The sequence below is a fragment of the Carcharhinus amblyrhynchos genome, chromosome 2, assembly GCF_965287045.1.
Source record: "Carcharhinus amblyrhynchos chromosome 2, sCarAmb.v2.hapA, whole genome shotgun sequence".
Lineage (NCBI taxonomy): Eukaryota > Metazoa > Chordata > Chondrichthyes > Carcharhiniformes > Carcharhinidae > Carcharhinus > Carcharhinus amblyrhynchos.
In genome coordinates this window covers 12260874-12393895 of record NC_137325.1, presented here as the reverse complement: position 1 = coordinate 12393895, position 133022 = coordinate 12260874, and the positions used below count along the sequence as shown (strand labels likewise).

The following is a 133022-nucleotide window of genomic DNA, read 5'->3' as shown; positions in this document are numbered from 1 at the left end:
GGTGACTAGATTGAAACGTGTAAGGTCCTGAGAGGTTTTGATGGGTTGGATGTGGAGAGGATGTTCCCTCTTGTGGGAGAACCTCAAACTAGGGGTCACTGTTTAAAAATAAGGATTAGGCCATTTAGGATAAAAATGAGTTGTTTTTTCTGAGGGTCGTGAGTCTTTGGAACTCTCTTCCCCAAAGGGCAGAGCCTTTGAATATTTTTAAGACAGAACCAGATAGATTCTTGATTGACAAGGGGGTAGACAGGAATATGGAGTCAAATTTACAATCAGATCAGCCAAGATCTTACTAAATGTCAGAACAGGCTTGAGGGGCCAAATGGCCTCCTCCTGCACCTAATTTGCATCTAAGTTTATATAGATTTAAAACTCTGAACTTGTACATTAAGTGTTATTTTCATTCATTTAAAATCTTGTGTCACTTCATTAACATCTTGTATTTCAAACACTATCAGCTTTAAACAAAATGTTATTGGTCCCTGACTGGATCTTACCCTCCCCATGACTTGGGGTCTGACCAAGGATCATAACATCCATCAAATCATCCTGACTTGGAAGTAAATCACTGTTCCTTCATTGTCACTGGGTCAAAGTCCTGGAACTGCCTCCCCAATGGCTCAGTGGGTGTACCTACACTAGCGAGACTGCAGCGGTTCAAGAAGGCAGCTCACCACCACTTTCTCAAGAGCAATTGGGGATGGGATATAAATGCTGGCCCAGACAGTGACAACCACGTCCTATGAATGAATTTTAAAAATCCATACACGCACAGTTTTTACCCATTGTGACAAATTCTGTCATTTGTCCCTTGTTATACCTCTTCCCCCTTCTTTAAGATGCTCATTAAAATCTATCTCTTTGAGTTAGAATTTGGTCATCTGGCTAACATCACTTCTTGTGTCTCCGTGACATGTTTTGCTTTGCGAACCTGCTGTGTGGAGCTTTAGAATGAACCATTGAGTCGTAGGCACTATATAAATATAGGCTGTTGTTCGATGCAGACCAGAGAATCATGTTTCAGCTTTGCCCAACAATTGGATGTGTGGGCCGTGCTGAATTTCTCCAATAATTATCTAAAGATTCTCAGAAAGAGATATCTAGAAGATTTTATTTAACAGGACTGAAATGACTCCACCAGTTGGCTATATTATTCCATGTAGGTAAATGTTCCAGTCAGTATATTGCAGAGCAGGATTTGATTATATATACATTTCCAAATCCAATCATTTCATTTCATTTTATTTAGTTTTTAACTGTTCTCTACCTTTTACTTCTTTATTGTCTTTCTTTATTTTTCTTTCCCTTACTCTTTCCCCCTATTTTGTTCCCCCCTTTCCTTACTTTTTCTCCCCTTTTGCTTCCCCTTTTCCCCCTTTTCTCAATTTTACCTCTCTCCCACCCATCTCCCCTCTCACCTCACATCTTCATCTGTCACAGTTTACCCTCTGATTTCAGCTTCTCTGCCATTTAGCCATTCACACCTTCCATTCTGTCTGTGGGCTGCTGTTAGCAGCCTTTCCCCTCGTTTTTGTGACTGTGACTCATTCCCTCACCCTCCAGTATAAGTACCTCCCACTTTCTGTGCCTCATGGCTTTGACAAAGGGTCACCTGGACTCGAAACGTCAGCTCTTTTCTCTCCTTACAGATGCTGCCAGACCTGCTGAGATTTTCCAGCATTTTCTCTTTTGGTTTCAGATTCCAGCATCCGCAGTAATTTGCTTTTGTCCGATCATATGTATTTTGTGAAAATGGGCTATCCGTTTTGCTATACTATTGTTGATATCCAAATTGTAATTAGCGACAGTAAATTTTGGTGTCTGAATGATAGCACTGTTGTAAAGCTCTCACTCTGTCAGTGTTGTGGCTGAGTACAGCTGTATCATTGTACCACGGGTTCCTTTCCATAAATATGGAACAGCTTTTCCTCGTGGTGTATTTCGCTCAGATCAGCACCTTTTAAAATTTATTTATTAGTCACAAGTAGGCTAACGTTTTACATTAACACTGCAATGAAGTTACTGTGAAAATCCCATGGTCTGTTCAGGCACACTGAGGGAGAATTTTGCATGGCCAATGCACCTAACTAACATGTTCAAACTATGGGAGGAAACTGGAGCACCCGGAGGAGACCCGCGCAGACACAGAGAGATGGTACAGATTCCACACAGACAGTGACCCAAGCCAGGAATTGAGCCTGGGTCCCTGGCGATGTGAGGCAGCAGTGCCAACCATTGTGCCACCATGCCGCCCATGGTGTTTTGCACATTATAACTGTGCCAAATGCTATAAGCTGGAAGTAATATTAAATGTGTTGACGTGTACAATTGAGTACAGATTTAATGTATGCTGTTGAATGAAACAGTTGCGTGCCAGTGTATCCGCCAGAGAGATACAAGTGTGAAAGGGGGTGGAGAGAAAATGGCCCTCAAACCCCAGGGGCTACGTGTGTCCTTTGTCTGATATCGCCTTCGGTTTTGACCTGTTCTGCTCCATTGAACACTTCCTGCTTATTATCCCGGTCAAAAAACAAAGGTCGGTGTTTTAAAAACCCCTTTCTTTTTGAAATTTGGGTCATTATATCCCAATAGCTTGAAATATGCCAAGGAATTTACTCGACAGGATTGGAACCCAGTGGGTGGTCTGAGAATTATGGTCAGTGCTAGCCGTGGGGTTTTTACAATAGCCTAGGACACAGCTTCATTCTATATATGTATAGATAGATACCTCTGTGTGTCAATATACCTGTGTGTATTTGTGGTGATTCCTGGCTCGAGGGACCATTTGGGTCTGAAAGTGTGTAATAACCCCTGGGGGTTGGAGTCCTCGCTTCGGCAGAAGACATGTAGAATGCATGTAGCAGACATAAAGTTTATTTATTAGTCATAGTTAAGCTTACATTCACACTGCAATGAAGTTACTGAGAAAATCCCCTAGTCACCACACTCTGGCACTTGTTCGAGAACACAGGGAGAATTTAGCATGGCCAGTTCACATAATCTGCACACCTTTGGACTGTGGGAGGAAACCGGAGCACCCAGAGGAAACCCATGCAGACATGGGGAGAATGTGCAAACTCCACACAAACAATCATCCAAGACGGGAATCGAACCTGGGTCCCTGGCGCTGTGAGACAACAGTGCTAAACACTGTGTCACCGTGCCGCCACATGTAGGGACTGGGGTAGCTGGTGGGCTGCTCTGGGGGGGTGGTTGGGGTGGCGGGGGTGGTTACTGCTGGCTTCTGTACAGTTTTTTCCTTCTTAATAAATTCCCTTTGGCTGGAATCATCACTGTTTTCCCATCCTGCTGCAATGAATGGAGCATCAGCTGGATGCCAAATTCTCCGACCTCTCTGCAGCAAGAGTGTGGTGTGGCTCCCATCGTGTCTCTGGCTGTGTTTGTGAGTGTGCCTCATTGCACTATTAGCTATTAAATGAAACCTCAGTTTCATTGTTAGTCAAACGCAGACAAATGGTAAACGTGTGGGTTTCTTTCTATGACTGGTCAACGTCTCAAATGAGAAGTCAAAACCAAGTTCCCGGTTTCAGGTTTTCCACGAAATGTAAAGAAATGTAAAGAACTGTGCTCCAGGCCAATTCTTCCTTCGCCCAATAAACCCAACTCTCCCTTCACCCAGTAAAGGATGAAAGCTACAATCAAATGACTCAAGGACAGCTTCTTCCCTGCTACCATCAGACTTTTGAATGGACTCACCTCGCATTAAGTTAATCTTTCTCTACACTGTAGCAATGACTGTAACACTACATTCTGCATTCTCTCATTTCCTTCTCTATGAACGGTATGCTTTGTCTGTCTAGCACGCAAGAAACTTTTCACTGTTATGTTAATACATGTGACAATAATAAATCAAATCAAAATTGAATCCAATTAAATACAGCTAGATTATGTTGCTGAGTTGTGACTGAGGACTGAGTGCAGGAGGTGTACTCTGCAGGACAGCACAGAGGCACTGCTGCCTCACAGCGCTAGGGACCCGGGTTTGATTTCCAGCTTGGGTCACTGTCTGTATGGAGTTTGCACGTTCTCCCTGTGTCTACATGGGTTTCCTCTGGGTGCACCAGTTCCCTCCCACAGTCCAAAGATGTGTGGGTTAGGTGGATTGGCCAAGTTAAGTTGCCCCTTAGTGCCAGGAGGACTAACTAGGATAAATGCATGGGGTTATGGGAATAGGCCTGAGTGGGATTGTGGTCGGTGTGGACTCGATGGGCCGAATGGCCTCCTTCTGCACTGTAGGGATTCTATGATCTCTTCCCTTAGCTTATCCATCCCCATCCCCACTTCTCCTCCCTCCCCAGTCCCTTCCTCACCCCTCCCTCCACTTGGGTGCCCATTAACTCCGCTGCAGAAAGTCACAAAGAAAATTAGACAAGAATGAGGCTGTTTCTTCGAAAAGGGACACATTTGGGTGGATTTATTCCTATCAATAAACCCCCTCAACAACTTAGTGTAGAATGATACAACAACAAACTTACAGTCTTCCTCACAATGAAGTGACGGCCTGCCAATTAAATGGAAAACTCCCATCAAACGGGAATGGTTGTCACCAGGCAACAACACAATTACCATTGAAAAACCCAAAGAGAGTGTTGGCAGAGGACTTCTGAATGAAATAATGACAGAACATTATGAAGATGAATACTAATGTACTCAGGAGTATCGCAGTAATAGCTGCTCGCCTGGAGATAATGTTTTAAAGTTCTTTTGGTGTCGGAATATGTGAATTATCGTGTTTGCAAATTGAGAAAATAGAAATTGCATAAAGCAAGGTCAAAGAAACAATGCACTGAGTTCTGGACAAGTGTCAACAGCTATCTTCTCTTTTCAAATGGTAAAGGGCTGGCTATGTGCTGGTTTCAGATTTAGTGGCAGGCAGTGGTAACTTTTTTTTTATTCATTCATGAAACATGGATGTCACTGGCTGGCCAGTATTTATTGCCCATCTCCAGTTGCCCGAGGACAGTTAAGAGTCCACTGGGAGTCAAAGAGGGCAGTTAAGGGCCCATTGCTGTGGCTCTGGAGTCACATGTAGGCCAGACTGGGTAAGGACGGCAGATTTCCTTCCCTAAAGGACATTAGTGAACCAGATGGGTTTTTCCAACAATCAACAATGGTTTCATGGTCACCTAGTAGATTCTTAATTCCAGATATTTTTGTTCATTGAATTCAAATTCTGCCATCTGTCGTAGCGGGATTCGAACCCGAGAATTATGGTTCAGGTTACAAGATCCTGATCATGAGAAGTTACACATTTCCCAGCACTATCAAAGAAAGTTGGTTGTCATCTTAGAACACTAAGGGGCAATTTAGCATGGCCAACCCACCTAACTTACACATCTTTTGACTGTGGGAGGAAACTGGAGCACGCGGAGGAAACCCATGCAGACACGGGGTGAATGTACAGACTCCACAGGGACAGTCATGCAAGGCTGGAATTGAACCCGGGTCCTTGGCGCTGTGACGCAACAGTGCTAACCACAGCGCCACCCTATCTGTGACACTCTACTCTACACTCTAGCCAGTGGCAGATTAACCATTAGGCTGAGTAGGCATAAACCTAGGGGCCTGGAAGGGAACAGGGCTTGAGAGCAAAAACAAGAAATTGGTTTAACCGTTTTGCAGCAGTGAAAAGGATCAAGATCTATTTGCACTCAACAATGAGCGATGAGAAACTTAGTCACCGGCACTCATGCACATTGAATCAGGCGTGCTTCGATCTGTTGATTTACATGCTGTTATCGACACTTTTATAAATGAAATAACACGGCATCTTTTTAAAGTACAAATGTAAAGAAAATGAAAAATAAATGAATGAAAGGGCTGTAATTGATTCATATAAGTTTATGATATTATACATGTAGTACATTATACATAGTACAAGGATATACGTTATCTAATGTCACTTGATTCTATTCAACGAAGGGTGGGGCAGGGGATAGGGGGGCAAGGTCGGGTAGTCTTACTAAAGCTCAGCCTGGGGGTCAGGGTGGTATTTAATCCACCACTGATTCTAGTCAACTGAGCTAAACAACCCCTAAACTGCAGCAGGAAATCTTTAAAAAATGAAGGAAACTCAACCAATTAAATTAAGCACACTGACAGGTGCCCTGTACTCTCCCTGATACCTGAGTACAGATACAATGATGAAAGAAAGGCCACCCTGAACAACTCCCACTGTCTGTACCACTTGGTGGCCAAAGCCCTGGAGCAGTACTGGGAGGAGAAACAAGAGCTGCAACCTCACACATCTCATGTGAACATGAACCATGGACTCCTCCAGGCCACAGACTGTACAGGGGGCCCGGGAGTCTGGATATTGACTTTGGGATTTTGTTGCATGGGACTGCACTTTGCAACCAAATTATTTTGCAAATGCTCTAAAGCCAGCAGTTTGTGCAGGTATCACAATGAGGGAAACACACTCACAGGCTATGGGTTTCAGCAATGTGAAATTATACAGATAAGGAGCTGAGAAAAATACAGCACAAGAACAGGCCCTTCAGCTTGTGCCAATATGACACCCTAACTAAATTGTAAAAACTCTTCTGACCTTACTCGGTCCATATCCCTCTATTCCCTCTTTATTTATGTACCCATCCAGATGCCTCTTAAATGTTGCTGATATGCCTTCTTCCACCACCTCCTCTGGCAGTGCGTTCCTGGTACCCATCACTCTCTCCGTGAAAAACCCCCCCCCCCGTATATCTCCCTTAAACATTCTCCCTCTCACCTTGAACCAGAGCCTCCTTGTAAGTGACACTTGCACCCTGGGAAAAAGCCTCTGACTATCCACTCTGTCTACGCCTCTCATAGTTTTATAGACGTCCATCGGGTTGCCCCTCAGGCTCTGTTTTTCCAGTGAGAACAATCCTAGTTTATCCAACCTCTCTTCATAGTCAACACCCTTGAGAAAAAGCAACATCCTGGTGAACCTTCTTTGCATTCTCTCCAAAGCTTCCATACCTTTCTGGTAATGTGGCCATCAGAACTGCATGCAATATTCCAAATGTGGCCGAACCAAAGTTTTATATAACTGCAACATGATTTCCCAATTCTTTCCTCAATGCCCTGGCTGATGAAGGCAAGCGTGCCAATATGCCTTCTAAATCACCTTGGCCACTTACATTGCCACTTATAGGGACTTGAATGCCCAGATCCCTCTGTATTTTAATGTTCTGAATGGTTCTGCCATTTGCAGTATAATTCATGTCTAAATTTGATCATGCAAAATACATCATCTTGCATTTGGCCAGATTAAATTCCATCTGCCATTTCTGTACCCAAGACTCCAATCTATCTATATCCTGCCGTATCCTCTGACAACCCCCTGCACTAACATCAATCCCACCAATCTTAGTGTCACCTGCGAATTTACTAATCAGACCACCCACATTTTCCTCCAAATCATTTACATATACCACAAACAGCAGAAGTCTCAGCAGTAATCACTGCGGACTATCTACAGATCTCCATTCTGAAAAACACCCTTCCACCGCTACTTTCTGTCTTCTATAACCAAGCTAGTTTTGTATCCATCTAGCCTAGCCCACCCCGAATCCCATGTGATTTTAGTTTTTGTACCGGTCTGCCATGTGGGACCTTGTCAAATGTCTTCCTAAATCCATATAAACTACATCCACAGCCCTTCCCTCATCAATTATATTTGTCATCTCTTCAAAAAACTCAATCAAGTTGATGAGACATGACCTCCCCATACAAAACCATGCTGTCTGTCACTAACTCGTCCATTTTCTTCTAAATGTGCATATATCCTGTTCTTAGTAGCTTTTCCAAGTTTCCCAACCTCAGATATCAGGCTCACCAGTCTATAATTTCCTGGATTATCCCTGCTTCCTTTCTTAAATAAGGGAACAACATTGGCTATTCTCCAATCCTCTGGAACTTTGCCTATGATCACAGAGGAGGTGAAAATATCCTCGGGAAAATATCCCAGTTATTTCTTCCCTTGCCTCCTGCAGTAACCTGGGATAGATCCCATTTGGCCCCGGGGACTTGTCTACCTTAATGAACTATTGAATTCCTACAGTGCAGGATAAGTCCATTGAGCCCATCAAGTCTGCACTGACGACAATCCCATCCAGGCCCTATCCCCGTAACCCCACAATTTACATTGCTAATTCCTCTGACATTAAGGGGCAATTTAACATGGCCAATCAAACCTACCCGCACATCTTTGGATTGTGGGAGGAAACCAAAGCACCCAGAGGAAACCCACACAGATACGGGGAGAATGTACAAACTCCACACAGTCATCTGAGGCTGGAATTGAACCTGGGTCCCTGGCATGCGAAGTAGCAATGCCAACCACTATGCCACCCTGCAATTTAGGATACCGAACACTTCCTCCTTTGATATATTGACATCCTCTAGAGCATCCACAAACCCATCCCTGACCTCAATGTCCATTGTGTCCTTCTCCTTGGTGAATACCAATACAAGGTATTCATCTCACCCATTTCCTGTGGCTCCATGTATAAATTCCCTTCACTGTGCTTGAGTAGAGCTACTTTTTCTCTTGCTACTCTCTAGCTCCTAATATATGCATAAAAAACCTTGGGATTCCCCTTGACCCTGTTTGCTAACGACAATTCACGGCCCCTTTTAGCCCTCCTAATTCTATGTTTAAGTACTTTCCTACTTTTTCTACACTCCTCAAGGGCTTTGTCAGTTTTTAGTTGCCTAGACCACTTCCTTATGCCCAGATTTCTGGAAAAACTGATTTCAATAAATATCAATATAAAATCTCCTATGAATGAGGGAAATCTGAACAGTGTAAATTGATACTAGGCAATTATTGAAATACACATGGCCCACTGGGCCTTAAGATTATGGAATCTAACCAATGTAAACTAAAAATTTGTTCAAGTAATTGCTGTAATGGTTTCCACTGTCTGCTTCTGACAAATCTTAGGCACTAAGGGCAAACCTGAATTTAAAATGAATTTAATGTAATTTGAAGTAATTGTATCATTAGCACAAGAAACAGTTCTGGGCAAAGCTTTGAAAAGCAGAACACTAGCAACCTCCTATACCGCCACACTCTGCAGAACAAATCCATCAGTCCCGACCAAGACAAAAACAGAAAAGTGCTGGAAAATCTCAGCAGGTCTGACAGCATCCGTGGAGAGAGAATTGAGCCAACGTTTCAAGCCTGTGGAGCTCAACTCAAGATACTGCGGATGCTGGAATCTGAAATGAAAACAGAAAAATACAGGAAAATCGCAGCAGGTCTGACAGCGTCCTTGGGGAGAGGATGTCTCTGCTTCCCAGCTCTGACCAAGGGTCATCCAGACTCGAAACATTGATTCTATTCTCTCCCCACGGATGCTGTCAGACCTGCGGAGATTTTCCAGCATTTTCTGTCTTTGCTTCAGTAATTTCTAAACATATTTCCATCTGGAAGAACTACAGAAGCTGCGGAAGAGCCAGGGAGGACTGTCAACAGCTTTTAGATTGCGATGTTTAACATCACAGCTATTGGAAATTGCAGATAGTTTTTGCAGAATAATGACAGTAAGTGGTAACAGTTTCACTGTCATTACAACTCCAAAATCCGGGCCAACTGAATTGAAGTAGTTGATACAATATTGTATCATATTATAAACCAAGCAAATGATCCACATGATTTTTTTACCCAGTGACGTTGTACTTCCAACATGTGTGAAGCTGTGTATCACTCTCTCTCTACAATTCTTCCTGTCCCCCAGAACTCCTCAGCTGTAAACACTAAAGTAAAAAGTAAAGTTTATTTATTAGTTTCACAAGTAAGGCTTACGTTAACACTGCAATGAAGTCACTGCGAAATTCCCCTAGTCGCCACACTTTGGCACCTGTTCGGGTCAATGCACCTAACCAGCACGTCTTTCAGACTGTGGGAGGAAATTGGATCACCCAGAGGAAACCCATGCAGACACAGGGAGAATGTGCAAACTCCACACTGACAGTGTCCCAAGCCAGGAATGGAGCCCAGGTCCCTGGCACTGTGAAGCAGCAGTGCTAACCACATGTGTTACCATGCTGTGCCACTGTCGGACACTAAGACCTCAGGGAAGCCACGGATGGCAAAAATCTGCCGTAACCTGTCGAGAATGGTTATGGTCACTGTAGACTTCATTAGCTGGTCACCTCGCCATTTTGAATGTGGAACATGCATCCCATGAATGGTCCAGTCAAATCTATCTGCAAACATGACCATGGCCGGTCGGGTCGGTCCTATAGATGCTTTTTGCTGGTGGCGGCAATAACAGCTGATAACTCAGGCATTGACTGATCAATCAGTCTTTCAATCTCCTTGTCAAAGCCAGGCCAGTAGATATGTGTTGGAGCAGCGTCTCCAGCTGTTGTGCCCAGGAAGTACACCATGCAAATCCTGCAGTAAAAGTCATCACCTCTGGGGTGCACTATAACATGAACCCCCTCACAGTAACATGCTATCCTTACATGTTACATTTGTCCTATGCTGTAGATAAGGTCTGATCTGCTCTGATTTGTCATACTGCCAACCTCACAGCACCAGCTTCTTAACTTTGGAGAGCAATGGATTCTGCTCGGTGTAGGACTTTATATTGGTGGCTGAGACCTGCAATGTCACTGGAAGGTGTGTGGCCAACACTATTTCTTGTAGCATCAGTGGCGATGGTATAGTTTGCAGTAGAGGGAGATGGATGAGTCCATCCACTTTCAATATTAGCCTCCCTTGTCTTAGCTGGAAGGAATAGCTGTCTACAGCCAACATCCCTGTACTCTCGTAGAGGTAATGAGTGGCACAAGCTTATCCTCTCGGAATAATCCTAACAGAGGCCTGTGACCAATATAATGGTAAAGTGTCTCCTACACACATACATAACACAGGTGAAACATCTTCATTGCATAGATTACTGCAAGACTCATCTTGTCAATATGAGAATATTTCTTCTCAGTATTGGGTAAGGTTCTTGGTGCCAGTGCAGTTGGCCTCCCATGTGGGTGGCACAGTGGTATAATGGTTAGCACTGCTGCCTCACAGCGCCAGGGACCTGGGTTTAATTCCCAGTTTTGGGTCACTCTCTGTGTGGAGTCTGCACATTCTCCCTGTGTCTGCATGGGTTTCCTTCGGGCGCTCTGGTTTCTTCCCACAGTTTGAAAGATGTGCTGGTTAGGTGCATTGGCCATGCTAAATTCTCCCTCAGTGTACCCGAACAGACGCCGGAGTGTGGCAACTAGAGGATTTTCACAGTAACTTCATTACGATGCTGCGTAAGCTGATTTGTGACTAATGAATAAGCTTTAACTGCTCCATCAGATATCTTGTGGGCTAGGATTGCTCCCACTCCATGTGGCAATGCATCACAGGTGAATACCAATGGTTTGGTTGGATCAAAATGTGCGAATAATGTTGGAGACTGTAAGGCTTGCTTTACCTGAGCAAATCCCTCTTTCTGCACCTCTCCCTATCTCCATCACTGACGCTCCTTCTGTAGTTTGTCCAATGGGGCCAGAATCAGTTGGCCGGATGGCTGGTTCATGATACAGAGTGACACCAACAGTGCAGGTTCAATTTCTGTACTGGCTCAGTTTATTCATGGCAGCCCTGCCTTCTCAAACTTAACCCCGCGCCTGAGCTGTGGTGATTCTCAGCTTAAATCACCGCCAGTCACAGCCTATGGTTATCTGGGACTATGGCAACTTTACCTTATCACTAAAACATGACTTTCTGAAGTTATGTAGGAAAGTTAAAACACAAAATGAAAATCTGATAAGCGCATTTTTCTCAAGATGCAAAATTGAAATAAGGAAAAAAAATAAAGAAAAATGCAACCTTTCAATATATTGCCCACAGTTCTCAAATTCTGGACCAACCTTCTATCTTCCTGATTAAAAGCATCTTTATCTTTCTCTTCTTGGTTTCACAATCACTTTCCTCCCCCTCTAACTGCATGCTAGTACCTTCAGTGACTGATGTCATTTTTCCTCGTTGCCAATGTAAGAGATTGGAGGTGGCTTTATGTGGTTCCAACAATGAGAAAGGTTCATTAAACTATAATAAATGTTTACACATTATGGGTCTGACTGAACGTATGCACAGGTCTCCTGTCTTCTCCTTTCTGGCTCTCACTGAGGTCCTGCCAGTCCCAGGACTCCCGATTGGTCCAGCTTCCTGTGCCCTCTCCCCCCAGCTAGGAGTCTGGCCTGATCACATGGTCCACATAGGATCACCCCTTAAAGGGCCACATTGCCACAGCTGACACTCGAATGAACACTGAGGGAGTGCTGCACTGTCAGAGGTGCTGCCATTTAGGTGAAATTTTAAACTGGGCCCCCATCTGCTCAATCAGATGGTGGTAAGAGATTCTGTAGCACTGTTTGGAAGGGACCTTGGCCAATATTTATCCCTCAACCAGCACCACTCAATCAGATTAACCAGTCATTGCGTGTGAGTATGTATGTGGGAGCTTGATCTGTGCAAGTGTGCTGCCCCCTATCCTACATTACAACAGTGACAGCACTGAAGGAGAATCTCATTGGCTGTAAAACACTTTGAGATATCCAGAGGCAGTAAGAAGTACTACATCAATGCAGTTAAATCTTCACTTTTTACAATTCATTTGAACCAAACATTTATTACTGCAACAATGTGTGTTAAGGGATAGTGTAAGAATTAATAATTTTTCAACACAAACAGAAAATGCTGGAAAATCTCAGCAGGTCAGACAGCATCTATGGAGAGAGAATAGAGCAAACTCAAAATATTGGCTTTATTCTCTCTCCACAGATGCTGTCAGACCTACTGAGATTTTTCAGCATTTTCTGTTTTTCTTTCTCAGTCCCGCATCCATGGTAATTCGAATCATAGAATCACAGAATCCTTACAGTGCCGAAGGAGGCCATTTGATCACCAGGTCTGCACTAAATCTGTAACAGAGCATCTTACTCAGACCCCCTCCCTATAGCCCCACATATTTATCCCGCTAATCCCACTGACAATAAGGGGCAATTTAGCATGACCAGTCCACCCAACCTGCACATCTTTGGACTGTGGGAGGCTACCAGATCCTGGAGGAAACCCATGCAGACATGGGGAGAACGTGCAAACTCCACCCAGGCAGTCACCAAAAGCCGGAATTGAACCCAGGCCCCTGGCGTTGTGAGGCAGCAGTGCTAATGACTGTACCATAGTGCCACCTATTAAGTTAATTATTTTTAAAATTCATTCATGGGACATGGGCATCGCTGGTTGGCCAGCATTTATTGCCCAAACCTAGTTGCCCTAGGGCAGTTGAGTCACCCACATTGCTGTGGCTCTGGAGTCACATGTAGGCCAGACCAGGTAAGGATGGCAGATTTCCTACCCTAAAGGACATTAGTGACCCACATGGGGTTTTTCCAACAATTGACAATGATTTCATGGTCACCAGAAGATTCTCGTCCAAAAGACGTGCTGGTTAGGTGCATTGGCCATGCTAAATTCACCAGAACAGGGACCGTACTGTGGCGATTAGGGGATTTTCGTAGTAACTTTGTTGGAGTGTTAATGTACATGGCACAGTGGGTAGCACTGCTGCCTCACAGCTCTAGGGACCCAGATTCGATTTGGGGCTTGGGTGATTGTGTGGAGTTTGCACATTCTCCCTGTGTCTGGGCGCCCCGGTTTCCTCCCACAGTCCACAGATGTGTGGGTTGGGTTGATTGGCCATGCTAAATTGCCCCAAGACTCACTCGCCTGAGGAAGGAGCAGCACTCTGAAAGCTCGTGACATCAAATAAACCTGATGTTGTGAGACTTCTTACTGGGATGTGTAGGGTAGAGGGATTAGGGCCTGGGATGGGATTGTTGTCGGTGCAGACTCAATGAGCCGAATGGCCTCCTTTTGCACAGTAAGAAGTCTCACAACACCAGGTGTTTACCCCAGTTCAACGCAGGCATCCATAGAACCATAGACAGAAAGAGGCCCTTCGGCCCATCGAGTCTGCCCTGAACACAATCCCTCCCAGGCCATACCCCCGTATATTATACCCACTAATCCCTCTAACCTACACATCCCAGGACACTATGGGGCAATTTCTTAGCATGGCCAATCAAGCTAACCCGCACATCTTTGGACTGTGGGAGGAAACCCACGCTCACATGAGGAGAACGTACAAACTCCACATAGACAGTGACCTGAGCTGGGAATCGAACCCAGGAGCTGTGAAGCAGCAGTGCTAACCGCCGTGCTACCGTGCCACCCTACGTCATGACTCCTTCTGCACTGCAGGGTTTCTACACTTGTGACACTAATAAATAAACTTAATTCCAGATTTTTACTGAATTCAAACCCCACTATCTGCTGTGGTGGGATTCGAATCCGGATCCCCAGGACATTAAGCTGAGTTTAGTGATAATCCCACTGTTTGGTACATTTAAAAAAAAAATTCGAAAGCATTAAGAGTGGATTATTTTGTGCATTCTTCTCGATTGACTCCCAAACTCCATGGAAATGAATGGAGGCAGACACACCTCGGTGAATGACTGGGTGAGACAATGTTACATTTCATTGTGTATCTATTCCTGTCCGCTGCTCGGGAAGGTGCAATGACCTAATTTATCTGAGCGCTCGGGTTTGCAAGGCTGCACCGCCCTCTGGCTGCAACAGTGATTTGTTCTTTATTCTTTTTTTGTTAAAAAAAAAGCAGAGAATGAACGAGGAGGGTTTGTGAGTGAGTCAGCAAGCGGGAGAGGCGGATCAGGAAGCGGTGCCTCTGATATTACAAGCGGTGCGGCAGGGCTGAGGGAGAAGGATGTCTGCGGCAGAGGCGGGGGCTGCTGTCCCGACCCTGGCTGTCCACAACTTCAGCGAGAAGTTGGGGGAGCAGACGGTGCATTTTCACCTCTTGCGAATGCAGGGCAGTTTCTTCCTGTGGGTTGGTAGCACCCCGACTCTCTCTAACCTTGCTGTGGCCATGTGCAGCAAATTTGTGAGTAGCCCATCTCCTGATTCCTTGCCCTCCCTCTCCCCCCTCTTCCCCCAAACCCAAATAAAACCAAAGAGATTGATGCTTAAATTGGATTTATCTCCTAGGAGATTAATGTCAGCAGCCATGAGGATTTTTCACAGAGGTTGTTGTGGGTCTTGGAACTAACTCACTCCCCCAAGTGGCCAGAATTAAACTCTGAGTAACTGAGCCCTGCTGAATGGGAGGAAGGGGAAATCCAATTGAGGTATGCAAAATGATAAGAGGTATGGATAAAGTAGACGTGGAGTGGATGCTTCCTGTTTTTGGGGTATTCTAGGACGAGAGGTCATAGTCTTCGGATAAGGGGTTTAAGCAAACTTAAAACAGGGTTGAGGAAAGGGTTGTGAGGCTGTGGAATTTGCTATCCCAAAGTGTGGAGGATGCCAGGACAGTGAGTAAATTTAAAGAGGAGTTAGACAGATTTTTAATTGGTAATGGGTTGAAGGGTTATGGGGAGAAGGCAGGAAAATGGGGATGAGGAGCATATCAGCCACGATCGAATGGCGGAGTGGACTCGATGGACTGAACTGCCTAATTCTGCTCCTATATATCTAATGAAAGGGGTGGGGGGGGGGAGAGATTTTTTTATTATTTATTACTGTCACAAGTAGGCTTACAATGAAGTTACTGTAAAATCCCCTAGTCGCCACACTATGTTTGGTTACACAGAGGGAGAATTTAGCACGGCCAATGCACCTAGCCAGCATATCTTTTAGCATGTGAGGGGAAACTGGAGCACCCAGAGGAAACCCACGCAGACACGGGGAGAACGTGCAGACTCCACACAGTGACCTGAGGCCAGGAATAGAACCTGGGTCCCTGGCGCTGTGAGGCAGCAGTGCTAACAAGTTAACTTAAAGAAACATGTCCCCTGGGGAGGGGGGATCTGATTTGCACAAACACTACAAATGTTAAGAAGCAAAATACCAAACTTTCAGGCCCTTTCCCCGGCATCAACGAGTTGCATTCATATAGCGCCTTTGACCAGCAAAACAAACCAAGGTGCTTCCCTGGCAGCACCCCCAAAACACAATTGGGTACCTTGATCGCCAGGCAAGGGGGTCTTAGCGCTAGTGGATGAAGACATTTTAAGGAGCCTCTTGAGGGAAGTGGAGAGATGTAAGGAGAGGATTCCAGAACCACTTTTTGAATTCTTCCAGCATCGCAAGGCTGAATGGCCTCTTTCTGTCCAGTAATTACTTCCTAGCTTAGGAAGCCTGGCAGCTGTGAATGGATGTTTATCAGGAGTGAGGTGGGGGATGATATGAAATTCTGGGAATGTGGGAGAGGCAGGAATCGGAGGAGTATAAATCACTGAAGGGTTGCCAAGGTCGGAGGAAATTTAAGAGAGAAGGGTGGGGGAGGGGCAGACAGTGAATGCCGCAGGGGTCTGGAAACGTGGATAAAATATTTTAAAACTCATCAGAGGAAATTCTTAAAATAAAAACCAGGTTTTCCTCGGATGTTGCCTGGGCTGGAGGATACTTGCAATGAGGAGAGGTTGGATAAACTTGGTTTGTCCTCGTCGCAACCACGGAGGTTGAGGGGTGACCTGATAGAGGTTTACAAGATTGACTGGCATGGACAGAGTGGATAGTCAGATGCTCTTTCCTAGGGTAGAAAAGTCAAGTTCTAGGGGACATAGGTTTAAGGTGCGTGGGGAAAAGCTTAGAGGAGATGTGCGAGGCAAGTAATTTACACAGAGGGTGATGAATGTTTGGAACGCGCTGCCTAGGGAGGCGGTGGGAGCAGGTACAATTGCGGCATTTAGGGGACAATTTGATGAATACGTGAATAGGATGGGAATAGAAGAAAAAATACATAAGGTTTTAGTTTAGGCAGGCATCGTGATCAGGCTTGGGAGGCCGAAGGGCCTGTTCCTCTGCTGTACTTTTCTTTGTTCTTTGTAAACTCCCCCCCACCGAATACAATTGGAAAATGACTTATTCAAGGGTGGTTGCCTAGCAACCATTTCATCCAAGGATTCAGACGGCACAGCAATCTAAGGGAAGCTCGGGCGCTTTGCAACTGTCTGAATAGCTCAAGGATAAACTTGTAGCCATTATGCTTTATAATGCTTACGGTGCAGTGAATGGCTCCTGCTTTTTGTGGGGGTGGATGATGGTGTGTTGTGGAGCTATCGTTGCTGAGGGATGACCAATTGTGCTGTTATTTACTATTTTATTGAGTGTTGTTCACTAGGTTATTAGAAGGAATTGGATGGAGAGTGAGTTACAAATGAAAGAATCATTCAGTTGCAAAAATTGGGTGAACGCTGCAAATAATGTGAAATTTGACATTACATTGTCTAATCTGTGATGTTATCAGGGAGAGGATGGTGGCACAGTGGTAATGTAATTGATGCGGTAATCCAAAGGCCCAGGCTAATGCTCTGGGGACAAGGGTTCAAATCCCACCCATGGCAGCTGGTGGAATTTGAAACTGAAAGTTGGCCATTAGTAATGATTGATTTTTTTTTAAAATCGAATACAGGAATAAGGATGTCTCGCTGCAATTATAAAGGGCCTTGGTGAGACCACACCTAGAGTGTATTGTGCAGTTATGATCTCCTTATCTGAGGAAGGATGTTCTTGTTATACAGGGAGTGCAGTAAAGGTTTACCAGACTGATTCCTGGGATGGCGGGACTGACATACAAGGAGAGGTTGAGTCATTTAGGATTGTATTCACTGGAGTTCAGAGAGATTTGATTTGATTTGTTATTGTCACATGTATTAACATACAATGTTTTTGTATTGTTTCTTGTGTGCTATACAGACAAAGCATACCATTCATAGAGAAGGAAAGGAGAGAGTGTAGAATGTAGTGTTATAGTCATAGCAGTATAGAGAAAGGATGTACTGTAGAGAAAGGATGAAGGGAAATCTCATTGAGACCTATAAAAATTCTAACAGGATTAGACAGAGTAGATACAGGAAGGATGTTCCTGATGATGAAGGAGTCCAGAACCAGGGATCACTTGTCATAGTCTAAAGATACGAGAATGATCTCTGGAATGAAGAGCTTGTTATATGAGGAACGGTTGAAGACTCTGGATTTGTACTTGTTGGAAGCTTAGAAGGATGGGGGTGGGGATCTTATTGAAACTTACAGGATACTGTGAGGCTTGGATAGAGTAAACGGGAAGAGGATGTTTTCACTAGTAGGAAAAACTAGAACCAGAGGGCACAACCTCAGGCTAAAGGGATGAACCTTTAAAACAGAGATGAAGAGGAATTTCTTCAGCCAAGGAGAGGTGAATCTGTGGAACACTTTGCCGCGGAAGGCTGTGGAGGCCAGGTCACTGAGTGTTGCTATGACGGAGATAGATAGGTTCTTGATTAATAAGGGGATCAGGGGTTATGGGGAAAAGACAGGACAGCGGGGATGAGAAAAATATCAGCCATAATTGAATGGCGGAGCAGACTCGATGGGCCGACTGGCCTAATTCTGCTCCTATGTCTTATGATATGGGGTAAACTTTTTGGAACTGAGATGAGGAGACATTTCTTCACCCAGAGCGTGGTAGGCATGTGGAATTTACTACCACAGAAAGTAGTTGAGGCCAAAACATATGTTTTTGAGAAAGAGTTGATATAATTCTGGGGGCGATAGAATATGAGGGGGAAGTGGGATCAGGCTATTGAGTTGGATGATCAGCCATGATCATAATGAATGATGGGGCAGGCTCAACAGGTCAACTCATGTTATTTTAATTCATTTGCGGGACATAGGCGTCATTGGCTGGGCCAGCATTTATTGCCTAATTCCCTAGTTGCCCTTAAACTCAGTGGCTTGCTTTGCCATTTCAGAGTGAGAGTCAACCACATTTCTGTGGCTCTGAAGTCACGTTTAGTAAGTAGTCTCACAACACCAGGTTAAAGCCCGACAGGCTTATTTGGCAGCACAAGCTTTTGGAGCACTGCTCCTTCACCAAGTGAATGAGGACTTGTGTTCACAAACACAGCATTATAAAGACACAAACTCAATTTATAAGATAATGGTTGGAATGTGAGTCTACAGGTAATCAAGTCTTAAAGGTACAGACAATGTGAGTGGAGAGAGCATTAAGCACAGGTTAAAGAGGTGTGTATTGTCAACAGCCGGACAGTTAGTGAGATTTTGCAAGCCCAGGCAAGTCGTGGGGGTTACAGATAGTGTGACATGAACCCAAGATCTCAGTTGAGGCTGTCTTCATGTGTGCAGAACTTGGCTATCAGTTCCTGCTCAGCGATTCTGCCGTGTGTCATGAAGGCCGCCTTGGAGAATGCTTATCCGAAGATCAGAGGCTGAATGCCCATGACTGCTGAAGTGTTCCCTGACTGGAAGGGAGCACCCCTGCCTGATGATTTGCTGCCGACAATGGTCTGTTTGAGGTTGTGTGCTTGTTTGAAGGCAAGAAGTGGGGGTGTGGGGATGGCCTTGGTGAGATGTTCGTCTTCATCAATGACATGTCGAAGGCAGCAAACTACCCAGCCTTCAGGAGAACAGTGACCACGACACCACACAACCCTGCCACAGCAACCTCTGTAAGACGTGCCGGATCATCGACACGGATGCCATCATCTCACGTGAACACCATCCACTAGGTACATGGTACATACTCTTGTGAGTCAGCCAATGTTGCCTACTGATACGCTGCAGGAAAGGATTCCTGAGGCATGGTACATTGGGGAGACCATGCAGACGCTACAACAACAGATCAATGAACACCGCTCGACAATCACCAGGCAGGAGTGTTCTCTTCAACTCGGGGAACACTTCAGCAGTCATGGGCATTCGGCCTCTGGTCTTCAGGTAAGCATTCTCCAAGGCGGCCTTCACAACACACGACAATGCAGAGTCGCTGAGCAGAGACTGATAGCCAAGTTCCGCACACGTGAGGACGGCCTCAACCGGGATCTTGGATTCCGTGTCACACTATCTGTAACCCCCTACGCCTTGCCTGGGCTTGCAAAATCTCACTAACCGTTCTGTCTGGAGACAATACACATCTCTTTAACCTGTGCTTGGCCCTCTCTCCACTCACATTGTCTGTAACTTTAACTCTTGATTACCTGTAAAGACTCGCATTTCAACCATTATCTTGTAAATTGAGTTTATGTCTGTATATGCCCTGTTTGTGAACACAAGTCCTCACTCACCTGATGAAGGAGCAGTGCTCTGAAAGCTTGTGCTGCCAAATAAACCTGTTAGCCTTTAACCTGGTGTTGTGAGACTTCTTACAGTACTTACCCCATTCCAACACCGGCATCTCCACATCATGGTCACACGTAGGTCAGACCATGTAAGGATGGCAGATTTCCTTCCCTAAAGGGACATTAGTGAACCAGATGGGTTTTTCCGACAGTCGGCAATGGTTTCATGGTCACCGGTAGATTCTTCATTCCAGGTTTTTTATTGAATTCTTATTCCACCATCTGTCGTGGCGGGATTTGAACCCAGGTCCCTAGAATATTAGCTGAATTTCTGGATTAATAGTCTAACAATAATACCACTAGGCCACTGCCTCCCACTTCTACTTTCTATGTTTCTACGTAAAATATAACTCTGGGGTTTCGAAGTGAACCATTTACCGTGATGTGTTGAAAGGTGCAAAGTGAGAGGACAACACCTTTTGTGACGGAGAGAAAAGAGGGGAGAATTAGTCTGAGGAGTTTTGGTTTTTGTTGTTCAAATCATCCGTTTGTAAAAGCTGTTTCTTTTAAGAAAATGATTCTTTCCTTTCTGCTCACTGGTGTTTGAGGTTACAAATGGAAGGTTGGTTCACCACTAAGTTTCAGTTTTGTTATATATGGTCATAAGAACATAAGAAATAGGAGCAGGAGTAGGCCATCTAGCCCTTCGAGCCTGCCCCGCCATTCAATAAGATCATGGCTGATCTGTCGTGTCTCAGTTCCACTTTCCCGCCCTCTCCCCATAACCCTTAATCCCCTAGCGTATCAAAAACCCATCAACCCGCGTCTTAAAGATATTTAGTGAGGCAGCCTCCACCACTTCAACGGGCAGAGAATTCCAGAGATTCACCACCCTTTGAGTGAAGAAGTTCCTCCTCAACTTCGTTCTAAACCGCCCCCCCCTTTATCTTGAGGCTGTGCCCCCTAGTCCTACTGTCCTTTCTGAGCGGGAAGAGCCTCTCCACCTCTATCCTATCCATCCCATTCATCATCTTATATGTCTCAATGAGATCTCCCCTCATTCTTCTAAACTCTAACGAGTACAAGCCTAGTTTATTCAGCCTCTCCTCATAGCTCAACCCCCTCAACTCCGGGCTCAACCCCCTCAACTAATGATATCCTGCTGGGGGAGACATTGACCGAGTTTCCTTATTGTTGATTTGCCTTAGTGTGTTGCCAAACATCGATCTGTTCAAAATCCTGATGGTTTTATGGGGTTGACTCAGGATATTGTCATAATATAATTGGCATCCTTCCCTAATAGCTCAGTGGGTAAATCATTTTATGGCGTTGATTCTTAGAGCATGTAGGCCTCCAGTTTAATCCTTGGCCTGTGTTGTGTTAACTGACTCTAGCTGGGTAATGGTAAGAATGCTAGAATTGGTTCAGGGCTCATTTGATCTGCGTGGTTGGCTGGGAGGGGTGGGGGGGGGGGGTGTGGGGGTGGGGAGAGAGGGTGGGTAAAGTATATATTCACATATGTGTGTGATAGGTCTATGTGCTGGAATGATTGAGTCAGCACACTTCACTGTAGTGAGTGAGTGTGGAAATCTCCCTTGGGTTAGATTCACAGATCAAATGCAAAACAATTTGAAGAATCCACTCAGCCATTTCTTGGGAGTGCTGACTCCAAAGGTTTATTTTCCTGGAGGAACATTAGTCGGTTAATGATTTGTGAGTTTGAGCCAGGAGCTGTGTGTCTGCAGTCTGTCTGAATGATCAAACTCTTCTGTTGCCTAACACTCACCTCCAAAAGCCAAGGGATTCAGCCCAGCACCGTGCTGTGTTGCCCCAGGATTCTTCAGTACTGTCGTCGGCACAAATGTACGGAGAACAGAAAATGGACAGAGTTAGGAAGTGTCATTGAATCTGTTCAGGATAATTTCCTAGACCCACATGTTTTCGAGCCAACCAGGGAGCAGGCTGTATTGGTATTGTCTGACAAAATTAGTGACCTCCTGGTGATGGTGTCCCGAGGTAGCAGTGATTATCATTTAATTCAATTTAACAATCAGTTCAAGGGAGAGAAAATTGGGCTTAAGACTAGTATTTCAAACTTAAATAAGGGCAATTAAATAAGCGTGGCAATTAAATAAGCGAGGCACCGTGGTTAGCACTGCTGCCTCACAGTGCCAGGGACCCTGCTTCGATTCCACCCATAAAGCCATGAGATATAGGAGAAGAATAAGGCCATTCAGCCCATTGAGTCTATTCCACCATGCAATCATGGCTGATATGATTTTCATCCCCCTTCGGTGACTGTCTGTGTGGAGTTCGCATGTTCTCCCTGTGTCTGTGTGGGTTTCCTCTGTGCTCCGGTTTCCTCCCACAGTCTGAAGGTGTGCAGATTAGGTGAACTGGCCATGCAAAATTGCTCCTTAGTGTCCCAGGATGTGTAGATTAGGGGGAATTAATGGGGTAAGTGTGTAGGTTTTGGCGATTAAGGTGAGGGGCCTGGGTAAAATGCTGTGTTGGAGGGTCGGTGCAGACTGGATGGGCTGAATGGCCTCTTTCTGCACTGTAGGCATTCTATGAATTATGAGGGCATGAAGGCAGAGTGAACTGATAAATTAGGTGAAGGGATAGGTCATTAAGAAATGCAGTGCCAGACACTGATCTACTTTAGCATTTAAATAAATTTGACAAACCCCCCCCCCCCCCTTTACTAAATTCAGCTGTAATCAGTTTTCAGATTGCATATGCGTGTTGTTACTCAGCTAAATTCCTCATCCAGTTGCAGTGGCGCAGCACTGTGGTTAGCACTGCTGCCTCACAGCGCCAGGGATCCAGGTTTGATTCTCGGCAGGGGTTACTGTCTGTGCCTCTGACCCTTGGTCGGGTGAGTGGTGAGTTCTAAGTGGCGCACAGAACTGACACAGCAATATATACAGTAATGAGAGCAGACACCTGTAAATGTAACACATCAGAAATGTGTTTCTGCATGTTCTCCCCGTGTCTGCGTGGGCTTCCTCCGGGTGCTCTGGCTTCCACCTTCAGTATGAAAGACGTGCTGGTTATTCACATTGGCCGTGCTAAATTCTCCCTCAGCGTACCCGAGCAGGCGCTGGAGCTTGGCGACTGGGGGATTTTCACAGTAACTTCATTGCAGTGTTAACGTACACCTACTTGTGACACTAATAAATAAACCAAAACTTAATTTTCCATTGACTCATCGTCATTTTCCTTGGGGAAAACAGGAATTTAGAACATCCTGATCCAACAATATTCCGTATTTTTCCCAACAGTAAGTTTGTCATTCACCAGCAGTAAATGTGTATCTGTCGTCTGATCATTGGACATTTCTGATGTTACATTTACAGGTGTCTGGTCTCATTGCTGTATATATTGCTGTGTCAGTTCTGCGTACCACTTAGAACTCCCCACTCACCCGACGAAGAGTCAGAGGCCCAAAAGCTAGTGGCTTTTGCTACCAAATAAACCTGTTGGACTTTAACCTGGTGTAGTGAGACTTCTTACTGTGTTTACACCACTTAGAGCTGCAGCCACTTCCAGCTCACCCCGATGTGCTATATCTATAATTGGTGTGATCGGTTGTTGGGTTGCAGTGCAATGATTTTGATAGAAGCGGAATATCAAATATTAGTGAAAGCCAGAATGAAGCACAGGAGCGTAAGGGGGATTGAAGCGTGGCGGTAATGTTTCTGCACCAGGGGCCCAGACAAATGCTCTGGAGACATGGTGGCTGCAGGAGGAATTTAAATTCAATTAATTAATCTAGAATAAGATGCTAGGGGAGGCAATAGCGTAGTGGTATTGCTGCTGGACTAGTATTCCAGATACCCAGGGTAATGTTCTGCGGATCCGAGTTTGAATCCCACCTCGGCAGATCGTGAAATTTAAATTCAATAAAACAATCTGGAATTAAAGTGTACTGTTGACCATGAAACCATTGTCAATTGTTGTAAAAACCCATCTGGTTCACTAATGTCCTTTAGGGAAGGAAATCTGCCATCCTTACCTGGTCTGGCCCACATGATTTACAGCAACGTAGTTGACTCTTAATTACTCCTCAGGGATGGGCAATAAGTGCTGCTTCAGCCAGCGACGCACACATCCCATGAATACATTTTTAAAAAAAGTTGTGTTAATATTGATAATTAAACTACCGGATTGTCATAAAAATTCATTTGGTTCTGCGGTCTTCACTCAGTCTTTAACCTACAGCTGACTGCAGCCCAGAACAATTAATTGCCCTCTGAAATGGTCTAGCAAGCCACATGGTGCATTGTGGGTGAGAGCAAAGCAGTATGGGTGTACCTATGCCACATGGACTGCAGTGAATCAAGAGGGCACCTCACCAGCACCTTCTCAGGGGCAATTAGGGGCGAACACAAGATGTTGTCCTAGCCTGCGACACCCAATCCCATTTCATTTGATTTATTATTGTCAAGTGCACACAGTGAAAAGTATTGTTTCTTGCACACTATTCAGACAAAGCATACCATACAGAGAGAAGGAGAGAGAGTGCAGAATGTAGTGTTACAGTCATAGCCAGGGTGTAGGGAAAGATCAGATTAATGCAAGGTAGGCCCATTCAAAAGTCTGACAGCAGCAGGGAAGAAGCTGTTCTTGAGTCGGTTAGTATGCGACCTCAGAATTTTGTATCTTTTTCCTGATGGAAGAAGGTGGAAGAGAGAGTGTGTCCAGGGTGTGTGGGGCCATTAATTATGCTGGCTGCTTTTCCAAGGCTGCAGGAAGTGTAGACGGAGTCAATGGATGGGAGGCTGGTTTGAGTGATGGACTGGGCTTCGTTCATGACCCTTTGTAGTTTATTGCGATCTTGGATAGAGCAGAAGCCATACCAAGCTGTGATACAAGTGGAAAAAGTGCTTTCTATGATACATCTGTAGAAGTTGGTGAGTGTCGTAGTGAATGTGCCAAATATGCTTAGTCTCCTGAGAAAAGGTTTCCAAGAACAGTTGTGAAGAATGTGGCTGTTTTATGATGTGAAATTTTAAGATAATATTTAAATGTGTGATCAAATTTATTTTATGTAATAGGAAATTACGATGGAGCCCAGTAATATTTGAGTTGAATATAACCTGCTACTGATTTACAGGACTCCATGCCAGTGTCTACATTAATCCTTGGGGATGCCTCTGACACCACACCCAACTCTGTAGCACAAAGACTAGGTAAGATAGTTTCTTAATGCAAAGATGAATGTTTGCAGCTTGTTTTACATCTTAAACTTGGTTTCTGTCATGAGATCATCATTCCAGTTCTGCCACAACTACCCCAACACCCCCTCTACAAAAAATAAAACCTTTGGCAGAATGAATGGATGTCAGATTTACTGTTCAAAGCTTCAGGTTTTGTTGTCTAGTTAGAAAGAATCCTCCTGCCCATTGGGTTAAGGCAGGAAACACGTCACATTCTAGAGCTTTTCTTTGTAATATCTCTGGCCAGGATCGAATTAAGTTTGACATTTATAAGATAGTCACTTCATGCCTCAAGTTCCTAACCTCCGTCTCTCTTGGTGCTTTCTTATCCCTCTCTATTTTGGCAATATCATCAAAGAATGTTCTGTGTTTCCTTTAGTTACTGAGGAGATAGAATTCCTCTTTCATCTTGGTCTTCCCTATTATCTCCACAATGTTGCAGCTAAAGTTTACTGATTCTCTCCTATTCTTGCTCAACTGTGTAGTGACTCATAGAATCCCTAATGCAGAAGGAGGCCATTCGGCCCATCAAATCTGCACCAACTCCAGCAGAGCATCACAGCCAGGCCCTATCCCCATAATCCCATGCAATTACCCTGCTAATCCCCTTAACCTACACATCCTTGGACACTAAAGGGCAACTTAACATAGCAAATGCACCCAACCTGCACATCTTTGGACTGTGGGAGGAAACTGGAACACCCGAAGGAAACCCAGGCAGACACAGGGAGAACGTGCAGACTCCACACACAGTCAATCACGGGTTAATTGAACCCGGGTCCCTGGTGCTGTGAGGCAGCAGTGCTAACCACTGTGTCAACATACAGCCCTTTTCTGGTGTGAATGTGTCAAGGAACAAAAAAAAATACGGCACAGGGATAGGCTCTTTGGCCCTCCAAGCCCGTGTCGATCACGATGCCCTAATTAAACTAAAAAGAAGCATCTGCCCTTACTCAGACTGTATCCCTCTATTTCCTTCCTATTTATGTACCCATCCAGATGCCACTTAAATGTTGCTAAATGTCCTCTGGCAGCGCGTTGCAGGCACACACCACTTTGTGTGAAATCTTCCCTCACATTCTCCCTTAAACTTTCCCCCTCTCACCTTGAACCTGTGCCCTCTTGTAATTGACAGTTGCATGCCGGGAAAAAGCTTCTGCCTATCCATCCTGTCTGTGCCTGTCAGTTTTGTAGACCTCTATCAGGTCTCCTCACAGCCTCCGTCTTTCCAGTGAAAACAATCCTAGTTTATTCAACCTCTCCTCATAGCCAACACCCTCGAGAAAAGGCAACGTTCTGGTGAACCTTCTTTGCGCTCTCTCCAAAGCTTCCACGTCCTCCTGGCAGTGTGGTGACCAGAACTGCACACAGTACTCCAAATGTCGCCTAACCAAGATTTTATTTAGCTGTAACATGATTTCCCAACTCTTATCCTTAATGTCCTGGCCGATGAAGACAAGCGAGCCATATGCCTTCTCAATCACCTTGGCCATCTACGTTGCCACTTATAGGGGACTGTGGACCTGCATGCCCAGATCTGTGTGTGTTAATGTTCCAAAGGGTTCTGCCTTTTACAGGATAATTCACACCTAAATTTGATCCTCTAAAATGCATCACCTCGTATTTGGCTGGATTAAACTCCAATGGGGTGAATTCCAGATATGTGCTCATTCCAACCACTTAGCTGCTTCTCTGTAGTATATTCACAGACTGCACAAGACATACGAGATACTCTTCCCTCACGAACCACAGTATCTGTTGCATTGAGAAGAGTAGGCTTCAGTAAAGACATGTTGAAATTGGAGAGCGGTTATCACAGAATCTGTAGAAGGCAATGCAAATTAGGCAGTAAATCTGCATATTAAAGGATGGCTTTCATATACAATGTTGTGGAAAGAGCAGAAAATATCTGAGTATATTAATGGAAGCAAGTAGGGTCTTTGTGCCTCATTTTTAAACATATGCAGTGCAATGTATTACTCAGAATCCCTACAGTGCAGGAGGCCCTTCAGTCTATCAAGCTTACACCAACAATCCCACCCAGGCCCTATCCCCTAAGATGATTCACCAGGATGTTGCCCATAATCCCACATATTTACCCTGCTAGTTCCCCTTACACTAAGGGCAATTTACCATAGCCAATCAACCTAGCCTGCCCACCGTTGGAGTGTGGGAGGAAACCCAGAGGAAACCTACACAGACGTGGGGTAAACATGCAAACTCCACAGAGAGTCACCCAAGACCAGAATTGAACCTGAGTCCCTGATGCTGTGAGGCAGCAGTACTAACCATTGCTATCCACAATGCATTGTATGTCATTATCAAGGGGAGGCAGTGGTGTAGTGGTATTGTCACTGGGCCAGTAATCCAGAGACCCAGGCTCTGGGGACACGGATCCGAATCCCACCACGCCAGAAGGTGAAATTTGAATTCAATAAAAATCTGGAATTGAAAATCTAATAATGACCATGAAACTGCTGTTGATCTTTGTAAAAACCCTTCTGTTTGCTAATGTCTGCTATTCTGACCTACATGTGACCCCAGAGCCACAGCGATGCATACAGTGCCCTCTGAAGTACTCTCGGTTCAAGGGTAATTAGAGATGGGCAATGAAGGCTGGCCCAGCAAGCCCACATCCCCTGAGTGAATAAAATAAAAAGATTGTTTCAGGAAAAGGAGCAAATTATGTATAATTTAATTCATTTGTGGGACATGGGTGGGACTGGCTAGGCCAGCATTTATTGCCTATCTCTGGTTGCCTTTGAGAAGGTGGTGGTGAGCTGCCTTCTTGAATGACTGCAGTCCACGTGCTGTGGGTTGACCCACAATGCTGTAAGGGAGGGAATTCCAGGATTTTTGACCCAGTGACTGTGAAGGAACGGCCGATTATATTTTCAAATCAGGATGGTGAGTGGCTTGGAGGGGAAGAGCCAAACATCAAACAGTTGAAATGTACAGAAAACTCCTGTTCCAAAACATGTTTTGACTTCACTCTTATTTGTTCCTTTACGTCTCCCACCCAGCGAAGAAGACGGGGAAACAGGTTTTCATCAGTTACAACCTGCCGAGCAGTAACACCAGCTTATCACTGCAGGTGGAGAATCGAATCAAACAAGAAATGGTCACTCATCCAGACAAGTTCTAATTGTCATTATCTATTTTTAAACTTTTTTTTATAAAGACATTATGCTGATTTGTTTAATAAAATGTTATAAAAGTTGCTGCCTTTTCCTTGTTGTGCATTTTATAAATGGTGGGTGGGGGGCGTGGGGGTCAGAGGCTTGGTGATTTCAGTCTGCTCTGTGATCAGCTACTCACTTTATTTGTCCTCATGTTTGCACTTTCTATTTAGTGTGTGTGAGCTGGTTAGTTAACAGTGCAATGAAGTTACTGTGAAAATCCCCTAGTTGCCACACTCCAGCGCCTGTTCGGGTACATCGAGGGAGAATTTAGCTTGGCCAATTCACCTAACCTGCACATTTTAGGACTGTGGGAGGAAACCCATGCAGACACAGGGAGAACGTGCAGACTCCACACAGACAGTGACCCAAGCCGGGAGTCGAGCCTGGGTCCCTGGTGCTGTGAGGCAGCAGTGCTAACCACTGTGCTGCCTTAGCCGAGGTGCTTCCCCTTCTCACTGAGATCACGGGTAGATTGGTTTCTGATAGACAAGGGAATTAAGGGTTATGGCGAGAAAGCGGGAAAGTGGAACTGATCCACTTCAGATCAGCCATGATCTTATTGAATGGCGGGGCAGGCTCGAAAGGCTAGATGGCCGACTCCTGCTCCTATTTCTTTTGTTCTTATGAGATAGCATCCCACTGCAATGCTTGCCAAAATGGATTAATTCAGTATGGGCTGCAGCAGAGACTTTCCAATTCTGTGTGATTCCCCAGCACTAAGTGAGGTGTTAGAAGGCTGAAATATACATTAACTCTGTACTCCAAGCAAAGGTGTGTGCTCCAACCGTAAGAACTAGGAGCAGGAGTAGACAATTTAGCCTCTCGAGCCTGCTCCATGATTCAATACAATCATGGCTGCTCTCATCTTGGCCTCATCTCCACTCGTCTGCCTGCTCCCCCTATTTCATCCTGCTACTAATTAAACTCTTAACTCCTCCTCAGGTTTGTTTAGTGCCCTGGGGTCCTCTGCACTCTGAGAGAATGTCACAGATTCAGAACCCCTTTAGTGAATTCCTCCTTATTTCTGCTTTAGATTTGCCACCCCCTTACCCAAAACTATGACCTCTCATTCTTGAATGTCCAACCAGGGGAAATCTACCTGATTTACATCTACCCTGTCAATCCCCTTCAGCATCTTATACACCTCAACTAGATCTTTACTCATTCTTCTATCCAGGGCGTATAGGCCTAAACTGTTCCATCTTTTCATAAAACAAGTCCTTCATCCCTAGACTCAATTTAGTGAACCTTCTCCAAGCCGCCTCCAAAACATTTACATCTTCCTCAAGTAAGGGGATCAAAATTGTGCACAGTACTCCAGATGTGGTCTCACTAATGCTCTGTACGATTGCAACAACTCTTCCCCATTTTTATGTTCAATTCCATTAGCAATGAATGCCAAAATTCCATTTGTTTTCCTTATTATCTGCTGCACCTGCACACTAACTTCCTGTGATTCATGCAAGAGGACACCCAGATCCCTCTGCACCAAAGCATTTTGAAGTTTCTCTTCATTTAGATAATAAGTTGTCTTTTTATTCCTCTGACTAAAATGGATAACACTTAGGCACATTAAATCTCATTTGCCATATCTTGGCCCATTGATCTAACCTGTCTGTATCCATTTGTAAATGTTTTATTTCTCCAGTGCAACTTACTATCCCACTTATTTTAGTGTCATCTGCAAATTTGGCTATACTGCTTTTTATCCCTGCATAGAATCCCTACAGTGCAGAAGGAGGCCATTTGGTCCATGACATCTGCACTGACCACTAACCCACCTAGGCCCTAGCCCCATAATCTCTATTTACCCTAGCTAATCCCCCTGACACTAAGGGGCAATTTAGATTGGCCAATCTAACATCCAAGCTATTAATATAGATTGTAAATAGTTGGGGCCAGAGGACAGAACTAGTTACAGCTTGCTGACCAGAAAAAGACTCATTTGTACCAACTCTGCTTTGTTGGTTAGCCAATCCTCTATCCAAGCTAATATATTACCCCCAACCCAGAAGGATCTTACCTTGTGTATTAATCTCTTGTGCAGCACCTTATCAAATGCCTTCTGCAAACATTCTGCATTTCCTACATTTTTTGTTGTAACAAAAATCAAGACCCACAGACAGTATAAATGTGTGCGTGTGTTTGTAAGGGAAGACTACGTGACATGGAGCAGCTTCACATTCAGCCCTGAAGTCTGCACAAGGCTGACAGAAGCTGGCTTATAGCAAGTTCCCTTGGTTAGGCAGGAACCCAGAGGGTCATCTATTGGGTTATTTGTCCACACCTGCAACTGTAACTACCAAACGTCCACATTTCTGTCTGCATGCTGCTTAACTCTTGCTTGATTTATTATATTCACATGTATTAGGATAGAGTGAAAAGTATTGTTTATTGCATGCTGTTATGACAAAAGTGGCACAGTAGCACAGTGGTTAGCACTGCTGCTTCATAGCACCAGGGACCTGGATTCGATTCCTGGCTCGGGTCACTGTCTGTGTAGAGTTTGCACATTCTCCTCGTATTGACGTGGGTCCCCTCTGGGTGCTCTGGTTTCCTCCCACAATCCAAAGATGTGCGGGTTAGGTTGATTGGCCATGCTAAAATTGCCCTTGGTGTCCTGAGATGTGTAGGTTAGAGGGATTAGTGTGTAAATATGTAGAGATATAGGGGTAGTTCCTGGGTAAGATTGTGGTCGGCACAGATGTGATGGACTGAATGGCCTTTCTCCGTACTGTAGGGATTCTATGAAAGCATACCGTACAGAGGGGAGAAGGAACGGAGAGAGTGCAGAGTTGTAGTTACGGAGAGATAGCAGGTGGATAGAACGCAGAGTCAGGCATAATGGGTGAGACTATTGGCATCTCTTCAGTTTTCTACTTAAGAAATGATTTGGCCATATTTTGTGCTTGAGTTGGACATGCAAATGGCACTGAGATTGGAGAAATGTGCAGACTGGTCGCAGATGCTGACTGATGCAAAAGGCGAGGACATTGAAAATTTTAGGGGAAAAAAGAAAGAACATGAGGTGGAGATGGTGGCATTGGTCTGGGGTGGGTACCGTAAGAAGCATCACAACCTCAGGTTAAAATCCAACAGGTTTATTAGGCAGCACAAGGTTTCGGAGCGCTGCTCCAGATGAAGGAAGGAGCGCTCCGAAAGCTCATGATTCCAAGTAAACCTGTTGGCCTTTAACCAGGTGTTGTGAAGAGTTAAAGGAAGTTGAATAGGTTTGTAGAGAGCAAAGCCCAGCAAGGAAGGTGAACGTGTGGGTGTTTTATATTTGGTGGTATTGAGTATAAAAGCGAGGAACTGATATTGAATTAGGATCAGACATGAACGAGGATGTGGTTGAAGCAGAGTTCGGTTCAGGAAACTCCATTGGTGGAAAGATATTTGAGCTGTGGGTCTGGCGAAATCTTACCTAAACATCAGGAAGGAGAAGTTCCATGTTAAGATCATAGAATCCCTGCAGTGCAGAAGGAGACCATTCGGCCCATCAAGTCTGCACCGACCGTGATCCCACCCAGGCCCTATCCCCATAACCTCATGCACGTACCCTTGCTTGTCCCTCTGACACTAAGTGGAAATTTAGCATGGCAAGTGCACTTAACCAGGACGTCTTTGAGTGTGGGAGGGAACACACACACACACAGACACAAACGTGCAAACTCCTTACAGTGACCCCAAGCTGGGAATCGAACCCAGGTCCCTGGCACTGTGAAGCAGCTGTGCTAATTGCTGTGCCACTCTGCTGATTAGGTGGATTGGCCATGCTAAATTGCCCTTTCGTGCCCCAAGGTTTGTAGGTTTGAGGGGATTAGTGAGGCAAATACATGGGGTTACAGGAATAGGGCCTGAGTAGGACGCTTTGTCAGAGAGTTGATGGAGACTCGATGGGCTGAATGGCCTCCTTCTGCCCAGTAGGGATTCTATGATGATATACAGCTAGAAAACTATCAATATCAGATTATCCCTGCAAGCCTCCCACTGCAGGTGAGACCTCACTTGTAGCAAAGGGTTTAAAAGCTGTATCTCTGTGGTTGTCCAAGTAGAACCCTGCTTACCCAAGTCCTGAATTGTTTTAGAAATAGATATTTGTTATACTTAGAATCAGAATCCCAACCATGCAGAAGAAGACCATTCAGCCCATCGAATCTACACCGACTCTCAACATAGCATCTTACCCACGCCCATTGCCATACTTTAGCAAATGGACTGGATGGATAGAAGAGTATTCCTGTTCTTATTCCAAATGTATTTAAATATGATTCCTCAGAGACACCCTATTTTTACAATATTAGCAAACATGTTTCAGCTCTTAAAAGGAAGTGTTGACTTTTTAAAATAAAGAGGTTAAGGTTTGTGAAATAACAGAAAACTATTTGTGAATATATCCGCACACTGATTGTTAATGTTAATTATAGATCACTGTTAATTCCTGCTGTTCTAATTAGTTACCCTTGCTGGAACTTGTGATGTCACGAACCACATAAACCTGGCCTGGAGTCTGTGGTATAAAATTGGAGGGATTAGGCGATACCTGAATTCACGTACTGACCCCTGAAGGTTCCCTTTCCATTTAGCAGTTCCTGTTAAATGTGACAGTCAACGGGAAATGCTTCATAAACAATAGCAAGCAGAGAAATTCCCGCAACAGAGCTGTCTGTGATGTGTGCGGAAAGCATCTAGGTGCACATATTTTGGGCAGTCGCAGGTGGGGTGATACCCCCCAGTGGAAGGCCACCTGGGCAGCACAGTGGTTGGCACTGCTGCCTCACAGCACCAGGGACCTGGGTTCAGTTTCAGCCTCAGGTCACTATCTGTGTGGAATTTGTACGTTCTCCCTGTGTCTGCATGGGTTTCCTCTGGGTGCTCTAGTTTCCTCCCACACTCCAAAGATGTTGACCCTAATGTCAGGGGATTAGCAGGGTGAGTATGTGGGTTACTGGAATAGGGCCTGGATGAGATTATGGTTAGCGCAGACTCAATGGGGTGAATGGCTTCCTCCTGCACTGTAGGGATTCAATGACTCCAATCCTCTGCAAATAGGGAGCAGTGCACTTGCTGCCTGAATTTCCCCCTTATTCTCACCAGACACTTCCAGCAGAATTGGACAGGACGCCCGAGTTAAAATCTCTTGTTTCCCCACAAACCCTTCATCTCCAATACAGAGCCCTGGATGGTTTTGCTATCCCTCCTCGTATTATTCTCACTCCAGGCGGCGCAGTGGATTTTTTTAAGACTCTAGGAGTCCACTTGGACGCAAAGATTTGTCAGCTGCAGCTCCAACATTGTGCTCATTACCACTTCCCTAATTGTTGTAATCTTTCTCAAGTTCCTCCCTCCCTGTGTCATGATTGTACCAGCGGGTTAGAAACAATCGGCATTTCAGTAGGCATTCCACAGGATGGGAATCTCCCTAACACGATTAGCAATTATAGACAGACCAAACAGAAATACATCTTCCTGTTATTAGGAAATAGATTCCATCAGATGCTGGTACCGTTTAGGGAAGTCATATAAATGCTAATGTTAGAACTAAAAGCAGCCGGGGAACAGACAGCCAAATATACAGAAAGTATCTTCAAAGGGAAACTATGACATAATTGGCAACCTTTTTTGAGGAAGCAGATTCCATCAAGCAGCCTGTATGCTGGTGCTGGTTAGGAGACCAGAAGCAAGCATGTAGCATACCCTTTGTGGAGGTAGTTACCCCAGAATAACTATTCAATTGTATACCGTGTGATAACTATAAGCTGGTCTTCATAAATCTATTGAAGTGGATGTTGTTTAGTAAGAGTGGAGTCCTGAAAAAGAGTTCTTGTAAACGTATATTGGGTCAGAAGGGTAATTCCTATTTAAAAGGTCTTAAACTGCGTGGGTGTTTAGTAGTTTCTTGTGCATAACTGTCTTAGACCATCATAGTCTTGTTCATGAACGTGTATCTTTTCTTTACTGTAATAGTCTTTGATAAGTGTTATACTGTGACTAGGCTGGTCACAGTTCTCATTGGATATCTCACACATGGCCTCTTACACAGTTTTGTCTGCAGGGACAATACTCTACTATGAACTGGTGTTTCCAAGTTGAGACACCCCTCGCAGGGAACATCAGCCAGAGCTCGTAACACATTCCATTTCTGGAATGTTACCTGTATCGTTTACAGTGAAGATCTGTGCAAAATATTGGTTCATCTGTCATCTCCTTATTTTCTGTTGTTGATTCCCTAGACTCACTTTCAATGGGACCAAACACTCAGGTTGATAACAAGCTTCTATAGATATTTTAAAAATAAAAGGTTATTTCTCACTAATTTTCTCTCTTACTCTAATTTTTCTCTCATTAACCTTTTAGACATTTTTGCTGCTTTATATATTCTATCCAATTTCATGACCTGCCATCCATTCTTGCACAGTTACATGCTTTTTCTTTAAGTTTGATACTATCTTTAACTTTTCTAGTTAAGCGTGGATGTTGGATCCTCCCTCCTGTTTGGGATGTGTATTTTGAAGTATCCCTTTGAATGTCTGCCATGGCACCTCTGTTAGCCTATCCCATTAAATGAATTTACCTGTTCACTTTAGCCAGCTCTGCTTTTATACCCTCATTATTGCTCTTATTTACATTTAAAATACTAGTCTTGGACCCACTCTTCTCTCCCTCAAATTGAAATTTAATTATAATTGCTGCTACTTAGGAATACCTTCATCATTAATTAATCCTATTGTGTTGCACAATACCAAGTCTAGTATTGACCTTAAAATATAAAACATGAATTTGGACAACTATCAGTTAAGTGGTTGCAAGGCTGCACATTGGAATAAGTGGGACAATATATTTGCATTTGAATCAAGCAACTTGGTTTCTCCCATGCTCAATGGCTAAGTGAACTATTTGTCACAAATGTGGAATTGGGCATGGTGTCTGTGACTGAAATTGCTTGTGCCACTGTGTCAGAATAAAAGGCCAATATCAAGCTAACTCTTGCAACATTTTGTCACAAGCACATTTCATGGTCATGGATGCGAGATAAGATAGAAGACCACTGGAATATTTAAGCGTGTTGTCAGGGATGCAATTTTCCACATATTACACAGAAATTCAGGTCAGATAATAAAGGTTTTTCAGAAATGAGGCTGGGCAGCTTCCCATTTGTCTTGTATATTTGTCAACTGGTTATGCATTATATCACACGTCCTTGGTAGTTACTTACCTGTTTTTAAGTTGCTACCTTTTCAGTTACTATCTTCTGCTCCATGTCATTATAGATCAAGAAAATCAAAATTACAATGCCACCAAGATACCAGTGAAATCCAAAACAAGAAACTATTGCAAATATTTTTAAACATGTTACTAATAGACCTGTGGGTTTTTTTCATAGTTAGGAGCTGTTTAATGTGCTCAGACATTAAATTTACATAATGGTATATTTTGTAATACTAATGGTATTTATGGTACATGACATGGGCAGCACAGTGGCACGAACTGTTACCTCAGTGCCAGGGATCTGGATTCGATTCCCAGTTTGGGTGACTGTGCAGAGTCCGCACGTTCTTCTGTGTCTGTTTCCTCAGAGTTCTCTAGTTTCCTCCCACAGTCTGTAAAAACGTGCTGGTTAGGTGCATCGGCCATGCTAAATTCTCCCCGTGTTCCAGAACAGATGCTGGAGTGTGGCAACTAGGGGATTTTCACAGTAACTTGATTGCAGTATTAAGCTTACCGGTACCACTGATAAGTGAACTCTAAACTTTATAAAGTTGGGATATCAAATGAATTAACTCTGCCATTAAGTGTAGACATTGAACATTATTGTACAACATGGCATTACACGTGCTGGGTTTTGTTCTCTTCAGAAACCTGTTGCATTTTGTTTCAATTCTGCAACTGAGGAGAGATGCCAACTTACTGTGCACGAGGTGAGGTCAACGTTGACTGTATCTGTACAGAGCAATGACTCAGTTAGCAGATTGCATAACAATACAGGGAGATTGGGCCAGTTCTACACAGTGAGAACAAAACCTGAATCTCTACCTGATCAGAGCCAGAGAATTTACAGGCAAATGGAAAAAAAAAGTCTAAAAATGTTACTTCAGAGAGAAGAAACATTTGCAACTTGTACTTACAGCACTTTTAATATAATAAAACAGGCCAGGTTCACAGGATCATTGCGCACACAGTGATTAGCACTGCTGCCTCACAGCACCAGGGACCCAGGTTTGAGTTCCAGCTTGGGTCATTGTGCAGACTCCATGTAGACATTCTCCCTGTGTCTGCATGGGTTCCACTGGGTGCTCCGGTTTCCTCCCATAGTCTAAAGACTAGTTAGCTTGAGCGGCATGGTAAATTGCCCCTCAGTGTAACAGATGCCAGAGTCTGGCAACTAGGGAATTTTCGCAGCAACTTCATTGCAGTGTTAATGCAAGCCTACTTGTGACACTAATAAACTTAAAACTTAAATGCAAATAGACAACATTCCACACAGAAATGGGCACAACCCAGAGCTTCTTTGACCAACTGTGCTGTTGCATAGATTAGCGTGAAGAGAGTCATATCCCAGAATATACTAGTCACTGAAATAACAACCTGTGCCCTCTCCCCCCCCCCCACCCCGCATCCCCCCCCAAATTAAGCAGTTAGGCTATATAAATGCATATACAATTCTATATACACAAAGTGAATCAAATGCTGCAATACCATTTTCATACTTTAGAGGGCATCATTTCTCCACATGCAGCACAAACCACAGATCATAAACATGGGGAGAATCCATTCAGCAAAAAAACACTTCAAACATCAGTGAAAAAAAGAGAATCAGTAATACTGAGCTCCATTTTAAAGGCCGATATATGTATTTTACAGGTACCCTTCATTTCCAGTACTCGGTTTTTATTTCTTTCAACAGTTATCCATCCACCTGTAGTAATCCAAAACCCACAAATCTAAATTTGTTCCCATGCCTCTTTATTCATCTTACTGTCACCATTTATTTAACCTATTCTTAAATACGGATGTGACCAGCTCCAACAGTGCCTCTGTGTAATAAAGCATCTTCTCCCCCAAAGTTCCTCAGACCCCATCCAGTTGAGCCCTCCTTGTTCAATGAATCCCTACAGTGCAGGAGGAGGCCACTCTACCCATTGAGCCTGTACCGACGGCAATCCCACTCGGGCTCTATCCCGTTACCACATGCATTTACCCTGCTAATCCCTCTAATACTAAGGGTCAATTTAGCATGGTCAATTCACCTAACCTACATACCTTTGGAGCCTGGGAGGAAACCAGGGCACCCGGAGGAAACCCATGCAGACACGGACAGACAGTTATCCGAGGCTGGAATTGAACCCAGGTTCCTTTTCACACTGCAAACCGCCTGCTTCTAGCTACCCTGCCCCATCGCTCCTTTATTTCAATCACCCCACAATCTCCTTCCATCTTAATCTAAGTGGCTACAACTCTTCAATGCTTTATAGCTCTTCGTAAAGAGGAGCCAGAGAGTAGGAGCCTCACAAGAGTCAGAGTCATTGAGCTTCACAACATGGAAACAGGCCATTCAGCCCAACTTGTCCATGCTGCCCTTTTTTTTAAGCCCCTAAGCTAGTCATGATGCACACAGTGAAATGGTGTTGGACAAGAACCCTATGGAGCACCATTACAACCTTCAACCATCAGGAAACTGCTCTCAACACCAAAAATCAGGGAAGCTCCACACTGACTAAAGAACAATACAAGAACAGGCCCTTTGACCCTCCAAACCTGCACCATGACACCTTCCCAAACTAAAACAGTATGAGCTTAGAGTCTGTATCTTTCCATTCCCATCCTACTCATGTATTTGTCTAGTTGCCCCTTAAATGCCACTATCGCACCTGCTCCCACCACCTCCCCAGGCAGCGCGTTCCAGACATTCACCACCCTCTGTGTAAAACACTTGCCTCGCACATCTCCTCCAAACTTTTCCACACACACCTACGTCCCCTAATATTTTGCTTTTCTACCCTAGGAAGGAGCATCTGACTATCCACTCTGTCCATGCCACTCAATCTTGTAAACCTCTATCAGGTCACCCCTCAACCTCCGTCATTCCAGCGAGAATAAACCGAGTTTATCCAACTTCTCCTTATAGCTAATACCCTCAGGTCAGGCAACATCCTGGTAAACCTCTTCTATACCTCCTCCAAAGCATCCACATCCTTCTGGTGTGGTGACCAGAATTGTACACAAAGTTCCAAATGAAGCCTAACTAAGGTCCTGTACAGCTGCAGCATGACCTGCCAATTTTTATACTCAATGCCCCAACCAATTAAGGCAAGCATGCCGTATGCCTTCTTGACTATCTTACCCACCTGCATTGCCACTTTCAGTAATCAGTGGACATGTATGGCCTGATCTCTCTGCCTGTCAATACTCCTAAGGGTTCTACCAATTACTATATAATTCTTATATGCATTGGACCTTCCAAAATACATTACCTCACATTTGTCCTGGTTAAACTCCATCTGCCATTCATCTGCCCAAGTCTCCAACTGGTCTACATCCTCTGACAATCTTCTTCACTATCCACAAACCAGCTTTTAAAAGGCCTAATCCCATCTCTCCTGGAATAACCTCTGTGTGAGACTGACTATCAAAGGCTTTCAGAAAGTCTACATAAACCCCTCTGCTTCCTTGGTTAGCTCCTTAAAAGAACCCAACTAGGTTCGGCAAGCCCCAATTTCCCTACCGTTACCCAGTTTGGCCACTTTGAATAACGTCCTTGTCACGTATGTATCTCATCACTTCAGCTTCGATCAGAGATTCTAAAATTGTTCCCAACACAGAAGCTAACTGGCCTGTGATTACAGAAAGTAAAACACTACAAGTGCTGGCAATGTGGAAAAGACTGGAAATTCTCACTGGCGTCATTGGTGACGAGAGGGAGGGAGAGAGGGGAGAGAGTGTTAGCTCAGAGCGCACAGATGCAATAGTCTTTCAGGCAGGGAGAGAAAAAGAGACGAAAGCAGAAAATGCTGCATTAACTCAGCAAACTGGCAGCATCAGTAGAGAGAAACAATTTTGGGTTCATATGACCTGTCTGAAGTCAGGATGCAGCATTTTGCTTTTATTTCAGGATAGACGGAAGTGCTGGTGGGACAAAAAAAAAGAATGAAAGGCAAGAGTCAAAAGAGTGTAAATGAGAGTAAGGGACAATGGTGCAAGGCAAAAGGAGATGGTACTGAGATGAGTAAAGAACAAGGTGCATCGAGGAGGTACAAATAGTAAACGCAATCGGACGCAGAGGTTACAGTTGAAAATTACCTTGGTTTACTCGATGTAGAGATGCCGGTGTTGGTCTGGGGTGGGCACAGTAAGAAATCTCAACATCAAGTTAAAGTCCAACAGGTTTATTCGACAGCAGTCTTTTTTTGAAAGCCAGTATTCCACTGGCCACTCTCCGGTTGTGCAGAACTCATTCACTTGGAATAGAATCTTAGTCATTTCTAAGGCTCCCACCACCTATTCTCCCCACTTGGTTAGGGGGCCTTCTCCATCATCAGGTAAGCTAACTTCTCCTAATACTTCCTGAAACTTTCCTCATCCCACATGGGGCAGCACAGTGGTTAGTACTGCTGCTTCACAGCGTCACAGTCCCAGGTTCATTCTGACCTGCAGAATTTGCACATTCTCCCCATGTCTGCGCAAGTTTCCTCTGAGTGCTCCGATTTCCACCCACAGTCCAAAGATGTGTGGATTGGCCATGCTAAATTGCCATTTAGTGTCAGGGGGATTAGCCCAGTAATTGCGTGGGCTTACAGCAGTAGAGCTCGTGTGGGATTGTGGTCAGACTTAATGGGCCGAATGGCCCCCTCTACTGTAGGGATTCTAAGCAATGAAGGTTTTGCCTCTTCCTCGACATCTTTCTCACTTTCCCCAGCACAGGCGTGAAGAACTCAACATCAATTCCCACTTATCATCCACTGGCCCATTATCACCTCTTCCCAGGGGGTTTCTTCCCCATGTATAAAAAGGTACACAACACTGGCAAGTCTAAGATATTTAACGCTTACCTGCTCCTCCTCTGATTAAGCGAGCATACAAAGCAGAGAGAGGGTGGACAATGAAAAGGACTTTATTTCCATTTTAAAATAGTCACTGGGTAGATGGGATATGCAATACTCGGCACTTTTGAGGATGTGTGTGTATAGGGGTCAGACATGACGTTGTTTAGGCTCATGAAATGCAGGGTACTGGGTGCCTCAGTGTTTAACCTTGATCTGACGATAATGAGAGCCAAGTGGAAAATATGTGGGTGATTTATGGTAGCTGAAAAATTATTTAAAAAAAAAAAATTGGTAGTGAAGGTGTAACTAACGACATGTTAAGGAAACAAAATACAAATTGTGTGTGTGTGTGTGTGTGTGTGTGTGTGTGTGTGTGTGTGTGTGGAGGGGGGGAGGAAACCGTTTAAAAATTGAATTCATGCTTTGAATACTTGCATATAAATTACATCTGTACAATATCCTTTAAAAAAAATGACTAACAGCATACCACAGCCTAGAAGTTACAAAACAAAAACACCACTATACTTGACAATTGAAAGTGGGAGAGGAGGAGGGGAGGGGTGAGGGAAATACTGGCATTAAAAAAAAAAATCACAATTATTATTAGCACAGTTCCTTACGTTAGAACAACAGCTGGTAGAAGCTGTTAACATGGGGTGGGGGGGGAAGGTCGTACAACCCTTTGTTTGATTCTCCAGTAGCCTTGGATTAGTGTGTCAAATGAGTAGTCACTTTTGAACTCTACATTTAAAAATAAAAAAGTAGAATAGGATTATTTATTCTGCTCATAGCCAGGAGGGGGATTGGGGGTGGGGGGAGGGTATAAAAAAAAGGGGAAAATCCAAACGAGCTGTAGTTCATCTTGGTGTCCCACTCAGCGCTTTGAAACACAAACCTCCTTCACAACAGCCCGCTCAGCGCAGTCCTTTCCCACGTTTGACGCTCCCTCACGTGTAGTGCATCATCACAGATGATCCAGTGTGCTTCAGGCAACCAAAAAGTGCTCAGCAGGCTCCTAAGCTCCTCTTCCCACATTGTCTGACAAATTGTCAGGGAGAGCGAGCAAACTCTTATTCATCGAAGTCTTTTTTTTTAAAAAAAAGGTGCCCCCGTCTTAAAAAAAAATCTCTGCGAAAAGCAGCCACTCGATTCATTATCCTCTCACAAAAGAAAACCTGCTGGATGATACTTGTGCAAAGAAAAAGAAATTACACGCAACTGTAAACGTTATAAATAAAATCATTTCGACCTAGTGCCATTGGCTGTGATACTCTCCGCTATCGTTTCAGGGTTTGAGTTTTCATTCAGGCCCGAGTAATCCTTGAGTTCGGTGTTGTTCGAGAGCAGCGGCTGCTCCACCTTTTTGGGAGGGATGAACGGCTGCCTGGTGTAGTTGTCCCCATCGTCTATGCTCTCAGGCAGGTCTTGTCCTTTGCTCTCAGGCAGCAGCAGAATACAAATGATGCAGATCACCGTGCAGCAGGCAAAGATCACATGGTGCAGGAAGTAACCTTTCTGGTTGTGAAGCTCCATGATCGGTGCCGTCAACTGACCAAAGCCGGCGCTGGCCAAAACCAAGCCCAATCCTCCGCCCCTGAGGCGCACAAAAAGGAAAAAAAGTTTGATTAACAGACTGCTCTGTAAACTCTTACGTGCCTTTTTCCCCTCATTGATCCTGGTCAATAGGGTGGCATAGTGGTTAGCACTGCTGCCCCACAGCACCAGGGACCCAGCCTCAGGTTACTGTCTGTGTGGAATTTGCACATTCTCCCCATGTCTGTGTGGGTTTCCTCCGGTTTCCTCTCCCAGTCCAAAAGATGTGCAGGTTAGGTTGATTGGCCATGCTAAATTGACCCTCAGTGTCAGGGGACTAGCTAAGGGAAATGCATGGGGTTTTGGAGATAGGGCCTGGGTGGGATTGTGGTCAGTGCAGACTCGACGGGCTGAATGGCCTCTTTCTGCACTGTAGGGTTCTATGAATAGATCTCTTATCAAAAGAGTTCAAACAAAGCAAGCTGGTGAATTTCAGGACATCGTAAACCCTAAAACCAACTCTGCAGCCTACTAGTTACGTACTGAACAGGCTATTAGTTATGTACTCGCCTCTGTTACAATGCAGAGGTTAATTCTCTCTGCTCGGTATTGGACCCACTCAAAGTCACATACTTCACCTTGTAATCTTATACGAGTGTGCGAGGTATTAGGAAGTTATTGGTTTTGGTAAATTAAACAGGATCTGACACCATGAACAATTAACAGGTCTTTACTTTTAAACTGGTGACAACCTTATTAAAACAGTTGAACTGAATAAAATCCCAGTAGAATGCAGTTCAAGTATTACAAGACTCCTTCAGCAGATAATGAAATAAATCATTACAAAATTCAAATCACTCAACTATTATACAACCAGGTGCTCTTTGGAAGTATGAACTTTTTCCAATGATATTCCTGTCTGGAATACTTTGAGTTAGTCTCTCCCTCTCTATTTAGATGGTGATGTTATGAAGACATACATGAAACTGCAGGATTTACACAAGAGCCTACACACAAGCATACGCTGACAGTTACCCCCTCTTGTCCGGGTTTATATACCTGGAATTACCTCAGTATTCTTACAACCTGTGACTTGAGGCTGTCAACAACCCTCAGGTTTGAATTCCATTGGTTGCGTCTCTGCATGCTTGTTTTAAACTCATGGATCCAATTCAAAAGCTTGTTTTGGTAGGTTGGAACACTTAACTGCTAGGCTTTGATAGGAATGTTGCAAAAACCTGTTTCTGCAGCCTGCTCTCTGCAATTTAAAATCCACACAGAGACCTGCTTTTTAAAGGAGACAATGCTATATGATTTCTTGTTTTAGCATTTCTTTTCGATTTGTCAAACACCACATTTTTAACCTTACACATGCAACTTCACAACACCTCAAAACAGAGCAAATCACCCCAACAAATCACGAATGATACAATGAGTAGTTTTCATTTAGTCAGTGATGTTTAGCCCAACTAGAATACACTGGCTAGCTGACCTGCCCCAGTTTGGTAATGCTGCTATCTTAACTGTTCTCACTGCTGCAGTTGGTGTTATTTTTCCTTCATTTTAACAAGAGACCAGCCGTCAACAATTACCACAGCAACAAAACCTTTTATGCCTACTGAAAGGCTGGATACGTGGGGCACTTTTCTGGCTTCATCTTTTGAACTGATCGCCCAAAGTTTATGTAAAGAAGAAAACAATGGCATGAGAAAGAGCGACAAGTTCCCAGAACCAGATGGTTTCCACCCCAGGACTTTAGAAAACGCAAGTGAGAACATTGGAAGATGATGGCTAGGGCATTTTAATACAGGAACCATTCCTTGGATTGGAAAATTATGTACATCACTCCACTATTTAAGAATGGTGATCGAAGGAATTACGAGAACGATGGGTTGGTTTGCCTGTTGGTCATCAGGAAATTGCTGGAGCCTCTAATTAAGCACAGCATCACTGAATACCTTGAAAGTCTTTAGCTCAGAGCAAGTCCGTGTGGATTTGTAAAGGGTGGGTCACATTCTTTCTGAAGAAGTGACTAAAGTGACGGACAGGACGCTACTATATTCCAGAAAGTCAGGTGGTGAACTGGAGCTAACAATTCTGACCCACTTTTATAAGCATTTAGAGATTCATATTACATACACGCACCTCCTAACCCACAGTTTGTCTATTCCTTTCAGGGGGGCAAAAATGATTGCCCATTTAATACCTACTGCTTGCATACAACTGAACACAATATACAGTTAACATGACTGTGGATGCAGAATTTTTAGTTTATTAGTCACAAGTAGGCTTACACTAGCACTGCAATGAAGTTACTGTGAAATCCCCTAGTCGTCACACTCTGGCACCTGTTTGGGTACACAGGGGAGAGAATTTAGCACGGCCAATGCACCTAAACAGCACATCTTTCAGAGAAAACCTGGAGGTAAAGCGTTTGATAAAGTTTCTCATAAGAGACTTTAGTGAAACTGAGGTTTATGGAATCGAAGGCAAATTATTAACCTTGTTGGGCAATTGACTGAAGGAGACAGCAAGAATAACAAACAGGTAATCTAATTGGTACAATGCGACTAGCGATGCCCTGCACGAATCTGTGCTGGGACCTCAACTAAACCTGGTGTTGTCAGACTTCTTACCTCAACTATTAACAGTAATTATTAACTTGGCTGACAGGATAGAAAGCCACTTGTGTGAATTTGCTGAGGACACAAAGATAAGTGGCATTGTAAGCTTTGCAGATCGAAGCGCAATCCATCAATATCTTTGCAAGATTAAGTGAATGGGCAAGACTGTGTTAAGTGGATTTCAGTTAGGGAAATGCAAGTCATCCAATCTGGATATCCGACAGGACAGAACAGAGTAAATTCTCAATGGTAATCAGCTAGAAACAGTGGCAATCCAATGAGATTTCAGGGATCAGGTCCACAAATCATAAGTAGGTCATTCACAGGGTCTAGAAAATAAATCAAAAACACTATTTTTTGTGTTTACATTAACACTGCAATGAAGTTGCTGTGAAAATCCCCTGGTTGCCATGCTCCAGCACCTGTTCGGGCACACCGAGAGAGAATTTAGCATGGCCAATGCACCTAACCAGCATGTCATTCGAACTGTGGGAGGAAACTGGAGCACCTGGAGGAAACCCATGCAGACCCGGGGAGAATGTGCAAACTCCACACAGACGGTGCCCCAAGCTTGGGATCGAACCTGGGTCCCTAGCGCTGTGAGACAGCAGTGCCACCATGCCGCCCATTAAAGGGATTGCGCCCCCCCCTCACTATGTTCGTGCGCATCAACTGAAAACCAGGAGCAAATGGGATCAGACAGCCTCCTAAACAGCTCTGCACAAGCAAAGGTAACAGCCTTACCCAGGAAGCTGCTGCCCAGATTACCAAAGCTGGAACACCATTGGCATTGCTGAGCAGGCTCCCTTGTGAAGGGAATCACAGGACAGGGAGAGAGTGAATCATTGTGGCAAGCACTGTCACCACAGTTGTCGAGATGTCATAAATGAAGTGATTAGTTACAATGTGGGAGGCAGTGAAAACATACAGAGCAAGCTCTCTCTCACTAGTGCTGGCTGAAGACTAATCCATTCGAATTTACATAGCTCCATTGACAATGTGTTCTGTTGTAAGTACATGTTGATGATATGTACATATTGGGCTTGTTATTAATAAAAGCAACCTTACAAAACAGCAAATAAACTGGATAAGTCATAGCACAGATTAGGCTGAAGGAAGTAACTTGTGCTACATTATCAATTCAACCTTCAGGGGATTAAGACCAAATATTAAAAAGGGTAAATAAGAGTTTACTGGATTAATGCTAATGGGGATCCAGTCAGCTATCCAGTTACATCTAGACAGGATTATTTGCTATTGTACACCAGCGGCAACGCTGTACACAACAAACCAGAACATTCAGAGAGGCTGATAAAGAGCTTTCAAAAACGCTGACTGCTCACAGAACAACCCACAACTCGGTTAAAAAAAAAGTCTACACGCCAAAGCAGCCGTACCCAGGAATTCAAGGTTCTTCAAACCAGTGTTACAATCAGAAGTTATCAAGCAGAATGATTGGGGGAGATGGAGGGAGGAAGAAGGGGAAAGAGGAGGGGGGGCCGTATGGAGAAGGGGGGAGGGGAAGGGAGCGGCTGTATGGAGGGGTGTGGGGGGGGGGGGGAGGGGAGGGAGCAGCAAGTTGGAGGGGTGCCAGATTGAATGAGGGAGGGGAAGGAGGAGCCCAGATTGGGGGGGTGGGGGGGTGGGCAGGCAGTGGGGGTGGTTGGGTATGTTCTGGAAAAGCCAAATGTTGAGAGGTGTGATCGAAGTGCTATTCTTAAATGATTCTAAGATAATGGATAATGTTGACCGCAATAAGTTATTTCACCTTGTCCTAAAAAGGGCAGAAAGAGGGGACATGGACTGCACTGGAAAATGGGGCAAGTTAAAATTAATGTGTAAAGACAAACATTGTCCTCAATTTCAATCCCTGCCCCCATTCCTCCCACCCCAGGAGGGGGAAAGTGTATTCTCCTTATAGCTCCCAGTCAGGTATCCAGTCCATTCCAGTCTCTAAATCTCCTGCAAATCCACCTGATCTTGAGGGGAGGGGGGGATAATCCCAGCTCTCCTGATGCATAGGCCTGGTCAAAAGAATTCCTATGGGTCTCCGGCCAGGAAGTCCTGAGGTGACCTTCCCACTGCCACTCAGTCAGGTGGTGAATCTGGCCAACTGTTGGACGGTAGCTTTATTCAAATGAAGCATTGCCTTTACGATTGGTCCAGCAGCATCATTTACGGGGCCCATGTATCCAGCACTTGGGTATCTGCAGTACTGAAACTAACTTGAAAGCTGGAACGTAGGCATCTGGAGAGCACAGTGGTGGACAGAATCCGAGCGAGGGAGGATTGTAGTTCAGTACAAATGCACCAAAATAGACAATCCTTATAAATTTCATTTTCTACATTAATAATGAAAACACAAATCGACTGGACCACAATGCCATTCTCCTCTTCTGAGGTAATTAGATTCAAAGAAGTCCACTACCTAACTAATGAGGTGTGGAGATGCCAGTGTTAGATTGGGGTGGGCACAGTAAGTCTCATAAACCTGTTGGACTTTAACCTGGTGTTGTTTGGAATCATGAGCTTTCAGAGCACTGCTCCTTCCTCGGGTGAGTGGCGAGATGGGTTCACAAACGTGGCATGTAGAGACACTATCTTGTAATTGAATCTCTGTCCATATATGCCTTGTTTGTGAACCCACCTCTCCACTTACTTGGAATCATGAGCTCCTTCGAGTAAACTGTTGGGACTTTAACCCGGTGGTGAGACTTCTTACTGTAATTACGTGGATCTTGGGAACTCAAAACACACATCCTGAATAAAATCTCTGTGGCAGATATTCCCACAGCTTCCAACCTGTCCAGGAGGCAGGAAAACCTTGCCCAGTGAAATCAGTGCAAATAATTTCACCAAGTCCTACAATGTGAAGAGCTGCCCTTTCACAGTGATATCACAGATATCTTTCAAACCCAACCCTATTTGCCAGTTTCACAGTTGACAGTGTGTTCAACATCGCTCTGCAAGATCCATTCTCACTGTGGCATGTCTGAACTCTTCAGACCCTGGTGAAGCATCGCATCAAACCTGACGGCAAGTGAGGGATATCAGGACAATGGGCAGCACGTTGGCAGTGGTTGGTACTGCTGCCTCACAGCGCCAGGGACTGGGTTCGATTCCCAGCTTGGATCACTGTGTGGAGACTGCACATTCTCCCAGTGTCTGCGTAGGTTTTCCTCCGGATGTTCTGGTTTCTTCCCAGAGTCTGGTTAGATGCATTGACCCGAAGAGGCGCCAGAGTGCGGCGATTAGGGGAATTTCACAGCAACTCCATTGCAGTGTTAATGTAAGCCTTACTTGTGACTAATAAGTAAACTTTTCTGATGTGCATAGTAATCAACTGGAAGAAAATGTTACATCCCTCCTGGACCATATTTCCCTTGGTCAGCTCTGACTGAGGGACAGAAGTTGGTTATTGGAATCCTCTTCAAAAAGGGTCCACACAAGATCCCAGGTTATGTTTGTACCATACAGATTGGCGAATGATCCACCCAACTAAAGATAGTGAATCTTGCACAGACACTAAGCAGCGTAATCCAAAGCTCCAGTAGCAAACCCTTCATGTGCTAAGCTCCGGAATGCAACTTGTAAAAGAGGCCACGAGTGAATTGGTCGCTCAGTTCCAAAAGAGAAGCAGAGGCATAAACTGGAATTAAATTCTCACTGGTGCTGTCACCTCTCAGCCACACTGTGACCTCAGAGCAGGAGGGAAGCCCACCCTCATTCAGAAGTGAACAATAAAGGAAATAAGTTATATAAGCTTGAACATTCTGTCAAATTGCAACTGCACAACACATCAGAACCCTCAGCCGAGGGGTACTGCTAAACTTGTTCCAACTGTTAAAAGTTAACATGCGTCTTGGTGCAAGGTAAAATGATTATTAAATAAGACCATTGACCATATAAGGTATATAGACTCAAAATTAGGCCATTCGGCCTGTCGAGTCTGCTCTGCCATTCAATCATGGCTGATAAGTTTCTCAACACCATTCCCCTGCCTTTTCCCTGTAACCTTTGATCCCCTTATCATCTTTGTCTTAAATACACTCACTGACCTTCACAGTCTGTGTGGCAGTGAATTCCAAAGATTCTCTACCCTGTTGCTGAAGAAGTTCCTCCCCATCCTTGTTTTATTCTGAGACTGTGCCCTTGGATCCTAGTCTCGCCTACGAATGAAAACTACTTCCCCACATCCATTCTATCCGGGCCTTTCGGTATTCGAAGTTTCATTGAGACCCCTCTTCATCCTTCTGAGCTCCATCAAGTACAGACCCAGAGTCCTCAGATGCTCATATCAAGCTTTTCATTCCTGGAGTCATTCGTGTGGATTCTCACAGCACCTTGGGGTAACACGGTGGCACAGTGGTTAACACTGCTGCCTCACAGCACCAGGGACCCAGGTTCAGTTGCAGCCTCGAGTGACTGTGTGTGGAGTCTGCACATTCTCCGTGTCTGTTTGCCCAGGTGCTCCGGTTTCCTTCCACAATCCAAAGATGTGTGCGGGTTAGGTGAATTGGCCATGCTCAATTGCCCCTTAGTGCTGGTGGGGATTGGCAAGGTAAATAAGTGGAGTTACGGGGATAGGGCCTGGGTGGGATTGTTGCCAGTGCAGGTTCAATGGGCCAAATGGCCTCCTTCTGCACTGTGGGGATTCTATGATCTTCCTCTGGACCTTCTCCAGCACATTCTTCCTTAGATACAGGGCCCAAAACTGCTCACAATACAAATGGATCAGATTTGGTGATAGTTACGTAGCAGTCTCCATCACATCCTTAACACTGGCACAATCCACCACACATCATTGCATTTTATGGAGAACAGCAACTACACTGACATGTACTATCAACTGCAATAAAAAAAGGAATTTACTAGGAATTTAATACTCCCACATTTTATACATCCACAGGTCTGTGGGAATGGTACCTTAGACTTTCTCATCTTTACCAGCCTTTCCAGCCCCCTCTTTGGGCTTTACGTTTAGCTCCCACTTGCTCTGGGGGATATGGGTGGACTGCGGGCGAACAGATAAAGACAAGAGACTCCTCAAGATGCTGGAATATTTTGCTTTAGTTTCTACAATACAAGGGCAATTACATTATTGCATCAATGCACCCTGAAGCGAGATTCATTTCTTTAACAGGGAAGCTAATAAACTTACGTCCTACTTATAAAACAAAAATGTCAACTCAAGCACCAGAATGCCAATCTGAAACGTCACTAGGAGAATCTGTATGGTGCAGATTCAGTCAATCAAACCCACACCAAAACAATCCACCCAGACCCTATCCTTGTATTTACCCTGCTAATCTCCCTGACACAAGGGTCAGTTTACCATGGCCAATCAACCTAACCCGCACATCTTTGGAGTGTGGGAGGAAACCGGAGCATGCAGAAGACAGATATGGGGCGAACATGCAAGCTTCGTACAGACAGCGGCCCAAAGCCAGAATCAAACCCAGGTCCCTGGCGCTGTGAGGCAGCAGTGCTAACCACTGTGCCACCCCAACAGAAACACTTTGTTTAACAGCTGCATTCCATATTTGCCAGTTGTCAGTGCGAGCGACCTCCGTTGTAATTATGAAAATCTCCGCTCCATCAACTTGGAAAATGAGTTCCACCAGTCACGGGACATTAGGCCACTTCTCAGCTGTGAAACTGGCCACCTATCACTACCTCTGCCCTTCAACATCAGAAAATAACCAAAGCCGAGATACTTAAAACTGATGGAAAATTACTTGGAAGCGGCCATGAAATCCAGAAACAACAAAATCCAACTGAAAGATGACCGGTATGAGGCAAAACCGTGGCAGATACAGCTCAATGTGGTGAACTGTGCAATCAGCAGCTTTGGGCCAGAGTGCTCAAAAAAAATGCGGAAGAATGGGGAGATACTTTGTTGGTAGAACATGGGCTGCACTGGCTGGGACAACATTTATTGTCCATCCTGAATTGCCCTTGAAGGGGTAATTAAGAGTCAATCATCTTACTGTGGGTCTGGAGTCTCATGTAGGCCAGACCAGGTAAGGGTACCAGATTTCTTTCCCTAAAAAGCAGTGAAGCAGATGACTCTTTACGACAATCGGCAATGGTTTCATGGTCATTAAACTTTTTTTTTAAATCCAGTTTTTTTGTTTAAGAAAATAATTCAATTCCCCACCATCTGACATGGTGGGATTTGAACATGGGTCCCCGGATTACTAATCCGTGAACAATACTACTGCCTCCCTGTCCGAGGTCCAAGGAGAAAGGTCAAATAAATATAATAACCTCATACATTTAGATAACACCTTTAATATAGAAAAATATCCCGAGGCACTTCACAGGAGTGACTGTCAAACACTATTTGACACGGAACAGATGACAAACCATTAGAATGGATGTAGAGGTAAGCTTTAAAGGAGTGTCTAAAAGGGGTTGCCAGAGCTATAGAGGTGGAAGGGTGTGGGAAGGCATTTCACAGCTTGGGTGAGGCGACCGAAGGCACAAACACAATGAGCGCAGCGATTAAAAATTGGAGATGCCCAAGGAGGTCAGGTTTGGAGGAATGCAGAGTTCCCCGGGGATCAGAGAGCTGGAGGAATTCAGTGATACAGAGGGGGTGAGGTGACAGTGGTTAAAAAGCAAGGCACAAAAGAGTTTTAACATTAAGGCCTTGACAGACAAGCAGCCAATGCAGGTGTTCAAATAGGGCTGGAATGCAGAGAGCAGGAAGTTATGTTCCACTCTGGTTAGACACACCTCAAAAAGATATATTGGATTTGGAATGGGTGCATTCAGCAGAATGATACATGCAAATATTTTCTCAAATGCAGAACGCTTGTGATCACCATTACAAACGGGTTTAAAAACCAAACTCATTTTCTGTGGGACCGTCAGTCTGGGCTGCATTCAATCCAAACGAGAAGGATAGTGCGCCTAAACACTCAAGCAGGCTCTCAGATCAGCATTTAAAGGATTACAGATGTAGGGTATTGAAAGAGCGACATAACACACTCTCTGAAGCTTATCCTCAGAAGACTGAAAGAATTGCTGCCGTCTCATTAAGCATCCTGCAGCCTGTCATTTTTACAGCCCATATTTCTTTGGCAAACGTTAAAGAATATTTTGATTGTATATTTTGAACAGAGTTTGAAAGAGGAAATGATGATCGGCTTCCCCTAACCTTTGAAAATAGCACGCAGAACTTTAAATATGTTACCCCACACACAAAAAGGTGGGTGTGGGAAAGAACACATTACTACGGATGCTGGAATCTGAAACTAAAGAGAAAAATGCTGGAAAATCTCTGCGGGTCTGGCAGCATCTGTACAGAGAGAAAACAGCTGATGTTTCAAGTCTAAGTGACCCTTTGTCCAAGGTGGGTGTGGGGTTAAGTTAACAACTAGGACTGGTAAACAGGACCAAGCTACACTGTACACAGAAGGTTATTTGGACTGACAATTTCATGACCTTTGCAGAGTGATTTGAGAGCCTTCATTTTAGCTATCCAGTTACATTTACAGTTTCATCTTTGACAATAAAGTCAGATTCACGATTCTGGCAAAAACCAATCCAAAAGAACCAAAAAAAAGGGAGCGAGAACCATCCTCAAGCAAATGTCAAGAGAATAAATAAATAAATGTAACTTGTGTTTCTTCAGCAACTTTTAAGATGACGAATTCTTTTCACAAAAGAACGGGTGATATTTTTCTCTGAATCTGTCCTTTCATTGCATGGAACCCATTCAGATAGTTCCAGTTCCAGGCATGTGACAGTTGAAACTAAGTATTTTTGAGTGAGGTTTTAAGTTAAATATTCAAATTTTGTATCATTTTTCTTCAGACTTTAAAAGAAAAGGCAAGTACAAACTCAGCACTTTTAACTGACTTGATGGGCCCAATGTGCTGTACTTATTCTAGTTAATCTGTCTTACAAAAGGAGGCCATTCAGCCCATTGAGTCTGCACCGATTCCCTAAAACAGCATCTTAACCATGCCTATCCTCCACCCTATCCCCGTAACCCAGCACATTTCCCATGGCTAGTCCACCTAGCCATCCATCTTTGGACACTCAATTTATCATGGCCAAGCCGCCTAACCTGCACACATTTATTGTGGGAGGAAACTGGAGCACCCGGAGGAAAACCACGCTTCACCGTGGACCCATTTGTTGAAGATCTGTCCTTCATTCTGTTTTTTTTTATTAATGTGTGTGTGTGTGTGTGTGTGGGGGGGGGCGGGGGGAGACATGGGCATCGCTGACAGGCCTGCATTTATTACCCATCCCTAGTTGCCCTTGGAGGGCAGTTCAGAGTCAACTACATTGCTGTGGCTCAGGAGTCACATGTAGGCCAGAGCAGGTAAGGGCAGCAAATTTCCTTCCCTAAAAGGACACGAACGAACGAACCAGGTGGGCTTTTCTGACACTTGACGATTTCATAGTCATCAGTAGATTCTTAATTCCAGATTTTAAAAAAATTAAATTCAAGTTCCACCATCTGCTATGGCGGGATTTGAACCCAGGTCCCCAGAACCTTAGCTGAGTTTCTGGATTAAATCACCACCCTCCTGACATCCTGGTAATTCTGATCCCGCTAGTTTCTGTACGTCTTTTCCTCCCACTCTTCCTGCGAGGCTGCCACACTGCTGCTCTCAAGAGGCTAAAGTCTCTCATTCTACGCCTCTCAGTCTATGTCCCTTTCTTACTCTTTCCCTCACTTTGTGCACCACTTTTTTTTGTTTGAGAGCTTCATTTTTGATTTTTTCCTCCCAGGGTTCTCATTCTGTACCTTGCTGCAAAATTCACATTTCCTACTTTTAAAAATCCTGCTTTGTTGTTTCGGCGCGAGGGCAGAGGGCTTTAGTGTGACGTTATGTTGCGTGAGGAGCATAAACGCAGCTCAAGAGACCACGCACTGGAATGGACAAGACACGTATGTGGTTAGAAATAATTAAAACTCAAGAACGCAGGAGTGTGAAGGACACTTGGTTAAAAAGGCTCCAGAAAACAGTAAACGGGGAACACGCTACAGGGCCTTTTATATCTGTCTGAACAAGTAGACTAGTGATCTAATGCCACAACCAAAGGATGCCAATGAATCATAGAATCCCTACAGTGCAGAAGGAGGCCATTCAGCCCATCAATTCTGCACTGACAATAATCCCACCCAAGGCCCCATCTCTTCAACCCCACGTAATTACCCCTCTATTCTATGCATCCTGGGACACACAGACAATTTAGCATAGGCAATCAACCTAACCCGCGTATCTTTGGAGTGAGGCGAAACTGGAGCACCCGGAGGAAACCCATGCAGACACAGGGGGGAATGTGCAAACTCCACACGGTGACCCAAGCTGGGAAGCAAACCCAGGTCCCTAGCACTGGTGAGGCAGCAGTGCTAACCATTGTGCTGTGCCACCCAATGCAGAACGCACTTCAGGGCCAGCCTGGATTATATGTGCGATTCCTGGAATAAGTGGGTACGTTCACACTAGCAATGAGCCGGAATGCAAAAAGTTGTACACACCATTATGGGAGGCCTTGTGGTGCAGTGGGTTAGCGTCCCTGTCCCTGAGCTCTGGTTCAAGTCCCAACCAGAACTTGATGGCTAAGGAAGGTGGGCTCATAACGCAGCCAAAAAGGTTGTGTGTCAACCTGCAAAATCCTTCCAAACACAATGGCCGGCAGCAAGAGTGAGACAGCCATATGTGATGCGAGTGACATCCCTCAAGCTATACAGTGACCCGTTCTGGGAATTACTGGCTATGGAAACAGACCGAGGCCTGTCTTAGCGCACCGCTAGAAAACAGAATTGGAAACATTATTGAGATGCAAAAATTTAACAGCAGTGGGGTAGATCATACCTGATGCACTTTTATACTGATCAGGGTGAAGAGATGAAAACCTTCTCTGCTTTTTACAATGGAAAGTCAGATAAAGCTGGACTCAGTACAAAGTAGCCAGAGATACACAATAAAAGTCTCTCTACAATGCTTGAACCTCAACATTAGGGCAGTTCGCTCCAAGTGTATCAGCGCCTCTTCCTCACAATGATCACAGTTTCGCTAACTGCACAATTTGTCAAATTGGGGAAGTTTTGGGCTGTAGATTAGCGAAAAAGTTTATTTATTACTGTCACCAGGAAGCAATGAAGTTGGTGTGAAAATCCCCCAGTCGCCACACTCCCGCACCTGTTCACTTACACCGAGGCAAAATTTAGCATGGCCAACGCGTCTAACCAATACATCTTTCGGGGACCGTGGGAGGAAACCCACGCAGGCACGGGGAGAATGTGCAAACTCCACACAGACAGTGACTTAAGTGGGAATCGAACCCTGGTCCCTGGAGCTGTGAAGCAGCACTGTGCTAACCACTGTGCCAGTGTGCCACCCCTTGTGTTCCTTCAGTGCAAAAATGAGAATTCTTCTCACAAAAGAACAGTGATATTTTTCTCTGAACCTATCCTTCCACTGCATGGAATACATTCAGGTAGTTTCAACTGTCACGCGCATGCAACTGGAACTGAGTATTTGAGCGAGGTTAAGTTAAATACTCAAATTTTGCACCATTCTTCTTCAGAGTTTAAAAAGAAAGGCAAGTACAAACTCAGCACTTGAGACTCAGTGGGCCCCAATGTGCTGCACTATTCTAGTTAGTTAATCTTTCTGGCCATTCAGCCCATTGAGTCCGTACCAGATCTCCAAAAGAGCATCATCGAATCCCTACTGTACAGGAGGCAGCCGTTCGGCCCATTGAGTCTACACTGAACACAATCCCACCTAGGTCCTATCCCCACAACACCCTTTTTGTTCGCTGTCCACCTGCCTCCCGATATAATGAACATTGCAAACACCCCGTGCAAACACAATATTCACATTGAGAATCAAACACTCAGATTGTGCCAACGGGCTTACCTGATAACAGTGGGTATGAGTTCAGCACAGAAGAAGATGCTGAGATTTCCCATCGAATGAGATGCAAACATACCCACAATGGAGAACACGATAGAAAATCGGAGCTGCAAATGTTCGGCCATATCTACAATAGAAAAAAGTGGCTTCATTAAACAAGATTGACTTGACATTACAAATGCCAAATAATTTAACAATTCCAATTATTAAAACATTGGATTTCCAGGATTCTTGCATAATACAGCAATAAAAATCACAAAGAAAATCAGACACTTAAAAGAATCACACACAATTCTCCAATTTCCTGGGAGATATGAAAATGGGTGGCGTGGTGGTTGGCACTGCTGCTCACAGCACCAGGGACCCGGGTTCAATTCCAGCCTCAGGTCACTGTGTGGAGTTTGCATGTTCTCCCCATGAGTTTCCGCCCACACTGCAACGATGTGCCAGTTAGGTTGATTGGCTAGGCTATATTGACCCTTGTGCCAGGGGGATTAGCAGGGTAAATATATGGAGTTACGGGGATAAGGCCTAGGTGGGATGGTGGTCAGTGCAGATGCAATGGGCTGAATGGCCTCCTTCTGCACTGTAGGGATTCTATGAGAATGGCTTTAACAAAAATGATTCAAGGCAAATCAGCTAAGGTGACCAGAGGCTGCCCAATCCTACATTGCAGAGCATTCAAGTTAAGCACTGACATTTATACCAAGCTTCTGCATTTGACCATTTTGGGGACTCTGATCAAGCAGGATCTCAGCAAGGACTTGGCCCTCCCCCACCTCAGCGCCATCCCTGTCCAAGTCTGGCTCTGCGTACCTGGACTGGCACGCTCACAAAATTCCCAACCACAGCAGGTGGTGTCCGGATTCCTTTAAAGAGGAGGTGTGGGATAGAGGGAGGAGTGCCACTTAGAATCACTACAGTACAGGAGATGGCCATTTGGCCCATTGACTCTGCACCAACTCTTACCCAGGCCTACCCCATAACACCACATATTTACCCCATTAATCCCCCTAACTGTGAGACACCAAAGGCAAATTTAGCATCGCCAATCAATCCAACCTGCACATCTTCAGAGGAAACAGGAGAACCTGGAGGAAACCCATGCAGACATGGGTCAAACATACAAACTCCATGCAAACCTCACAGAGTCACCCTAGGCCAGAATTGAACCTGGGTCCCTGGTGCTGTGAGGCAGCAGTGCTAACCACTGTGCTGTGAGGCGAATCACAAGACAAAAAAAATGTACAAGTGCAACAAAACAAGGGTCAAAATTCAAAATATTGAGGTAGACTTGCCTACGAAAGGCAACAAAAATTCCATTTTGCGCCTTCAACGTTTTCACACACATCCTCCAAAACAAGTGAAGGAATGACGATGACTACTTGAGTGCTCTTAACTGGTGCATGGTTAATTGTTGTTGGTTTTCTGGATCTGTTGCTGTGGCCATTTTGGAGAATGCACCTCTTTACATTTAAACGTAGCTTGTAGCAGAGCACTGCCACCCCACTCATGATCAGTGCAGACCAGGGAGCAAAGCTGGTATCAATGCTTCAGCACAACACTGGGTAACTGACTGTAACCTGATGGGGTATCATAAAGGCACCAGCAAAGCCTGATGGTTAAAAGGGCTAGCTCTTTATCAGGCTAAGGACTGTGGGAGCAGCAAAGGACAGGATGTGCAGCCATGGAACACATAAGGGAGTTGATTGGACAGAAGTTGCCTTGAACAGACACAGACCCCTGTGTGTCATGTTCCGGAGAGAATTATGACCCCTGACAGAGGCACGACTCTTCAGCATTCTTGACCAAAAAGTCAGCGATTGATTAATGCTTCTCCTCAGTACATGACTGGATGCAGAGATGCCGGCATTGGACTGGGGTGGGCACAGTAAGAAGTCTCAACACCAGGTTAAAGTCCAACAGGTTTATCTGATATCACAAGCTGTCAGAGCGCTGCTCCACTCACCTGATGAAGGAGCAGTGTTCTGAAAGCTCATGCTACCAAATAAACCTGCTGGACTTGAACCTGGTGTTGAGAGACTTCTTAATGTACATGACTGGAAGCAAGATCAGGCCAGCAGTACCTGTACAAGGAGGAGAGACTCAGACATTGGCTTTTGGATTATTGGAGATTATCCCCGGAAGAACATTACTAAGCATTTCAATACTGTCTTTGTGAGATAAGATTCAAGAAATCTACACAGGCAGTGGGTGCATTTTGGGACTAGCGAGATGATCTCTTTATATCAAATCCTCCTCCAGTACTGAGCGAATGGACATGCTCGAAAAGGGGTTGGCAGAACTTCACTGTAACCAGTAGTATAATTTATAAACACAAGACAATTATTGATGCTGGAAATAGTAATAGGAAATAGACAGAACACTCAGCAGGTCAGTCAGCTTCTGTAGAGACAGAACAGGCGAGTTAATCAAACTCCGATTCTTCTCATCAAGCACAGTTGGGATTATTGGATTGTTGCTAAGGTTCGAAATTTTGTACAAGGAAGAATTTTGTTCTGCCAAATTCCTTATTAGGAGCAGGAGTAGACCATCTGACCCCTCCGCCATTCAATAAGATCATGGCGTATCTTTTTGGGGACTCGGCTCCACTTACCACCTACTCACTATAACCCTTAATTTCTTTACTGTTCAAAAATTTACCTATTCTTGCCTTAAACTCATTCAACGAGTAGCCTCAACTGCTTCACTGGGTAGGGAATTCCACAGATTCACAATCTTTTGGATGAAGTTCCTCCTCAACCTAGTCCGAAACCTGCTCCCCCTTATTTTGAGGCCATACCCCCTAGTTCTAGTTTCACCTACCAGTGGAAACAACTTCCATCTTACCTATTCCCTTCTTAATCTTATGTTTTTATAAGATCGCTGTCTCATTCTTCTGAATTCCAATGAATATATCCCCAGTCTACTCAATCCATCCTCATAAACCAATTCCATTTGCTTGGTTCTGATACTCAATACCTGCAATTCCAACCCCCTTGGGGAGAATGTGTTTGGCCAATAAGTGAAGGTTTAGTCCCCACACAGGTGACACTGCTGTAAGTCATGAACTCCACCTCAATGGTTAAGTCATTTGGCTATGGAGAGAGTCTCACTTCTGTAAATACAAATCGTACCTGCCTGAAAGTTTCAGGGCAAAGTCACAGGAAAAACCGGTTTCAATAATTGTGTCATAGCTTTTGATGGATGATGTTATGCGTCGGTCATTGCCAAAAGGTTTTCCCTCCCTTCCACAAACTAGCGTTGCATCATACATGATATAACAACTGTGCCAATGTATTTTAAGAAGCTCACAAGTCAAAAAGGAGAACAATACATAAACACAAAACTGAACAATGGATGTTGGCAATCTGCCCATTCGCTGTTTTAAATAATCACTCCCTCCACCACCAACTGAGAGAGGCAGCAATGTGCACTGTCTACTAGCTGCACCCAAGCAATTTGCCAAAGTTCTGCTGACAGCACCTTCCAAACCCGGGTTTCACTCACCGGCAGTGACTAGGTCAGAGATTCAAGTCAAGACCTCGGGCTGATTGAAGCCCTAACCCTGCTTTAAAGGGGTGGGGTGGGCTGGGCTCTCTGCATTCTCTGCCAGTTGATTCTAGCTTATTGCTAAACTGGTTTGGAAGCTTACAGGAATGATAAGTATGGATTTAAAATGTTTATTTATTCATGTAAGCCTACTTATGACACTAACACCGCAGGCGAAGCTACTGTGAAAATCCCACACTGGCACCTGTTTGGGTGCACCGGGGGAGAATTTTGCATGGCCAGTGCACCTAACCCAGCACATCTTTCAGACTGGGGAAGAAACTGGAGCACCCGGAGGAAACCCACGCAGATATGGGGAGAATGTGCATGTGGAGTCTGCACAGTGATTAAGCTGGGAATAGAACCTTGGGCCCTGGTGCTGTGAGGCAGCAATGCTAACCACTGTGCCACCCCTTCAGTCCATCAGTCCTGAACCAGTTTGATTGTCCTACGCACTGCACAATGCTGGAGCAGGGCTGGCAAAAATCAGTGACTCAAACCTGAGGACAAAATTCAGACAGTTCCCTGTAAATGTTTACAAATCAGTTTCTAAGCTCACACCCTGCCCTCCGCTGGAGCATATCATAGCTATTTTTAAATAGCAAGCCTATCAGTTTGGATTTCACTTCCTCAAGTTTTACCAATCTGGCTCCCTTACAGAAGCACAGACCCTGTCTCTTTAATTTATTATTGTCACAGGTATTAGCATAGTGAAAAGTATTGTTTCTTGCACTATACAGACAAGGTATATCGTTCATAGAGAAGGAAAGGAGTGTGCAGAATGTAGTGTTACAGTCATAGTTAGCGTTAGAGAAAGATCAACTTAATGTGAGGTAGGTCCATTCAAAAGTCTGGCGGCAGCGGGGAAGAAGCTGTCCTTATGTGGAGATGCTGGCATTGGACTGGGGTAGGCCCCTTAAAGGGGCAGCACTCCAAAAAGATGCCCAAAGATGAGGTCAGGTTGATTGGCTATGCTAAATTGTCCTTAGTATCCCAAGATGCAGAGGTTAGAGGGATTAGTGGGTAAATATGTAGGGATATAGGGGTAGGGTCTGGGTGGGATTGGGGTCAGTGCAGTCTCAACGGGCTGAATGGCCTCTTTCTGTACTGTAGGGATTCTATGATTCTATTCTATGAAAGCTTGCGCTACCAAATAAATCTTTAACCTGATGTTGTGAGACTGAAGCTGTCCTTGTATGAGTTGGTACGTGACCTCAGACTTTTATATCTTTTTCCCGATAGGTGAAGGTGGGAGAGAGAACGTCCAGGGTGCACAATTATGGTGGCTGCTTCTCCAAGGCGACGGGAAGTGTAGACAGAGTCAGTGGATGAGGGGTTGGTTTCTGGTGGATCAGACAGATTGGCACTGCAGTGAAGCAGCTGGAGGAGTTAATGGTGTGAGGAATCAAGGAGCCAGCTCATTGCGGATGTGGTATTAAAGAATTACTGATCCCTCAGGAGCTGGGGCACTTACTCAGTTCAATTTGATCAGCGGATGCACAAGAAATATTAGCAAATCTAGACCCCTGTTCTGACTGTGACCCTGGTTGAGGTGTTAGCTTGCAGGCTAACTCTCCAATAAAATGTTTTTATCTGGCGCCCAAACTGAGTCGGCAGCAAACTGGGCAACGAGGAAACGTATGGAAATTCTGGAATATCCTTTTGTGGATTTGAGCCAAAGAGAAATGGTTTTAGCCACAGTAATTGTTGCATATTAGACAGACATTGGGGTTCTACAAGATTCTCACTATCACTCGAGACTTGCATCCCATCTCTCTCTCTCTCTCTCTCTGATGTACATTTTCCTGATTTTCTCCCTTGTTGAAGTAGGCCACATAAACAAAGACAACTAGATTGCGATGAAGTAGCTCATTTCTTTTGGTGGTGTGAAGGGCAATGACCTCCACTTTGGGCAGATGGTCAGTGTAGGCTTGGGGGGCCAAAGAACCTGTTCTTCTGCTGTAATTTTCTTTATTCTTCAGCTGAGGTAGGGGTGGACAAAAGGCCAGTATCTGTCAAGTGAGGCTTCAATCTGACGTCTGTGGGCATATTTGGGACAGATAGGATTGGGCTCATTTTTGGTGCCCAGTCAAATTCTCGATCGACACTTCCTATTGAGGTCCACACACAAGATCCATTGACAAGATGCTGAAGAGTGATGGTTTCACATGGAACTACACGAGGGCAACAGCTTCAGCAGAATGAGGGAAATCATAGAATCCCTACAGTACAGAAGGAGGCCATTCAGCCTATTGAATCTACACTGACTAAGTGTATTTCACCCAGGCCCACCACCCCAAACTATCCCATAGCTAATCCATTTAGCCTACACATCTTGGGAAATTATTGACCAATTTAACATGGCCAATCCATCTAACCCACACATCTTTTGGAATGTGGGAGGAAACCGGAGCACCCAGAGGAAACCCATACAGGCACAGGTAGAATGTGCAAATTCCACACACTCGCCCAAGGCCTGAATTGAACCTGGCTCCCTGGCACTGTGAAGTAGCAGTGCTAACCACCGTGCCACCCTGAAATAGTGGAAAGGTATGAGGATATCTTAAGAATACAAATACAACTTACTAGCATCAATACTTATACAACACAATCTACTCCAAATAGTTCAAGTCACTTCTGGTACTCTTAAGCAACACAAATAACAGAGAAACAGGAATTTAATGACAAAGGTGACTCTGATTTAAAAACAGGTTGTATTATTGCATCAAAAGCAACCTATTAACCTTACATAGGTATGATGGTGGCTCTTTAAGCTGCTGATATACAAAACTATTAACTGTTGAAAGGTTCAGAGTCTTAAATGCTGGAAAAAATATTCTGATTAAGAGGGAGATGAGCTTTATGTCACTTTTCATAATCATTTAGCCTAATTGTTATTCATTTGTGGGACATGGGCGTTGCTGGCTAGGCCAGCATTTATTGCCCATCCCTAGTTGCCCTTGAGAAGCTGGTGGTGAGCTGCCCTTTTGAATCACTGCAGTCCACGTGCTGTGGCTTGACCCACAATGTTGTTGGGGAGGGAATTCCGGGATTTTTGATTCAGTGACTCCGAAGGAACGGTGACATGTTTCCAAGTCAGGTTGGTGAGCGGGTTGGAGGGGAACTTGCAGGAGGTGGAGTTCCCATGTATCTGCTGCCCTTGCCCATTGAGATGGATGGGGTCTTGTGTTTGGAAGGTGCTGTCTAAGGATCTTTGGTGAATTGCACTCTTCACGATCCATAACAAAGTTTGCTAACTTACTTAAAATGGAAATGCTGTTCCTTATAGTGTGTCTGCAAACACAAGATTATTCATGTATGTGTGGATACGTGTGCACAAGAATGTGGATTCAAGTGTGTGTTTACACAGTATTAATTGTGCTAGTGTGCATGTGAACGTGTACATAAAATTATTCATGTATTAGCACTTGAATATAAAACAATTAACTTGTGTTACAACACTTCCTGCAAATTCTTGCAGTGTTGCCACGTCAACCAAAGCTCGATAAACAAACAAAAATTATATCTCCCTTCTGGCCACAAGTCAAAAGCAATTTCCAAGCAATCTCAATGAAACTCACCACATAACAACCTATTCAATAGACCTGTCTAATTGCAAGTTATGGCATAGGATGACTTTCAGACATCTTTCACATCAACGCTTCACTATTCCAGCAAATTAATATCTGTGACTCAGTATTCCTTAAGTTGTCACTCCCCAATATTTCTCAGAATCCGATTGTTTATGACACATTCCTTTGCTTTATTTGTCCTCCCTAAGTACAATAGCTCACTTGATGGTTAACACTGCTGTCTTACAGCGCCAGTGACCTGGGTTCAATTCCAACCTTGGGCAACTGTGGGTAGAGTCTGCACATTCTCCGTATCCGTGTGGGTTTCCTCCGGGTTTCTCCCACACTCCAAAGATGTGCAAATTAGGTAGACTGGCTATCTAAATTACTCTAGTGTCAGGGGTACTTGCTAGGGTAAATACGTGGGGTTTAAGGGGATAAGGGATTCTGGTTGGTGCAGGCTTGATGGGCCAAATGACTGCACTATAGGGATTCTACAATTCTAAGACACTTCTCTAGAATGAACTCCATGTGCTATTTTTCTGCCCACTTGCCCAGTCTACTGATAGCTTCCTGCAGTCTGCAGCTTCTTTAGCAGAACCTCCAATTTTTGGACCATCTGTAAAGTTCTCAATCACGCTCCCTTCATTGAAGTCTGTCTCACTTAACGTACCATAAAAAGCAAGGCTCCCAACACTGGGCAACACAGTGGTTAGCACTGCTGCTTCACAGCACCAGGGACCCGGGTTCCATTCTTGGCTTGGGTCACTGTCTGGAGTTTGCACATTCTCCCCGTGTCTGCTCGAGTTTCCTCCTGTTTTTGCCCCCCCCACACAGTCCAAAGATATACGGGTTAGGTGGACTGACCATGCTAAATTGCCCCTTAGTGTCAGGGGGACTAGCTAGGGTAAATACGCGAGGTTATGGGGATAGGGCCCCATGGGATTGTGGTTGGTGTAGACTCGATAGGCTGAATGGCCTCCTTCTGCACTGTGGGAATCTATGATTCACTGAGCCTAGAAAGCCCTATTGGGACCAGCACAAAACACCCATCCACCATGACACTTAAATCCCTGCTTCTGAGCTGATTTTGGATTAATCCTGGTGATCGTCTTGGATCCCATGGGCTAACCTGCTGACCAATCTGCCATGTGCGACCTGGCTAAAAGCCTTGTTAAAAATCACTGTAGACTCCAACAACTGAGCCTCACTTATTGAACTTCCTTAAAAGATTCAATCAAGTTGGCCAGACATAACCTTGACTTAAACTCATGCTGACTGTTCAATTAATCCATCTCTTTCGAAGTGGCGATTTGTAGCATCCCGCAAAAGTTCTTCCTAATCATTTGCCTACTGTCCCGGTTGTGATTACTCAGTTTACCCCCTCCTCCCTTTCTAAACAACGGCCCAACAGTGACAGTCCTCCAACCGGAGAGGATTGGAAAACGACAGTCGCTTCTTCTGCTATTTCCTCCCTCGCTTCTCTCAGCGGACTCTGTTTCAAATCATCTGGGTCTGGCAATTTATTCATTTTCAACAAAGTGGAACCAAGGCTGCTAAGAAATACTTAAAATCGGTATAGTGTAAAGGCTGCACGATCTTTATAGAGTTGTGTGTAATGCTATTACCCAGCCAAAAGTAAAACATTTTAATCCGTGGGACAAAGGAAACACACGGACATAATTTGCAAATGAAGCAAGGGCCCTGTGCAATGTGAATCCTGCTCATTACTGTTAATACTTGGGAACAACCATTTGTGAAAAGGGCAGCGAGGCTGTTGGAGTTCACAGGGGTCAGACAGGACACGAAATCAAATATCCAAAAATTGCTGACAGAGGTGCATCACTGTTGTTAACTTTGCTAAAAAGGTTCTCACTGTCTGACTCACCACTCGTATGTAGTGAATGACACGCATTTCCTGCATTTGTGGTATACGCAAAGAAAACGTACACCACGGAAAGTTAAAATCAAGTCTAATTGTTCCTTTAATAATGTAAAAAGTGTTAATTATTACAAGTGTGGAGTCTCATTCCTTCAGGTTTGAATTGTTGATGGAGAAGTTAAAATGTTTAACTTCTTTTAAAAGTTCTTTTTTCCTCTTAATGCAACCTTTATTTCCCTCCGTTTACCTTTATGTATGCAATTTGACATATAATTCACCCACTCTAATGTACACTTCCTTCTCAATCCTTCTGTGGTTAATTTCACACTGTCAATCTGATTGGGTATAGCGGATAGTTGGTTGCCCTGTTCACTCAGGTCCCAGATAGCCTGTTACCCTCGCTATTCCCCCATCAACTCTCACCTTCAGCAATCTGCCCCACACACAAAGTAGTACAATTTCTTACCTTAACGCAGATGGCATTGTACAATCTGTTAGAGCAAATTGTGGTCTTTTGAGTTTATTTTCTGAGATATAGTTCAGAAAGATTGCTCATCTGGGGGGTTGCACTTAGTAAAATGTTATACATCACCCTATCCTTCCCACACATTGAAGATTCTCCAGTGAATCTGTCCACTGTTATAAAGCGTTTGAAGGCATGTTGCTTCTGGGTAGAATACAACTTTGAATATCATCCCCTCCACCTCACCAACACAAACGAGAGAAAGTCAGGGCTTGTGGGAGAACAAGCAAAGCCAGAACTTACAGCTTATGAGGCCCAACTGAAGGAGAGAAGCCAATGCAGTAAGGATGGTGAAGAGCAGCAGTGTGCCTCTTCGCCCCATCAGTTTGACAAGAACACACATGACTGCACAGGAGAGAATGCCGATCGCTTCCATGAGATAGTAGCGGATGTAAAAATTGCTCAGAGTGTTCACATTGCCATCCATCAGGCTCTTTGCAAAACAGTTGTGGATCCCAAATCCTGTAAGGCTGCAAAAACAGATGTAGAGAGGCGAGTCAGACATGTACAAATTGCCAATGTTTGAGATCAGTCTGGGTGGCAATTAGAACTCAATGCTCTTTCAAATGGATATCGGAAGCCCACATTGACAAGAATAATGCAAGTGGCTTCCATTTCCCTCCATGTGTAGACATAACAATGGCCACTTGTCAGGGGGTGGGGGGGGATGGATTGTGTGTGTGTGTGTGTGTGTGTGTGTGTGTGTGTGTGTGTGTGTGTGTGTGTGTGTGTGTGAGAGAGAGAGAGAGAGAGTTATCCCAGGCTGTACAATCCAACCCAGAACCTCAGAAGTACATAGGCATGTTGATGGAGTAGGCAGATACATGGCAGATTGTAATGTCCTAACTATGTTAGTTAGGGGTTGTGGGTTTTACACAGAAGGAAAAGACTTGGTGGGGGAATGCAATCTTATCAAAAAATTCTCAGAGACAAGCGAGCGTGAAAACGGAAGAGAAATCGCTCCATTCTTTGGGTAAGCTTCTAGGCTCAAAAAAGGCAAAATGTGATTTTTGCCAGTAGGGGGGGGGTGGGTGGAGCCTATTCATGCCAGAAAGCTGGCTGCTGAGTTCTAGGTGCGCCATTGCACAGGTGCACAAATCTCCCAGTGCACTGTGTACAACTGAGCTGGTTTGCTTACCCAACGAATGATACTTTTGCCTTAGAGAAATAAGGATTCACTACAAGAATTCCTGGGATGAGGGGATTGTCCTAGGAGGAGAGATTGAGTAGGCTGGGTATATAATGTCTAGATTTAAAAAGAATGAAAGTTGATCTTATGAAATTGAGTAAGATTTTTCATATGGCGGAATCCTACACTTCAAAAGAATTGGCAAACATATCCTTTTGATACAGACTGCCCGGTGGCCATTTTATGGCCTGTGGGGCATTAATTGGCCAAGGGCAAGACTACTGCCCCACAGAATTGACAGATGAGGAGAAAGTTCTTTTCTCACGAGTTGTGAATTTTCAGAGTTCTTTTTAACTACAAGGAGCTTTGGATGCTCACTGAGTTGGTCCCACACAGGAGGTGAATTTTGAGATATTATGGAGTATTGGAATAGGGTGGGGAAGGTGCTTTGAAGTAGAGATCAGCCACAATCTTATTGAATGGCAATGCAGACTAAATGGGCTGAATGGTTTATTTCTGCTTCTATTACATTCCTCATGACAGCACTCCCAGTCTTTAGCCTTCCATTTTGAGATTGTATTGCTTTTACTTTTAAGACTAGGCTAAATTTTGGGGGGGGGGCAGTGGGGCAGTCTTTTAATCCTACCAGGTTTGGATTGATGAATATTTAAAACCCTGCCTAATTTCACTCTCTATTGACCCAGAGGTGGGGTGAGGTTAAAATTGGACCCATATAGTTTTACGCATTTATTACTGAGGTGAACACTTTGACCTCGTTGGCACCTTACTTGGGCCCATTCTTTGCCGATTTCCTCTATTACGCCAATGATTTATTTTGCTTCCAGTTTCCAAACGGACCTTTTGCTTTCCATTTCCATCTGGCTCATCACATTCACGTGGCCAATTTCCACTTCCCCCTATCCCCAGCCCCATAGTGCACACACCCTATTGCCATCTCCCCAGTGGTTGCCTCAAAATACCCAGCACAAGCCCACACTCAATGACTCGAGTCCGCTATCTTCCTACCATTTATTGTGCCTCTTCCTCCACTCTTGCCTCCCCCAGTTGCAACACGTGCATCTATTTCTGTCCCAGTCTTAAACCACAAGTGTAAGGCTCATGTGATATCTCAATGACCTCAGATCTCCCCAAATTAAATCACAGCCTTTTACCCGCTCTTTATAATCTATTATTCTTTAAACTAACCAATAGAGGAAAATTAATTCTAAAACCAGTCCAACAATTAATCAAGGGAAGCTATTGCGGCAACTGCAAGTATTATCACGGCATTACTCACAGCGAGGTAAAATTAGAAAATTATATTGCAGCTGGAACGAGAAGTTAAAAGGCCATTTGATCCCATTGTATGCATCAAGAAAATTGCTCAATACTGGTGAGTGAATTATCAGCCTGCTATCTAATTAATGACTTCAAAAGGACATCCAATATTAAAGAGCGAATCTCAGCGCAGTTATAATCACCACCTGAATCCCCAAGCCTTTTCAGCGCGGCTGGGATTAGTTCTGATACCATCAGTGAATTGAACTCATCCGCAGTAGCTGCAATTCTTAGTCAAAGGCTGCTTTAAGTATCGCTCTGCTGGGTGATTCAGCTCTGCTCGTGTGTCAGGCTTTTATAGCTTAGTCAAGCTGATTCATCAAAAGCCTCTAGTATGTGAAAGATGATTTGTAATTATTCCTTTCAAGGGTATGGGGCCTGATGTCACATTACAAGCTTTAAGCAGCAATTACTGTCAAACACTATCCAGATGAGAGGGCTAGCGATGACATAGAACCCTACAGTGCAGAAAGAGGCCCTTCAGCCCATTGAGTCTGCACCGAACACAATCCCATCCAGGCCCTACCCTCATATCCCTACATATTTTACCCACTAATCCCTCTAACCTCTGCTACCCTGGACACTAAGGGGCAATTTCTTAGCATGGCCAATCAATCAATCTAACCCACACATCTTTGGACTGTGGGAGAAACCAGAGTACCCGGAGGAAACCCACGCAGACACGAGGAGAATGTGCAGACTCCACACAGACAGTGACTTGAGCCAGGAATCGAACCCAGGTCCCTGGAGCTGTGAAGCATCAGTGCTAAACACTGTGCTGCCCCAAATTCTGCTGGCTTTCTTTCTTAAATGTACAAGATGCTTTCAGAATGTGAAAGTCCATATAGATGGCTGATTCCATAGAATCCCTACAGTGCAGAAGGCAGCCACTTGGCCCATCAAACCTGCACTGGCCACAATTCCATCCAGCCCCCATCTCTGCCACCCCGTGTATTTAGCCTGCTTGTCCCCCTAACACCAAGTGGCAATTTCCCATGGCCAATTAACCTAACCTGCACATCTTTGGGCTGTGGATGGAAACTGGAGCATCCAGAGGAAACCCACGCAGACATAGGGAGAACATGCAAACTCCACACAGACAATGACCCAAGCTGGGAATCGAACCCAGGTCCCTGGCACTGTGAGGCAGCAGTGCTAACCACTGTGCCGACCCAGATGACATCCATTGACTTTTCTCTTTGAGCTTCTGGGTGCAGACAATGAGGTCATGCAAAAGGGATCTGTGGTAACTTGTCCACAAAAAAAGGTAACGGGATGTGTTGTGATATTCAATCTTTACAAAGATATCTAAATACAGTACAGCATGGACTCAGAACTGTTGGCAGTGAGTTACGCGGGTCTCTCGTGGTAAGACCAGACCCACAAGCGCCCACATTACTCATGCATGCTCATAGATGCTCAAGACATCAGTGCATACATTTAAATAGGAAGATGCTTATAATAGAATCAAACTCAAAAGAAGTGTTAACAAAGGTAATCGGGGTTGACCTGGTGTCATAATTTTTATAAGAGGCATAGAGCATCAACTTAGAGAACCTTTCTTTTGTTATCTGTTGATAAATTTTAAATGCATTCTTTACACGTTCACACTTTTTACAGATAATAATCAGGCAAACGTCTCAACCAAATGTCTGAATCCTACTTGGACCCAGTCGTTACAGATTGCCTCTGTTATATTGGTGATTTACGTGGCCTCCTGTTTTCAAACAGGCCTTCAAGATTCTTGTGTTTTGGCACTCAATTTTCATCCGTTCATCACTTTTATCTGGCCAATTTCTTTCTCCCTGCCCCTCCATCTCCATCTCTATCCATTGGTGTTTTCTAGAATATCTGGGACAAACCACACACTCACAATTACTTGCATTAGATACCTTCCCACCATCAACCATAACATTTCCTCCACTTTCACTTTTCCCAATAGCAAAATAGCCCCATCTCGGCCTTTGACGGTCGGATCAGCAAGTAAGCCCTGACTCATTAGGCTCACCCCTAACGTTCCCTCCCATTCTCACCCTCATCTTCAGCCTCATTCATACTCCTACATCCAAGCACATAAATCTCAAGAACAGCATGGATCCTACAATGGCTTAAATGGACCATATGAATGAGGAGATGGGCCATAAAGACCATGAAAATCCTAGGTTTAGAACCAAAAGAGGATAGAAGCAGGAGGCAGCCATTTGGCCCTTCAAGTCTGCTCCAAAATTCATTGCAATCATGGCTGACCATCCAAATCAATAGCCTAATCCAGCTTTTCCCCCCATAACCTTTGAACCCATTCGCCCCAAGTGCTATATTCAGCTGCCTCTTGAATACGTTCAATGTTTTGGCATCAACTACTTCCTGTAGTAATGAATTTCACAGGCTCATCGCTCTTTGGGTGAAGAAATGTCTCCTCATTTGTCCTAAATGGTCTACCTTGAATCTTCAGATTGTGAACCCTGGTTCTGGACTCTCCCATCATTGGAAATATCCTCCCTGTATCTACCCTGTTTAGTCCTCTTAGAATTTTATAAATCTTTTTGAGATTCCCCCTTGGGGACCATGAGAAGCATGGTCTTTGACCCTTGGGTCTGTGTGCATGCGTGCGAGAGAGAAAGTCAGGATTTCTGCTCCTCACCATTCCCCAGTTATCCCTGCGGAAAATCAGTGCAAGGTGAGGGCACCAGAGAGTCACCAGTTTGCCAACAGGAGTCAAACATCAACATTGGCCTACTGCCCAAGTTGGCAAACTGCACCTAGTGTTTATGTGGCTTATATTCCAGCATTGGGGGGGGTCAAGTGGCTGGGAGAGATATCCAGGCTGGAAAGTTAGTGCGGAAAGAACACTGATTGGTTTTCAAAGCATCTTCTCACTGAGTTTGCAAAATACAGAACGCAAAAGATCTTCCTGTTTATCAACATTTCTAAAGATGATGCATACTTACGAATTCACACAAAGTACTAAGATGTGTTTCCATAGGATCCTCGTATAAAGCAGTTTCAGGATGAATGTTTTTTTGGGCCTTATTGGCTCTTTATCAAATTCTAAAAAAAAGAGTGAAAAATATATAAATGACAAGTTCAATCATCTTGCTTTCCTGAAGAGGTCACGTCTACAACCAATTTGGAGTTTTTCTCATTTGGGGCAAGACGGAGGCACAGTGGTCAGCACTGCTGCCTCACAGCACCAGGGGCCCAGGTTCGATTCCCGGCTTGGGTTGTCGTCTGTGCGGAATCTGTATGTTAGCCCGTATCTGCGTGGCTTTCGTCCGGGTGCTCCAGTTTCCTCCCACAGTCTGAAAGACATGCTGGTTAGGTCCATTGGTCAGGCTAAATGCTCCCTCAGTGTACCCAAGCAGGCACCAGAGTGTGGCGACAAAGGGATTTTCACAGTAACTTCATTGCCATGTTAATGTAAGCCTACTTGTGACACTAATAAACAAACTTAAACTTCACTTTTGTGATGCCCAAAGATCTTCAGGGGAAACTGCTTCACTTTTACGATTCTTCCTTTAAATATTGACTGGCAAAATGGTCTGAACCAGATCTGTTTGTAAACTTGGTGTCCTATTTGACATTGAGACGACCCTCCTGCTTGGCCATCTCATTGATCCATGGCAGCATCTTTTGTTTCCCAACAATACGTCACACCAGCTCACCTGAGAGAAATTCTCTGATGTTGTCTCCCACTTCTATTTTATTATTGTGTAGAAAATCCAGGAATAACTCTTTGGCAGCTTGGAGCTGGTGTGTGGCTATCAGCCACCTGAGTGATTCTGGGAAAATACTAGAGGGGGAAAAAAAAGAAATGTTCATTTAATTAAAAAAAAATGAATCCACACTGAAAATTCCCCAGACACAAGGTTCAAATGTTTCTCTACATTGGGTCATTAAGTAATAACAAATCACCAGCTGCTTCAGGGACTGAATTTTAAGATAATTATGGCTTTTTTTTAATATATATTTAAAAATACTTAGACATCCTGTGAAGGATTCATAATTTTGCAAAGATCACAGCGACAAGATCTCAACACGATTTCAGTTTGAACTTGCACCAATGTCAAACGGGGCGGCGGCACAGTGATTAGCACTGCTGCCTCACAGTGCCAGGGTTCAATTCCTGGCTTGGGTCACTGTGTGGAATTTGCACATTCTCCCCATGTCTGCGTGGGTTTCCTCTGAATGCTCTGGTTTCCTCCCACAGTTCAAAAATGTGTGTGGTTTAGGTTGATTGGCCATGCTAAATTACCCCTCAGTGTTAGGGGAATGAGTGGGTAAATATGTGGGGTTACGGGGATAGGGCCTGGGTGGGATTGTTGAAGGCTAGATAGGGCGAGAGGCCTCCTTCAGCACTGTAGGGATTCTACGGCAGAGTATTCTGCTGGCAAATCTAAATCATAAGCAACACAGGTCCTGCAATGCCAGTTCTCTTCATTGGTTTGTGGGCCAGGTGAAACAATAATGCCCTTCCAATCCACAGAGTGAAATCTTGGGGCATCTCTCCTACCCTTCCAACCCTGGGCATCAACCCACCTTCCCAAACCAGACTGCATACCAAATCCCACCTGCCACTGGTTCATAAAAGAGTCGAAAGCACTACAGCAGAGTTCATGGCAGCTTTCTGGTAGAGAAATCCAGTCAGTCAGTCTTATTACCTCACTCTATCCCTCTCAGTGCCGACAAGTTTCATTTCCATCAAATACCCATTCAATGTCCTTTTGGAATCATTCTCTCTGCTTCCACACTCATAGGCATGAGGTTATTACCACTCACTACGTAATGTCCCTCTTACATTTCTTGTCCACAACCTTAAATCCATGCCCTCTCCTACTTCTCCAATTATGCATCACCCCACCTCTCCAGCCCCGGCCCTGCAGATGATGGCTGGAATTCTCTGGCCGTTCACGCGGTTAAGATTCGCCGGCTCCCCACTCCCAGCGGTGCACCCCCTGCTGGTGGTTTCCTGGTGCTGTGTGGTGGCTTCAATGGGAATTCCCACCAATGGCAGTGGGACCAGGAGACTTTCCGTCAAGAAAAACATTGAGGAAGGCCTGAGAAACTTGCCATACCCTTGCTGCGATTATAAAGATTCCTTATCCTGCCCCAACTTCATGCTGACCTTTCCTGAACTGCAGTATCTTTTAACAATTCTGCCAGGGCAAAACAAAACCCCAAAACATAACCGTCACCCAAATTGGATTAATTTTTTTTTTAATTGCGTATACAAGATCCTCAACTCAATACAGTAAAGAGACACCAATGTAGAATTCTTTTGACGTTGAGCGTGATGAAGACTCACCTCCAACGTTCAAACAATACCCTGGAGTTAAACCCCTTCTGGGTGCTAAGGGCTCCCAGGGTTTGAACTGGTCATAAACCCAGCATGGAGTTAAAATCTGGGCCACAGATCTTTCACTTCATCCATGGAAAGTGGCAGATGCTCTCATCCCACTGTGTGCCCGTTACTGGGGAGCTAATAGCTTCACTAGCCTTTCTTTTTGCACTCAATAGCTGCATTTGTATTCACCAGACTAAAGAATCCTGCGACTTGGCACTACCTAAAGAACAATCATGCTGTCATACCACAGCAGACTCAGCTCTCAGGCAACAACAGCATAAACTGGAACAGAGCTTGCACTGTTGATTGGTGATCAACACTGTTACTCTTGTTGTTTGTTGTGGTCGCAGAGATTGCGATTGGGATAATCGGCCTACGAATGTTGTAGCCTCACCTCCGAAAAGCACTGTGAGCGTCACTTCCCAGAAATTCTGCTCACTGAAACTCAGGTGTAATCAGCTGCCAACATTAAACACCTAGACTCTGATATGGAGATGCACTGGACTGGGGTGGGCACAGTAAGAAGTCTCACAACACCAGGCGAGGCCCCTCACCTGAGGAAGAAGCAGTGCTCCAAAAGACAGGATTCCAAATAAACCTGTTGGACTTAAACCTGATGTTGAGAGACTTTTTACTGCACCTAGACTCTGACAGATACTTAGACATAGCAGTTGCCAGCCAGGATAACACTCAAGGTCTGCCTTCAAGAGAAGGAGGCAAGAAAACGAAGACAAAATCTCCAACAGAGTCTCAAACAGCGAGGCACAAATGTCAGATTAACATGGCATGGTCACTTTGCACTAACATCCTCATGGCAACTTAACGGCTACGGGTGGGATTCTCTGGCCATGCTCACTCCAAAACTGGAGAATCCCGTCCGAGATCAGTGGACCTCTGCACGATTGGCCACCATCCATCCACCCTTCTCCCCAGGCCCTGCAATGATTCCCATGGCTGGTGGGACAGGAGAATGTTCTCCATGTTTCAGGGGCTTTTGTTTTGTCCTGAAGAAAAGGACTCTGCAGTTCAGGAAATACTAGCACTGAGAATCGCCACACGGAATTGACGCGAGACATTTTAAATGTCAAGCATGTCAAAACACAAAATTTTTCAATTTTAAATTTATCAATTAAGTTTTTTTTATTCATTCGTGGGACTTGGACGTCGCTGGCTGGGCCAGAGTTTATTGCCCATTACTATTTGCCCTTGAAACTGAGTGGTTTGCTAGGCCATTTCAGAGGGCAGTTGAGAGTCAACCACATTGTCCGATATGTGACGCTAGAGCCACAGCAGACTGGATAAAGGTGGCAGATTTCCATCCCTGAAGGACATTAGTGAACCAGATGGGTTTTTCCGACAATGGTTTCATGGTCATCAGTAGATTCTTAACCCCAGATATTTTTTCTTGAATTCAAATTCTACCATCTGCCGTGACGGGATTTGAACCTGAGTCCCCAGAACACGAGCCGAGTTGCTGGATTAATAGTCTAGTGATAAAACAACTAAGCCAGTGCCTCCCCTGTGGAGGATTAGTTCAGCTGGTCAAGTCCATCAGATTGGCAAATATCTAGTGTAATATCCTGACGCCACTGCAACACTCCCAGGCCTTTGTTAGCCTCACCCCAAATAAGGCCCCGGGTACAGCCTTCAAGGTAAAGGATATTCACCCTTCAGCAAGGCCCGACTGCAATTAGTTGAGATCTGTTCAAACTGCAAACACCAAGTCCAGCGTCGAACGAATTCTACATTGGTGTCTCTTTACTGTATTGAGTTCAGGATCTTATACATGCAATAAAAAAATTAATCCAATTTGGGCAGTGCAGTTATGTTTCGGGGTTTTGTTTTGCCCTAGCAGAATTGTTAAAAGAAAAAAGATACTGCAGTTCAGGAAATGTCAGCACGAGGTTGGGGCAGGATAAGCAATTTTTATAATCGCAGCAAGGGCGTGGTGCTCAGGGGAACTGTACGCTTGAAATGGAGCTGCAATAATCGTGGCCTGATTATCCCAATCCCATCCATGACCGCAACAAGACAACAAAAATAGCTTGCATTTACATGGCACCTTTAGTGCCGTAAGGTGCCCCAAGGTGCTTTACAAGAACACTATTAGATGTCGCTTGGAGTCCAGTTTTGTGTAAGTGCAGATTGCTAAAGATGAAGGTTTTAAAGGAATATTTTAAAGAATGAAGGATAGAATTGCAGTTTGTTCAAATACCAATTGGTGCAGCAATTAAAACCAGTGATGCTCACAAAGCAAAAATTGGAGGAGCACAAAGATTGTAGGGAAGCTTAGAGTCAGAGCAATACAGCACAGAAACTGGCCCTTCTGCCCAACTGGTCCATGGTGCCCTCCCAGTTAGTCTCCTTTTGCCTGCATTTGGCCCATGTCCCTCTAATCCTTCCCCATCCATGTATTTATCCAGCATTGACAAAGGGTCACCTGGACTCGAAACGTCAGCTCTTTTCTCTCCTTACAGATGCTGCCAGACCTGCTGAGATTTTCTAGCGTTTTCTCTCTTTGGGTATTTGTCCACTTGCAAGGTTGAAGGAGATTAGAGAGTGATGCAGTCGGGTTGCGGTCTTGGTGAGCTTTGAAAACAAGGGGGAGAATTACAAAGCTGAGGCATTGCTCGATGGGGAGCTAATGCAAGTCAGCAAGAACAGAAGAGATGGATGAATGGGATGGTGCAGGTTAGGCTTCCAACAGCAGACCTTTGGATGAATTTAAGTTTACAAAAGGGTGATAGATGATGCTTTATCCCAGAAAGGTAGTTGGTGAAGGATAGAACTGGGGCCAATCTTTTGAAAAAAATTTTGAGTTACAGATTATAAACATGTGCCTCGTAAACCAAACCACTTGTCTACAAATAGAGGAACAAATGAGTCCCCACTGAATGCCTGTCGCTGGCATACAATGTATGGAATGGCCAGATGACACTGGAACATGGATGAGAATTTCAATTGAAGATAAGCAGAGGCAGAGTAGAGATGGGCAATGTTACACAATAGGTGGATTTGCTGATGGAACATACATGGAGCAGGAAGATCGTCTCAATGTCAAATAGGACACCAAGTTTACAAACAAACCTGGTCCAGACCCAGTTGCCAGCGAGGTCCTCAGAGATACATTAATATTTAAAAGGAGAAATCGTAATAGCAGTTTCCCCCAAAGATCATTGGGCATCACAAAAAAGTGAAAACTGGTCAGTGAATATTAATGAAGTTTATTTATTACTGTCACAAGTCAGCTCGCATCAACACTGCAAAGAAAATCCCCGAGTTGCCACAGTCCGGGTACATTGAGGGAGAATTTAGCATGGTCAATCCAGCTAACCAATACATCTTTTGGACTGTTGGGAGAAAACCAGGGCACCTGGAGGAAACCCACGCAGACACGAGGAGAATGTGCACAGTGACCCGAGGCTGGAATTGAACCCAGATCCCTGGTGCTGAGAGGCAGCAGTGCTAACCGTTGTGCCCACCCTTGAAGTGGTAATCTTTACAAATGGTCGGCGCTCCAAACCAGGTCATTTAACTGCAAATTAGGTCGATCAGATATTAAAGTTTGCACATTTTTTGTAAAACGCGGCATACTTACCACCAGTATGGGATCATGAAAATAAATGGGCAAATGATGATGGCTTGCAAAATCTGCCAATCCCGACAAAGGGCAGCAAGACCTGGCATAAGCAGCTGACCTCCCATTGCAATGAAATTTGCAACCATGGTTACCATGAGTCTGTGGCAAGGCGGAGAAATCTCAATACCTGTCAGAGAAAGGAAACTGGGATTAACTGGGAGAATTCACCTTTACGTTGGGCACAGCCCATTAAGTGATCGCTTACCGAAAATCAACACTATGCAAGTCATGATCATCAATGATTTACGATGCTCAAATAAAACTGAATTCCAGTTTTGGCACGTGGGATTCCAGCATTTTTATTGGTATTTTAGGACTGGAATGCAGCAATTCCAGCCATTTACAAGTAGGGTCACTGGTTGGCAGCGACTCAAATCAGCAATTGTAAATTCCTATGTTCAGATTCTGGAAGCCCATCTACTTTGCCAGTGAAAAATCACAAGTCAGTAGCCACATCAAAACCATTTGTCCTCCCAAGAGAAATGGGAATTTTGTCTTAGAAAATAGGCAGCCATAAGCGCGTTCCCAGAACGTACACGGGGATTACTTCCAGCCATGGAAAGGCAGTGTTTTAAAAGTAAAGTTTAGCAGTAATGGCAGCTTAATGCTTCTTAAATAAATACAGGACAAAAATAAAACAGTTTGTCCCAATCTTGGTCCAACCTTCAGGTTAACAGCTGGATCAGGTTTAACATGCTGGAAACCGAAAACAAACAAGGAGGGGAAATAATTTTAAACATTCCCTTGGAAGTTTCATAGCTGGACGAAGAAGTCTCAGATCAGATTTAGTGATAGTGGAGTTAAGATTCAAAGTCTATTTAGATTCCACTATACTGGGTGCAATGAAATGCTGATTAAACATTAAACCATGATTGCTGCATTTGGCTTTAGAAAGCTCATCACCACTTAACGTACTTTAACCCCTTACTGCTTTTAAAGGTCTCAGTCTCTACATGCACTGTTGACGCAGATTGGTTTTGGAGGAGGTTGAGGAAGCTGGCAGGTTTGAAACAAAGCCTAAATGAGTGAAGGGGGCACACAAGGCTGGTTGGCACCCATTTGGAGTTGGGGATGGGGGGGGGGGGGTAGAATGAGATGGGCAGGGGGCAGGAGAAGAAATCATATACAACTGCTCTTTTTTTGAAAAAGACAAAAAGTAGTACAGTTTTGGTATTCCCTGCTGAAGTTTCTACAACTGACCCAAAACAATAAAAGGCATTTATTATTTGAACACTGGACTCTGCTATGCATCGGGTCATTTTCCATCACAATTCTCCAACACCCGATCATAGCACTGAAATTGAATCATTGCCACTAACCAATCACAATTGCCTATAGTCCTGCGAGGGTTGTGGCCACCTCAGTTCACTAATTCCATGAGCTGCAGCCATTCCTTCCTCATCTAAAAGGTGCATAGTCAGAGCCTTCTCCCCAGGGTCGAAGAGCCAATTACTTGGGAACATGGGTTGAAAGTGAAGGGAATGGAGGGGCGGCAGCGGGGGTGGGTGTGAGGCGTTTAAAGGAGATGCAAAGAGCACGTATTTCCACACAGAGGGTGGTGAATTCACAGCTGGAGAAGATAGTGGAAGCAGATTCTATAACATTCAAGAGGCATCTGGATAGATACATGGATAGGCAGGGAAGAGACATAATGGACCACATAGGAGGCGAGAGAATATTAGATTAGAGAGGCATCTGTGTCAGCACAGACTTGGTGGGCCGAAGGGCCTGTTTCTGTGCTATACTGCTCTTTGTTCTAAAATAGGCAGCTACAAGTGTGTTCTAGGAATCTACATGAATATCCACTGTAAGGGGAGGTGATGGCCTAGTGGCGTTATCACTCGACTATTAATCCAGAAGCTCAGATAATGTTCTGCAGACCCAAGTTCGAATCCCTCCACGGCAGAAGGTGGAATTTAAATTCAATAAAAAAGCATATCTGGAATTAAGAATCTGCTGATGACCATGAAACCATTGTCGATTATTGAACATCCTTTGGGGAAGGAAATCTGCCATCCTTACCCGGTCTGGCCTACATGTGACTCCAGAGCCACAGCAATGTCAACTACCCTCTGAAATGGCCGAGCGAGACACTCAGTCTGAGGGTACCTAGGGATGGGCAATAAATGCTGGGCCAGCCAGCAGCAACCATATCCCACAAATAAATAAATAAAAGCAAGCCTAATCTGATGTTGTTTGCCTATCCAGTCCTCCTCCAACCTGACCTATTCTTTCCTGACCCTTCACCTTTTGTTGCCAACACCAGACTCTCTCACCATCTGATTTGCGGTTCTTTCCCTCAGCTAAGACTCCAATCTTGCTGCAGACAAATTTATTGGCTCTTTGCCCTGTCGAGCTGACTGCAAGGTCAGCCCTGCTTGATGCAGAGTGTTTCCACATCAGGCTATAACTATTTGTCTCTCTCTCTCCCTCTCTCTCTCTACACTAACTCACAGTCGCTCCCTTTCATTATTTTACTTCCTAAAATTGCAAAACATTGTTGATCTACTCAAGTTTCACAACAAACTGAAGCAGAAAGAATCTTGCCCCGTGTGTTGGAGGATTAGCAGGGCTTATGAGGGCAGGGCCCGGGTGGGGATGTTGTCAGCGCAAGCTTGATGGGCCAAATGGCCTCCTTCAGCACTATAGAGAATCTATGATTCTACAAATATAGACAGTTTTAAAAGTTTATTACAAGTTAGGCTTACATTAACACTGCAATGAAGTTACTGTGAAAATCCCCTAGTCCAGCAACTGTTCGGGTACACTCGAGGGAGAATTTAGCATGGCCAATGCATCTAACCAGCACATGTTTGACTATGGGAGGAAACCCGCGCAGACACAGGGAGAACATGCAAACTCTACACAGACAGTGACCCAAGCTGGGAATCGAACCTGGGTCCCTGGCGCTGAGAGACAGCAGTGCTAACCACTGTGCAACACATGGGAATTAAATTGGGTAGTCCCTGAAAAATAGGTGGGGGAAATCACAGTGCATGATTAACCCTTGTCTGTTCAATGTCCTGCAGTCAGCACACTGTGTGCTACTACCTGATCATTTGAATAACCACCAGTAATCAGCAAGAGGCCATAAATAAGATGCCCAGTTAAAGCTGTCCTCAGGTGAACCTGTGGCTGGAATAGCTCTGGAAGGAAGTGAATCTGACCTAAGGAACAGTAAATAGCCCAACACAGGAGACAGAGGGCTCCAAGCTTCTCAGATGCTGCACAACAGGCCTTGGTGGGTGGAGGACAAACATCTTAGAGACATAATGGGCAAAAGGTCCCAGAAATATGTACTCTGAAGGCAGTGGGAACAAATATTCAGACAGCATAATGCCAGAATTAAAGCCCCAAAGAGTCCAGATTCAGCCAGGGTAGCACAGTGGTTAGCACTGCTGCCTCACAGTGCCAGGGACCCGGGTTGGGTCACTGTCTGTGTGGAGTCTGCATGTTCTCCCCATGTTTGCGTGGGTTTCCTCCTGGTGCTCCCATATCTTCCCACAGTCCAAAAGGCATGCTGGTTAGGTGCAATGGCCATGCTAAATTCTCCCTCAGTGTACCCGAAAAAGTGCCAGAGTGTGGCAACAAGGGGATTTGCACAGTAACTTCATTGCAGTGTGAATGCAAGCCTACTTGTGACACAAAGAAACTGAGTAACAAATCCACAGAGTGTTGAATACCAGTAAACACGTCTTCAAATGCTATATCTGAAGAACTCCGGCACGGACCTCAGACATGGCCTGGTTCACCACATCACCATTTCCTTCTCATCAGACTCGATAGCTCACGTTCACTGCTTTCCCCCTTACAAACCTCACATTCACGTGCTAAAGCTCACACACCATCAGCTATTCATCCCCGACAACCAGATCAGCCCCTCAGACTGCACAACACTCACTGACACACACTTCTCCATTGCAATGTACAAAACATGCAGAACTGGAGGCAGCAGTAGCTGACCAGAAGACTCAGCAACCTGCAGGATAAAGGCACTGTGACTGCTGCCAGTGTGCCAGACACTGACCTACCTGCCCTTCTGCCAATGATTACACAGCAGCAGCAGCAGCGGGTATCAGTTCCAGTACTGAGCAGAGCTGACTTGCCAATGACTACACCATGGGAAGTCCGCAACTCAACTGAATTGGAGTGCTCCCTCCTCATACAAGAGGGAATGAAACGTAGCTGTACAGTTAGCTCTCAGACTTAGATCATAGAATCCCGACAGTGCAGAAGGAGGCCACTCGGCCCATTGAGTCTGCACCTACCACAACCCCATCCAGGCCCCATCCCCATAATCCCATGCATTTACCCTGCTAATTCGCCTGACACTAAGGGGCAAATTTAGCACGGCTAAGCAACCTAACCTTGGGATCGTGGAGGGAAACCCACGCAGACACAGGGAGAACATACAAACTCCACACAGGCAGTGAGCCGAGGCTGGATTTGAACCCGGGTCCTTGGTGCTGTGAAGCAGCTGTCCGAACCACTGTGCCATCCTTTTGCAGGTCCAACTGTAAACTGTTGTAAATGTCACGGGCACCACAGTGGTTAGCACTGCTGCCTCAGCGCCAGAGATCAGGGTTCGATTCCTAGCATTAGGTGACTGTATGTGGAGTTTGCACATTTTTCTTGTGTCGGTGTGGGTTTCCCCCCACACTCCAAAGATGAGTGGGTTAGGTGGATTGGCTATGCTACATTGCCCCTCAGCGTCAGGAAGATTAACAGGGTCAATATGTGGGTTTACAGGAATAGGGCCTGGGGTGGGATTGTGGTCGGTGCAGACTCGATGGTCTCCTCCTGCACTGTAGGGATTCTATGATTCTATCTGTAGCAGCAATAGAGAAGGAGCCAGATGCGTAAGGGTTCATAGTCACAGTTATCCTCACAGCCACTGGTTACACAACCCTGCTCAGAGAATCACCTCCAGCAGTTCAATGAGGCTCTCCCTCATCAGGCAGAGTTTAATCTAGATGATGGAGTTCTCTGGTCAGAGTTCCAGGAATAGCCCCACATTGCTATCAGGCAATTAACTGGCCAGCAGCATGTCTTACCTGGAGATTTAGGACCCCAGGGACAGAAACCCCGCCTCCTGAGAGCTGTCATCCAATTGGAGGCAAGCAGCGACAGCTGCCAGTGATGCCCCGGCTAAGGGTCTAGGATTGCTGAGGGACCCAAGGTCATGGGTGAGGGAGGGGGATTCCTCGCAGGGGACTTGAGGGGGGAGGAGAGAGAGAGAGAGAGAACTGGAAAAGGGGGCAGGAAGGGGTGACACTCAACACGCTGCCAGCTTCTTGATGCCAGGCCCCTCAAACTGGGCATTGACGAAGGGATCCCAGCTGGGAGCTGTAAGTAAACCCCAGCGGGTTTGCTCCTTAGGTTTCCCGGGTAGTGACTTTTCCACCATACCAGTAATGGCAGAATAACACACTGATGTAGTTATTAATTGCCCACTTAGTATTTGGGCGAGAGGGCCAATGATGGATCTTCCCACCCCAGACTTATTTGGGTAGAGGTAAGAAGTTGGAGTCTCCATCCCATTCCCACTTCCAGGGGATCTGTGGGGGGAGACCTGGGGTGGTTGCATTAAATTCCACCCACTGTTCCTCGAAGACTCCAGCTGGAGAATTGATCTCTGAACATCCGCTAGCCAGCTGCTGAGAGCCCTTCTCTCCCACCTCCTCCCTCTTCCAGCAGCTCATCTTGCTCTTTGCGTTCTCAATTTGGACACCTACTAACGCACCCACGTCTGGGAGCAACTGGTTTGTGCAAAAGCCTTAAAGTCAGCACCACCACTCCCTGTAGTCTTTTGCAACTTGAAGCGAGTAAAGAAAGCCCAAGAATCTTGCAGAATTATAGCAACAGGCGTAAGACAGTAAGTAGCGACCAAGTTACAAATAGTTGGCAGTCCCTTTAATACCACTCGTGGCAGGACACGTGTTCAGCTGTACAGGGCTAACATGGCAATAGTTGGGAGTGTTAGGTACCCAAAATGGCACAGTTGGCATCAAATAAACATTGCATGCTGACAGACAACCAAAATCTGCTTTGCATTGCTTCTGGCAACGGTTCAATGCAAAACAGCTCCCTCACACATGGCATCTAGTAAAACACACCCAGTGTGTGTATGTACTGTGGATGCCATGTTGGAGAAGGGCACTGTCCTCACCATAATGGCTGCTTAATGAGTCCAATTTCTCGTTTCTTTTTCCGTCGGGGACAACATGTCCGTTTGGCGGAAAAAGTGGGTCTTTCCCATTTTTGTTCCAAAACGGCAACAAGTTCACAGAAACCCCACTCCCCATTCTCTCCGTGTGGAGCAGGCCCCGCCTCTGTCCAATAGTCAAGGTCAGTTACGAGGGGACACAAGTTAAAAGTAAGGGGTGGGAAGTTTAGGGGGGAATTTGAGGAAAAACTTTTTTTTAAAGCCCAAAGGGTGACGATGGTCTGAAACGTGCTGCCTGGGAGGGAGGGAGGGAGGGAGGATACCTCACAGTCTTTAAAAAAAGTACCTGGATGAGCACTTGGCACGTCTTAATATTCAAATCTGTGGGCCAAGTGCTGGCAAGTGGGGTTAGGTGGGTAAGTCAGGGCCTTTTGTGTGCCATGGAATCTTTATAAGTGCAGGAGGTGGCCATTCAGCCCATCCTCATCCAGGCCCTATCTCCCTAACCCCACATATTTACCTTTGCTAATCCCCTGACACTACAGGGCAATTTGTCAACATCAATCCACCTAACTGCACATCTTTGGACTGTGGGAGGAAGCCAGAGCACCTGGAGAAAACCCACGCAGACACAGGGAGAATGTGCAAACTCCATACAATGACCCAAGGCTGGAATTGAACCCAGGCTTCTGACACTGTGAGGCAGCAGTGCTAGCCACCATGCTGCTGCAGATTCAATGGGCTGAAGGGCCTCTTCTGTGCTGCAGTATTCTGTGATCAGGAAATCAGTAGAGTGAGTGAGTGTACAGCCACATCAACTTTTGGTGCAACAGCACAAGGCTCCATATCACAGCAGCACCTATTATTTAACTTCAGTATAGTGGCTTAAAGACCAGAATCAAAGCTGAGAGAGAGAGATAAGAGGTGGGAATGATCGTTATCTCAGTTCCTCAGTGGGGCGCATTTCAGAGGTTGTGTCCCTCGACTTTGCTCTAAAAAAATAGCATTTCCCAATTCATCTTTTTTTCACCCCTCACTCTCGACACAAAACTGTTTTCCTATGGTCCGAAACGCAAAATCTGTCCTTAGCCCCAACCTAAACAAAATCTGGAAATGCAGATTCCCTGCCTTACATAAACATTTATCAATAAAGTTATCCTAACGTGAAAGCCAGCCTCTTGTCTGTTGACTCTGACCATACTTCCTGCTGCCTTGGCAGCATAATTAAGGACCCCACACACTCTTTCACCTTCTTCCTTTGGGAAAAAGATACAAGTCTGAGGTCACGTAACAACCGACTCAAAAACAACTTCCTCCCTGCTGCTGTCAGGCTTTTGAGTGGATCTACCTCACATCAAGTTGGTCTTTCTCTACACCTTAGCTATGACTGCAACACTACATTCTGCACTCACTCCTTTCCTTCTCTATGAACGGCATGCTTTGTCCATATAGCACGCAAGAAACACTTTTCACTGTACACTAATACATGTGCCAATAATAACTCAAAATCAAAATGCTATTTTCAATCTTCACCTCTGCCTCGTCAGTGTTTCAGATATTCCACTGGCACGCTGAGAGAGATTTGGTAATTGCTTGAATTTTACTCTCCACAGTCAAGTATCCTTTAGGGAGAGAATTGGAAAATCTCCTTTCAAATAGAATCTGGGAGGATTCCTAGTAGACAGGATGCAGGGAAAGTGAATGCTCAAAAACAGGAAATAAAAATCCAACTTTTTTTAAAAAACCAGCTCAATGCTCTGGCTCCAGTTTTCCATAACAAAGCCCCTCGACCCAAACCCAGCCCCCTCGCTCCAAACCACCTGAGCTTTCCTCTACTGCAACCCAGTCAGGGGCTCCCCACCTACTGAATGTTAATTGGTGCCCCGTGGAATATAAATTCAATCCGAGGGGTTCGGCACTCCGAAGAACGAAGCCAGGAGGGAATTTTAGACACTCGGGATAACGTTCCCATCGCTGGGTACAGGAAACAAGAGGCAGGGTGGTGTCTGGGACCCGGACCTGCCCGTGAGGTTGGAGGAAGGGCAGGGGGTGGGTGGGTGGGTGGGTGAGGGATGATTCTTTGGGTTTTTCCTGGAGTTGTCCCCTTCATTGGGACGGCGAGGAATATTGGCCTCTCAAAAGCTGGAGGGCCAATCATGAGCCTTCAAGGGAGCAGCAGCAGCAACAACAACAACAGGCCTTGATAGAAATTATGGCATCCCATTCGGCATATCCAATCTGCACCGATTACAATCCCACCCAGGCCCTATCCCCGTAGTCCAACATACCTACCCCACTAATCCTGAGACACTGAGGGACAATTTAGCACGGCCAATGCACCTAACCAGCACATCTTTCAGATGGTGGGAGGAAACCGGGGCACCCAGAGAAAACCCATGCAGACATGGGGAGAATGTGCAAACTCCACATAGCCAGTGACCCAAGTTGGGACTCAAACCCGGTGTCCCTGGCGCTGTGAGGCAGCAGTGCTAACCACTGTGCCATCCTCAGTTGGTATTCTTCTGCCAGAATATTGCATGTCGCTGATCAAACCTGCAGCCTGCAATACACCCAATTTCAACAACATTACTTAAAGGCTTACTTAATTACTTAAATTAGTTCAGGTGATGGCAGTGCCTTTCCAGGCAGATTCCTTTGTATCCTCAAACTAATTGAGGAATTTTTAGTCACTTGACAAGTACATTCTATACAATGACAGCACAGCAGTTAGCACTGCTGCCTCCCAGCTCCAGGGACCTGGATGCAATTCTGACCTTGGGTTACTGTCTAAGCAGAGTCTGCACATACTCCCTGCGTCTGAGTGAGTTTCCTCCCACACTCCAAAGATGTTAGGTGGATCGGCCTTGCTAAATTGCCCCTCAGTTTCGAGGGGTTAGCAGGGTAAATGAGGGTTATGGGAATAGGGCCTGGGTGGGATAGTGGTCGGTACAGACCCAACGGCTTCCCCCTGTACTGTAGGGATTCTATAATTGTAATTCAAAAGCAAATACCATCCTGGGCTGATTCATGTGGACCTCTCGCAGTTAATGCGTTGGTGGTATTGCAGCAGAGGCCAAGCTGTGCAAATCACGACCGTTGCGTGGGAAGCAGGGGGGGGCCCCAAGCCTCCAGGATTAGTCTGGAGTCTCCCAGGAATTGAAGCTCAATCTCCAGGATGCTGCTGTGTGGGACCCTGAAGAAATTTGTCATTTTCTTCATACTTGGAGAAATGTTCAAAAATATTGAAAATGGCAAAAGAAAAGTGGATAGTCAAGCATTATTCAATTAGGTGACGAGCCTTTTCACCTTCCAATTGGCACAGGAAAGCAATGCGTCACAAGGACAGATGCATAGGCTGACGAATAGCAATAGATTGAGGCCAAGTCTTGTAATGAAACCTCCAGGAATACACTTAGTCAGTCACAGTTGGCAACTCTGGTGAGAAGAGAACAGAAAGCAGAAAATCTGGCTGGATTTTCCTTTCCCTAGCCGAGGGACAAAGATTCACTTGTATCCTCCCTACATCCAAGATTTGCTAACTGTGTGAACGACAGGGTCAAACCCAGCAACATCTTGGCTGGAATTTTATTTATATATTTGTTCACACGATGAGTGCACCACCAGCAAGGTCATCACTTATTGCCTATTCCTTGTTGCCTTCAACTAAGTGGTGGTGGGCCCCCTTCTCAAACCAAGCCAGTGGCTCGTTAGACCATTTCAGGGAGTATGTAGAATCCCTACACTGTAGGAGGCCATTCGGCCCATCAATTCTGCATCGACCACAATCCCACCCACATCCCTATTCCCATAACCCCACACATTCATCCCACTAATCCTACTGGCATTAGGGTCAACTTAACACAGCCAGTCAACCTAGTTGAGACACAATGACGTGGCTGCGGGATCTGGAATCACATGCGCCAACCTGGCGTAAGGACAGCAAAAACATCCTTCTCTGAAGCACATCAATGAACCAGGTAGATTTTTTACAACAGTCAGGAATACCTTTCTATTTATTTAATTTTAAAAAAATCCCCAGCTTGCAATGATGAGATTTAAACTCGCGGGTGAAATCTTACCAAAAAGAATGGCAGTGTGTCAGGGTCTGACTGAAAACCGGAATGTTTCTCTCCAGATTCTATGGCAAAAACAAACCAGGGGGCATGTTTCATGGTCATTGAGGGACTGGGCCTAAACATGCCAGTTAAGCCAGCTCTGAGGACATCTTTCCCCCCCCCCCCCCACCAAGGATGCCCCAATTGCAGGAGAAATAACCCCCCCCTCCCCCAATGCTGGCATCTCTCCCACCCTCCGACCCCAACCCTACAGTAGTCATTAGCATCTCCCCCACCCCTTCACTGAACGGCTCTCTCCCTCCCCCCTACACATTTAAGGCACACTCTCCCTTCATGAGGCTTCCACTAGGCTCTGCCTCAGCATTGGTTGGCACTGTGCCAGTGTCAGGGGGTAGTGCCAGGCCATGTCCCTCTCTGCCCAGGAGGATACACTCAGTTTTGTGATCCTGGGGAAATCCCCAGTGACAGGTTCACATCTGGTGAAACCTGTTGTAAGCCGTGCCAATGTGTACAGAAATCTATAGTGAAGGGGGAAGATCTGGAGAGGAGAGGGGAGGTTTAATAATTTAACAAGGATGCAAATCAGGTTCTCACTGGTTACGAGCTGGAACCGGATTAGCCCAACAACGTAAGCTAGTGTAACCCACTGGTTATTAATGGTTCAACATTGGGCAGCATGGTGGCACAGTGGTTAGCACCGCTGCCTCAGTGCCAGGGACCCAGGGTCGATACCAGCGTTGGGTGACCCTGCAAATTCCCCACATGTTCTCCCCGTGGGTTTCCTCCCATGGTCTGAAAGGTCTGCTGGTTAGGTTGATTGGTCATGGTAAATTCTATGATTACATCACCCAAGATGGTGCATTTGCTAGTTTAACCATCAGTGGAGGCTTTGTGGGTTTGCATTGCATTCTGTAAACAGTTGTCTCCACAGCTGTTAACACACTCCATTTCGATTTATCCTGGCTCAGTCAAAAACGAAAGATCAGATTCTGCAGAGCGAGCTCCTGATCCTGTTGTTGACTCATTGTGTGCACATGATAATGTCACAGGAATTACCAACGTTACTCAAAATGAACAAGTGGAGACTGTATACAGTGGGTGTGTAGGCCTGTGCTAACCTGGGATGAGTAGGCACATCAAGCTTTTTACAAACTGATCTTTAACGCAATTCATCCAAGTTCTCCACTTCTCTTGCACAGACCCATCATTAAAACGTATAAACATTGCTTTCTAAATGTGTGCACTTTGGAGTTGTTTACTTTTGTCACAACTGCAATGACGTTACCGTGAAAATCCCCCAGTTGCCACACTCTGCCGCCTGTTTGGGTACGTGGAGGGGGAATTTCGCATAGCCAATGCACCTAAACCTGCACATCGTTCAGACTGTGGGAGGAAACCGGAGCACCCAGAGGAAACCCATGGAGACACGGGGAGAAGGTGCAGACTTCACACAGTGACCCAAGCTGGGAATTGAACCCAGGTCGCTGGCGCTGAGAGGCAGCAGCAGCACTAACCACTGTGCCACCCCAGTGATAGCCAGTATTCCTGAGAAGTATGGTATAATAATAAAAAAGATAAACAAATAGTTTGCACATGGGAGATTAAGTTTTGAGAAGTGGGTTTAACAGGGTATAGTGGAGACTGCAGAGCATAGGTGCAATGGGATCTTAATAGGGTGGGCGGTCAGGGTCATTTATTCAAAAATAAGTAGTCAGATAAAGAAACAATCCATCGTCCACTCAGGGTAGAACATACACAGTTCCCATTGCTGCTTTAATAGAGCAAGCTAAGTGAATCATCACTTTGTCAGTGCTGCCAGCCACCTCATGTTGTCTTAGGATAAAGATGAATTAGTCTGTTGGCCCCTGGAGGAAACCACCCCCAGACCAACAACACAATTGCCTCTGACAGAGACACAAAACACACTGAGAATTCACAAGTAATTCACTGGATTAGTATTGCCAAGGCACCGATTTCACAGCCAAAACAAGCCACACAAGAATCTTTTGCATGTTAACCACATGCAATGCAAGGCTGAGCTGGGAGTATTCCTTATTGCTGCAACGCTCAAGTCCCCTCCTCGCCGATGTTTCAGTTAAGTGTAATCAGATGGAGTTTGATAATTCCCTGGCTGCTAAATACAGAATCCTTAAGTGTCTACTGGCAATGCTTCACTAATTAAAATACGGTGCCTTGAGGGAAATTAGAAAACACCCATATTTACAAGCAAAAATAGACAAATGTAATTTATATACTGGCAATTAGGAGCCAAATTTAAAACACACAATATAATTAATCTGATATTTCAGTAATTATTCTGTAACTACAAATGCTGTCAATTTCAATAAGATACAGGCACTGATGATCTGAATTGATCCTTAACTCCAGTAGGTTTATTCCCCGATTCACAAGCACCACTTTATAACGTGAATAAAATTATTTTTTTAAAAAAAAGCTAATTTAAACTGCAGCAATTCAGTGATTAAGCTCATGATCAGAAAAAATATTACGTGGATAAGTCCATACATTATTCTGACCTTCCTCAGCTGTTAACAAATTAATAGTTTTCATGGCATTGGCAGCACATCACTTGGGGCAGTTGAGCGGGGGAAGAGCGGAAAGGATATATAAACACTTGCAGAATCAAGTGTCTGTTCCCTTTAATGACTGTTCAAGTCATTCAGGCAGACTGTTCAGGGATAACAGACTCGTAATTATCTTTATGCAGCTGTGTGCGATCCACCCATTTGGAGATAGACTTGGAATTGATCCAAGTTAGAAATCCTTCACAAAACCGCCTGTTACATTCTCAAGTGACCAGCAATCAAGGCCGCAAATGTGCTTTTGGTTTTTTTTTTAAAACTGTTCTGTCATCCTGTGTTGGAGGGACCTTACCTTCTCATCACACAGAATCATGCACTGACCATAATCCCACACAGACCCTATCCCCGTAACCCCGCTTATTTATCCTGCTAATCCCTGTAAAGGGGCAACTTAGCATGGCCTAACACGCACATCTTTGGACAAAGAGGAAACTGGAGCACCCAGAGGAAGTCCATGCAGACACAGGGAGAACATGCAAACTCCACATAGACACCCAAGGCCAGAACTGAACTGGGCCCCTGGCATTCAGAAGCAGCAGTGCTAACCACCTGGGGAGGCGGATGGCCTAGTGGTATTATTGTTAGACTATTAATGCAAAAACTCAGTTCACGTTCTAAGGATCTGGGTTCAAATCCCACCATGGCAGATGGTGGAATCTGAATTCAGTAAAAAGATATCTGGAATTAAGAATCTACTGATGACCATGAAACCATAGTCAATTGCCAGAAAAACCCATCTGGTTCACTAATGTCCTTAAGGGAAGGAAATCTGCCATCCTTACCTGGTCTGGCCTACATGTGACTCCAGAGCCACAGCAATGTGGGCAACTAGGGATGGGCAATAAATGCTAACTAGCCAGCAACCCTCTTGTTCCATGAATGGATAAATAGCCATCTACACAGCCTGCCAGTAAATTACCACTCAACACTTTGGGTTTTGTGAAGCTTGGCTAATGTTTTGTAAGCGTTCCCGCTCGCCCTCAGTGGCAGGTCCGACGGGGGAGGATTCAAGCTGGCAAACCTTGCACGCGCCAGGAAGATGGGAACCAGATGGGGATTGGCTGCTGCTCGGGGAAGGGGTTGTAATGCTCATCCATTCAAGCAACGCCACGTTCCAGTTCCAACAAATACCAAGTTAAATACGAGCAAACAAGGGCACACAGCCGAGTTTCGTTCTTCTCACTAGAGAATCTTCATGGTTGTCCCACCCTTCCAGACAATCCCTACAGTTCCGATTTCAATACAGGATTTGTTTCTGAATGAGCTGAGGATTATGTATTGCATCACTCTGAATTGAGGTCCGTTCCGATATTCATTTCTTGTTTAATTCCTTGGGTTTTACACCTACAAGTTTTGTCTGACTGTCACACAGTTTTGTTGGTGGTAGTTAGAATCAGAATCCCTCCAGTGCAGAAGGCCATTCAGCCCATCTAGCCTGCACCAACAACAAACCCACCCAAACCCTATTTCCATAACCCCCGTGTATTTACTCTGCTAATCCCCATGGCACTAAGGGGCAGTTTAGCATGGCCTGTTAATTTAACCAGCACGTCTTTGGACTGTGGGAGGAAACCGGAGCACCCGGAGGAAATCCACGCAGACACGGGGAGAACGTGCAAACTCCACAAAGTCACCCGAGGTCAGAACTGAACTGGGCTCTAACTCTCCAACTCCATAAGCAGTTGGAGATTCTGTTTGAATACTGCCGACTTATGAAACTATGTCAGAAATACTTAAAATTGGGGAAGTACGTAAGTGAGATCCCCAAACAGGACAAAATTAAAACGCAAGACATTTAGAATAGGACAGCAGGAAAACCTCAGTGGAGGTGCTGTGGAATTCACTTCTGGGATATGTAGCAATATTCAGAATTAGACTGGGATAGGCAGCTGAAGGAAAAGGGAGTGGGGAGATATGCAATCATGGTGAGTAAATGCGGTTAGAACTATTTGTTTTTCTTTGAGGTGGATAAATAAGAATGCACAGCAAGTGGCCCCCTCCTTACATCGCAACTTCAGCGAATCTCTACATCAAGCACTTCTGGAATATTTGGGAGACACGATACAATTGCTAGTCTTTTCTTTTTAACATCAATTGTCTGTGAAAATGATCAGACGCAGTCTGACAATTTCACCTCGACTAGCACCAAGATGTAGGAGGCTTTTAACTATCATGTCATCATTTTTGACAAGATAGAAAGCATGTTTACCTTAAAATCCACATAGTCAAAAGCATTTACATCACCAAGACAGGACACTGGACCCAATAAATCCATGCAAGTGTTTCTAAGTCTCACATTAGCCTTTCCTCACCCTCCTCCTTGTAACCTCATCACCATACCTTTCTATTCCCTTCTCTCTTTCATGTACTTATCTAGCTACCACGTGCATTTATAATACCCCATCATTCCTTGTGTGGAAAGTCCCATATTATAAGCACTGAATCCCTACAGTACAGGAGGTCTCTTGGCCCATCAAGTCTGCATCGATTACAATCCCACCCAGGCCCTACTCCCGTAACACTTACCCTAATTCCCCCTGACACTAGCATCAATTTAGTATGGCCCATCAACCTAACCCGCACATCTTCCTGGGTGGAGAGGTTTCTCCCAAATTCCCCATCGGAATTCTTAGCGACCGCCTTCACTATTTTTGGCCTTGCCCATAAGCAGCTTTTTAAGAGATCTGAAACTGCATCCTCCAATTGCTGAATTCGGGCAAAGCTTCTCCTCAAGAAATTGCTTTGGAGAACATTTTATTAAGGGTCGATTGGGAAATATTTGAGTTACATCCCAGGACAGGGGAAGTCTGCTCCAGAAACCCTCGCCACTTGCATTATCAAATCGAGCAAGATACTGCCTCACCAATGAGGCATAAACGTATACGATTAATAAATTGCTGCACTAATTCAGTAAGATCTATCCCACTTAAAATCAGAAAAGTTGGACAAGAATATTTTGCTAAATCAATATTAGTCTCCATATTAAGTGGGGGTGCGATGGCCTAGTGGTTTGATCGTAGAATATTAATTCAGAAACTCAGCTAATGTTCTGGGGACCCAAGTTTGAATCCCACCACAGCAGATGGGGGGAATTTGAATTCAACATCTGGAATTAATAATCATGAAACCATTGCCAATTGTTGGAAAAACCCATCTGGTTCACTAATGTCCTTCAGGGAAGGAAATCTGCCGTCTTTATTCAGTCTGGCCTACATGTAACTCCAGAGCCACAGCAATGTAGTTGATGCTCAACTACCCTTGGGCAACTAGGGATGGGCAATAATTGCTGGCCCAGCCAGCGATGTCCATGTCCCATGAATGAATAAACATATAAAAAAAAAACAAATACAGCAAACTAGCATGCGAGCATGTTGTAATTCATGGTAAAAAAATATATTATTGTTTTTTTTTCCCCCCTATGTTGTGTACAACAGGCAGATTGTGAATAGCACAACCATGTGCTGACATGATCTTAATGGGCCAAATGGCCTCCTTCTCTGTGACAAGCAGCACTTGATGTTGGAGGAATACCTATTCAATAGATTTTCTCAAATAGGCAGTAATTTAATGTTAAAACACACGGCTGAGAAGCTTGTCCTTTAGAGAGGCCCAGATGTCAAGTGAGATGTGAGGTGAATACAGATTTGCCACAGGGAAGGGTGGAAACTGGGGTGGGGTGGGTGCAGGTATTTTGCCAGCTTAGTTCAATTCCAAAACAAATGTGTTCACTTGTTCAACAGGTGGGTATCCACTTAGCAAAGTAGGAAGCGGGGTATTTTGATGGTTCACCTCTGTTTTAATTGTGATACCATGGTTGCAATTCTCCAACCTTGCCCATGGCTGGGATTATCCAGTCTCGCTGCGGTGAAGGGAGGTTTGGCTCAGCGCCAAGTTCTCCATTCTAAATAGCAGTGGCGACAGGCCAAGAGAGAGACAGGTAAATTCTGGCCCATCGTTCAGTACAAGCATTTTCCATACTCGTCTCGATTCTCTCCATGTCCTGAAGCAACTCCCCAATCAGGGGGAAAAACCCAGCTCTTAACTCCAAGCTCTCAATTCACTCTGAAGAAAGGCCTGATCTACTCTTGAAGGGACCAGTTTTTCTAACATTGTCAGAACTGAGGGAAGCATCGTGATTAAACATTCCTACACTGCAATCAAAGAGATGTCAGTCTAACTTCCAGCTTTCCTCTACAGCAGCTATAACTTCTCTCGAAGAGCTGGAAATGGCTGCCTCCACAATTCAGTCTGATTTGTAGAAGGGCTGAGGCAGCATTGACTTCTGTCAGTCAGTCAACGTGTAGTCGTGACTGTATCTTTAATTCCTATTTATGTTACTTTTTTGGGCCCCCAAGTCATTTCAGGCAGATTCAACGGCCAAAATGGAGAGGGGGGTGGACCCCCATCAACAGGGTGTCCACGCTGTCTCCTTTCGTTGCAATTACCACCCAGTTTAAATGGGGAGGTGGAGACATGGCCCCATAATGTGATCATGTCCCACATCACATTTACTCAGATTCTCTGGTGGCTCAACTAACCAGATTGTTAACATCTTTGTGGTTGCTCAGTTGGATAAACATCAGGAATCAGACCTATCCACTCAGGACAATAGCAAGGAGACATTTACAACGTAACTGTGGTTGTGCATTACATTGATAATGCGTGTGGACACCAGTTATTGCAATGGTGTCCTCACTTGAAATGTGTTCATTTCAGACTGCAGCTGTTCAGGGTGGCACGGTAGCACAGTGGTTAGCACTGCTGCCTCGCAGTGCCAGGGACCCAGGCTCAATTCCGACCTCAGGTCACTGTGTGGAGTCTGCATATAGAACACTACAGCACAAACAGGCCCTTCGGCCCACAAGTTGCACCGATCACATCCAAACCTACCAAGCCATAGAACTATCTGTGACTCCCAATCCCATATACTCATCCAGAAGTCTTTTAAAGACCCCAGCGAGTTCGCCTCTACCACCACTGACAGCAGCCGATTCCACCCACTCACCACTCTGAGTGAAAAAACTTACGCCTGACATCTCCTCTGTACTCGCTTCCCAACTTACTATTCTCTCCGTGTCTGTGCGGGTTTCCTCCCACAGTCCAAAGATATGTGGATTAGGTTGACTGGCCATGATAAATTGTCCCTCAGTATCAGGGGACCAGGAGGGTAAATATGTGGGGTTACAGGGATAGGCATGACGTGGAGTTGCTGGTGTTGGACTGGGGTAAGCACAGTAACCTGGTGTTGTGAGAGACTACTTAAAGTCCAACATGTTTATTTGGTAGCATGAGCTTTTGGAGCGCTGTTCCTTCCTTCCCCAGCTCCACCCACAGGGATAGGGCCTGGGTGGGATTGTCAGGGAAGGCCTGATGAGCCAAATGGCCTTCTTCTGCACTGCAGATCCTATGATTTGCAAACGTTACATTTGACATTTTACACTCCAATTTCCAGTCACTCAGGTGACTCCACGAGGGGATGGAACACTCTGGGAAGCAAATCCTTTCAGATGGTCTAGAGATACAAATAAATGAGCCTTGCTCAGGTCACACAACACGACTGAGGATTCTACTGCAATTAATGATGGCTTAAAGCTCGTTAACACAAGATGATTTGAAAATTATACTTGCCTAAGAATGAGGACTATGTTGTTTAGTTCATTAAGATTGAATCAAAATAAAAGCTGGAAGTGTATTGGAAAGAGAAAGGACATTCAGTGGGTGAAGGCATTGCCTGGAAATGTGTAATTTTATATTATATAGACCAGGAAAATTCCACTTTGACTCTAGATCTGCTTAGTCAATAATTAGGAGATGCTGCAGAGAATCATAGCATCCCTACAGTGCAGAAGGCCATTTGGCCCATCGAGCCTGCACCAATCACAATCCCATCCAGACCTATTCCTGTAACCTCACATTTACCCTGCTAGTTCCCCAACACCAAGGGGCAATTTAGCATGGCCAACCCACCTAACCCACACATCTTCGGACTGCGGGAGGAAACTGGAGTACCTGGGAGGAAACCCACACAGACATGGGGAGAACATGCTGGTTTCAGTCACCCAAGGCTGGAATTGAACTTGGGTCCCTGGCTTGGTGAGGTAGCAGTGGTAACCACTGTGCCACCATGCATCCTTAGGTCACACAGTTTCAACTTGAGGGGGCTTTATTCCAAAAGCGATTCTGTTCTGTGTGCAGGCTAACATTGCTCAGGGATCTACACAAATAATTAGCTTTTGCTTAATTATTGCAGCATATTCTATGCTCAGCATCTTTCTGGGATACAAGTTCCTTAAAAGAGGCATAGTATTGTGTCCAGTCTCAATAAAGACCATACTTAGCCAGTGCTCCTCTGTAAAGACAAATTGTTGCAAACACCTAAAAAAAAATCTAATTTATATTGCACTTCTTACAACTTCCAGTCATTCCAAAAAAAATGTTGAACAGCCAATGGAATACTTTTTATTGGTAATCACTGTTGTAATATACGAAACATGGCAGCCAGTGCACAGCAAGCTCCCACAAAGCAGCGGCAAGGGATATTTGCTTCAGTGATGGCAGACAGTGCAAGTCGACCTCATCCAAAAGATAGCACCTCCAGAAGTGCAGCACTCCTCAGTTCGATTCCTGGTTGGGTCACTGCTTATGTGGAGTCCACATGTTCTTCCCGTGTCTGCGTGGGCTGCTCTGGTTTCCTCCCACAGTTCAACACGTTGGTTAGGTACGCTGGCCACGCTAAATTCTCCGTGGGCCTGAACAGGCATTGGAGTGTGGCAACTAGGGGATTTTCCACAGTAACTTCATTGCAGTGTTAATGCAAGCCTTACTTGTGACACAAATAAATAATTGTACAGAGATGAGTGTCAGCCTCGAAATCTCTGCTGTGGACTAAACTCAATTTTCCAATCTTATTGCTACCCTGGCTTAAAACCCTCAAACAGATTATAACCCTGCGCAAAATTCACCTTGGGATTGATTCCAAAAATGTTGAAATTATAACATGAATTATTGGCCTGTTAGACAAGCCCATTTGTTCTACAAACAGTGCACAATTTGCTGCAGCACTCTATACAACTTACTCTGTCCTCCAAATATCCAATATAGACAAATAAAAAAATGACCTGAAATTTCTTACCAACTGCTCCTCCGCCCCAAGGTTAAACAAAACTGGATAAAAATTAGTGTAGCCGTGCACTCTGCCTGAATCTGATCAGCAGCATTTTGCTAGTGACTCATTGATAGTCAGAGCTATACACGAACCCTTAGGTCTTATAAATTGTCATTAATCCAAAAGTGACTGCATGCTCTGGAGTCTGCACGCTCAGTTAAATGCAGAAATCATAAAATCAAGTTTAAATTTTATTTATTTAGTAGCACAAGTAGGCTTACTTTAACACTGCAATGAAGTTACTATGAAATTCCACACTCCAGCACCTGTTTTCAGGTACACTGAGGGAGAACTTAACATGGCCAGTGCACCTAACCAGCACGTCTTTTGGACTGTAGAATGAAACCAGAGCACCTGGAGGAAACCCATGCCACACACAGGGTGCAGTGACCCAAGCTGGGAATCGAAGCCAGGTCCCTGGCACTGTGAGGTAGTGCTAACCACTGTGTGCAGGAGGCCATTTGGCCCATTGAACCTACACTGACCACAATCCCACCCAGACCCATCCCCATAACCCCATGCGTTTACCCTAGCTAGACCCCTGACACTAAAGAGCAATTTAGTATGGCCAATCAATCCAATCTGCACATCTTTGGACTGTGGGAGGAAACCCATGCAGACATGGGGATAACATGCAAACTCCATAAAGACAGTGACCCAAGATGGGAACTGAACCTACGTCCCTGGCGCTGAGAGGCAGCAATGCTAACCACTGTGCCACCCAGATCCATAAACATGTCAATGTTTCCATGCTTTTCCAGAGGATGTTCTGCTGAGATCACCTCAGACTGCAACTGAGTAGAAATAGAACACGAGAAACAGGAGGTGTAGGCCATTCAGCCCTGCTCCACCATTCAATTAGATCCAGCCTGATCTTGTACCTCAAAGGCCATCTCTGAACCACAAGAATTCACAGACTTGCTGTAAAATTACTTAAGATTGTTGCATCTGGTTGGATGATGTGTAACTGGGTTTTTAACTAAGTTCATAATTACAGTCTCAGTAAATATCCACTTAAGGTCAGTGAATGTCAAATTTCATCATTGTGACGAAAAGAATTACATATTAGCCCAAAGTTATGCCAGTTAGGTAGATTGGCCATGCTAAATTGTCCCTCGAGTGCCCCAAGATTTGTAGGTTAGGGGGATTAGCAGGGCAAGTATGTGGGCTTATGGGATAAGCCTAGGTTTGAGTCACTGAAGACTCAATGGCCTCCTTCTGCACTTTGATATTCTTAAAATATATTTTAATGTTATGATATTTTAGCTTCTAACTTAATCCCATGCTTGGGTCCCAACCATTTTTACAGGAGGTGTAAGAACTTAAAAAGTAATGGCATTCAGTGGCTTTAAACTTCCTGGCTTGCTGTCTGTGAGGATACTTCAATGTGATTAGTGGTTTACCCTGCTTCATGACATCACTGTTGTTGGGACACTTGGGAGATTCTGGGACTTGAAGAAGTCAGGGGTTAAAAAAAGTACAAGTGCCCATGAAAGATCCCTCGAACATTCTGGACAGCTTTCCCTGCTGTCAGTTGCAAACGCCCCAGCTAAAAACTTATTGGTGCAGTCAAAAGGAGACATCATTTTCATGAATAATAGCTGAGAATTGAGAATTCCCACAGTTGTGCATGCCCAAAACACCAGTAAAAATCCCAGCTCACTCATGTATTAAAAATGGAATTGGATTTATTCACCCTGCACAAATTTAAAGTTTATTAGTCACAAGGCTTACATTAACATGACAAAGAAGTTACTGTGACATTCCCCTAGTTGCCACATTGATGCCTGTTTGGCTCGATGCATCTAACCCACATTTCTTTCAGACAGTGGGAGGAAACTGGAGCAAACCCACACAAACGTAGTCAGAATGTGCAAATTCTACACAGACAGCGTCCCAAGCTGGGAATCGAACCCGGGTCTCTGGTGCTGTGAGGCAGCAGTGCTATCCATTCATGCCACCTCACGGTGAAAGCAATTGATGATATTATAATTGATGGTACAATTAAGTAAAATCACAGGAAGCAGCCTCCCCCACACACACACACAAAAAAGGTTTGACTTCCTCAGTAACTGCAAACAAGGAGCCTTTTAGCTTGGACTTTTACAAGTCATTGTTTTATTGTGCTGGTGTGCTCATTGAGTTAGTGCAATAAAGAGGGGTCATGTCAAATTATTCAATTATCAGAAGACAGTAACAAAAGCTGTATCCAAGCCCCCTCTCCCCCCAGCACAAGAGAGAGATCAGCCACATTTAAACAACCAGTGAGTTCCAAAACTCATTCTGTTTATCGATTCCACAGATTCGAAGTGACTGCTCTCATGTACCTGGATAGCTTTGGAAAGATGGTCCGGGGATAACAAACACTGTTCACCAATTCAGATCACCAGGCAGACTTCTCAGCTGCCACCATCCACTCGGCCTTTACAATATCTCAAGCAAGCAAACCCCAACCATCCCCTTTCTTTTCTGTCATTTCTAGCATCTCAACACAAGGAATAAACCACACTTCACATTTCAAACATCCTTATTAACACATTACCTTCATGCTACTATCAGCACCTGCTCTAGTCTTTAACACCTGCCATTAACACTCCCTCGGCAAATTCAGCAACAATATCTTCATCCAAGTCACTTATATAAACTGTGACAAGTACAGACCACAGCACTGATGTCTGTGGCCCACAACTGACATCCTGCAAACCAGAATGTGACTAAGATGATCAGAAAAGACTCAAACACAAGTGCGGTCATTTTAACTTTAGTCAATATTCAATCAGCTATCTGCTTTACATCTCTCACAATTATCTTACTAATGGGCGGTTGAAGTATAATCGCATGTTTTACACCAGTGTCAAATCAGCCTCAATAGGCTCCACTGCAGTGGGTCAAAAGGCCAGCCCAACAACAGACTGGACTCACATTGACCTTAAATCTTGCTGACTCAGAATCCTGCAGTGCAGGAGACAAATCAGCCCTTCGAGTCTGCACTGACCACAATCTCACCCAGGCCCCATCCCCATAACCCACATATTTACCCCACTAGCCCTCCTGAGGCTAAGGGGAAATTTCGAATAGCACAGGGACAGGCCCTTCGGCCCTCCAAGCCTGCACCGATCATGATGCCTGCCTAAACTAAAACCATACGCACTTAACAGTCCATATCCTTCCATTCCCATCCATGTATTTGTCTAGTTGCCCCGTAAATGACGCTATCGTACCTACTCCCATCACCTCCCTAGGCAGTGCGTTCCAGACATTCACCACCCTCAGGGAAATAACCTGCCTCACACATCTCCTCTAAACTTTTCTCCATGCACCTTAAACCTATGTCCCTTAGTACTTGACTCTTCCACCCTAGGAAAGACCACCCGACTTAATGGCCTAACCCGCACACTTGGGCCAGGTTGGAATACAACAGATGCCAACGTTTCCCCGAGCTCTTCCCCACAATCACTATTACTCACGGTGCGATATTGAGTGATGGCAGGCTGTTTAACCACAGGCACGATGACTCACAGGTTCATGTCCGTGCATACACACGCTCTGACAGGGATCAGGAAACACCCCCAAAACACCAGGCTGATCTTAACTCCTTTAATAGCTAGGAGATTTCTCAAAAACACCGAACTGCAATTTCAAAGCCACGGCTTTGTGTGATCTTAATCTCCATGCACCCACTTGAAATATTCGGAGTGTCCAGGTTGCTGCCAGAAAGAGATACAAGCCTGACCAAACTGTCTTGGTAAAACACACCTTTGTTTAACTTTCTCCTATTTGGAGACTAAGTCCTGTGGTTTCTTTGGGGGGGGGGGGGGGTGTGTGTGTGTGTGTGTGTGGAGGCAGCAGTGTTTCCCATTGCAGATGCTAGCAGGGGAACACAGCAAACTTTCCGCTCCCAACCTTAAGAATGTACCTGGTGTGTAACCTTGTCATCTTATCTGGGTGTCCAACATCACTTGACCCACGATTGAAGGAGAACTTCCCAAGATGATGGATCTCCAAGAATATTGAGGCTGGAAGATGGACATGGAAAATCCACCTCTGCGGATGCTCCCCTCCCTGACCCGTTGCCGCGGTGTTCCAGAATCACGGACGGCCTCCATCCTGAACTCTGGAGGCAGCCCCACACATTCGTTGTGGTGAATCCTGACGTCCCTCTGTCACATTGTCTCAAACAACTGGCATGTTTTCTCCAGAGAATCTGAGGGTGAGGGAGGGGTAGAGGAAGGTGGGCTGGGATCTTCACCTGCAACCCTTTAACAGGATGCAAGTGAGGTTCACACTGGCCTGTTAGGTTTTCTGACATGCCACAGGGGACCCTGCGCAAGATCCCGTTGTAAATTCACACCAGTGCCAAACCAATTTCTGGGCTTTCAGCCACAGTGTTTGCCATTGAACCTGGCAGCAGGTCCTTGGGAGAATTCCACCCCAAGAGATTTCCACAGCATTTATTTGGTTTTTCACTGAAAGAACACAACCAGGAGTAATAAAAACTGTACACACAGGAGATGGAATATAAAGGAATCAGTAGCCAATGTATTGTAGGTAAGTAACAGTTCTTATCCAGGCAGATCTAATCAGCTGCTCCACTCGAGCAAATAGATACATAATTATGCAAATCTCTCCAATCCCTCAAAACATGTGGCAACCCATAAACAATTTATATAAAACCTTGCATGAACTCGCGAAGCCTCAGTGTTGTGATGTAGAAAGCTCGGCAGCTAATTTACGCACACCAAGCTCCCACAGTTAGCAACACAATGATGGCCAGGTAAACTGTTCTGGTAATGCTAATAACGAGTGAACACTGGTGACATCTTCCCTGCTCCTCTCCCAAATCGCATAACAGGGACTTAAATCCATCCCAGGGTGTAGACAGGACCTCATTTTTGATATCTCACCCAAAAGACAGCACCTGTGACAGTGCTGCCTTCTCTCAGTACTGCCCTGGAGCATTAACCTAGGTTATTGTACACTGGCGCAATGTTCCCTGTAAACTCTATGGTAAACACAGTAAAAAGTCTCACAACACCAGGTTTTAAGTCAAACCAGTTTATTTGACGTCTGCGTGTCTTAATCTGCCTTTCTCTGACCGGAACCTTCCACATACCTGACAAAGGAGCGCCGTTTCTGAAAGCTTGTGGGATTACTATCAAATAAACCTGTTGGACTTTAACCTGGTGTCGTCAGACTTTTTACTGTGTTTACCCCAGTCCAACACCGGCATCCCTACATCATAACTCTGCGGTAATCCAGAACATTAGTAAAAAAAAGGTAAAGTTGCCAATAGTCTCAGATGACCATAGGCTGCTTTCCCCTTTGAAGGGAGTGAGGGGACTGACTGAAGGTGATTTAACTTGAAGATCACCACATCTCAGGCTAGGGGCAATGTTCGGAAGGCCATCAGCCAGTACAGGAATTTAACCCACGCTGTTGGTGTTGTTCTGCATCACTAACCAGCAGTCCAGCCAACTGAGCTAACCAACTCCACGTACTGTACTGGGACACAACAGGCAATGTACAACCAACTGTCCCTTTAAAAAAAAAGGGGGTCCACTTGCAGCAATTCTAAACTGTGCAACAAAACTGGCTGTACATGGAGAAGTTAGCAGGAACTAGGGACTTAAAATCATAACCTTCTGACTCCGAGACTCGGGTACCACCCAGTGAGACATAGCTGGCATGTCAAAAGTTTCCTGCAATAACAACCTGCTCAAGCAGGTACTGCCACATACCAACTGGATTAAAACTTCCCAAGCTGCTACTGACTCCTGTGACAAGTAGGCAAATCTCTTTTTCAAGTCGCAACATTTCAAACTTTCTACAGATCAAAACATTGAAATGGATTTGTGTGAAAACTGGTCTACACATGAAGCAGAGCCTGGTGGAAGTGTCTGAGAAGCGGCAGTGGCTATGTTAGTTTGAAAGCAGAGACAAACAATGTTAGTCTGAACAGTACAACTAGTTGGTGTAATATTAGTTACGTTAAAAGCACCAGACTGGCCTTGGGAGTAAAGAGTTTTTTTCGCCATGTCAAAAGAAACATGTAATGGAATGGATCTAGTGAAAAACAACAACAAGAAATGAATATGGATGACTCAAGAAGAAAGAGGATGACTAGACAAGCATCAAGAGTCCAAAAAGGTTACAGGGTACTGAATTTATCATCACAAATAGGCTTACATAACGCTGCAATTAAGTTATTGTGAAAATCTGCTAGTTGCCACACTCCGGCGCCTGTTTGGGTACATCAAGGGGGAATTTAGCGTGGCCAATGTACCTAATCAGCACGTCTTTCAGACTGTGGGGGGAAACTCACGCAGACACAGGAGAATGTGCAGACAGTGACCAAAGCCAGGAATTGAACCCAGGTCCCTGGCACTGCAAGGCAGCAAAGTTAACCACTGTGCCGCTGCAAGTTAGATAAAGGTGGACCAAAGGCATTTGTCAGAAGTTGGATTGATAGAACCATGTAAAATTGATGTGTCAATTTCAACATGGATAAAAACATTTGTTAAAATACATATACTGAGCAGTGCAATTGAGTCAAAGATAAGAGATCAAACACGGTGCCAACCTAGGCTAGTTCTTCTGGCTCTCAAAAATGAAGCACTGCATTACTTTTGAACTACAGAGCTTTTTTGTGTGTGGGGGTGGGTGGTGGCTGGATGCCCAGGCTAATGCTTCAGAGACACAGGATCAAATCCCACGACTGCTGGAATTTAAACTCCATTTAAAACTAGGCCTCAGTAATGATCGATTGTTGTAAAACTCCATCTGGCTTACTGGTGTCCTTTAGGGAAGGAAATCTGCCGTCCTTACCTAGTCTGGCCAATATGTGACTCTAGACCCACAACAATGTGGTTGATTCTTAATTGCAGTCTGAAATGGCTGAACGAGCCACTCGAGGGCAATTAGGGATGGGCAACAAGAGATGGCCTGGCCAGTGACACCCACATCACATGAAATAATTTTTAAAAACCCCCATCAGATTGTTGTGTAAAATCAGAGAATCCTACATCGGAAAGGAGGCCATTCAGCCCATCGAGTCTGCACTGACCACAATCTCACCCAGGGCCGATCCCTGTAACCCCACACATTTACCCTGCTAATCTCCTGACACTAGGGTCAATTTAGCATGGCCAACCTCACCTGCACATCTTTGAGCTTCAAAAAAAAAGTAAGAAAAATCAACTTTGTTTTTGCAGTGGTCATTGTAGCTAATGGGTTGAAGGGAAAGGTCAGAAGTGCAGAGGCTTAAACATTGTGATCCATTCAAATTTCCCAGCATGCACGTATTAACAAACTGCACCTTCTTGGAAGAGGAGTTTCAGGAGTGAAGCGTCAATTTCAACATTTATTTAAGCTGCAAAAACAAATAATCATCCTCGGTCAATCCAGCAAATCTCTCTTCCTTCTCTAATGGAGTGGGGTGGGGAGGAGTCATTGTTGAGGTACATTTCATTAAGCACACGTCATTCTGGATTAATTGTCAAACAAATCAGACTGTCCTGATCAGCAAAGGACCCGAGCGATTCTGGTATGCAGTTTTTGATCTTCGAACAAACAGAACGTGCTGTATTTTAGGATGCCGGGCACGTTACAGATTGGAAATGGTGTGAGCCGATCCCTTCCAGATTGCAGGTTGACGGCGCAACGGAAGCAAACACAAACAACCCGAACGTCAGTCACCGCCTTCCCAGCATGTAATTCTCGCTGCGCCTGGAAAATTTTATTTCTACTTTTTTCCACCTTGTGGCAGAACCACCGTTAATCAGAATGAACAAGCTGCGTAAAGGGTTTTCACATGGTGGCACAATGGTTGGCACTGCTGCTGCCTCACAGCACCAGGAGCCCAGGTTCAATTCCAGCCTCGGGTCACTGTGTGGAGTCTGCACATTCTCCATGAGAGAGTTTCCTTCGTGTGCTCCTCCCACGGTCCAAAAGGTGAGTGGGTCAGGTGGATTGGCCATGCTAAATTGGCCCTAGTGTCAAGGGTGTTAACAGAGTAAATAGATGGAGCTACGAGAATAAGGCCTGGGTGGGATTGTGGTCTGCAGACTTGATGGGCTGAATGGCCTCCTTCTGTACTGTAGGGATTCTAAACAATGGCCAGTATTTTACAACCCTCGCTCAGGCGAGGCTCAAAATCCCACCTGAGGCTAATGGAGAATTCCGTTCTGCCAGCCTTGCCTGCCCCAATTCCAGGTTGGGCGCGCGGCTAAAATTCCAGCCAACGTGCGCCATTTTGCAATCAGCTGTTACCTTTAGGAGCTGCTGCACGTGGGCAGAAACCAAACAGGAATGCCAACAATGAGATGGCAGCACTAATCACAGGCATACACCTGCAGCAATCTGCCCACTCTACAGGTACACACACTCAAGCCCTCGGGGCAGCAGGTAGCAAGCAGTTCGGTGACTTATGAGGAGACCAAGGCTTATCAAACCCTCAGAGGTAGGCGTGTCAGCTGTTGTGGTCCTGGATCACACCCATCCCACGTTCAATGGCATCACGTTGAGTGTAAGGGTTCTGCAAGTTTCCTCAGAACCCAGTAAGGTAGCGTGAAGAAATAAATCACCCAGAATTTCCAGTTCTGACTATTGTCCAATTTACTAGCACTGGAAACACCACATGCAGACACCAAGATATGGCTCAATGATTCACCACACAGCCGAATAGTCCTCGGCACTCACCCCGACATGAAAAATGGCCATTTGATTAAGGTAGCAGAGATTCTCCAAAGGTCACCATATTTAGCTCAGAGATAGAGAAATGCAAAACAGAATGGTAGAGTCGTCAAGCTGCCTCCATACTGAAGACTTGTGTTCGAGTGTCTCCACTGTGTTGTTTACCTTCAAGGGAAGCTCTCAAAGACTGAGGACTACAGTCAGTTCTATGCTGTTTAAAGTTCATTTATTAGTGTCACAAGTAGGCCGACATTGACACTGCAATGATGTTACTGTGAACATCCCCAAGATGGATGTGAATTCTGACAAAGATGAGGAATTAAGTCAGCCACAGATTTGTTATAGCACAGGAGGCCATTCAGTCCGTCATGTCTGCACCAGCTCTCCAAACAAGCATTATCACTTGGCGCTATTTTCTTATCCCAGCCTGCATATTATTTCTATTATCAACTGTCCCCTTTGTGCAGGGGTGGCACCAGGGCAGCATGGTGGCAGGGTGATTAGCCCAGGAGCCTGGGTTCTATTCCCAGCTTGGGTCACTGTGTGAAGTTTGCATGTTCTCCCCGTGTCTGTGTGGGTTTCCTCCGGGTGCTCCGGTTTCGTGCCATGGCCTTGAAAGACGTGGTTAGGTGCACTGACCATGCTAAATTCTCCCTCGGTGTACCCGCACAGGCAGAAGAGTGTGGCGACTAGGGGATTTTCACAGTAACATCATCGCAGCGTTAATGTAAGCTGACTTGTGACAAAAATAAATAACTTAAATTCTTGAATGTCTGACTGAAACTGCCTCTATCACACTGTTTCTCTCATTTCAAATTTGCTTCTTTTGCAAATCATTTTAAATCCACATCCTCTTATTTTTGATTCTTTTACAAGCGGGAACAGTTTCTCCCCATCTAGTCTGTCCAGTCCCAAAAAGACAGGAAAGTTCAATCAGGCTCCTTAAGAGACGAGTACAGAGGAAATATACTCATCAAAAACAGCACAAAAATTCATTCTCATTCTAAATAGCAGCAAAGTAACCAACAACAGCACCTTTTAGTCTCTCAGGAGACTCTGGTTCAAATTGGCAGATATCAAGCATTAGAAACCAAATTGACAAAAAAAAACTTAAAAAAGGTGAGTCTTAAGGAGAGGTGGTTAAGGAGGGAATTCCAGAGAGTTGGATGTAACCAACTCAAGGCATAGATTGAGATATGATTAAAAATTGGGGTTGTTCAAGAGACCAGAATTGGAGGGGTGCAAATATCCAAGATTTACAGGACTGGAGGAGATTGCAGATTTGGGTGGTGGGTACAGAGTTTTGAATACCAAGATGGAAATTTCAACACCAACTTAACTGGGAACTACTGGAGGTCAGCAAGGGGGACAATAGGGGAACAGGATCTGCAAATGGATTACCTCAAGGCTGTGGGAGGCAGAGGAGGAAGGGCAGTCAGCCATTGGCAAAGTCAAGTAACACGCAAATGAATGAGGTTCCAGCGAGGTGGTCTTCTGGAAGTGGTCTTTGTGATGATCAAGAATATTAAAATCACCAATAGAGCTTCATCCAGGAGCCCACCAGCCTCAGGTACAAGAGTGGAGAGAGATGACCCCAAGACGGTGGTGCTTTGCGAGTGCAGAGTTTGCCCACCCAAAGGATGAGAAATACAACTGGGAGACTGACCTGCCAACACACATCTCCCTCCCATCGCCAGCTGCACAACGAGGTTCCAGCAACTAACAGCATTCCGCACCCACAAAACCGTAACCTCAACCTGAGCAGAATCAGAGAGCATTGGCAGGAGGAAAACCAAATTGTGAGCACGAGTCTGAATAGTTGGATTAATAACAGAATCAGCAACACCACAAATACAAGAGCTCCCAACAGAATACAATGCTGGAGCACAAAATAAAACTATTTAAAAATCTCCAGCCACAATGGGGGCTGAACCATTTGTTTTGGAAATATATATTTTTAAAAGATTATCTGTTGAGACACCAGGAACTGAAGGGCCCTGATCTTAACAGCTGTTTGAAATGTGGAGATGATACACCCAACTGTCCTCATCTATCATCTAGGAAGCTCCACACAGTTGTACAGTTTAAAAATACTGTGTTCCTGTTCATGTTAGAGGCAACCTTCTGATATCTGAAAACCTTGCACATCCACTAACATTACAGCTGTAAAGTAGCAGTCAAGTGTCACAAGAGGGTATGGTGACATGCTTTGCTGCTAAAATATATGAGACTTCACGATCCAATAAACATGAACAATCATATCTTATTCTCTCATCTAACCACATTTAGCTTATTTTAGGGCACGCTTGACAGATTTATATGGCTGCATAACTTTCCATTCTAACAGAGTGGTGGCCCATTAAAAACAGCCCTCTGTGGATCCACCACTAATCTTTTACCAAAGCTGTGGTGTGGAAACCCCCCCTCCATCCCGAGATTCCCGATCGCTCCGAGGTTTCCACTGGTTAAGGCCGCAGACCGGCGGTCATATTCTGGAATGTCAGACTCAAAGCGATTTCCACTGGGAAGGTAGGAACTATTTTACTTTGGAACACAATGATAGCTTTCTAAAAAAAAAATCTATAAAAAATGCCATTCTAAAATCTTAGAGGCTGTAAGGTCCATTACACAGGAAGGAAGAATATAGACATCATAAAATTAATCATTCTAATTCAGCTTTTCAAATCATCACATCTACATTTCCACAGACAGGAGCTGAGACAGTTGGCTGATGTTAACCTGCTGGAAATGGGTGGACTTTCATATTTTTAAACCGTGGAACTCCTCACTTACTTCAATATTTCCATCTCCCTACAATTGGCAGAGGTTTGAAAAGTGAGGCTAGTATCAATCACCACCCGAGTGATTTTGTCTCCTATTCAATCAAAATCCCAGTGCAGGTAGAGGCCATTCAGTCCATTGAGTCTGTACCGACACAATCCCACCCAGGGGCCATCTCATAACACCATGCATTTACCCTAACTAGTCCACCTGACACTAAGGATCAATTTAGCATGGCCAATATGTGCCAGGACATTCTGTACCCGAATTGGCCTAGTCAGTCATCTTCGGGCACACTGCAACCAGCCTCAAAATGACTAATGGTGTTGAGGTCCTCATCGATGATGATGGACGTACAACAGCACGGCCAATCCACCTAACCCGCACATCTTTGGAGTCTCTTTGCCTCAGCTCTACACCACGAGCCCCAGTTCTACAAAGTTGCTCAATCTAGATCTTCCCCCTTATCCAAACTGGCGGAATGCCAGATAATATAAAATGAAATAGCATGAAATAAGGGAGGTGTAGTGGTCTTGTCTGTGGCTTGGTAACTCAGAAGACTCTGGTTCAAACAGCATAAATTAAACCCTTCCCTGTCCATTATGATGTTGGATTCATGGCACAGCTGCTCTACACAAACAGGGATTGCAGATAAACAAAGTACACACATTCCATTCAACTGAGTCTGAGCTGTATCAATGCAGAGTTGGATTTATACACATTATACTTCACGTTTAACTTTTTCTATTTCCCTCCACCCCCCCGTCGATAAATTTGCTTGCCTTTTTAGAAAGATGAGTACCGTTAACAATAACAGGTTTAGGTTACATGATAGATATAGGGCTGGATTTTACTCAACATTGTGATCCCTAGCTTCCCCACCCCAGCTTCAAACATTTGCGGGGGAGCCCACCTACAATTCCACCAGCCGCCCCACAGCTATTTAAATGCTGAGAGCTGTAAACCTGTAGGCAAGGCTGCCATTCCTATCTTGGGAAGAACGCCCACCCCAAGAGACATGCCAATTAAATGTCCAGTGGCTTTGCATTCCCAGCAGCACTGGATTCGAGCAGCAGGCACAGTTGGGATTAAGATGATCTTGGGGGAAATGAGCTGGACAGCGGGGCCAAGCTAGTAGGCCTCGGCAAGAGGGGTATGGAAGCACACCATGTTTGAGGGAATGTGGGAAGGTTTTGGGGTGGGCGGGAGAGGTAATATGACTGGGGGGGTGGGGGGGCCTGATGCTTTTGAAGGGCACGTAGCCCCCAGATGAGGTCCTCCCCACCACCCCCCTCACCTTGGCCAACTGTTGTACCCTCTTGAATTGGGTCTCCCCGAACCTTAGATAAAATAGCAGTGGGGACAGAAGGAGGCCCTTAAATGGGCATTAAATGCCCGTTGAAGTGGTGGAGGCTGCCTCGCTAAATATTTTTAAGAAGCGGGTTGATGGGTTTTTGATAAGAGAGGGGATTAAGGGTTATGGGGAGAGGGCGGGAAAGTGGAACTGAGCCACGACAGATCAGCCATGATCTTATTGAATGGCGGGGCAGGCTCGAAGGGCCAGATGGCCTACTCCTGCTCCTATTTCTTATGTTCTTAAATGGCCTCCAAGAACTGGATGAGCCATCTGTCGCGGTGAAATTTGAGACGGGTTGGGAGGAGACGGGTAGGCGATGGGCAGACCGCAGGTTGAGTGTAAAATCCTGCTCATTGGATGCAAATTCTATACATTCAACCTGAAATTTATTCCACAAACAAAATTATCTCTCAGCACATCCCTAGGCGCTTCACCTTTTGATGTGCACTCATTGTTGCGCTGGCAAGCAGGCAGTCAATTTGCATATGGTCAATCCAACAAAACAGGCTCAAGTTGAAAAACAAGCATTTTTGGTTATGTTGGCCAAGAGTGGGAGAGGAATGTTGGCGATGGCACCAGAACTCCTGACTAGTCTTCAAACAACGCCAGCTCCATCTACTCATAACCCATTGAACCTGTCATGGTTCAAACTCAACTGAAACTCCAAAGAGGCACATAAGAATCTCAGCGATAAAAATAAACTCATAATACCAAAGGCAATCATGAGGAACATAAAGTATAGTCAGGAGGTGAAAAGGGAAATTAGAAGGGGTTTTGAAATAATAGATTATATAAAAAATTATTTAATAAGTAATTAAATAGTAAAATAATGGTTATGGAGGCAGTGGTTAGCACTGCCTCACAGTGCCAGGGGCCTGGGTGGGGGGGACCCCCACGTTTGAGGGAGCAGAGTGTCTGCCTGTATAGAGTTTGCATGTTCTTTGTGTCAGTGTGGGTTTTTTGCTGGGTGCTCTGGTTTCCTCCCACAGTCTATATATCCATCCCCATGTGTGTGCGTGCCCCACCAACCATCGGGAAAGGCTCGGGTTCCCCGTAACCACTTACTCCAATTCATGGTTAAGTGGAAGTGAAGTTAAGGAAAGTTTAGAATATCGCGGGAATAAAAGAGGGAATCGAACTGTGGAGCATGAAGAAATGGTGGAGATCTTAAATAAATATTTTGCATACATGTTTCAAAATATTAGTGGACTCAAGAACCCAAGATCAACATTGACCAATACAATAATCACACGGACTTAATTGGGAATCTGGATATGGTACATTGCAATTATGATTGGTAAATAAGGAGTAATAGATATTGTCTTTGGGCATGTTCTCCCAATATTCAATCACAAGGCAGTCCTCCTCTAGATAAATTGGTCAAATGTAAAGCAGGGTGTGCAACTGGTCTTTTGTTCAATGATTAGAGCGGGGGAGAAAAATATTTGTTAAGCAAATATGCACGCACAGTATGTTTACTCGCATTGTGCGAGTGCATGCAAGGCATGCCCCAAAGAAATGAGTACATGTGGCTGAAAATGGTGCTCCTAGAGTGAGCAATTTCTCAATGTTGATATGGAAAATTGTTCAGGAGTAATTGCAAATTCATCACTGGGAATCTAATGGGGTGCACCCAGAATGCACCCCTAGCTCTTGAGGAAAGTCAAAGATATGGTGACAATGTTCCAATGTTCCTTCACCGTCCTGTGGAACTACCTGAACACACGTGCCACACTTGCTGCTCAAGGGACAGAATGATAATTTGGTATCTTTAGACCAGTTGGCCTAACAATGTGGGAAAACTCTATTTGTTGCTCGAGATCAAACTTGTAAACATCTAGAAATATGTGGGTTAAATTAAGGACAGCCAGAGTGCATTTGTTAACAAATTTAATGGATATCTTCCTGGGGTGAAGTTTATTTATTAATCACAAGTAGGCTTACATTAACACTGCAGTGGAGTTATTGTGGAAATTCCCCTAGTTGCCATACTCCACACCTCTTTGGATACACTGAGGGAGAATTTAGCATGGCCAATGCATCCAGTCAGCATGTCTTTGGACTATGGGAGGAAAATGGAGCACCCGGAGGATACTCATGAAGACTCTGCACGGACAGTGATCCAAGCCAGAATCGAACCTGGGTCCCTGGTGCTGAGAGGCAACAATGCTAACCACCGGAAACAGACAAGAAAGATAAGAGAATTGAAGCGTGAACGCAGATGTTATCTACATGGATTTTCAGAAGATGCAAGAAAAATCCAGGCATGTCAATAAAAGGGAACACAATGACAGAACGTTAAGTTGACCTCAGGATACAAGAGGCTCATTAACTCGTGAGCCGGACTGTCTCAAAAGTGAGCCACTGGTGTGGAGGCTCCACTGATCTTAACAGCTAGGTCTCATTAACCCGCTATGTGCCAACATCAAACTAAATCCCTGTGGTTAAAATTAGGTGGCATGAGGCTGCCACCGAAAACTGGTGTAAGGGAGTCTGAGAAGCCAGGGGTGGCCAGAGGAACCACCAAGAAACTAAATAACAAAACAACCTGGACTTAGCTTTCTCTTCCTGATTTATTATTGTCAGGTGTATTAACATTGTGAAAAGTATTGTTTCTTGAGTGCTATACAGACAAAACATACTGTTCATAAAGGAAAGGCAGTGTTACAGTCATAGCTAGGGTGTAGAGAAAGATCAAATTTACTACAAGGTAGGTCCATTCAAAAATCTGACAGCAGTAGGGAAGCTGTTCTTGAGTCGATCGGGACGTGACCTCAGGCTTTTGTATCTTTTTCCCAACGGAGGAAGGTGGAAGAGAGAACGTCCGGGGTGCGTGGGGTCTTTAATTATGCTGGCTGCTTTTCTGAGGCAGCAGGAAGTGTGGACAGAATCAATGGACGGGAGGCTGGTTTGCATGACGTATTGGTCGAAAGTCATGACCTTTTGGAGTTCCTTACAGTCTTGGGCAGAGCAGGAGCCATACCAAGCTGTGATACAACCAGCAAGAATGCTTTCTGTGGTATCTGTAAAAGTTAGTGAGAGTCATAGCTGACATGCCAAACTTCCTTAGTCTTCTGAGAAAGTGGAGGCATTGCTGGGCTTGCTTAACTATAGGGTTGGCACGGGGGGGACCAGGACAGGTGCAAGCAGAGGACAGAGATCACCACTGCTTCGTCACTCGGATTTCAGGTTAAGACAGCACATCGTATCAGTCACCTTGCTCAGGGATAAGTATTTATTAAGTTAAGAGGTTACTAGGAATTCTACCCATGTAACGTTGCCGCTTTATCAAGTGTTCTACTCACGTGTAACATAGAGAGTGAGGAATATTCCTGCCAGGCAAAATCCCTCAAAAAACCTTAAAGTGCTGAACATGGTCACATTCACCGAGAGCGCCACAATCAATCCAAAGACCAAGATGAAGATGACTGAGAGGACCAGCACCAGCTGCCGACCAACCCTATAGAATTAGATGGAAATTGGATGATTAGAAGGCAGTGTCTCAAACAACAATACTAAGATGCTCTATTTCGCAATTAGAAAAATAAAACCCAACAGTAAGACCCCAGCTTTAAGACAGATTCACCAAAGGACAAAAACCACGGAGTGGCACGATGACAATGGTTAGCACTGCTACCTCACAGTGCCAGGGACCCGGGTTCAATTCCGACCTTGGGTGACTGTCCGTGTGGAGTTTGCACATTCTCCCTGTATCTGCATGGGTTTCCTACGGCTACTCCGGTTTCTTCCCACAATCCAAAGATGTGCAGGTTTGGTAGATTGCCCATGATAAATTGCCCCTTATTGCCTAGGGGATTATACATGGGGTTGTGGGAATAGGGCCTGGGTGGGATTGTCATTGATGATGGGCCAAATGGCCACCTTCTGCACTGCAGGGATTCAATGATTCTATGAACCTCTAGTTGGCTTTGCCCCAAAAAACTTTGGGCCTTTGCTCACTTTGGATTTTTTATCTGTCAGAAAGAACAATTGACATGAGAAAAATAAATCTTACTCAAGTACAAGACCCCATTTAATCCTACTCAAAATTTCTCAAAAATGTAATGGACATTCGACTATAGGGATTTGCAAGAAAAGAAAACTTACCAATCTGCTAAGCTTCCCGTCACCAAATAACCAACAATCAATCCAACCAATAACGAGAATTTGGCAATATGGACTTTCCAGGAAGAATTGCAAACCAGATGCCACTGGAGAGAAGGAAGAAATAGTAACATTTAAAACATTTTTAACTGCCAGAATCATCATGCTAATTGATAACACTGTTCCTGCAGTTATTGGAAATATTGTGGTGCAGCTCTCCCTCCCTCTGTCCCCTGCCATTGGCCATTCACCCAAGGACAAAAACCCTGGGGTGACACGATGACAGTGACAGCGGCTACACAAGACGGCTAGTGCTGTGTTCCAGGTGCAAGTTATTCTTCCTTGTGTCTGCCTGTAACCAACAGGACTACATGTTGGTTAGCACTGCTGTCTCAGCGCCAGGAACACAGGTTCGACCCTGGCTTGGGTTACTGTCTGTGGGGAGTCTGCACGTTCTCCCAGTGTCCGCGTGGGTTTCCTCCGATTGTAGTCATGATGGGGAGATGCCGGTGTTGGACTGGGGTAAACCCAGTAAGAAGTTTGACAACATCAGGTTTGAGTCCAACTGATTTATTTGATAGATTTATTTGGCACAATCAAATAAATCTTTGGACTTAAACCTGGTGTTGTCAGACTTCTTACTGGGTTTCATCCCACAGTCTGAAAGACATGCTGGTTAGGTGTATTGGCCACGCTAAATTCTCCCTCAGTGTACTTAAACAGGCGCCAGAATTTGGCGCCTAGGGGATTTTCACAGTAACTTAGTTGCAGTGCTAATTGCGACACTAATAAACTTAAATCTCCCAAACAAATCTTTACAATCCTGATCGTGAAACAGGTCTGTTCCCATCCTGATTAGAAAATTGGGACCATAATCAATGTTGCAAAACTCCAGTCCTCCCCCCATTCCTTTAAAGATGATGGTAATTTAGTCAGCTGTATTCTTGAATTAATGTAGTATTTTGGGTAGACAATGTGAATATCACTGATAGCAATCAGCACGGTGAGAGGAAAGGAACAAACATTGAGATTAATGAACTCAGACTCTAAAACCAACAACACAGTACATCTATAAAAAGGGTGAAAATGAGATGCTGGGGTGTTCATTATCTTAGCACAATGAGGGTACACAATGAACAGCTTAGTCTTTTGTACTGCTTTTAAATATAATTCAACTTGACATGCTCATTCATGATTTACCACTCATTGGATAACAAGTGTAGCTCACTGTGTGCACATCTACATCACAAGTACATATTGATAGCTGACGATCCCAAAAAAAATGCACTAAAGGACTGTATTTAATAGAGGAGCCTGATAAAAGGATACTACCAGCATCATTATTTCAACAGGATATACATCTTGATCTACTCAGGCAACGATGTCAAGGTGCAACACTGAATACTAAGTTGTTTGGTGATACAGAACTCAAATATTGCCAGAATGAGATGTTGCTGAAGCTCTTCATCTTGCCCTCATCAGGAAATGCAAGAAAACCAAACCTCAAACAATTTATACCACAGAGGGAGGGTGCTGATCGGCAAGATGTTGCCATGGAAAAAGCAACAAGGAGCTTGTGAGCTACTTGGGAAATTCAAAAGCAAAAACTCAAGGTTTGAGCACATCCCTGTTAGCTGTGAGTCCCATTGATGACCCCCCTGTGGCAGACAAGTGATGGAGACCAATTCTGCAGCCCTCTTGTCCTCAAGTTAACGTAGCCAAGAGCCTTGGCATAAAGTGCAGCCGTCATCTCGTGGCTGTATTTGAGAGCAGATGACTACAAAATGCCACAAAGGTCACCCGTTGGGCCCTGAAACAATCTGCTGGCACAACAGTTCAGGGCTGCCATGATATTCAGAGAGGGAGAGGGTGCCCCCCTCCTCTGCAAGAAGGTGGCAGTGATGTCTCCATTGTGAGGTGGAGTCTCTGGTGGCACCTGTTGTCCAACAGCTCCACGAACACCACCCAGATCCTACACACCCATTGCGTATGCCTTCGAGCCTGCCCTGCAGCCTCTTGGCGCAAGGTTCTCCCTGGTTGCAGCCTGTCTTAACCGCTGGAGTCTTCGCTTCTCCAGCGTAGTGATTAAACTAATCGCCAGCTCCACCCCAAGATATCTCAGGACTCAGGAACAAGAGGCAGTCAGGTTAAGGTTCCATCACGTTACTGGCACACCCTCCCAACACCCCTTGTCCTCAGCAGCTGTCATCCCTACGTCTTATCTGGCAGCTAGCACTCATGTCTGCAGTCCTTCCAATTTCATCCCCCACCCTGCCTTCTCTTTTAGGATCTCATCCTCCCAGCCCCTTAAGCTTCAGTCTCATCACTCCCTTTCCCACTCCCTCCAGCCATTGCCACCCCTCTCCCCAACCTCAGGAGCACAGCTCCCACAAAAAAAAAGGTCCATATCCCCAGGCCACTTATTGTAAACCTTGCGCACATTCTCACACCTCTGTCATCCAGGCAGGGCAGTGAGCAGCTGTGACAAACTTGCTCACTTACTGTCTGAGGGACTCCTGCTGTAACTCGTCTGTACACAGCGATGTTGCAGCTAAACAGCAAGGACTACATTTCCTAAGTGAGTTATTGATCATAAGCACTTTGGGATATGAGAAGTGTTATATAAATAGAAGCTTTCATTCTTCATTACAGTATTGTAACCCATCGCCAAGCCACGCTCCCTCCAAGTTAGGAGCAAGGGATCTTGAAATCACCTTCTCAAGGGCAATTAGGCCTGGGCAATAAATACTGGCCTAGCCAGTGACACACACACACCCTGAAGTTTTTTTTTTAAAAAAAGGCTGTTTAGTTTGGTTATGGTTCTGTTTGTTGAGGTAACCCTCTGGTATCTCAGCCTAGTGTCCACTCCAGTCAGACATTCCCAGTGCTGAGCTGGTCTGCAAATTACAGGCCATTCCCATTTGCATTAAAAAGGATAGGAAACGTGGGCCTCATATTCCTTGACCAGTAACCAGCCAACATCATTCAACGGGAGGAGTAGGGGGGGGGGGTGGGTGGTGGTGGTGTGGAGGCAGTTGGATCAAGAAAATGATAATGAGCTCCCGACATGAAGTCTGAAAATAGATTTGCATCTTTCACTTCCCCAGATCTCTCTCACCCCAGCTGACAGATTGCTGTAGACCTCAACAAACCTTTGGCCTGAAAATCCTGCTCCACCATTCATCGCAATCGTGACTGATTGTCCAACTCAATAGCCTAATCCTGCTTTCTCCCCATAACCTTTGATCCCATTCGCCCCAAGTGCTATATCCTGCCACCTCTTGAACACATTTCAATGTTTTGGCATCAACTACTTCCTGTGGTAATGAATTCTCAGGCTCCACTACCCTGAAGAAATGTCTCCTCACCTCCATCCTAAGTGGTCTACCTTGAATCCACAGACTGTGACCCCTGGCTGTGGACTCCCCCACTGAAAATTGGGAACATCCTCCGCACGTACCCTGTCTAGTGCTGTTAGAATTTTATAATTCTCTATGAGATTGACTGAACTCCAGCGGAAACAATCCTAATCTAGTCAATCTCCTGTTACATCAGTCTCACCATCCCCGGAATCAGCCTGGTAAACCATGGCTGCCTCGAGAGCAAGAACATCCTTCCTCACCTATAATCTTATCCAATTTCAGTTAATGTTCAGGACTTTATCTATCAAAGCTAGTTAATGTACCTCACTGAGGTTCCTGTGTCTGGTGTCTGGACTGTTCTCTGACTCTACAATCTAGATCGATTCCATTCCATCCTCCCTTTCGCAAACTGCAAAATCCAGTAACCACAGGTAAGGACTGGAGAGATTACAAAATAGGTGCTGGAGGGACAGAGAGGGGCCATACGCTTCTCCAGGAATGCCATGGAAAGTACTTACTTTGTGGATTCCTGTAACTCACTGGATTAGTAATCCAGTGAAATATTCTGGGGATCTGGGTTCGAATCCTGCCATGGCTGAAGGCAAAAGGTGATTTCAATAAAAATGAGGAATTTGAGGTCTATTGATGAACATGAAACTATTGCTGATTGTGAGAAAAACCTATCTTGTTCGTAGATTTTTTAGGGAAAGAAATCTGCCATCCTTAACTGGTCCGGCCTACACGTGATTCACTTTTAATTGCACCCACGATGAGCAATAAATGAATTTTAAAATTGATGCACAATTAAATACTCTGCCCCTCTGTTGTTGGATATGGAGATACTTCAACATCGAAAGCCTTCTACGTGGCAGGGGGCATATGCTCCATATGCAACCATTGAGCCGCTCCTGCCCGCTTGGAGGTGGAGAGCGGAGGCTTTATTTTCGTAATTTTGAATGCACGCCTTTCAGTGAGCAGAAGTGATTTGGCCATTAAAGAGGCACACGTGAGCCTTATCTGATCTTCACTCAACATCCCCATACACACACCTACCCAGTGGGAGTTACTGTGTAGAAACTGAGTTCTCTCACGAAAGCTCAGGAACATCAAGGATGATGGCAGCTTGCCAATTAAGATCAACACAACCGGGAATTGAACCTGGAAACTACTGCTCAATGTTATACCAGCTCCCTTACTGTCTTGAGAGCACAGGGAAGTTACATGGGATGCTGGCCTTCATAGCGAGGGGGATTGAATATAAAAGTAGGGAGGTCTTGCTGCAGCTGTATAGGGCATTGGTGAGGCCGCAGCTGGAGTACTGTGTGCAGTTTTGGGCACTGCACCTGCGCAAGGATATTTTGGCCCTGGAGGGAGTGCAGAGGAGGTTTACTAGGCTGATACCGGAGTTGAGGGGATTGAGCTATGAGGAGAGGCTGAATAAACTAGGCTTGTACTCGTTAGAGTTTAGAAGAATGAGGGGAGATCTCATTGAGACGTATAAGATGATGAATGGGATGGATAGGATAGAGGTGGAGAGACTCTTCCCGCTCAAAAAAGACAATAGGACTAGGGGGCACAGCCTCAAGATAAAGGGGAGGCGGTTTAGAACGGAGTTGAGGAGGAACTTCTTCACTCAAAGGGTGGTGAATCTCTGGAATTCTCTGCCCGTTGAAGTGGTGGAGGCTGCCTCGCTAAATATTTTTAAGACGCCGGTTGATGGGTTTTTGATAAGCGAGGGGATTAAGGGTTATGGGGAGAGGGCGGGAAGGTGGAACTGAGCCACGACGGATCAGCCATGATCTTATTGAATGGCGGGGCAGGCTCGAAGGGCTAGATGGCCTACTCCTGCTCCTATTTCTTATGTTCTTATGTTCTTATGTTCTTACATGATGAGGGAAATGGCCCAATTGGAGTGCAGATTGCAGCAAGCTGCAGTTTTACAATAACTTCCCACTGCTGAGGATTTAAAACATTTATCTTCTTATTCCAAAATAATTTGGGAAGTTGCTTCATTATTAGAAGATGCATTTCGGAAGAAAAGTCTCCAAGTCATGATTTTTCCCACCACAAAACCAGATCACATTACTGTGTGACCTTAGAAACAGGAATAGGCCATTCAGCTCCGAGAATCTGCCCCACTAGTCGATAAGTCCATGGCTGATCGGATTGTGGTCTCAAATCCACTTTCCTGTCATTTCCACCCCCTCATAATCATCAACTCCCTTTGACCAAAAAAAAATCTAACTCCTGCCTTGAATAAATTTAATGACTCAGTCTCCAGTACTTCATGGAGAAGGAGAATTCCACATGCTAACAACCCTGAGAATAACATTTCTTACTTTTGCCTTAAGGTGAGAGACTCCTCATTCTTAAGCTGTGTCCCTTAGAGTTCAAGTCACCCCCACAAGTGGGAACATCCTCCCAGTATTTACCCTATCAAGTTCCCTCAGAGCCTTACGTGTTTCAATAAGATCACCTCTCATTCTTCCAAACTCCAATGGGTTATAGGCTCAACCTTTATAAGGTAAGCCCTTCACGCCAGGTATGAGTCGAGTAACCCTTCTCGAACTGTTTCTAAACAATATCATTTTTCAAATAAGGAGACCAAATCTGTTCCAGATGTGGTCTAACCCATACCCTGTACAGCTGCAGTAAAACTTCCCTGCTTTCGTGTTCCATTCCCCTTACAATATCAACATTCTATGTCCCTTCCTAATCAATTGCTATATCTGCATGCTAACATTTTGCGAATCATTTATCAGGGCATCCAGACCATCATGCACCAGAGTTCTGCAATCTATTTAAATAGTATACGGCTTTTCAATTTTCCTGTCAATATGAACAAGTTTACATTTTCTCACACTGTTCTCCATCCATTAGTTTTTTGCCCAGTTACTTCATCCATCTATATCCTTTGAGACACTACTCACTTCCCTACCAATCATATTCTACTTTATTAGTCCAATCAATGCTTTATCCATGCTAATATGCTACCCCTCCCCACTAGGTGATCTCATCTTGAGGTAACCTTCGATGCAACACTTATCAAATGCCCTACACGTACACCACATCTACAGCTTCTCCTTTATGTACATTGTTCATTACCACCTCAAAAAGTTTCCCTTTCACAGAACCATGCTGACTCCACGGTTTTGTTCGTATCCTGATATAACCTCCGTAATATTGAGTTCTAGTACAGCTATCAGACCTCCACCTGACATCCCAGATTCCATAAGGACCTGAAACCAGTTACATTCTGGGTAGTGATAAGTGCATGCTAGACATCGGACCCACAATCCATAATACACTCAATCCCAGCACACACCCAGCCCTGAGATTCCCAGATACAGGGCCTGATAGAAGATAGGAGCAGGAGAAGGCCATTTGGCCCTTCGAGCCTGCTCCATCATTCATCGCGATCATGGCTGATCATCCAACTCAGTAGTCTAATCCTGCTTTCTCCCCATAATCTTTGATCCCATTCACCCCAAGTGCTATATCCAGCTGCCTCTTGAACATATTCAATGTTTTGGCATCAACAACTTCTTGTGGTAATGAATTCCACAGACTCACCACTCATTGGGTGAAAAAATGTCTCCTCGTCTTCATCCTAAATAGTCTACCCCAAATCCACAGACCGTGACCCCTGGTTCTGGGCACATCTATCAATTGGGAATATCCTTCCCACATATACCCTGTCTGGTCCTGTTAGGATTTTGAAAGTGTCTATAAGATGCCCCCCTCATCTGTCTGAGTTCCAGTGAAAACAATCCTAACCTCCTAACCTAGCCAATCTCTCCTCATATCAGTCCCGCCATCCCCAGGATCAGCCTGGTGCACCTTGGCTGCACTCAACAGCAAGAACATCCCTCCTCAGAAAAGGATGCCAAAACTGCACACAATACTCTAGGTGTGGCCTCACCAAGATCCTGTATAGTTGCAACAACACATTCCTTGCTTCTGTACTCAAAACTTCTCGCCAACGTGCCATTTGCCTTCTTTACCGCCTGCTGCGCCTGCATGTTTACCTTCAGCAACCAGTGTACAAGGACACCCAGGTCCTGCCGCACACGCCCCTCTCCCAATTTACAGCCATTCAGGTGGTACCTGTAACTTCTCCTGCAGACAAATGAGCCACTCCATTTCCTTAGATTAGAACATTTCTATCTTGAATTCTAATACTTTCTGGATAGCTGGAGCTAAAACAGAAGCTGCCCTCCCACTCCAAGGATCAGATCAGAAGATTGAAAGCATAAATCCTTGGGAAAAAAGAAACCAATTAAGTCGGAGTCACTTTAGTGATCAGAAAATCTTAATTGAAACACAATAAATGGGTTGAGAAACAGCATACAGACTATTCTATCTGTACATCGAACCATAAACAGATTAATCGAGGAGCCAGCCCATATCTTAGAATCTCCCTTTTAATTTGTTTTACTCCAAGGGAATAAAACATGAAGGAAATTCCATGAGACATTTCACTGTGGTCAGGACCAAAAAAAAGGTTTCAACCCAGAACATAAACTCATTGTTTCTCGTCACGGATGCTGACAGGCCTGCTTTGTAGTTCCAGCACATTTTGTTTTTAATCCACTATGTACAATTGCCCTGGCTAAGCTTCAGTTCTGACAGTAGCACCCAGATTCCATGCACGACTGCAGTGTGCACTGCCATAAGAATATCACAGAGCACAAAAGGCGGCTACTTGACCCACTGTGCTCGTGTCAGCCTTTGAAATCCGAATAGTCTCCGCACTTCAGCCCTTTCCTCGCTGCCTGGTACACGTTTCCCCTTTCAGGTTCTGTCTTTAATTCTCTTGTCCAAAAAAGAATGCAACATCCCAGCTTCAAGACCTAAAAAATTCCACGGGACCCTTTGAACTCAGCCCACACATTACTGACACATGCCCCCAGTAAGCCCACGCTAACTGTTAAAATATAGCTTTCTACTTTACAAATTCTAGATGGAAAAGTGAACTATTTTGCTCTGGGCAATAAGGAAGATGACTTGTTGTTCAATTATTTGCTCAGAAATATAAAAACGAGTTCGCTCGGGTTAGCAGAATTGTCACATTTTTGAAAGGGGCTTTTCCCAGGAATGTGTCCTTTTTAAAATCAAACTATTGACAGAAGTAGAACATTTCAACTTCAGGTTTGTATTGTAGAATCCTTACAGCGCACAAGGAGGCAGTTCAGCCCATTGACTCTGCACCAACAACCATCTCACCCAGGCCTTATCACCACAATCCCACACATTTACCGCACTAATCCTGGGACACTACGGGCAATTTTCCACGGCCAATCAACCTAACCCACGCATCTTTGGACTGTGGGAGAAAATTGGAACACTGGAGGAAACCCGCTTAGAATGTACCTACTCCACACAGATCAAGGTTCAAGAAGGCAGCTCACACATTCAAGGGCAATTAAGGATGGAATCTTGCAGTGAAAACATGTTAAAAAAGGCAGCTATTCTTTCTCCAACTTTAAAAGGAGACAACAGATGGGCTCTGAGGAAGTGTAACATTTCTAAACTAGGGGTCAGTTAAATTTAAGACTTACTTCCAACACCGAGTTAAGCAATTAAATCGAGGGGTTAAAGGGGCAACCCCTTAAAGGGAAACCGCCTTAAAAACAAATCACAAATTAAACTTACAAACCTCAAAAACTAAAATGTGATTAAAGGGGTCAATAAGGCTCCCAGTTTCTGTGGTGCCCAATGGGCATGGAAGGCCTCGATGGTGCCCGTGGACACCATGTGCCCTCTCCAGGCCGCAAGCGTAGCTACAGTAGAGGGGCAAAAATTCAGGTCAGATGACCCTTCCCTTCTCCCAGTTGCCTGCTGGTTGGACTAGTTAATGGCAAGTTTAGCCAGGCCCAGGTTCACAGAGCTCCCTCCTCCTCTTCACACCGAGTGGTCGAAGATCAGGAACGCGGGGCTGAGGCATAACCAAAACTGTAACAAGACTTTAAGAAACTGAAAAGGGAATGCATTCTAAGACCCGCTTCCTCTAGGACTGCGTGTTCAAAATGCAATTTAAAAGACTGCAGCGACACAAACAACAACATTGATAGCTCCGCCGTGAACTGGAACACTTTTAATCAGCTGCTGCAATTAGTCTTTAATGTTGTATTTTATTTTGAAGGAAAATATTAGTCTGCGTACCAGGAAGTAACAACATTGCTATGAGTAACCCTACTGTCAAGGGGAAAATAAAGAATGTCAAGTGGCAAATGAAAACAACAGAGCCCAGTCTGCTGCAGCTCCTTCTCATTCTGAGCATGTAAGAAGAAAGAAACTCCATAACAAAAGCTGATGTTACATTATTCTCACAAAAAGGGGGTTTCCACCAAACTGCAAAACATCAGATTATTTTACTTTCTGCTTCTACTGGGGGAAAGGCCAAACTTTGAAAAGAGTAAATTTAAAAAAATGTAGGAATTGCCTGCAAATGATTAAAGTTTTAGTCAGGCTTACATTAACACTGCAATGAAATTACTGTGAAAATCCCCTAATCGCCACACTCCGGCGCCTGTTCGGGTACACTGACGGAGAATTTAACAGGCTAATGCATCTACCCAGCATGTCTTTCAGAGTGTGGGAGGAAATGAGTGAGGGACGTTAGGGGTAAGTTTTTCACTCAGGGGGTGGTGGGCGAGTGGAATCGGCTGCCGGTGGTGGTGTTGGAGGTGAACTTGTTGGGGTCTTCTAAGAGACTTCTGGATGAGTACATGGGATTTAATGGGATTGAGGGTTATAGATTGGCCCACAAGTTGCACTGATCACATCCCTACCTACCAGGCCTAAGGACCTGTTTGTGCTGTAGTTTTCTATGTTCTAAACCAGAGCACTGAGGAAACCCATGCAGACACAAGGACAATGTGTAGAGTCCGCACAGTGACCCAAGCCAGGAATCAACTTGGGTCCCTGTGCTACAAGGCAGCTGTGCTCACCACTGTGCCGCTCCTGTCTTTCATGAAGATGTATTGAATTGGGAAGTATTATTTGGAGAGGATTAATAAATAATATAGCAACTTTCACTCCATAACATTCAGATCCTAGAATGTAACCTTTGAGGGGAAGCAACATATTAAGCATGCTCCTTGGTTTAGGCTTACTGCTCGATAGGGCAGCTGGTGGCTCTGGGCTGCACAACCCAGGATGCAGAATACCAAACCAGGAGGAACACTGCTCCTTTGCAGCTAGCCTGAAAAGTCCCAGCTAGAACAAGAACCGTCCCTTGTTCACTGCACAAGTTTTAACCTGATGTCACTGACTTGGAGCAAAACAATTCATGGGAATAAATAAAGGGTCTACTCAGAACAGCCGGCTTTCTTTCCCAATACAAGACCATAAGATACAGGAACAGAATGAGGCCATTCCGCCCATTGAGCCTGCTCCCCCATTCGATCATGGCTGAAATTTCTCAACTCCATTCTCCCACCTTTTGCTTGTAACCTTTGATCCCCTTACCATTCAAGGCCCTCTGTCTTATTAAATACACAATGGCCTGGCATTCACAGCCTTCTGTGACAGCGAGTTCCACAGATTTGCCACCCTATAGCTGAAGAAATTTCTCCTCATCTCAGTTCTAAAGGGTCATTCCTTTATTCTGAGGCTGTGCCCTCGGATCCTACTTATGGAAACATCTGCCCGACTTCCACTCTACCCAGGCCTTTCAACATTCTTTAAATTGCAATGAAATCCGCCCCCCCTCACCCTTCTAAACTCCATCGGGTACACAGCCAGAGTTGTCAAATGCTCCTCATATTAAGCTTGTCATTCCCAGAATCATTTTCGTGAACCTTCTCCGGACCCTCTCCAAGGTCAGTGCATCCTTCCTTGGGTACAAGCCCAAAATTGCTCGCTATATTCTAAGTGTGGTCTGGCCAGAGCTTTAAAGCCTCAGCAGTACATCCCTGCTTCTGTATTCTAGTCCTCCCAAAACAGGGAGAATGTGCAGGCTCCACACACTCACCCGAGGCTGGAATTGAACCTGGGCCCCTAGTGCTATGAGGCAGCAAACCACTGTACCACCATGTCCTTTAGGGAAACTAATACATCACCCACCCTGGCTTACACATGACTCCAGACACAGAACGTGAGGTTTACTCAAACCTGCTCTAGGTAACTGAGGATGGGTAATAAATACTACCTTATTGCTCTCGTGCATAATCAGGAACATTTTCTTTCAAAAAAAAACCTTCCTAACAAGGATATTTTGGCCCTGGAGGGAGTGCAGAGGAGGTTTACTAGGCTGATACCGGAGTTGAGGGGATTGAGCTATGAGGAGAGGCTGAATAAACTAGGCTTGTACTCGTTAGAGTTTAGAAGAATGAGGGGAGATCTCATTGAGACGTATAAGATGATGAATGGGATGGATAGGATAGAGGTGGAGAGACTCTTCCCACTCAAAAAAGACAGTAGGACTAGGGGGCACAGCCTCAAGATAAAGGGGAGGCGGTTTAGAACGGAGTTGAGGAGGAACTTCTTCACTCAAAGGGTGGTGAATCTCTGGAATTCTCTGCCCGTTGAAGTGGTGGAGGCTACCTCGCTAAATATTTTTAAGAAGCGGGTTGATGGGTTCTTGATAAGAGAGGGGATTAAGGGTTATGGGGAGAGGGCGGGAAAGTGGAACTGAGCCACAACAGATCAGCCATGATCTTATTGAATGGCGGGGCAGGTTCGAAGGGCTAGATGGCCTGCTCCTGCTCCTATTTCTTATGTTCTTATGTTCTTATGTTCTTATGTTCTTATGTTCTTATGTTCTTATGTTCTTATGTTCTTATGTTCTTATGTTCTTATGTTCTTATCCCTGAGCTAGGAAAGACAAGTACTTTATCTAAACCCACCAATTTGAGGAAGCAGCCAAGAGAAACATTTTTAATTTGGACAATTTCTTATCCACACTTGATGACTGATTTATCGTGATCTATACTTTGTCCTTTGGGTGACCCTAGGGTAACAGGAGGCCATGGCCATCAAGTTGCCTTCTCTTTTCCAGTTTCTTTCCTCTCCCCAAAACCGAGGGCGTGAATATGGGAAATGTTGTGCTTAACCAACACTTTAGCCACAATGTGGATTACTTCCTGGCAGTTGGGCCCTTCCAAGCTGTTATACAGTAGGTGTCATTGCAGAGCTGCAATAGCTTTTAGAGTAGAATCAAGTTATACTGCCGACTCTGCACTACTCCCAAAATGGAGAAGGATAAGCACCATCTGAGTATGCAAACATACTCAGATGGTGCTGTTTCCCCAGCGAATAGTCAATCCAAGGAGGTAAAATTTCATGTTCTGTGATTCATGTTGAGTTTGTGTGACTATTCTAATTGGCCTCAGTGCCCTGATTGATGAGATGCAAATGAGCATTTCAGTTCTTGATCAGTATCTGCTCACACCTGGAGGTGGATGTCGAGGAGATCAAATTCCAGTTTAGTCTTAAAGGGCCCTGCGACAAAGAACTTGTAGACCAGGCCCAACACCAATGTATAATGGACCCGGTACCTCCCCCAGCAACTCCATCAGAACTGGACTAATAAGGGTGACACTGGGCCCCAGTGTAACCAGGACAGTCACCAGCACAAGGTGAAGCTCAACATAAAGCCTAAACCAGGATTTTTTTTTTTTTAAATGCAGTTCACATTGATTGTTGGAACAGATGACGAGAAAAATCGGCTGAGAAAGAAAATGATAAAGTTCCAACAATGAGAGGCGTAGTTCATTATTCCAACAATAGTTAGTCAAAAGCTGTTAAGATAGCCAGCTCTAACAAAAGGTAGAAAAAGGTTCCAGTGAACTGTCTGGAAATGCTGCTTTGCAGTTGTACCTGGAAAGCTTGGCTGAAGATGATCCCTGCACACCAAAAATCTGAACACCTCTCAGCCGTGCTCATTATTGTGCGGCCAAAAAGATGAGTACCCCATGGGAAAACCAACCTATCACACCTACCCCTATCCAGCCTATGAGTGGGGGAATTGAATACTTGTTATAAAAAAAGTAATATAGATTCCACCACCTGTGGCACTGCATCTCAATAATAACAGCTCCTGCAGCAGCAAAATAAGAAAATTGATGGGTGGGAGAAGAAGATGATGATTATTTTTTTTAAAAAAAAAATCAAATACCAACTTAAACTTCCAGCTTTCACCTGCACCGTTTAGTTCTGCATTGGTAAATTGCTGTCCTTGTCTGGAACTGCTTTAAAATTATCCCACAGGATTTGGAAGTGCATTTAAGTGTCCCTGCCTCTGTTGTTAAAGAACATTACTTTAGATGGATTGTTCTTCAATCCCACAGTGAAAATGGGGAGAGAAACAGGAAAAGGGCAAACTGAACACTATGCAAAAACTGTATTCAGCCAGAAGAATGTTGCTTCCCCAGACAACTTAAAATACCTTTAAGCCATTTGTTATGACCGTTTCAACATGTATGGAATTAGCTCTAGAGAGTGTGACATGTAGAAGTGGAATATCATTGCATTGTTGCCACTTTAAAATGTTATTTTCTCTAGACATTTCCAAACCAGTAAGGCAATTTAAAAGTAAAAAATCCCCCATTATCAGGTATAATGGTTAGCACTGCTGCCTCACAGGGACCTGGGTTTGATTCCTGGCTTGGGTCACCATCTGCACGGGTGCTCCAGTTTCCTCCCATAATCTGAAAGGCGTGCTAGTTAGGTGCATTGGCCATGCTAAATTCTGTGTACCCAAACAGACGTGTGGTGACGAGAGGACTTTCGTAGAATAGATCCCTATAGTGCAAGAGGCCACCATTCAGCCCATCGAGTCTGCACCAACAACAGTCCCACCTAGCCCCTATTCCCTGCTAGTCCCCCGACACCACAGAACAATTTGCCATAGCCAATCCACCTAACCTGCAATCTTTTGGACTATGGGAGAAAACTGGAGTACCTAGAGGAAACCCACGCAGACACTGTGAGAACGCGCAAATTCCACAGTCACCCAAGCTAGGAATTAAACACAGGTCCCTGGCGCTGTGAGGTGCTTTGCATTAAGTTGATCTTTCTCTACACTCTAGTTATGACTAACACTAGGAGAATGCTACAGTAACTTTATTGCAGTGTTAATATAAGCCTCACTTGTGACTAATAAACTTTAACTATATTTCGCACTCTCGTTTCCTTCTCTATGAATGGTATGTTTTGTTTGTATAGCACACAAGAAATACTTTTCATTATATACATGTGACAATAATAAATTAAATCTAACCACCCTGCTGCCACAGTAACTTCATTACAGTGTTAATGTAAGCCTTGTGCCTAACAAGTAAACTAAAGACATTTTGCACTCTGAACAGTATATTGTGTATAGCAAACAGGAAACAATACTTTTCACTGAAGACATGACAACATGTGCTGCCACAGTAATTTCATTGCAGTGTTAACGTAAGCTTCACTGTGACTAAAACTTTAACGACACTTTGCACTCTCTTGTTTCCTTATCTATGAGCAGTATGATGTCTGTACAGCAGGCAAGAAACAATAATTTTCACTGTATACATGTGGCAATAAGAAGTCAAATCTAACCACTGTGCTGCCACAGTAATTTCATTGCAGTGTTAATGTAAGCTTTACTTGCAACATTTTGCACTCTCGTTTCCTTCTCTATGAACAGTATGATATCTGTATAGCACGCAAGAAACAATAATTTTCACTGTATACACGTGGCAATAAGAAGTCAAATCTAACCACTGTGCTGCCACAGTAATTTCACTGCAGTGAGCCCTGCTTGTGACACTAATAAATATTTCATGGAATCCTTACAATGCAGAGGGTGCTCAGGTACAAATTCCGCCCCCCCCACCTATTTGTCAGGTGGGTGATGTTCTTACCTTGGTGACTATGTTCTGAGTGAGGGCAGCGTGGATCTTGTAGTCGCGCTCCTTGCACTGGCAGCCCCGCTGGCTGCTGTTACCGGGGACAGCCCAGTGTCCGCTGCCGGAGTCCCGCGGGCGGCTGAGGTTCGCTCCTATCTGGGCCTGAGCGATATGGACAGGGGCCATCAGGAGGCGGCTGCTGCTGCTGTTGGTGCCGCCGCCGCTCCCCCGGCACAGCACCTGCGGCTCGGCGGTGAAGAAGCAGTCGGAGCTGCGGCTCAGGCCGATCAGGACGGCGGGGATCCAGGTCAGCAGGATGAGCTTCTTCTGGGAGTTACCCAAACCCCCCGAGAGGGGCAACACCGTCCCGTCAAAATCCCGGTAGCGGGGCTCCGGAGACTTGCCCTCGGGGGCTGCCTGCTGCTCCTCTACAGCCATCGAGTTTATAAAAATATGTATATATATATATTCTGTTTAAAAAAAAATAAACCCCCAGAAAAAAAAAATCAACAAATTCCTTCTGATTTTCTAATGAATTGGAGTGGAGGCGAAAACAAAACCATTTGCATGGGGTTAAAATAGATTCTTAGTTCTGTTAATATATTATATATATATAAATAAAAAGAAAGAGATTTCTTCCCAGTCAGAAACACACAAGCGTCAAGAGAAATTGAGTGAGTTTCAGCCGGTCTCTCTCACACACACACACTAAACTAGACTGGGCTGGGCTCATATACACCGTCCCTGCAACTGACAGCACACACAAGGCAAAGAAGGCTCTCCCCGGAACACTAATCAGCCCCTCCTCATCCTCCTCCCCCTTTCATGACTCCAGGTAATCGCACCTGCCCTCTCCCCCCACCCCCCCCCCCGACCCAAACGCCATCTTTCCCAAACCCCAGGGAAAAAAAAACACACACACATTAATAGAATTAAATCATCACATTTTTGTCTGTTATTTCCCCCCCTATCTTTTAAATGATTTCCCTCTCTAAAGTCATATTCTCAATCGGAGCGGTTGGTGGAGGACTCCACCTGCCTGATTCACACCGAAACCAGCCTTGTTAAAGCTGCATTGTCGCTTCCAGACCCGGCCACTTTCCTCCGAACCCTCCCTCTCCTCTCCTTCCCTCCCCCTACACTTCTCCTTTAACTGGTTCTCGCTGCTCCCTCTACAGAATGTACACTCCGCCTCCAGGCAATCGAAAATAAAACCCGCTCTTATCATTTTTAAGAACCCAATTGAAATCAGGTTCGATGGTAATTATGTTTGATGGAATAATCTTTCTCGAAACCTTTAAGTATTAATTATATCTCGTTTGAAAGTATTTTTTTAAAAATCGATCACATATAAAGAAGAGGCTGTTTTGGGATTAAAGGTACAATAGTGGATAAAATTGCTGGAAGCTAGTAGGAGGCGTTTGGTGCCCAATTTCGGGTCTATAAAAGTTTCACTTATTATTGACAGGCACTGAACAGGGATAGAATCATACAATCTCTACAGTGGGGAAGGAGGCCATTCAGTCCATCGAGTCTGCGCTGACCACAATCCCAACCAAGGCCCTATTCCCACATCTTTACTCTGCTAATCCCCCTGACACTAGGGTCAATTTAGCATAGCCAATCCACCTAACCTGCACATCTTTTAACTGTGAGAGGAAACCAGAGCACTTGGAAGAAACCCATGCAGACATGGGGAGAATGTGCAAACTCCACGCAGGCAGTGACCCAAGGCTGGAATTGAACCCGGGCCCCTGGCATTGTGAGGCAGCAGGGTAACCACTGTGCCACCCACATACCACATAGGCATCCCTGACAAGTTGATCTTTTATATCCAGTGTTTTATTCTAAGAGCAAAATGAAATGACAGAACAGAAATGACTCATCTAAAGACTAGAGTTTCCTATCTACACCTTTAATAGGATTGTCAACTATTTTTGGAACTCTTGAGATCAGTCCTCAGCTCCGACAGAACTCCCACTCACTCAAGGGGGTTGCTATCCCTGGTTAGTAGTTTTCAACTTCTATACTTCCTATTGTTTCTCTGCGATGTGTCTCTCCCCACAGACCAACCAAGCAGGGCTACATGTAGACAGAAAGTCAATAAATGTTATTTTCTGCCCACCACATCAATACATAGCCCAAAAAACACCTTGAAATAATTTCCCAGAGGCATAATTAGTTTGCTTCTGAACCCTGTAGACAAGGACGATGCAGAACTTTGGGTAATGAGTTATAAAAATTGTGTTGGTTGCATAACCATGTCCAACCTGAGTGGTTTTAAAGTTAATTTATTAGTGTCACAAGCTGGCTTACATTAACACTGCAATGAAGTTACTGTGAAAATCCCCTAGTCGCCACACTCCTGTACGGGTACACTGAGGGAGAATTTAGCACTGTCAGTGCATGTAACCAGCATGTCTTTTGGACTGGGCAAGGAAACAGGAGCACGCGGAGGAAACCCACGCAGACACGGGGAGAATGTGCAGACTCCACACATACAAGCTGTGAATCGAATCAGGCACCGTGAGGCAGTAGCACTTACCACACTTTGAATGGCTTGAGTTATCTCACAGTTCCGTTAACATTATCCCAAATTTTGTGGTCAGTGCTAAAGGAAATGTTCACCTTACTAACATGCCCACTAAACTTAGACCAGCTTTAGAGTGGAGACTTCCAGCCATCAGGCATGTAATTCAGAGTGATGCCCTCCATAGGGGATCTGTGGACAGGGCAATAACTGGCAGGGCTTTTTAACAAGTCAGATTGAAGAGTCATCACTGAGCCATGCATACATATTAACAAGGAGCAGGAGGGGGCCATTCAGCCCCTCTCATCTGTTCCACCATTTAATGAGAACATCACCCCCCCCCCGATAACCCATCACCCCCTTGAATCTATTCACTTCTGCCTTAAAAATACTCTGCTTTGGCTGCCTTTCCAAGATGTCAGCATTGGACTGGAGTGGGCACAGTAAAAAGCCTCACAACACCAGGTTAAAGTTCCAATAGGTTTATTTGGAATCAAGAGCTTTCAGAGCACTGCTCCTCCTCATGAGGAATGAGCTGTGCTCCAAAAGCTCGTGATTCCAGATAAACCTGTTGGACTTTAACTGGTGCTGTGAGATTTCTTACATTGCCTTTTCAAGAAAAACGTTGGAAAGACTCATAACCCTCTGAGTGAAAATATTTCACCTCATCGCTGTTTTAAATGGGCGACCTCTTATTTATATTCAGTAACCCCCCCCCACCAGTTCTAGCTTCTCCCACAAGTGGAAACATCCTCTCCACATCCACCCTGTCAAGACCCCTCTTACTCTTCTAAACCCCAGAGAATACAAGCCTAGCCTGTCCACCCTTTCCTTATAAGACAAACCATCTATTCCAGATGTTAGTCTGGCCAACCTTTTCTGAACTGCTTCCAACACTTTTATATCCTTTCTTAAATAAGGTGACCCATACCATGCATAGTACTCCACATGTGGTCTCACTAGGGCCCTGTACAATGGAAGTAAAAGCTTCCTACATTTGTATTCAATTTCCCTCGCAATAAATGATTACATTCTATTAGCTTTCCTAATCACTTATTTTATCTGCATACTAACCTATTGTGATTCATGCACGAGGACACCCTGATCCATCTGCACCTCAAAGCTCTGCATTCTCTCACTATTTAGATATGCTTCCTTTTTATCCTTCCTGCCGAAATGGGGAATTTCACGATTTGCCACATTAATCTCTGTTTGCCGTATCTTTGCCCACTCATTTAGCCTATCTATATCTTTTTGTAGCCTCCTTATGCCCTCTTCGCAACCTACTTTCCTACCTATCTTTGTGTCGTCGCAAATTTAGTAACCATCCTTCCAATCCCTTCATCTGTGTAATTTGACATCTTCCAGTCTAATGGCACAGCTCCCAAACCGAGGGCGTATTAGCATGTTAAAATCAATGCATCAATCATCTCACTAGATATTTCTTCTAAGGCCCTAGGATGAAGTCCACCAGGGCCCAGGCTCTTGTCCGCCCACAGCTCCAACAAGTTACTCAGTACCACTTTTCTCTGGTGACTGTAATTTTCCTGAGTTCCTCCCTCTGACCCATTTCCTGGTTTGTAGCTGTTTCTGGGATGTTACCTGTTTCCTCTATAGTGAAGGCTGGATGGCATGGTGGCACACTGGTTAGTACTGCTGCCTCACAGCACCAGCGACCCAGGTTCAATCCTGGCCTTGGGTCACAGTCTGTGCGGAGTTTGCATGTTC

General features: G+C 44.8%; 2 protein-coding genes across 2 annotated transcripts; one reads left to right on the top strand and one right to left on the bottom strand.

Moving 5' to 3' along the window:
- The first annotated feature begins 14744 nt into the window (after positions 1-14744).
- On the top strand, positions 14745-28596 carry psmg4 (proteasome (prosome, macropain) assembly chaperone 4). Its single transcript, XM_080215293.1, has 3 exons — positions 14745-14978; positions 25274-25349; positions 28400-28596. The coding sequence occupies exons 1-3, from the start codon at positions 14802-14804 to the stop codon at positions 28519-28521; spliced, it is 375 nt and encodes a 124-aa protein (XP_080071419.1). The 5' UTR covers positions 14745-14801; the 3' UTR covers positions 28522-28596.
- Positions 28597-40649: 12053 nt separating this feature from the next.
- slc22a23b (solute carrier family 22 member 23b) lies at positions 40650-129244 on the bottom strand. The gene is made up of 9 exons (XM_080202200.1): positions 128780-129244; positions 113572-113675; positions 112770-112924; positions 76584-76752; positions 71307-71434; positions 70593-70692; positions 65421-65647; positions 55652-55775; positions 40650-42193 (listed from the first exon to the last, which is right to left on the bottom strand). The coding sequence occupies exons 1-9, from the start codon at positions 129200-129202 to the stop codon at positions 41839-41841; spliced, it is 1785 nt and encodes a 594-aa protein (XP_080058326.1). The 5' UTR covers positions 129203-129244; the 3' UTR covers positions 40650-41838.
- Positions 129245-133022: the final 3778 nt, after the last annotated feature.

What these genes read in the sequence shown, in the direction of transcription:
- slc22a23b (XM_080202200.1), bottom strand. Translation starts at nt 129,202, where the DNA reads ATGGCTGTAGAGGAGCAGCAGGCAGCCCCCGAGGGCAAGTCTCCGGAG. An exon ending in ACGGGAAGCTTAGCAGATTG is followed by an intron (nt 112,925 to 113,571) that starts GTAAGTTTTCTT and finishes CTAATTCTATAG; the next exon opens with GGTTGGTCGGCAGCTGGTGC. An exon ending in CTCATACCCACTGTTATCAG is followed by an intron (nt 42,194 to 55,651) that starts GTAAGCCCGTTG and finishes TGTGCGCCTCAG; the next exon opens with GGGCGGAGGATTGGGCTTGG.
- psmg4 (XM_080215293.1), top strand. Translation starts at nt 14,802, where the DNA reads ATGTCTGCGGCAGAGGCGGGGGCTGCTGTCCCGACCCTGGCTGTCCAC. An exon ending in TGGCCATGTGCAGCAAATTT is followed by an intron (nt 14,979 to 25,273) that starts GTGAGTAGCCCA and finishes ACTGATTTACAG; the next exon opens with GACTCCATGCCAGTGTCTAC. An exon ending in CTCTGTAGCACAAAGACTAG is followed by an intron (nt 25,350 to 28,399) that starts GTAAGATAGTTT and finishes TCTCCCACCCAG; the next exon opens with CGAAGAAGACGGGGAAACAG.